This window comes from Juglans microcarpa x Juglans regia, chromosome 2S (assembly GCF_004785595.1).
Source record: "Juglans microcarpa x Juglans regia isolate MS1-56 chromosome 2S, Jm3101_v1.0, whole genome shotgun sequence".
NCBI lineage: Eukaryota > Viridiplantae > Streptophyta > Magnoliopsida > Fagales > Juglandaceae > Juglans > Juglans microcarpa x Juglans regia.
In genome coordinates, this window is record NC_054597.1 from 4,220,594 (window position 1) to 4,347,504 (window position 126,911).

Here is a 126,911-nt window from a genome sequence, read left to right on the forward strand (position 1 = left end):
AATTTCAACCTTTCCTCGATGATCTGGCTCTATTATTGGGCAGTTGAGGGTTGTGACATGCAAATTCCAGCCTTTATATTAATTAACTTCCAATATAGTATCCATTGCATAGAAATCCCATCAAATCCATAAAATAAAACAGTTCACATCCATTTTAGAGAAGACCCAATTTCTTTAATTAATCCTCAAGTAGCGAGCCAAAATCCCTTTATATATAGCATTTAGATACACTTTATAAACGAGATGTTTGGTGTCTCCCAAATGCTAATTAAATCCTAACTCTAGATCTCATTTAAGTCTTAATTATACCAAAGAAAGGTGATCATATTATATTAATACATAATTCACTTGGGCAATCAATATAAACTACAACAAATAAAAAATATATATATCAAAGAACATTAAAAAAGGGTACAGGTCATTTTGCATAGCTAAAAAATCAGGCTCTTAATTTAGGTTTAATTACCAATCAACAAACGTCAACATTTAAAAGAGTGGGTAGGACTTTTATTTTGGATGGCTCGTGGGGAGCTCCCGCTAATATATTTTGTGTTTTTTTTTAATCTTTTATATACATTTTTTTAATACTGTTAAATATTTTTAAAAAATAAAAAAATTTACAAAATCATTAAAAAATACTTTCAAGTAAAAAAAATATTTTCCATCTCTCCTTATTCTTCGTTTGGTCAAATGATAAAAATTGAACATAGATTTATTGTTACAAAAGTATATAATTGTCAAACAAACTCCGGACATTTCCCTAACCGGCCGCAATAATCTTATATAGAGAAGTGTTACAGCGATAATTTTTTTTAATAAAAATTAACCTACAAATTAATATTATACGTTTTATTCACTTTATACTAAAAATAATTTTAAATTTATTTTTATAAAATATTTTTATGACTAAAATATTTATAATTTTTTTTCAATTTCAAGGCTGTTCCCATAAAAAGTGGTAGATCATAGAACAGTACACCAAACCAAAAGCATTGAAAGATCAACCAAAAAGAAAAAAGAAAAAAAAAAGTAAAGGAATCGTAAAAGGTTTATAAAGAGGCGGATAGGCCTAAGTTGAGCGACCCGAGTACGGCCAAAATGAACAAAGATTAACCGGCTATTTAGGCATCGTTTGGATTTAAAAATAAGTTAAAATGAATTGTAAATAATAATAAAATGAGTTATAAATAGTAATGAGATGAGTTATAAATATTAATAAGATTTATAAATTAAAATTGATAAATAATAATAAAATAAATTGAGATAAATTAAAATAAATTGAGATAATTTACGAATACATCTAGAGTCTTAAACTTTATTTATTGGTTAGTCTTATTGGCCTGCGCGACTACGTCCCTGTTATTCCTTGTTTTGTTTTGTTGGTGTCTTTCTTTTTTTGTGGGCACCTCTGTTTTTCCTGTTAACTTCTCTTCCCGATCCCACCAATTACGTTTCTTTATTCCATTCCACCTCCCAAAGGCCAAAGCCCTCCAACGCAGACTTCTCTCTCTTTCTCTCTCTCAACAGTTTCTATCTTCAACTTGGTCACAACTCGAGACTTCACTCTTGACCCAGTAAATATCTGAAGGCGAAAGAAGCTTCAGTAGTTTAGGCTTATATTCCGATGATCAAATTGTGTGGGTTATCAGTTGATAAGGTACGTGGGTCTTCTTCAAGGTTTCGTGGGTTTTGGGAACTTTTGGAACTCTCGGAAACTATTTGTTTGTTTTGGTTGAGAGGGTTATTGGATTTATAATGCTTTGTTGTTCTCTAGGAGGGACTGGCTTTTTTGGCTTTATGGGAGACAGCGTTTCAAGGAATTATGCTTGATTGTGTTGTTGGTTTGTTTGTGTTTCTTGGGTTTATATTGTTTTGTTGTTCTTTTGGTGGGTTTGGCGTTATGAGTATGTGTAGGAGTTTAAGGGAAGATTATTTGATCCTTCTGGTTTTAGCTGTAGTTGTCTTAATGACAGAGGATAATATGGGAATTTTTAGTATTGAAAATATTGGTAATTATATGAAGTTGTCTGCTGATGAACATTTTGTGGATAGGTAGATTCTATTTTTGACGGTTGGATTTCCATTTTTAGTTTTTTTTTTTTTATACATGGGGGAGGGGGATTCGATCCTTGGTTCTCTTAGTGAGAAACCAAGGTCTTGCCAATTGGTCCAAAGGACCTCGGCAATTTCCATTTTTAGTTAGATGCTCATATTTCCGCAAAGAAATATAAAAATCATTACAATAAGTATATGATATTTCCTTATTGGGTAGTCATTGTGTACAGATCTTGTTTACAATATCCTTTAAGTTTGCATAATATATGTCTTCATCTTATGACAGTGAGCCTACACTACTCCCCCTGAAGATGTTTTCAAAGTTGGAATTCCAAAAGAGACCAAAGAATGGTTAATAAGGCTGATTTGGTAATCATTGGTGTCTCAGTTGGTCTAGCCCTTGGAATTGTGATAGCTTCACTCATATTTTTTGGCATAAGGTGGTACAAAAAGCGAGCTCATCTTCGACGATGTGCAAATGAGCGTAGTATACCAAGTGCGACCCTTCCTATACGCACAAATGGGACAGGTACAAGCACTGACTTTAGTGCGTCTCTGACAAGTTCGATAGCCATACAGGGATCTAACAAACTTCCGAAAGGTTATTGGCCTTGGTGGAAACATCAGAATAAAGGTGGCTTTGTTTCTGCATCAGGCATACTTAGATACCCGTACAAGTATGTAGATTTTGAGCTTTGCTCGAGCTTGAATTTTATTATGGGGTATATGGACAATAGTTGATGTTGTATGCTTCCAAAGTCTTCCTTTTGTGGATGCTGCTTACTAGTAGAATTTATTGTATAACAACCGTGAATTAAATGACATCCACATATTTGCTTTTTGGCTTTTGGTTATGTTGGATGTCGAGAGGTTTTTGGGGTTTTTCTCACTCCGCGCGGGGGGTGTGGGGGGGGGGGGGTGTTCCTGATTAGAGACTTGTCAAAGATAGAGAGAGGCAGTACTAGAAGGCAAACCTAGCTATATATAGTCTCTTGGTAGATTAGATTTGACTATCATGAGCAGTTAAGTAGTTTTTAAAAGCCTAGGTGCCTGTGAATTTAGCTACCGGTTGTCAGCATTAAACTCTAGTATCATCTGCTGTGCATTGTCTGCTGTGACAGTTTCTGCTGATGATCAGCAAGGGAAAATTTAGTCCGCCTATTTTTATTTTATTCGATGACCAAAGAGGTGAAGTTGAAAGGTTATTGGTTCTTAAATTTAGATCTTCTGAAGTTTATAACTATATATCAAATTTTGAAAGCATTTAGGTGATAATGTTGTGTTACTTGTAAAAAAGAAGAAGATTGATATGTTGTGCCATATGTATGATTTTTTAACCCATCATGCCTTCCAGGGATATTCAGAAAGCCACACAGAATTTTACAACCATTTTGGGACAAGGGTCATTTGGTCCAGTCTATAAAGCAACAATGCCTACCGGAGAAGTAGTAGCTGTGAAGGTGCTGGCTTCTGATTCCAAACAGGGAGAGAGAGAATTTCAAACAGAGGTAAGGGCTTGCTTGGTCTAGGAAGGACGGAGTTCTTTGATCTCTTAATATGTATGTTCTGAACAAAATTAAAAAGAGAAAAAATATTTTTCCTAATATATTTCATAGATTTTTTTAAATCTTTTCCCTTTTCTCTAATCCACATGGACGCATGAAAGTTGAAAGAGAACTAAACTATTTCAAAAGTTCTACTAGTGGCATCAAGTTTAGTTGGAGACTGCATATCTGGACCTTCCTAATGGCCTTCCTAAAAATTCATAATGGCATTCTACGGGGATGGTGGTATTCATTGAGTTTAGTTAGAGACTGCATGTCTGGAGACTTTTTTTTTTTTTTTTCCGAGTGCATTAATTTTTTGTTTGTTACTAGAGAGATCATGACAGTGTCATTAGTGTCATTAGATTTTTCTGTAAGTACACTTTTATGATTTACTAGTTTGGCCGTTGTATGCCGTTTTTCTCTTATGAGGGCTATCATAATTTATAAATGGCTGTGTATATTGCAATTTTGATCATCCATAAAGCATGTTCAGTTTATCAAATTAGCTGGTTGATACAGGTTTCTGTGCTTGGAAGACTTCATCACAGGAATCTTGTGAATTTGGTAGGATATTGTGTTGACAAAGGACATCACATGTTAATTTATGAGTTCATGAGCAATGGGAGTTTGGCAAAGGTTCTATATGGTAAGCTCAGAACCCTGTTTAATATCCATCTCAAGATTTGTTATTTTTGTGGTGTTTGTCTGCTGGAAGACATGTACCCTACATGGGAAGAGGGTAGAGGTGTTTGTCTGCAGTATGAAATAGAGCTTTTCATAGTAGCGCTTTTAATTGTAGAGCTTTTCATAGTAGCGCTTTTAATTGGTAAATGTATAAAAAGTGCTTTAAGCACCTAAAAAAGGCTGAAAATCCACTTTTTAAAAAAAATAAAAAATAAAATAAAATTGAAGCTTTTGTTGAAAAGCTCTTGCGGATAATGCTATATTTTTAAAAAATCACCGTAACTAAATTTAAAAGCACTTTAGGTGCATGTTTACCAATTAAAGCTTCAATTTGATTTTTTTAAAAAAAGTGGATTTTCAGCTTTTTTTTTATGTGCTTGAAGCACTTTTTATAAATTTACCAAACAGACTATTTTTTTTCTTTAAAAGAGCTTTTAGGCTGTTAAAAGCACTTTTTAAAATTCCAAACTTAAATCCAAACAGGCACCAGAACTTCCCCCTGTTCTCGCTGGAATGGGTTTTCGGTTGTTCTTACTAAGAATCATTCTGATGTGCATTTGCCTAGGTCAAGAAGATCAGATTTTGAGTTGGAATGAAAGGCTTCAAATTGCTCTTGATATTTCACATGGGATTGAGTACCTTCATGAAGGGGTAAGTTGAATATTACGTTCTCTGTTTTATTATTATTATTTTTATCCAAGTGAATTTTTTTATTGTCCATTCATATGAAAATTCTTGAACAGGCAGTCCCACCTGTAATCCATCGTGATTTGAAGTCTGCTAATATATTATTAGACAGCTCAATGAGAGCCAAGGTAAGCTAGCATGCAAAAACGTTCTATTAAATCCATTTGTATCTGAGATTCATTACTGTACTACCGAGATCAGATTTTATAATTCTTAGTTTTATCAAGAACACCCCCCCTCCCCCCGCCCCGCCCCGGTTTGCTCAAGGTGCCAATTTTAAGAGCGTAAAACTGCTAATGCATATGAATAGGGAAACATGAAATAGAAAAACAGTAATAAAGAGAGAAGCAATGCACCACTTTTGTGGTCCTGAGACTGGCATTATATATTTATATATATATATATATATATATATGCATGGTAGCATTATGTTTGTTACCATGACTTTTCAGTATCCTTTCTGTGGTTACCTTCAATTTGTAGGTTGCTGATTTTGGGTTGTCAAAGGAAGAGGTTTTTGATGGCCGGAATTCTGGCTTGAAAGGCACGTATGGATACATAGATCCAGTGTACATGTCAACAAACAAGTTCACAATGAAGAGTGATATCTACAGTTTTGGTATTATCATCTTTGAACTCATCACGGCCATCCACCCTCAACAAAACTTGATGGAATATATAAATCTTGTGAGTTATTAGCCCTTTGGAGTGCTACTTATATCTAATGATCTGCATTTGCAAACTCTCTAGCCATATAAACCTTTATTCATTTCAATATTTTGTTTTAAGGCCAACATGAGTCCAACTGGTGTCGACGAAATACTCGATAAAGAACTTGTTGGAGAATGCAGCCTTGAGGAAGTGAGGGGCCTCGCCGTTATTGCTCATAAATGTCTGCACAATCTACCAAGAAAGCGACCTGCAATAGGAGAAGTTTCCCAAACTATTTTGAAGATACAACAGAGGCGCCTTGCTAAAGTAGATACCATGTCTTTTGCGAGCAGAGATTTTTCACGAGCCACGAGCCGAATAGAGGATCAACAGCTGGAGTTAAGTCAGATGACTAGCTTGAAGGAGTGAGAGTAACGACTGCGAAATTCATCTTCTTCTTTTTCTTTTTCGTTTTTTTCCCTTTCATATGTATCTCCTTTCCCCTCTGGGTGTTTCTTGAGTAATGCCAACTGACACGCCAAACGCAGATGCAGCAAATGATTAGTTAAAGACTAAAGAGTATTCCATCCTCAATGCAACTTTTTCGAACTTTTAAATAAAATATAAAAAAAATATTATTTTTTCAAAATTTCTAAACAAAAATAATATTTAAATCATTTTATAATAATTTTATTTAATTTTTTTTTCTTTTCTAAAATTCAATAAAACATCTTAACTAAAATTATTTCATTACTATTCATAGAATTATGAGATATTCTGAAAATGCTTTCACCTCAAATGAGCTCTAAATCTTCAGGTCCATCTGTTTTTTGCTTTGCCACAAACTACCAAAAATGCGTTCCGCTTTCAAATGTGTAGTAATGTTAGGTACAAGTTTTAAATAGATAAATTTCATAAAAGTCATTTGTAAAAAAATGAATCTTACTAATAAAGAATAATTTTTTTACGTGAAGTCTACTTTTTTACAGGGGCTTATATGTGACTTGTTTATTTGAGACTTGTACAAATCATTTCTCTAAAATGTGTAGTACTATTTATTATCGTTGTTTCGTTTTTTTTTTATTATCGTTCTCATGCCATTTCATAATGTGGTATTTAATTTATTACATTTTATTTAGGTTGCGTTTGGTTTCCAAATTAAGCCGAGTTTAGTTAAATTCAGTCTAATTTTAAGTTGAGTTTAACATTCAAACACTAAACTCTTAAATTACTAAACTCATCCCAACTCAAAATCTTTTTACACGTGGTACTCACAACTTTTATTAACTTAAAACATATTTATATGTGAAACCCACAACTTTTTTTAATTTTTCATAAAAAGTATTAAATTCATCTTAACATCCAAACACACTTTAAACTCAATTTAGATGGGCCCCACATAACTCCATTCACTATTTAACTTACTACTATTTATAAAAAACTTAACTCGGCTCAACATCCAAACACAACTTTAGAGAAATATTTTAACAACAAATGGATTATACAAAAGTAAATTTATAAAATGATGTGGTTTTATATAGTATGTCAAATTATAAAGTTACTTTTATAGTAAAATAGTTTTAACAGAGAGTACTGCTATTGGACCATCTGAAACTTATCGCCCTGATGGATCTCTTGACGTGCCATGTGGTTTATTAAAAAAAAAAAAAATTCAAAATAAAATGTCATTCAAAAGTATAAAAAAATGAAGATTGAAACCCTAAGTTCCACACCAATAGAGTTATCTGAGCAATAAGTTTCAAATTGCTAAGTAGCATTATTTTCTAACCAATTGCACAAAATTATGCTAGTTTGTGAATATTTTTTCCTCTCCATAACACTACTAAACAAAACATTTTGAAAAATTATAAACACACATCACTTTTCACAATGTTTTACATAATTATATTTTTAAAATAAAGTGTATTTTTTTAAAAATAATTTATAAAAATAATATTATTTTATAAAAATATCTCTATTTTAAAATATATATTGCGAAATATATTTTAAAATATCATTTTATTCAAACATTTTACGTCTCTAAGAGTATTGACAATGGTCTAGCTAGTGCAAGTCTAAAATTTGACTAGAAGTTGAGGGTTTTGGCTAAAATCAAAACCATTAGAGAGGTTAGTCCACATTGAACTATCTATCTAAAAATCAAAATAATAATATAATATTAGATATTTTAATAATAATTTTTTTATATTTTGCAAATATATTCTATATATTAATTAATAATTTAATTTTTATTTTAAAATATTATTTTATAACTATTTTCTTTCTCAACCTAATTATACAATAATAGCCATTGAGAATATTTTTAGAATAAAATATTAATTTAGAAATGAATAGTAACCGATTAAATTTAAAAAAAATAATAAATTTACTGTAACTCAAAAATGAAATCTTAAAATTTTGATTACTCTAATGAACATCACTTTTAAACTACTTAAGCCAAAATTTAGCGACATTGGCATTTAGTTACGCCAATGCCAGTGCTAAAATAGCGAGGCGTCCACGCTGCGTGGCAACGCGGGCGACCTGGCATGCGGTCAGATCTGGGTCGATTTAAGATTCGTTGCGTTTTGTGTGGAAACCTGGATTACGGTTCAACCTTAGGGCCTCTGTTAGATTCAGTACGCTTCTCGAAGAAAGACGATGGAAAGTAGCACGAAGAAGAGGGAAGAAAACACCGGAGATTACGAGTACGACAGAGACTTCAAGGTCAAGAAGGCAAGGTTAAACTCGACTCTCGCCGCTCTTCTTGACGATCCCGTACTTGCCGATGTCCCCAAGGATCCGACCCTGTCGGACGTGGACACCCTCATCAGCCTCGAGTTGGGCAGCGCCATGCGCGTCTCCGTCCTTAAGTTGGACGGCAATTCCTTCGGTACCCACTCGCCCCTCTCTACCTCTCCCAGCTTGGCATTTCGACAAGCACCTTCAAGGTTGGTAGTATATAATAAATTAGTTGTTGTTGTTGTTTTCTGTTGGTGGTAAAGATGTGGCATTGGTGAATTCGGCGACGGTGAAGGATTTGAAGCTTGCAATAGAGAAGAAAGTGAACGCCATGGAGCAATCCCACATGGGTCATCGTCACATTTCATGGTAGCTTAATCATTTCCTCGAATATTGTTTGTTAGAAATCTATGAAGTACTCCGAGTTACTAGTATAGTCTTTGTAGTTTGTGATTAGCTCTATCCTTTACGTTAAGATAAGCCTTCATGGGAAGCATCTTTCTTTGATTTTTTCCATCTGTATCAAAACCCTGAACAGGTGCTTCATATTTTTCCCCCTTGCTAAGCAAAACGGTGAATGTTGTAACGATGTACTAGGCTTCTCTGTCATGTATTTGCAGGAAGCATGTGTGGGCGAATTATTGTCTTTCGTGCAATAAGGAGAAGCTACTAGATGATCACTCTGTGCTTCAGGATTTTGGCATACGTAATAATTCTCAGGTTTAGTTCTATGCTTTTGAGTTTTCAACAAAAGTTTGCAGAGTACCATGTCTTCAAAATTTATCTGCAGATGACGTTTTCTTGCAAGTTTTCGTATTTCTTGTTAAGGCTCAATTTGCATGGATTTTTGTGCTCCATTTTTATGATCTCATATACTACCGGGGCATGGATCATCTCTTCAGATTCTTATATTTCAAGTTTGTCTTATATATCCATAATGATTCCATATGAATCTACATTCCTACTGGGATTTTTAGAAAGTGACAGCCCTCTTAGAAGTGGTGGTAATGTCGAAGCTGTATTGCTCCAATGAAAGCATATAATTTTACCAGGCAATCAGCAGCTATTATAGCTCTCACTTTGATCAATGACTCACGTAGTCTCTACCTTCAAATGTCATGTATAAAGCCATGTAGATCAATTTTGTGAAACATCCAAATCCCCTTTTCTGTATATTATCATCAGATGAAATAAGTACCATATAGCTGAGGAAAAGAAATAAGGACCTCACAGTTGAAACTTCTCATTGTCTTGTAAATTTTAAATCTTTACGTTTATGCTAGTACCATATGATATTCTTGCATGAAGTATTAGGTTCTATTATATGTGTAAGTTAACGGTGATCTGTTGTGCCTATCTAGGTACATTTTATCCCCTATGTGATGTCAAAGGGTTTTCAACGGCATTCAAAGAGGAGAAAGCATCGTTTCTTTCATGGTCTGAACAAGCGTGGATGAATAATCAATCATGTTGCATGATCGCACGGTGTTGCATAGGTTCTGGCTCTTTGTTGTTGTTAGTTTTCTACGAATGTAGCCAAGAATGGCACAAGTCCCTGTTACGATGAATTTATACCACATTATATATAAATTCATATAATATGGTATAAATTTGTACCACATTACTTATAAAAAAAAAACAATGAAGTTATACCACATTGTTTTCGGCACTTTTCTCTTTATTTTTGGGGTGCCTAAAGTTCTACTCCAGTTATTTTTCTTTCAAGAATATTACATATGTTTGTATGTCAACTCTGGATGTCCCCGTGCTTGGTAAACCTAAATACTTGGAAGACTAAGAATGTACTAAGACTAGGGCCATGGAAGGGGTTCGGGTTTATGGCCATTGAGTACTGCTTTATTCTGTAATGCTGATGCTAAAATTCTTTAAAATTTAAGGACAGGTCCTTTATGTTTTGAAGCAGTGTTGAGGAGAATTAATTTTGGGTAAATTTGAAGTTGGGATGGGGAGGTTGAAGGGGCTGTTGAGTTTTGGCTAGCATTTTTTGTTGCAGGGTGGGCATTCACCCTATGAACTATTTTGGTATGCCATTGGGTTCATCTTACAGGGTGATTTCATTGTGAAATAAAGTTGCGCAGAGGATGGAGAACGCTTAGCGGTGTGGAAGAAATTCTCTGTTTTTGCCTTTTGGTGCATGATCATTGATTATGCCGGAAGATTTTGGTGCATGGGGCGGCCCAATTTAAATTGAGGCCTAGGGCTACAACTCTAGAAGGCCTTTTTAATTTTGATACAGTAATATAATAACCTATCATGTTGAATACAGATACCATAAATTTTTATAGTAAATGCTTACACTAACAATTCTCTCTCTTATATAAACTAATAAGGTTAATAACTATTTATAGTTTATACTCGTGAATCAGAAATAATTTTCCTAGAAGTTTTTATTTCTTAATAGTTTTTCTAATTTCTTATTTAGAGAATTTCTTTCTTGGGGCCTTCTAATATTGTTTCCTAAATAATTTTAATGTTAGTATAATTTCTTGGAGAATTTAAGGATTTTTTAACTCTTAATAGAGGACATTAATATATTAATATTTCTTAAGAATCCTTGAATATTAGGAGGGAGAAATTATATTTGTAGTCATAGAGTATTCAAGTGTTGCACACTTATTTTGAAAAAAAAATGAGTAAATATGAATTTACATGAGAAAATTAATTTTTTATAGTGGACTTTACTCTTTTTTAAAAGAAGTGCGCTGTATTTATACAATTTATGACTGTATTTAGTATTACTTTTACAAGCCACCAACAACAACAAGAACATGTTTTATAGCTAGTTTTGTTGTTTTCGTGCAAAATTTGATGGCGGCAAATAGTTCAAAATATTAGCGTGTTACTCTTTGTCAAATCAACATCTCATCATTTGGTTAAAATATGAGATGAAAATTGAAAGTCTAAATAAAATATTATTAGAATAAAATATTTAATATTATTTTTATTTTAAGATTTGAAAAAGTTAAATTATTTATTATATTTTGTATGAAAGTTTGAGAAAATCATAATGATTAAATGAGATCGGATGATATGATTTGTGGAAAAATGCTAAATGTACTTAAGAAAAATTTACAAAAAATTTATTTCTCCACATGTTAGTTATTGATACGTTGAAAACTATAAAATTTAAAATTTAAAATCTGAATTTCAAAATAAAACTAACAAAACGAGTTTTGTAAGTAAAAACGTAAGTAAAAATGTAGATATATGTAGTACTATTCATGATTTGTGTAACCAAATAAAGCCTTAAAATTAAGGATAAGAGGTGATGGCAGGAGACTCGGTTAAAAATGCCCATCTTTCAAGAACAACATCAAACTAAAGAGGCAAGAAATTTTTTTGACAATTATATCTGTGAATCTCAATTTATCTTTAAACGCAGTTTTCTTTTCAATGTAGATAGGTGACATCGTTTTTTATTTTATTTTTTATTTTTTATTTTTAAAGGAGGGCCGTTTCCTTGTCGATTTTCTTTGCATAATTGTCAACGCAATGTGCAACGTCCATATATATATATATATATATATATATATATATTTCAAGGAATTTCTTAAAGGCAATTAATAACACAGGGTAGTGTCTTAAAGTATTGGTTAAATTGGTAATGAAGAGGAATTTCTTGAACTTTAAACCTACTTTTGTCTTGGAAAGCTTTACTATCATAACAAAGAAAGTTTCCTTCCGTTCATAATAATTAACCAAGGGATATGCTTAGCAAAAATATGGGTTTTGGTTACAAAATTAATAACAACGCTATGATTTTCGTTGAAAACTTGCTCTGAATTGAAATGAATTTAATCTGAAGTGGGTGGGAGGGTATTTAACTGATGATGTTACCTAATTTCATTAACTCCTTTGTCCAGTTTTGGTTCTCACCCAGCAACAACAGCACTCTCTAGATTGCCTGCCCTCTCTTCATGTCTGTCTATACATGAATATCCAAAGCAAAAGCTGCTTCTTTTACGATTTCAAACGCTACTTTTGCTCGTTCATTCGCCAAATGCCCTCCTCCATCCAGTCCACTGTCTGCAGAAAAAGATGCATCTGAGAAAAGTCTAAAATTTGACTTTGACTCCAGCCCTTTCAGCGCTCATCTAGACATGATTTTGAGGCCAGAAATTATTATCCCGACCAATAAGATTATAATTTGTCAAAAATACATATTTAAGAATGTCCGAGCAATTGAATCGACATTTATAATTATGTGATAAAATATTTTATTAAAAGTTGAATAAAATATTATTATAATATTATTTTTATTTTAAAATTTAAAAAAATTAAATTATTTATTATATTTTATATAAAAATTTAGAAAAATTATAATGATTATATCAGATGAGATAATTTAATTTTGTGTAATTAAATCAGTCTTATTAATAAGATACTTCTTATATATCTATATTTTTTTTTCTATTTTAAATTGTAGAGTATGCTCAAAACTCTAATGAGATAATATCAATTATTCTTGAACGGTTTTTTTTTATTCAAAAAAAATTATATAATTATTGATAGACAATCCAAATCAATACAGTACGACGCAAATAAAAGGAAAAGAGAAATTTACATACTGAAAGAGAGAAAGGGACCAGGGTAAACGTGTCCGTTCGAAAGTTCAAACACCTCCTAATCCTATAGTCCACGAGACATGAACTCACACGAGTCAACTTTCTCTCTCCGTCGCTGTCTTTTCTACCAAGACTTCTAATTCCTTCTCAGTTTCCGGCTTTATAGCTCTGTTGGTCAGAGAGAGAAAGAGAGAGATTTTCTTGGAGAGATTTTGGAAGCCATAGATAGAGGTTTCTATGAAAGGGCAGGGGAAAATGTTCTTGAACTCTAGACTGAAGTGGATTGGTCTGTTTGGGCTTCTGCTATCAGCTTTTTCTCTCTTCATTCACTTTTTGCTTGCTAGATTCACTGAGGGTGGCATTATAGAGTACCAGTCTTCAATTACAGTCTTCTCCTGGAGACCCATCTTTGAAAGTGCAAATTTCCCCAGAACTGTAATGTGCAAATGCACCCACAAAGATCAATTCTTTCTCTTTCTGTTTTCTTTTCTTTTACTCCGTTTCCCGTATGTGCTTCCACAGAGTTCACACTGTTTGACTGTGGCGTTTACGAGCTCTATTACTGTTTTATTTTGTTTTGTTGATGGATGCTTATGGTGTGATTATGTTATTGTTCTCCGAAATGAGTACATTACCGTCGCTTTGGGCTAATAAGTTTTGGCTGCAAAATAATATTAGGATTTTGTTTTGGAATTTTTTTTTTTTAATTATCGCAAGAACTTTAGTGTACAGCTCCCATCATGGTTTTATCGCGTTCTTCCTCTTCAAATTGGACTAGTATAGTATTATGGGGATCGTGTTATCTGTCTGTGTCTCATGTTGTCTGATTATGGCTGCTTACTGTTCTAGTACAAATTTCTGTTGCAGAGTCCAATGTATAGACGGCTGTGGGGTCCAATAAGGCTTCTTGAATCTTTGCATCCTGATGCAAATCCCAGAGGATACTATGCTGGTTAGTTGTCATATATATACATATTCATAGTGAATTATGTATTAGTTCAATGCTTTATAGAGGCTGCATCTTCGTAGTTGACCTGATAGTTGAAAGCTTCTTGGTAACTGGCTATGTCCTTTGTGTGAACAAGGAATATGAATTCGGATCTAAACAAAGATCTGAAAGTGAAGTATTTTCTAAGAACCTGTTTGGTTTTACCTGATTTCTTGTTTACCAAATTTGCTTCAAATGTGCTGTTCATTTATTTCTCTTCAGCACTTTATCCTAGCTCTTTAAATTCTCTGTAGGTAATTTTGGTATCATATGCTGTTTAAAAAAAAAAAAAAAAAAAGTATTTGGCGTGCCTTATGCCAGTAATTTTGGTATCTTTTTGTCTATACCATCCATTCAGGATGTCTTTTAAATCTTGTTTCTGGATCATCGTAATAACTTAAGTTATTTTCCTGTTTTTTCAACACCTAAAAGTTGGGTTTGATACATTGACGCTGCTGCACATATGAAATGCAGTCCAGCCCTCTTCTCTGGTAGTGATGGGTCGGTTGGGGACCTAGTGTGGGGGAGTTATGGTGAAGAAAACTGACATTTTCATTTTTCTAGTTTTTAGTTTTTCACATTTGTTTTTGAGAAATGCTACTATGCCGCCCTAGTTATACCGCTCACTTTATCCCCATTTACGTGGCACCACCACTTGGTACCACGTGGTTTATTAAAAAAAAAAAACAAAAAACCACCACTTGGTACCACGTGGTTTATAAAAAAAAAAAAAAAAACAAAAAAATATATATTCAAAACAAAATAGTGTCTGAAAACACAAAAAGATGAAGACTGAAACCCTAGATTCCATATGCCCCTTTTATGTTTGTGTTTTTATTTTTAATTTTTTTAATAAACCATGTGGCATCACATGGTGGTGCAACGTCCATGGGGCAAAGTGAGCGGTATAATTGGGACGGCATAGTAGCAGTTCTCTTTGTTTTTTAACTTAAGAGGTTTTCTAATCAAACATATGTAACAGATCCCAGTTCACAAACAAATGGGTTAATCTTTGTTAGAATACAAGGTGGTTTCCATGAGATCAGGAATTCGGTGAGGATGTCATGCTGGAATCTCTTACATTCTATTTTTATTTAAATATATATATTAAATTGTGATAGATATCATTGTTATCTTTCAGATATGCGATGTGGTTGTAGTTTCTCGGCTTCTTAATGCTACCTTAGTAATTCCTGAGATCCAGTCAACTACAAGAAGCAAGGGGATCAGGTTGCCTTACTTTCATACATTCATTAAAATTTTGACCAAATTTGATTGTTCCCTAAAATTGATGTGTCCATTTAATGTTCTCAGTTAGTTATTATATAATATAATATATACAGCTCTGAGTTCAAGAGTTTTGCATACCTGTACAATGAGGACCAGTTCATGGCAGCCTTGACAAAAGATGTCAACATTGTGAGGACCCTTCCTAAAAATCTCAAATGGGCAAGGAGAAAGAAGGAAATTCCTAGTTTCAAAGTGCGTTACTCAGCTTCACCGTATTATTATCTGAACCAAGTTCTTTTAGTATTGAAGAAACATTCAGTGGTTGAACTCGTTGTATCTGAAGGTGGATGCTTGCAGGTGATGGCAGTTACTCTCTCTCTCTCACTTGAACTTAATTTTTACTCTAGTTTTCATTCTTGTTCATAGCATAATGTGCTGAATAAACTGTACCATTATTGTTTAATCCTGCTTACAACGTGTTAGATCCTTAGTGACTGTTAATTTAGTAATTTGTCTTATAAAAAAATAGTAATTTGCCTGCACATTTGTAACACCCCATTCCCGTAGGCTAGGAGTGCCACGTATTTTCCATAAAAATAATCCGGTAATAGATCCCATAATTTCATAATTTAAAAAAAACTGAACTTTTATTATGCGGAAAAATGTCTAATAAAACTGTCTTCCAAAACATTAAATGAAATAAACTGAAATAAATTCATGTTATAAAAACATGTTTATTTTAGAAAGTCTGAACTAAAAAAAATAAATGCTCCTTCTACTCCTGGCCTGCCTGCTCGTAATCATCATCTTCACCTGGGTGGTTAAAAACATGAAAACAAACTAAAATGAGTCGATGACTCAGTAAGAAATCTATCACAACGTAAACGTAATAAACATAAGATTTTCATAACAACTTTCATGCTGAGCTTAAAAAAAATTCATGACTGTTCATATTGATGTTTATGCTATGTATGACTGTTTTAACTGAGTTAACTGACTGATCTGACTGATTTAACTGATTTATCTGACTGGCCAACACACTTAACCCTGTGTGCAAGGTTGTGCACCGACCCCACATCCCGTTGCAGCAAGGGGAATTGCTGATAGTATTCTAGCATACTATGGTGGACCACGACTAAGTTCATGACTTGCACACCACCCTGAACTGAACTGAACTGCATTGGTACCATGCATCTGAATGGCCATCTTATTAACTGATATGATATTATCTTACACTTGAATTTAAGATGGCTTACGTATCTTATTCACATGAGATGCATGACATACTACATACATAATCATAAATTCTGAATTTAAACATGATGCGGAATGACATGGTCGTATGCTATGCTAGATGACATGCTTGCATATGACATGAGCGGTTCATAAATAGTGGCTATCAATGAACTGGCTTGGATAATACATACATATAAGCTAACTGTGATGACCTAATTTATGATCAAATTTACTTACCTCGCTGTGTGTCTTCTTGAATAATACTTCGTAACTTGAGACCTATATTCAATAAATAACTATCACTAAATTGTTTGGAAAATAAATAAATGCTAATATCTTACTTAACTAATTTTGGAATTCTAAAATATAGTCAAACCAATATTTGTTTAACACTAAAATCAATAATTCATAGTATTTAAATTACTTAAAATACTAATTTATAATTTAGTAGAAATACTCGAGCTATTTTAAAATAATTCACAAAAAAACTTAAATTCTTAAACTAAGTTTCATTTCTCAACATAATTATTAAATCTTATAAGAAACTTAACAAATTCCACTAAATTCTTAACATAGAAATTTTATTAAAATCTTACTAAATTGACAAAGGAAATTTAACTCAAATATTAGACTTAACATTATTCTTTAAAAACATATTTCTAATTCTTTAAACATTTTTATTAAAAATGAACCTTTAATTAACTATATTTATTTAATAACTCAACTAGTAATATTAAACTCAATAAAATTCACTAAAATAATTATTGAAATAAAATAAGATCAAATTCAATTAAACATTATTATAGTCTGTAAAAAGGTTAAAAGCTCTGGCCCATAATAATAATAATACAACAAGAGCCCAATCAAAAGAATAGGCTCATCACACGTACGCACAAGGGCTTAGGGCCCAACGGCCCAATAAGACCCACAGATTCTTTCAAGAATCCGAAAACATGGCTAATATACAAAGGAAAATAGAGAGTTGAGAGAGAAAGAGTCTGCGATGGAGGAGCTCACCGAGGGAGAGGGGCTAACTCGTCGGCAGTTCTGGTGGCTGGGAGTGGTCGGCGGCGCGACTGGGGGTTCCTACGATGGTGCGGCACCGAGTGAGAGAAAGAGAGAGAGAGTTTAGAGAGAGAGAGAGAGAGAGTTTAGAGAGAGAGAGAGACTGAGCCGAGAACTACCGAAAACAAAAACAAAGGCTGCGGCGGTCGAGATCTTACCGGAAGGGAGTGGGTGTGCTGGGGCTGAGCTGGTCGGCAGTTTCTGGTTCCACGGGTGGTGCTCTGATGTCCTATGGTGGTTGGCGGCGGTTGGAAAGAATCTAAGGCTTAAACGGCAGTGTTTTGGTACTCTGGGTGTTTCAGAAACAGATGCTTTGGAGTGGCTCACGAGATACTCCTCTCGTACGAGGTAAGAGATATTTATAATGGTAGCTAATAGAGGAAAATATATGGAAAGTTCTAGAAGGATAGAGACGTGCAGAGTGATTGAGAGTGTAGACGTGCATGAGTAGAGGAATACACGGCAATAGAGTTGGTGTTCCACTAGGACGCTAGCAAAACAAACAAAATCACCGAGAGAAACATACGGGTTGGGTGGTTTGAAGTTCTCAAACAGAGGCTAACAATGTGATGAGGTTTGGTGACTAGAAGAAAAAATTAAACTTTAAATTTCAAAACAAAACCGTAGTAACATAATCTGATACACTTTAGAAATCCTTATTAAAACAAAACTCTAACAAACCATAAATCGCAACTATAATAGAAAATATAAAGATAAAGTACATATAAATTCTGGTAAAACTATAATCATAAAAATATAAATTCTAAAAATATAAGTTTACTAGGAAAAATTACTTATATACCCTAAAACCAAAACTGGTATGTCACAACATTTGATCACTATTTGAGTTAGTAACTAAATCAGATGTTGACCACAATGGTGTTGCATTGGGATTTCTAAAGCTAATATGCATGGTATCCAACAAAGAAATGAACTTATTCACCATTAGATGTAGAAAGCTGACTTGTTTATCCAAAATTGATTGTTAAAAATCTTGACAGTTAATGATCGTTTTTAATGATTACCTGATGGCCTTAGGTGAAAGTGATGGCAGAATGTGTATTTGATTTTCCATTTTTGTCTCCTTAAGCATTTTTTCTTTGTATCTATTCTGTGGCTAAAACGTTGAGAACCTTGCTGCAGTTTGACTCAAAAGCTCTTGATTTGACGTTGTTGTTTCTATATCTTTATTGAGTTTTTACTATATTTTCTGGATGTAATTTAGGCCATCCTTCCACCTGAACTTGAACACCAGGAAGAGCTCCAAAGGCTGAGATGTAGGGTTGCTTTCCATGCCCTTCGGTTTCGGCAGGAGGTCCATGAACTTGCTACCAAAGTTTTATCTAGGTCATTGAATGCTCATCATAAACTTACTTTCTTTTCTTCGTTTGTTTAATGTAATTAGCATTAATTATTTCAATATTATTTATAGGTTACGGGCTCCTGGATGGCCATTTATAGCCTATGACCCAGGGATGACCAGAGAAGCTTTAGCATATCATGGTTGTGCTGAACTCTTCCAGGTATCTGCCTCTAACGAGAAATGCTTGATTGATTTCTTGGAACTCTTTGCAAAATTTGATATTTGTCCTATGCTTTGGAATCTCTTTTCAAGGATGTACATACTGAGCTCATCCAGCACAAAAGGTCTTGGATGATAAAACGTGGGATTGTTGAAGAGAAGTTATCAGTGAATTCAGCTAAGCGGCGCCTTGGTGGTTCTTGTCCACTGATGCCAGAAGAGGTAAGAGATTCTCTGTATATTGAAAGATTGGTTAAATAAACATCAATATTTAGGATTGTTGCTTCCTGATAACCTCCAAAACTTATGCTTTAAAGCATGGTTCTACAAATCAAACGTAAAGTGATTTGGAGGGGTTGAGGATGCTCCTGTCACTCCGCTCAGTTTTCACTGGAAAACGGCTGGACAAAGTCTCAGTACTGTAGAAAATGGCTGTTGGGTAATAGGCCAACCTGTGTTTTGAGCCCTCACTATGACAATGGCTGATCAACTCTTACACTCTTTGAATAAACAGAGTTGTCTACTTATCAAAAAATAAACGGAGTTGTCTATCAAAGGGACAATTTTGAAAATCTATGTAAGTGAGAAGTTGATATGCATCTGTATTTCTACAGGTTGGTATTCTTCTTCGTGCATATGGATACTCATGGGACACAATAATATATGTCTCTGGTGGAGAAGTCTTTGGTGGCCAAAGGACATTGCTTCCTCTTCATGCTATGTTCGAAAATGTTGTTGATAAAACTTCCCTTACCACTCCTTGGGAGCTCAGTAGGCTTTATGGTCGTGAGGTTAACCATATTAGCAGTTATCCTAAAAACCCACCTCCAATTGAGAAAAAGATCAAGTATGAATCTTGGAAAACTGAAGGGCCACGTCCTCGCCCACTGCCACCACCTCCGGCTAGGCCGAAATCGTATAACGTTGAAGGTTGGTGGGGTTGGGTGGCTGAGAGTGATAATGAGCCTGAGAGTACAGTGATGGAGTTGCGGACCAATGCCCATAAATTGCTGTGGGAAGCAATTGACTATGTGATATGCGTTGAAGCTGATGTGTTCATCACTGGATTCGATTATGATGGCAAGGGACACCCAAATTTTGCCAGCTTGGTAATGGGGCACAGACTCTATCAGTCAGCTGCATTGAAAACATATAGGCCAGACAGGTAATTATTACATCTATCTGGACACTGCATTTCTTCATAAAGAAATTCTGAATACTGTAAATCAAGGTGCATGATTTAAATCTTTTGAACGTTATTTTGCCTATGTCACTGCACTGAATCAAATGCAGAAAAGGTCTCCCTTTAGTCTTTTGAAGTTGTTGCACTGTTGTGTGTGACATATTAACAGAGGACTAATTGGACAGCCTAGGCTAGTAAGGACCATATCATCACTCTAAAACGTTTTAGTTTTTTCCAAGTTAAATCTCCATAACTTGTGGACCTTGCTCCCCAAGATCCAGCTACATATTTGTTTTGCTGTAGGCTATGGAGTTCTAAATGGTTTATTCTTCCACAGTGCTGATACGTAGGAAATCCTCATGTCTCGAGTTAATGATAAAATGGAATGCTAATCATTTTATCTCAAGTTGCTAACTCAATGATATTTTCTATTGTTTCTTTGAAACATTTCATTTTTCTTGTGGCTCTGTGAATGCAGAAAAGAGGTTGCCAAGCTTTTAGAAGAAATCCATGACCATTTATATCAGGCAAACCATACTTGGCTAAAATCAGTGCGCAAGCATATGAGACAGAGATTGCTTGATGGACTAATGGAAGCATCCACAAAATCAAAACCATTATCCTTTCTCTCTCATCCAGTTCCTGAATGTTCTTGCCTGAGGTACGACTCTAAAGAAACATCATTTCATTCTTCAAGTCCTTCAACTCAGTCACAAGTTCAGGCTGCTCTTGGAGTTGGACATCAATGCCCTGCTTGGATGGACAGTGATTTGATATTGCATTCAAAAGACAAAGATAATGAAGAGGATCTTGATGAAGATAATTCCACGTCATCTGGGTTGTTTTTTCGAAATAGTGGTGAAAGTCATGAAAGTGGAGGTGGGGGATCAAACAACAAAGAAGTTCAATTGGATGACCTAGAGGAGCTTGAAGGTGGAGAAAGATAATGGGAGGCGAAATGGGTGCCAGTAATGGTCTCTTTTGCTTGCCCATTACTTTTTATCTTCATCCAGACTGTTATAGGACTGACAATTCAATTGCCTATTTCCCAGAAAGGTTGTAATGTATTGTTGGCTTCAGTTCAACAAGACCAGCAGCAAGCTTTCTACTTGTGGATCAAGAACTCAATGACTTGGGGGCACTTTTAGTTCAGCTCATGGCAGTTCAGACATATCAGCTCTGGCACCAAGCACTTTTACATAGTACCCATCTGAGGAATAGCAGTCTTGCTTAATTATTTAACCAAGCAGCAATTTTGATGTAACATAGCATCATGTCTTCACTGAAAACCTCAATTCATGTAAGAATTCTTTGTTTTATCTGTACTATCAAAAGAATCATAGATAACCTTACCCATAATAATTTGGGCAGACTCAAGCCCATATCGAAAATTAATTTAGCTGGGCTAGGAGTCTAGGACCGTTCTTTATTTATCTATATGGCCCACTAAAAAACCGGAGCCCCGAGTCCGAAACCATGCAACCGCCAAAACGTCTCACCACTTCAGGAGGGCCCCACCTAATTGGGCTACTTTAATACCCAACACCAACTCCGCGCACGTTAGCACAGACCACTAAAAACTTTAAAGAAAATAAAATAAAAAATCGAGTTTTAGTTGGGGGAAGTAGGGCTTCGTCTTCCGTGGTGTGCGGACCCAGTGCGGTGCAGGTGCTCAACTCGGACAGAAATGGTGAAGTCACCTAAGAGCCACGACCACAACCACGACGAGTTCGAAGAATGCGACGTCGTTGGCACAAACGGCTCCTGTTCTCGCAGCGGTAACCGCTTTCTTATTTGTATTCCTTATTATTTGTACGTGTTTCTTTTTCCTTTTCCTTTTTTTCCCCGTGCTTAGAGTTTGAATTCTTGTTGTGCATTGACAGGGGATGAGAAGAGCAAGGATCAGAAAACGACGGCGCATCGGTCCAAGCATTCCGAGACCGAGCAGCGGAGGAGGAGCAAGATTAACGAAAGGCAAGATTATTCTGTTAATCTGTTTCCTTGTGCATGTGAATTCCCCGGCTTGGTAACAGTCAAGAATTAAGCTTTCAAGTTATATTCTTATAATATATATATATATGTATGTATGTATGTGTGTATAGAAAATATGGAAATTCAGAAGAAAATGAATCTTTTTTCTTTTGGGAAAAAGATTGCAAAGACTTCACATTTGATACCTTGTGTTTATTTGATGTCAGAATCTTTTTCTTTAGCTTTCTAATGTTAGTATCATCTTTTGCTTCGATTCCTCTTTGGTATTTTCCCCCCTGTTCATGTTGCTTCTGTGTGAATAGTGATTTCCGGTTTTAATGTTTTTTCGTATTCTTTTGCCATCTTAATCTTTCCTCGTAGTTAATAACCTTTTTGGTAAATGTTTGTTCACCTGAAAATTTTATTGTTGAGGCAGATTTCAGATTTTGAGAGATATCATACCACAGAATGATAAAAAACGAGACAAGGCTTCGTTCTTGTTGGAGGTATGCCTAATGACAATATTCTTTTTTTATGATTTGGAAATTAGTTCTAATGACTCATAATTGACAATTTTTCATATTTATTTGCAGGTTATCGAGTACATTCAGTTTTTACAAGATAAATTAAATATGTACGAAGGACAATACCATGGGTGGAGTCCAGAGCCAAAAAAATTGATACCATGGGTAAGATACTGATGGTAGACATCTGTATCTCTGTTTTTTTCACTTTAACCTGTTAATTGTTTTGGACTATTATTTGCTTTTGCATGGCATTCTTAGTTTGTCTTCAGTTTGGAGCTTTGTGTTTTTGGGCTCTGTGAATATAAGTTAAATGGGTTGATCGCAGCTGCCTGTACAACATGGTTATGTGTATCACATATATATTGAAGATTATGCTTGCTTGACCTGTGCCAAGCACATGTTTTCAACATGGTCCTTTGTCTGTAGAGGTTGCAACAGAAAATTAGGTAGTGTGCTCCTTTGGTACATGAAAAATGACTAGAGAGGCCACTAGGCTGATGTTTTGTTTCACACTGGGGTATGTTTGAATAAGAAACTCGGAAAAGTTTGGAATTTGGCCTTTTCCTGCACCCGAGCATTTGGAGGGCAGATGGACCCTAACTCTAGACACAACCCTGCCACTGAAACGTGCTGGTGTACCAAAGTCCATGTAAGGTAGGAATGTCTCTTGTGACTGGGAAATAAATGTTCAGGTTTTGTACATGTGACTTTCTGTTTTATGATGTGACAAAATTTGAACCAGAACCAAGACTTTAAAGTGGCATGCTTAATTCAAGTTGCAACATCAATTTTTTGCCAATGAGTGTATACTGTTCACTAATTAATTATATTATATATTGTTATACGAGGAGTGTTAAGTCTGAATTTTATTTGCTTGTGTTGTTTCTCTATATTGAAATCGAAAATTGCAAAGATGACAAGAATTATAAGAATTCTGTGCTTTGATTTACAGAGTCTGTTTAAAGGAAACTTGTTTATGGTGTCTTGCATTTGCTTGTAACAGAGAAATACTTGTGGGCTTGCAGAGAGCATTATCGATCATTCTCAAGTTATAAATAATGGATTTGGCCTTGAGAATAATATTGCCCCACCAGCTTTGCTAACAAATGCACAGAACACACCGGAATCTGAATTGGGCACAGCTGCAGTTTACAAAGCACTGAATCACCCCACTGGATCAGCTACTCCAGCCTTTCCTTCCAATTTGCAAATGAAGCCAAACATATTTGATCCTGTTGTCAGGGGAGGTGTGCCTGCTTGGTCTTTGCAGGAATCGATTTCTGATGCTGAAAACATGCCCTCCCAACCCCAATCCCAATGGTGGCATGCTAGACCTTACCCAACCGAGGATGCTGCTCAAAATAATATGAGTGAACATGAGTTGGCTGTTGATAGTGGATCAGTTAGCATCTCAAGTGCCTATTCCCAAGAGTGAGCGGACCTTTAATTCTTTATTTTCATTGTTGCACTGGTTTCATTGGATTGGCTATTTTTACTGTAATGCTTTTGTGTTTGGCCATAATCTGCAAATTGCAATGCAATATTTAGTGTAATGAAATTGTGTTCTTATTCATGTATTCATCTCTATATTGACTTGTTAAGTGCACAATTTAGTAAGTTGTCTTGCTTGGTTATATGTGGCAACCATGCTTATCTGAGCTTGAAGGCCTGAAACCAGAGATCTGGAATAAGGATGGGTAGTTACTCGAGTACCCGCTCCAATAAGAAGGGTTTAGGTCAGCCAATAATGTGTATACATTATTGGTGATAACCTGGTCAATGAGATTTATTGAATTTTGGGTTTCATTTCCTCCTAGAAGATCTTCAAGACATTTCCATAATTGCAGTACTGCTTAGATTTCATGGCTTATACCTGGAAGATAGCAGGTGTTATTGTTGTCAAGCTATTTTTTTTAATCTCCCCTAACTTCTGTACTCACCTTTGATGTTAGGGTTTAATACCAAAAGGACGTTATTTTTTACTAGGTATTGTTTTTAACCCCCCTATATTTTGGGAACTAGGAATACACATGGTACTGTTTGGAAAAGTTTGCTATGATTAGTTATATAGGTTAATAGTATTGTGTATGTTGTTGCTGAGTGGGTTTCTTTTTCTGTCTTGAACAGGATATTGAATTCTCTGACCCAAGAGCTTCAATCTTCAGGTGTTGATTTGTCACAAGCCAACATTTCAGTACAAATTAATGTTGGTAAATCTGCAAATATCGCACTGAATGCCGTAGCATCTAATTCAAAGGTTTGTTTTCAATTAGAAATCCCTTTTTTGCTAGCTCTGATATTATTGTTGCTTTGAAAATGATTCACAAATCTATCATATGGGGACATTTTGCATACTGATGCGCATTTTTCCAAATGGGTTCCTTATGATGTTTGTGGATGACATACTTTTCCATTTTTATTATGCCATTGAGTCCAGATGCTCACTTCTGTTTTTCTATGCTATACGATAATCTGTATGCTTCTTTAAATAAAAGATTCTCCTTCAGGATGGTGAGAAACAGTCTTTGAATGATCAGGTGATGGCAGATACTGCAGTTGGTAGCTGCCATAATGACTCTGGATTAGCTCATAAGAGGCTCAGAACAGAAGAAAGCTAGTGTATTATTCTGGTCTCCATTTTCTCTTTCTGATTTAATTTTTTTCCTTTTCTCTTTTGGTTTTTTATTTTTTGCCCGGGCCCTGAGTGGGATGGTGTTGGTCAATTTTGCCATGTAATGGTCTCCAGAGAACTAGAGGGCTCAGATCAATTGTACATGTTGATGCTCTTTGGTTTGCCAGGTTGCATGGACCATCTTAGAGACGTATTTTAGTAAATTGTTTTGTTGTACTTTTGAGTTCAGGTTGATGATTCCATGCATATATAATGGGAAGCTACTGTCATTTTTCATTGATTCATTTTTACATGTGAATTTTACTTTCCACATTATCGCTTCTGTATCATTTTATTGCGATGCAAACGTCTTTTTCACTATCAAATGCTGATACATCTTCATGTTAGGAAGGCACTTTATTGTTTGGTAAGTCTCTTGACATGTGAATCACATTGAGTAATGACTATGGTGGGGTAACCTTCTTGCTTGTAGCTTTTGCCTATGTGAAATATTTCGTGGAATGGGTACATTTGGTGTCTGGGAATCCCTTAAGAGTAATGTAAAAAAAATGTGTTCTAGGATGGCATCTGTAGTTGAGAAAGTTATCGCAACTCGCAAGAAGATGATGTGCATCGGGATTATGTGGCTGTACAATGAGTATAGAATGAAGTTGACTGAAACGTGTAACATTCATTAGCGGGAATATGTGCAAGAAACAACCCAGACAATGCTGGTGATCATCTTCGAAACTTTCTCATTGCAATGCTATGGTTATTTTCATGTTTTTAGTGTGGTTTTTGCTCAGTGTACACAAACTGATCTGGTTTATTTGCATGTGATTAACTTGGAGTGCAAGAGCTTCTTTGTTGCTTCTTTGATTGAGCGAAAAGAAACATTTTATGGTTATTTGGGTTTCTACTTTCTAGTCACACGACTTAAGAAGTTGGGAGCAAAAACAAAAACTGATAAATTTGTTTGCATCTTCATTTTTCTTTGGTTAGATTTAAGAACTTCCACCCGGACTTGCTTTCTTAAAGTATAAATTTAGTCGTAGTTGGCCATTATTGTGAAGGAGTTGGTAAGTAATTGCAAAGAAGTGGCAATTCTAACAGGCTTTGCTTGTATGCTTATGACGAGTTTTTTCTTGGCGGAACTTGTTAGTAGAATCAATGCCGACGCCTGGTCTTGCACCAAAATAGACCCGACCTGATTTATGCACACAATGTTGTACTTTCATTATATTAATCCTAGGGTTGCAACCCATCCAACCTGGTTCATGTTTGGGCCCGGCCCTATTTAAGAACAACGAATCTTATATGGGTCGACCTGGCCCGAGATTGGAAGCAGGTAATGGGAACCCGAATTGTATACAAACAGATCCAAAAAACTTTACAAATCCCACTATTCTTATACAATCCGATCAAAACTAGTATTAGCCAATACAAATAGAGTTCATTTTCTCGAGAATTCATGGATAAATGCACAATTCAGGTAAAAATTGCAAATCCCACTATCCCTATACAATCCAATCAAAACCTTACTTTGTATGATCTAGAACATAACAATCATAATTTGAATTTAAAATAAACAAAAAAAAAAAAAAAAAGGAGAGGAAGAGTAGCAGTGAACCAGATCAATTGGTTTTGGGATCTGGCATGGAGAAGAGGTTGGAGCTAGTGCCACGTGGTGGTGAAAACTCTAAAAAGAGTGAGTTAAGAAGACCGAAGATGACGAAGAGGACAAGGGTGATGATGACGCTGGACTTGAACTTGAAGAGGGAGAGGTCGTGGCTCGACTCCTTGAGATTGGTCTCGACACGGTCCATCTTTTTGGTCTTAGATTTCTTGGCGATCTTGGTGGAGGATTTGGTTTTCATCGTCTCCAGCTTCTTGGTAGCCTTGTCAATTGAGGAACAGAGGGACTTGTAGGAGTTGGTGCGATAGATGAGGAGCTAGGAGATAGCCTCGCAGACTATGGCAGTGCAGAATGAAATGGTCACGATGGTGAGGCTGTTGGAGTACTTGAAAGAGGAGAAGATCTGAGGTGCGGCCATGGGAATAAGTGGTTGTTTGGTAGGTAGGAAATGGCGAGAAAGTGTTTTTTTGAGAGTTCTACGGGGTTTGATGCTTCTTTTTATAACATTAGGTTTTAGTGGTTTTGACCCGCAAGTGACTTCAACCCGCTTTTTGGTCGGGTCAGGCCGCAAGAACAGGACAAGTCCTAACATTTTTTGCACAGGCCTAATTAATCCCTAGAAAAAAAATTTATTTGCAATCAGTTAGGATACAAAAAATATTTAAATCTTCTTAGTGCAAAGAGATAAATTATATTATCCTGAATAAAAAATGGTATGTTTACCTCAACTCACTAAAAATTCCATTGAAATTATACCCAAGTAGCTAGCTTAGCTGCTTGTTTGGCACTCGTTTAGTGGTGCGAAGATATGGTTGAATTAGCTGATAGGATTAGCTGGCCAAACCCACAATGCTCATTCTCCCCACCTTTGCTCTAGTTTTCACATCTTTAGTACATGGTGTATGCCCGGATCAAGCAATAAAATCGCAAGTATTCAGAATTCGTGGTTGCTGATTAGGTCTTCTTACTCTACTATAACCACTTGTGTTTTTAATGATCATGAAGCAGGTTTACTTTTCTTCCATGATAATTAACTCATTCCCACTGATGCATCCCACCAAGAACATATGATACTTAGAGACAGTATAGAACCTGAATCTCTTCTTAAAAATTTAATGCTCATAAATGTACAAGAATATGATAATATCTGGGCAGGAATATTGGTTGTAACCATTCCAAAAGCTACTGCCCTTGTAGGAAAATTTCTGCTCTTTACAATCTAGCTGATTTAACATCAGCTCTAAAATGGCAGGTTTTTCACTCTATACATAAAATTGACTATTCAAAGCAAATATCCAGAGGAGCACATTTCCAAAGTTCACTCCAAGCTGAATTTTCTGTGCAGAAGTTAATCCCTTCTCTAGTTATCTGTATTTGAACCACTGTGAAAGAATTAAGATAACCCATCTGTGATTAAGTACATTAGAATGGGGTGAAAACATGAAGACAATCACGTGCTTCTCAAGGTTCTTCTAGCAGTTGCAAGCACTCATATGGGTTGGCATAGAAATAATCTTCCTCCTTTGGTTTAGACGGAACGATTACTCGTTTCTTTGGGCTTCCCATCCGATTGGCATGAGTTTGTTTTACAACAGAAGAGAAGTCATCCCAGTTCAATGACATATTGTTGTACTGATCTATTAAGCCAACGAGAAGTTTTCTGTCCAATAGAATAGTCTTTTTGAATCCTAAAAACCTGAAACGAGAAATAATCAGAAAAAAACTATGATCGGACATCAAAGTTTGCAAGTTCAGGAAAACTGGGTAGAAGCCCTATTCATGTATAATAACAAATATAATACTCACGACTGGCAGCCAAATATTACCTGCGATGGCCTTCAACTACTTTTGCCATGTTTCCATCATATGTTGGAACAAATAGATCACTTTCCAGAGAAACAAGATAATCCAATGCTGCCATTTGGGATGAGCGATTCTTGAAAAAACTCAAGTCCGAGGGATCCAGCAGGGTCTCTTTTGAGACCTGAAGCGTGTAAAAGTAAAATCAAGGTGTTATGGCATCTCCAAGTAAACATATTGGAAGGTTGCTTCTGCTGTGCTACATACTCACCACATTAGGAAAAGTTGCCACCAAGCCAGCCATCCTTCTTTCCCCACCATATATTTCCCCAGCAGCAACATAAATCTGAACATTGCGATCAATGCCTAGTGCACTCAGAACCAATGCAGTTTCCTCAGGCGTCAAAGGGCACAAACCTTCTTGCCTTTTCAACGTGGAGTTTATTACTTTTTCCTTCCACCAGGGGTATGCATATCTAATGATGTGTCGAGTTGAGTTGCCACAGTCCATAAAAGAAAAAAATTAGAATTTTGGGGAACGAAGATATGTCACACTAACTAAAGAGAATTTTAACAGAAATAGAAAAAGAACCTCATCCTTGTGAGTTCTTCGGCCTCAGAACTGTTGCAACCCTGAGTACAGCCAGAGAAAGCCAACATGTCCATTTCATATCTGAGATGAAGGACTAGAAAGGGGCCCTTCTCCCTCAAAATCCCGACAACTCTTCTACCTAACTCCTCTATCTGGGATGTAAACCTCAAAGCATTGAAGTTTACTCGGCATCGCAACTTCTGAATCTCTAGAGGTAATCCGTTATTAGCCAATCGAGCATCAGTTCTATTTAAATGCACAACTTTGTGCCTTTTCACCAGTGGAAGAATCTGTTGGTAGAGACTTTGTAAGATTAGTGGAATTAGTGCAAATTGAATCACAAGCCTTAAGGAAAAGGTTTGATGCCAGCAGTACGTGTTCATGAACCAACCTGGTCATGGTAATAGGACATGTTAGACCAACTAATGGGTGGCAATGAATATAGCATTCGCTTTCCAACTCTTCTCTTGAGCCTTGGTGGCAATTCCTTCAATATCCGAACGTCATCTCTCAATGAGGTGATGAAATGATCCACATCAAATATGTCATGGAAGTCACTGCCACGTTTACAGGACATGCTTAGAATTGATGGCACTCCTAATTGAGAAATCTAGACGTTTATGAAAAGATAATTTATCCATGTCTCCAAGGACTGTCAACCTACCTTGGATCAGACCAAAAGGAGGTTTTATCCAGTTCTGGAACAATAAAGGTGACATTTAAGTATCTGGCGATTGTAATCATATCGCATATCTGCAGAGAAGATCCAACCCAGATTTATAATATCTTAATCGTATTTCTAAATCAGAATTCTATTGTTGTCATTTTTTTTACTTCAGTCATTCACGGTAGCCCCCTCAATGATACAACGCAGAGAAAAGAAACTTAACACTGATTGAGATTGCAATGAAAGTAGCAAAAAACTCACTGCTGCTCGCATTTGATTTAGTCCTCCATTGCAGGAAACCCTAAGATAACCATTGTTCTTATAAGCCCCTGCAAATAAGACTTATCAAATTCAGAAATGAAAGATGACATTAACAAATCCCAAAGTTTGAACCAAAAATAGAAAGAAACAAAGCTCATAATGGTCAGCGAGGAACGGTCTAAAAAATCAACTGCACTATAACATAAATCTGAATCAACTAGAAAACTGTCTTGCAGACCCAAGTTATCTTACTGATGAACTATATAAGGGTTGTTATGGGAACGGGAGACAAAGCAATTGAAGATTTACAAGAATTCGGTACTTACCTTTTCTAGAATCTGCATCCCCATAAACAAGTAAAAGACACAAAGGGCTTGAGCATTTAAAAGTGATAAGCAAAAAAGTTTACATAGAAGATGCAATGACAGAGTTCATAGAACTAGATTGAACTGTGAAAACTGAAAACAACAGACATTAGAGGTAGTTAAAACTCCAAATTTTATTCAGTAGCATACTAGAACTTTCGATCCTACGGCAATCAAAAGACTTTTCCTTGTCTAAGTTATAAAAGTAAAGAAAGCAACTGAGATTATATTGCCAAACCCAAACTTACTTTTTGGTGGGGAAACAACTTTGTACGGAGCAGAAGGCAATTCGCCAGACAGAGGCAATCCTGAAGGACTGAAACAAGAAGGCCAACCCTTGAACATTCTTGGCCCCCACATCTCTCCCAGTGTCATCAACTGAGCAACAGAAGCACAAATAAACATAATTGTTATCACCCGAATTACGAAAAGCTTCATTCGAGGCCTCAATACCCTCGAATTCTTTGACTTTTCAACCTTCACCCCACTCAAAAACTTGAATCCCATCTTGCACTCCTCCCCATGACTACACTTTCCATCATTGCCCGTCATTCTACACATTGTAACAGTATTCTCCTCCAATTCAAACTCCCCAGTACTAGTTCGCACAAACTTTTATCTCTTCAATCTTATTAGCAACCATGAATTCTGTAAATGCTTCAATGGTATGAGATTGTCGCTCAAATTTGTGTTCTAAAATGCCGAAAATACAGATGGTGCAAAACTTCGAAGTTGGAACCAATTGTGACTCTAAGCACGCGGTAAATGTTATCTTCTCACGAGATGCTCCAAACTTGATTAACATAAATAACCAAACCCACCTCTTATATAACCATAAACTTGCTCTTTAATGCACCTAACTGTGTCACCATCTCATACAGTCTCACCGCACCGAGTCACCGACCATGAAAAACTAAACCAAACCCAGAAAAAAAAAAAAAAAAAAGAATATGATTTGGACTCAACTAAAACTTCACCGAGAAATTACAACTTGCTCGTTCTTTATATATTCCAAAAAAGAAGGCAGCAGATTTCCCGCGAAGCTCTCCTAGCGGTTCAGCCAAGATTCGCCTGAGAACAGGTCGAAGGTTGTTGAAAGGAGAGACGTAAGTTGTAACAGAGATGGAGATAGAGTCCTAAGGTTTTAAACCTCAGAACTGAAACCCAAAATCCTGTAATTGAGGCGCTAAAAGTGTTCCATCTACGTCACCGATAGACGTAAAGGTTTTAACAGTACCATTCAACAAAGTGGTAAGTTTTTTTTCCAACTTTATTTTTTTCACTCTTTTTCTTTTGATTATCCGTTCTTTTACCTTCCTTTTCTCTCTCTTTAATTCCCTTAGAAAAATGGGCAGTAAAGGATTTTTCTTCATCCAAAGGAAACACTCTGCAATTACAGAGGGTTTCTGCTAAAAAGCCATTATTTCGAGTCTTTGACAAGGTTGTTTTTTTTTATTTTTTTTATTTTTTGAGTCTTTGACAAGGTTTAACATCCTCCTCACCAACGTAAACTGATCCGATTCTGACAATGCAATCTTATCCAATTACTGAAAGCTTTATCCTACTAATGTAATGAGCTATTCCTAGAACATGTTGGAATTGGAACATGTATAACTATATGCAGCACTAAAAGTCCCTATGGAATTCAATTCACTGCGAGTAAAATTCTCACACTGATATCATTAAAATGATGTAGTGTCTAATCATTGTATTTATCTAATTTCAACTTGGGTAATCCTATAATATGAGAAAATCTCCATTGAAACATAATCCTAGAAACATAAATGCAACTTAGTACTCATTAAATAGCCACACTTAAAAAAAAGTAAGGATGATGTAAAAACATAAACGTTTAATAAACACAAATTACTTCAGTAAACCATTTAGTTCTTATGCTTAATTTGGTAGTTTGGTGAAAACATCTTAAGTTTTGCCAAATGAGCCTTACATACGATCAACAAGTAGTGCAATACACGAATATTCTCGGCCTGTTATTCAATCGACCTGATTTAATTAGGCCTCGAGACACTTCCATAAACCAATCTTATGAAGAAAGCATTAATACATTATGATAAAGTACCTAATCGTTTCCATGCGTCGCGTAGATCTACGACTAGTGCTATGTGCTAAGAAATAGATGAAACTACATGAGTTGGTGATTTGACTCACTCTCTCTCCTTTTTTTTTTTTAATAAATGTGAAATATTTAATTAAATGAAATAGAATGTAAAATCAAGATTTGAACAAAAGATCTTTATTCTGATACTATATAAAATCACAATTTATCTCAAAAATTAAAACTGACTTTAACTCTCTTATCTCCAATAAAGACAAGGGCTCGAAAAGATGCAATAACATGAATATATATACAAATATAAGAGGATATGGATTATGAGATTTTTATTATAAAGTTTTGGAATGGGGACTAATACTACTGTACTGGCATTAGTACTGCATGCATTTAAAGTTTAAACTCGAAAAATGATCTCCAAGTGAATTTGTCTTCTTACGTCGTAAAAAGTTTTATGCCACAACTAGAACGAGTTGCATTAATTCCCAGTGTATTAAAAGAAATTAATTAAAAAAATAAATTAATTAAAAAAAAGGTAATATGTTTCAATATCACAATCACAACAACCGCGAAAGGTGATAACAGGGAAGAATCGCCATTATTAGTGCGAGGGATCGTCAGTACAGCTTTCTAATCCATTCTCTTTTCATGATCTGTGTTCGATGGTGGGTTTCGAATGTGACATTAATATCTATTCATCAAATATATATTATAGTACACTTTTTCACCTAAAAAATCCACATCTTTTTGTTTTTTGTTTTTTTTTTTTTTAATAAAATTTCAACAGTACTGATTGAGATCATGGATTTAACCCAATGTATTAATTTTTACCCAGGGCCGGAAAAGGTGGATTAATGAGCAAAAAGTACACGTTTCTTTCAATTCAGCCAGTACTGGCTTTGTTTCTGCACTCAAAAGAAAATAAAAGAAAAGAGTTTCAAGAAATTAATTAATGGACGAGGGAAACACTCGGAAACAATCTTTAATTCGAAGGCATAACATTATATATTTAAAACTTGTTTGCTTTGCCAAATTTGCAAAATCAACGTCCCTTTTTTCAAGATTTGGGTATACAAAACATCCTTTTTATTCTTTAATTAATTTACCTAGATCATATATATTAAGGTATTATTTTATCATATAGTTTTATATAATTTCTGTCAGTGCTTTCAAATGAATGATACTCGAGAATGGACAATGCTAGAGTGACTGCCAAATGTGCACATTAGTATAAATGAATTTTTTTTAAATATTTTTTAAACATCCTTAACTATTAAGAAAAAACAAAAAATATAAATATAAATTTATTAATAATCACTTCCTTAACCATTAAAAAAAATAAAAAAATATGAGTAAACACATAATTTGATGAGTATATTTAATAGTCATGTTATCATCTTCCTTTGAGAATATTCACGAGTGTGTGGGATATGTTTGAAGGAGGAGATGAGCTTTATCTATGTTACTCATCTTGATATACACTAATATAGCTTTATTCCTCGATCGTAAGTACATTTACAGACCGAAAGCACTTTGGAGCATACAATGGTGACAAAATCACATCGATTATTTTCCTCATGGCTGTCGCTGCACTTTGCGTCATCAAATAGCATATTTTTCATATGGGTCTGAACTCTGAAGACTAATGCCACTTAAAAACCCTATTTTTAGCTGACGGGGGTATCAGTAGTATTGTCTTGGTCTTATTACCATTGGTCAAGATTTTCTTGGAGGTTGTCTTTGAAAATTAAGATCATTTTGGACCAGATGAAAGAAGATATATCATATGTAAACTGAGTGTTTTATAGATAATATATATTAAATGTTCAATATATATTGTTAGACTCTTGTTTTTTTAATTTACCTCTCACATTAATTAATTTAGACTCTAGGGTTGGGCAAAAATTCTAGAGAATTATCTAGATCCAAACATAATATTCTTGAGTTCTTCTACATGGGAAGTCCGTTTGTAAAATACATCTTTTATTTTATTGATATAAAAAGATTTGATTTGTAAAAAATTTTAATTTTAAATTTATCTAACAAATCAAGTGTCAATAAAATGAAAAATGTTTCTTGCACACGAGTTTCAAATAGAGTTTTTCTACTCAATGTCTTATCACACGATTAAAATTACATTATTTAAACTTTTATCTTGAATAAAGAGAATTTGATGGAGATTTTTCCCTGCCAAACCCACGTGTGAGACATGATATGTGTACCTTTGAACGATGGCTTTAGTTGTAGAATAATTTTATTTAAAGGATTTTACAACACATACTGTTTAAGTGACATAATTTTATTTAAAAAATAAATTTTAAAATTTGAATCTTATAAATCAAATTATGTCATATAAATATTGTGTGATGTAAAATAATCTAATTGTAATTCACAACTAAATTGCTATTGAACCATCGAATGAACTAAAACCCACGTTCCAACATTCTGCAATTTTAGTGGGTTTAGATCATCACGGGAGAAAAAGGTCATGACATGCACATTATTTTACCCTTTTATAATCTTTCCTCCTATAGGATAATAACTTAAGTTGAAAAAACCCATGCATTTACAAAAGTTGTTTATATTGACAGATTATATGTTGAATGTTATACATCAGTCATTATTCACTTTCACACTTCATATCTGATAATTTTTCTTTTGATAGTTGTGGAGTGTGAGATAATGAATAGTAATTGATGAGAAGAATTTTTTTATTTATAATATGAAAGCATGTCTGCTTGTCGTGTCTATCATTTTCCCAATATTTATATGATCTTAGGTTTCAGAAGTGGAGATGGTTCAGAAGTAGAGAATGGTTCTCTCAGTACCAAATCAAAACACAACGTTTTAATTTGACAAGTCATTTTAGTGCGCAAGGGGTGCGCTAAAACGTCTGTATCAAGAGTTTTCCTTATAGGAATGATAGACGGACCATTTTTCTATATTTGAGAATAATGTTACTCATTATTAATTTTTTTATCATCTCATGATGTGATATTAGATAATTGAAAATTATTTATTATATTTTATTTATAAATTTATAATTTAATATCATATTATAAGATGATGAGAGAATGATAAAAAAAAAATGATGGATATATTTTTTCCTCGTACTATAGTTAATGCCAATTTTGCAGGCCTCTTTTGCGCTCACCTGACGCCCGTTCTCACGTTTCCTTTCATAATTTTCATGCTTTTTTCCTCGGTTGAAGGGGAAATCTCATGCTGTTCACAGCTGTCATCTTAAAATAAACACAGACACACATTTTTAGTAGTAAAACTTTAAATGCCAAAAGAAATAATCTTTTTTTATTATTGATGTCGCCAGAATGTCATAATATTGATCTAATTTGCGTACTTGTAAATAAATTATAAAAGCGTAGAAAATTCGAAATTTATTTATTCTCTCTCTGTTTTTTATTTTTTAGCATATACTTTCCATCCTCAAAGTAGTTTGGTATTCATTTTCTAATACGGATAGAAAATAGAATCCATTGTTACAATATAAACAAGTAAGTAATTAAATAATTAGTGTAATATTCCAATCACACAATCGATGGTTTAACAACCATACATGAACTTTACATGATCAAGACTTTCAATCGCTTCAAAACGTTGTGATAATTGTCCTTACGAGGGAATAGTCATGTGATGGTTATTTGGCTAAATTAAAAGAAAACAATAGCGGAGACGTTAATTTCTTAGTATAATAATTTGTGCAAGTTTATGGCGTTCAAGTATCTTATAAGCCTTTTGAAAAAAAATTGAGATTCATAATTAAAAAAATGGTGGGTCTCATCTTTTCTTTTTTTTTTTTACAAAAATAAAACTTACGGGCGCTTGCATCGTTGCATATTCTAAAAAGAAATAATCTTTACAGTTTTAGACTCATTGCGTATTCTATTTAAAAAAAATGGATAATTATAAAACTTACATAAAAATAAATAATAAAATTTATTATTTTTAAAATGAATATACGAGATTTACACACTCTAAAACTGTATAGCATTAATCGTTATAAATTTACATCTAACATCATTTGTGAGGCCGGGCTTTGGAGTCTTGGACGGATCGAAAAATGATCAATTTTTCAAGGTCGTTTTGATACCACTACTTTCGATTTGGGCCCGAACTACGTGATGAATTTTTTACTTTGGTTGGACTTGAGCTGACTTGGGCCTATATGAATTTTTTTTTATAATATTCTAACATATCATGTAAACGGAGAGAAATACTCCTCAAAGATCTACATGCATACTATACCAACATTGCAAAAGATGTTATTTGAGCTTGTAAACGGAGAAATTCTGATCAGTCAAGGAGAAGCTGGCTTTGAAGAAGAAGCAGGCGGAATGCCAGGAATGCGAGGGGAAGTTGGGACTGGAGAAAATGGAGGGAAAGGAAATGGCTGAGATTGTGGAGGTGGCGATGGAGTACTAAAACCTGGTATTGGTGGAAAAGGAATCGATGGTGGTGGTGATGGCTGGAATGGCTTCGGGATAAGTAGAGATGGCTTAAATGGATTTGATGGAAGAAGTCGGGGAAAGAAAAGGTCCGGTTGGGCTACCTTTTGATCTTGTAACTGACTTTTCTTTAAGTATTCAGAAGATTTTGATTTTATAGTCTTTCCTGGTTTGGGTGGAAATGGAAGTCCTAGAAGAGGGGGAAGTTGTGGCAATGGTGGAAGCTCGGGCAGTCTTGGAAGAGGAGGGAGTTGTGGCAAATGTGGAAGCTCGGGCAGTCTTGGAAGAGGGGGAAGATAGTTACGATGTGTGGGAAGAAGATCCGGGACTATTGGATCCTGACTCGAAGGTGATGGATATCCTAAATAATTTGTTGGAGAAAGTGAGACTACTTTCCTGTAAAAGAGTTGCTTGGGATTTTGAATGCTTGGTTTTTGGTCACATAGGATTGGCTGCTTTAATGGCTTGAAGGTGAAGAGTCCGGCAGAAAAGATGTGAGTCCCTTGCTTTCTAGACTTGAGATGGAGTGAAGATGAAGTTGCTGTTGAGGCCACAGAACAGTAAGGCTCGCTGCTGTTGATCAACTTGACTTGACATCCCTCAATTCTTTTGACATGTTTGCTTACATAGAAAGGCAAATGAACTTCGAATTCTCCATGCTCATCTGTTCTCACTTCCTTCAGGAAACTCGGTTTTGAGGTCCCATACTTGCATTCTACAGCAACAGATGCACCTGCATACACAACCCAGAAATAATTTCCCTACCCTCTGAATTAAGCGGATCGATGCATACACACACACACACACACACACACAACTTCTTTAATGAAGTTATTGAGACGAACCTGAAATGAAATGGCTGGTCTGAGAGAAATCCTGTTCGAAGCATGTGTCACAGTAGACAGTCCCAACAACAACTGCAGATGAAAGCAGCTTCGTCTCATGCCTAGTAGCCTCGGAAAGATTAGTCGTGATTGCGATACCGAGGAGGAAGAGTATGACTAAAAGGCAAGACATTATATTGTCTTGGAAGAAAATGAGCAACGCAGCACGATCGAGTTGGGTTTAATGAGAATTGCTGATCAGGAGGCCTATTGCTAATGTAGTATACTCTCTGTGAATTGTATTGTCTGTTTGATCATATTCTAGCTAGCTTGCTAGCTGCCTTCTTGAGGTATAGATTTAGGGTCTGAACGTACAATTCTTATAAACTGTCACAGTCCACCAAGCTGCCTCTTTAGTTATGTCGTTCATGCAAAAACCAGTCAACCACAAGCTAACGCAGTGAAAGGTAAAGATGGTATAGTTGGGTCGCTGTTGGTTCACGAGACATGAAAAGTAGCCATAAATTTCATGAGTCCTTGAATCGATGACCAATTATATAACAATTTTGTGGACATGTTGATGACAAGTAGAATTATTCATATATTATATGTAATAATGCTAAATGCATGTCCAGAGTTTGCAAAGCCCTGTTTCAAACTCTTTTATCAGTTGTGCATGGTAATATGCCATGTGGATTTTGTTACCTCGATCATTAATTTCAATTCTTCTATAGAGATTTCCCTGAATTAACATTGCTAAATATGATAAGACAAGAAATTAAATGATAAATATTTGAATTTTAAAACAATGAATGTTTATTTGGGAGAATCACTTTAATGAATATATAGGACGTCCCTGAAAACATTAGAGGAATTTGATCAGTCATAACCATATTAAATTTTGGGTTAATTGCAAAATTAATATTTGAGTTTTCAGCTTTTGCAAAATTAATAACAAAATTTTTATTAATTTTACCATTAAAAAGTTAACGTCGTGATTGAAAACACACCACACGTGGCACCCGTACACCATGTATCAATCTATGATTGGCTGGCGTGGATATTAATGCCACGTGTTAGCTAATCAAAGACTGACACGTGACCTACCGCTCATTTTTTAACGAAAAATTTGATAGAGTATACCTATTTGAAAGTTTTTTTTTTTTTCTTTTGGTTGAAATTCAAGTATTAATTTGACAAAAATTAAAAACTGAGATCTCAAATTGAAAAAACCTAAAAATTCATGTACTAATTTTACGGCCATTATCAATGCCAGGCTAGTTTATGTGACCTTGAAGGAGGTATAAAGTATAAACGACTTCAGTGCCACTGTGCAGCAAACTGCTCAGTGCTCCCAATTAAAGATAAATCAAGCAGAAACCACAGTATAAAGAAGTAGTGCTGTTAATGAGGGGGATCGTTATGCATTCCACTTCAACTATAGCCATGTCAAACAATCAAGTACAAACACATGTCGCTAAGATTACATGGCACTAATCAAGCCCCCGAAAAGGGATAATAAACCACCCGAAACCCAACACTATGAATAGCTTGTAATACAAAAAAATGATCTCCCCGAGGAGGAGGGCCATCATGGACAAAATTAGATTGGCCTGGCCGTATGTCAAACCACAATTAAAAAGATGTTCTGAGACAGATCCCTTCGCATGCATCACTAGCAGTACCATCCGGTGCTGCATGCACACTGCTTCCATATGGCCACGGTGATTTGGCATAATGATTTGTTACATCCTAGCCTCAAAAATCCACTCACAAGAGCTCCTTATCATAAAACGCAAGAAGCTGCTGCTTAACATGATTATGCCAAGCAGCAACATTTTGGCCATCCACCGTGACCCAGTCAACAACTGTTGACGCTGGCTGCTCCCACCACTCATCAAGCTGCAGTGTCATGTCATAATACAAAAAATTAAAAAAACTAATATTAAGGAAAATAAAATAAAATAACCCAGAAAAAAAAATCAAGGATTTATATGACCACCCTAAATGTTGGCACCGTGATGATAGCTCCAGTACAGCATACTAACATCTGGGACATAAAAATAATATTTTTTTGGAGAGGGGGATTTCGAACTTCAGACCTCCATTTTGGAGGTTGTGGGTTATGCCAATTAGGCCATAGGCCTTTGGCATAATTTTCTTTTCCTTCTTAACGGTTACTCATGCACACATACGAGACTGATCCTGTGATATTTCCCTCAACCAATTGCGTATCTAGTGTGGAGATGCCATTTTGGCCAACGAAGCATTGACCTAGACTACCAGTCTAGCAAATCACTTGTAAAAAATTACAAACTAAGCTATTTTCCGGCAAAGATATAGGTATCAAGCTTCAGAAAACATGTGGGGACTTGGATAGTTAGTGGTTACCTGAAACCCAGACTCAGATATGTTGAGCTGGCATGTATCATTTGAAGTGCTCAAGGAAGATATAGTTGTATATGAGGCCTCAAGAGAAAGAAGGCTCCAAAACAGTATTCTCAGTAGTTTACCAGGATGAACAGGAATGCTAACTATTTGAATTTGAGATTGCCGTACTTGGAATTAATCATTTTTTTTCTTGCCTTAAGAATTTGAAAAACAGCCATTCTCATTAAGATCTATCTATGACCTGTCATCCAAAAATCTACACAAAACAGGATTGGTGCATGGATCAGATGCAAATAAATAATAATGTTCTGAGTTCAAACAAACTCCCAGGAAAAGCGATCAGATACTCTTAAAACAGCATGCCTAGAGATTTGAATATCACAAAAAACTTAAACAAGTGATCCCAGACGACTATTTCTGTATCAAAATGCAACAACTAATTGTGCCTTGGAAAGAAACAACAAAAACACAATTTTAAAAATAACCTAGGATGGAGCACATATGTTGTCTAAAGCTTTGAGTAGTTCATAACTCGATATCCTTTTGTCTACAACCAATATGTTATTTGAGAATTTATCAACAATAGTATCTCTTACGCCACCCAACCCAACCCAACCCCCCCTATACCAAAGCTAACATTATCTCTTTTTTTGGGGGGGGGGGTTTTGCTAGAGTTGATTTACTTTAGTCATGGTGAAAAGCGATTTGCTTACCAATCCCCTAGTGTATTTACAATCTTCCAAGGACTTTTGAGCATTCAAAACTGCAGTCTTAAGCTCAGGCAACCAATTCTCCGTAACAGTTTTTTCTCGTTCAGCAGCCAAATTCAAACAATAACTTGCTGTCCTGCATAATGTAGTCGATAGTTCTTAAACAAATCATTCACAAAACTTAGAAAAACCATATAAATAAGAAACTCAACCAACATGTTTATTTACATTCGGGAGTGGTGAAAGGAAGCGGAAGGGGGAGAGAGAGAGAGAGAGAAGTCAAGTCACAGGTACTACAATGCACATGTGATCCTTCCTGAGTGGTATAGCTCGATCATGCAGATCGATTTCCAAAATGGCACAAGAGCTATTATACGCCTGGTACATGAAAGATGAAGAAAAGGCAAAGAACGTAGACTAAAAAGACCTTAAACACATCTCCTAAAAGATGCACGTTCAGCAAAAGGTTGAAACAGCCAACACAAATGAAACACAGCAGATCAGTAAAAGATGTTGCTTGGTCATTGGTGGTTCAAACAATATGCAATATCATTTTTGATTGGCACCAGGTGTCCAAGAACAGCATCTCGACTAATCCCAGAGGTACACAGGCCCTTGGTAATGAGTTTCCCACAAGTGGGCCTCGGGTAATTCAAGGGGAAAATCTCCCAGTCCGATAGCCCCTAGGAATTGTTTGCACCGAAGAGGATTCGAACCTTAGACCTAGAGGGAGCATACCTCAAAGAGAAGGCCTTGACCACTTGAGCCAACCCCTAGGAGTTGATATGCAATATCATTGAGAAGATTAACTTCCATGAGGGAAAAAAAAAAATATTAATAATAGCATTTATCAGCCAGAAGGCATTTCAGGTTCACCTTTCATATTCTTGTTGAGCACGGTAAGCATGGTTCAGCAATGCATGACCGATTTGAACAAGTTCTTGCCGTATATGAACTGAATTTATTGCCTTTGCCAAGTCTTCCAACACTAGCCTCGGAACCACGAAGTTTCAAACAGAACTCAAGGGACTCCAATACCGATGCTAAACTAGCATCTGAACCCTCCAAGCCTAATTATAGAGCACAAGTTATTACTTGATGATAAAACAAGAATTAGGTAGGGACTGAAAATACACGTATCACGTGGGCATTCCACACCATACGAATAATCTCTTTCTTTTTTCTTTGTTAGTATGCCACACAACTAATCTAAAGAATAAAAGTTGAAAAACACAAACATAGCAGGTCGCACACCCATTATTTCAATATAAAACCTAAGTGGGGTTTGACTTCCATTAAGATTGGTTTTTCAGTGCTAGTAGGTTTGGGTTATACATAAGATCAAGTGACTGAAATTGATTTTATCTGACCTAAAATAATTTATTTAAATAGCGTGTAAAACTTTAAATGATCAGGAACTCATTTACCATGCCACTCTCTAATGATTGAAATGAAGTATTTTTCTTTTCTTTTTTGATTTTCTCCATTTTCAGTAGAAATAAATAATCAAAGAACCAATACACCCAAGGAGGCAATTGGTCCTTTTATGTACTCCATGGTGTTAGCATTCTATGTCAATTGTAAAAAACTCACCAGAATGATATTGAAGCGCAGCAGAAATCCGGCATATTGATGGAATTGCAGATAGATCCCTGGCACCAGCTTTTGCAGTCAGAATAGCAGCATTCTTTTCGGCAGCAGCGACAGCTTCAGATCCAGTGGATCCATTGGCACCCATGGATTCCAAGAGTGCCTGATGCAAAATTACTGGAAAATAAGTCCTACAGGTTATAGATGCAAGCTGTTGCAGAGAAATCTTTTCATGACCTCTAAAGTAGAAAGAGATTTAAACCCAAGAAAAAAAGCAGTTGCAAACATGACAAGCACACTAGGAGGCTGGGCTATTTCAGACAATGATGCCATAAGGGATATCTTAGTGCCCAGATCTGTCTGATTAGTTATCAGGAAATCCATTTACATTAGGCGGCGACATCATTATCAACATCCAACTTGAGTCTCCACAGATCAAATAATTGACTGTTTATACGGAATTGAACCATGCAAGACTTTATTTGTGAGACCCATTGAATAACGGGTTTCAATTTTCAAGAAGACTACAAAAGAAACAGGCAATTACTGCATTGCAGACAATAGTTCAGAAAAAGTTCAAAACATCAGTTCCTCAGACATATCTCATCAATCATCCATGAAAATATCAATCCTAGATCTGTCAAGTCATCGTTACACAGGGGTCATGCTAAGCGTCTTTGTGTCATTCCAATTTCAGCGGGTGTCACCAATTCAAAGTGAGGCTCAAAACCTGGGATGAGGTGCATTTTGTTTAAGTTGGGTACAAGTCATGGTACTGTTTCCTGACATATGTGAAAGGGGAGGGGCGGGGCGTTGTTGTTCAGCCTTGTTTGTTTACCAAGGTATTCTCAAATATTTCTTTCCCAAACATCACTCAAACATAAAAGACTTTCCAATTTCAAATTCTCAACTTTTTCATCTAATTATTACAACTTTCCCAAACTTCCAAACAAAACACAAAAACAATACAAATTTTTCAAATTTCAAACAAAAAAATATGTGCGAACAATTTTTAACTATATAATATATTTATTCAACCTTTTCTCTATCCTTTCCCAAAATCCAATAAAACATTTTAACTCAAACCGTTTCACTACTGTTCACAAACCATTTCACTACTATTTACAGATATTCTGAGATATTCTAATTGTCCAAAAGAGCCCTTAGTGTTCATGTCATAAAGCTTGAAAGACAATTGGTTCACTTTCCAACAGCTTAAAGCTTTTGGGATTGCTAGTTTTCATCATTTTCAACATGGAATGAGGTGCATTTTGTTTAATATTGTTTATGTCAAGTAGCATTTGCAATCACTAGTGCTAAGACGGCAATCAGAAACATAGATAGCGCCATACAGATGCACCTGCCTTAACATCAAGCACCTCTTAATGCACATTCCTTTATGCACAAAACACTAGTTATAATTATACTATTGCATATTTAAATGAATTCACAAAAAGTAAAATAATAAACAAATATTATTGATCCTTAAGCTCATGTGACAAGCAATCTATTTTTCAACAAAATCTAGTTCCCTTTACTTCCATCAGATTCCAACAGTTGGTCATCAAAAATAGATTCCAACAGTCAATTCTCGCCCCCCAAAAAAATCATATGAGCTAATTCAACTATCGTGAAAGGAACAATGAAAAAAATAAACTAGTAATTAGCAAAATCTAAGACTGCCAACAGACTCATTATAATACTTTAATAAATCACATGATAACATTTTCTACCATAGCTGACAGACCTGTGGGGTCGATGGAAGCATGTAGATACTATTATCTGGACTTTGATAGAAAGCAGAAACTTCTTTATCAATAAGATCTTTTGCACTATTTGAAATGTCCATCACGACTGTGCATGCTGGAATTATAGTGCTTGATGCATACTCCCTTGCAGCTAGTGGTTGATGATTCCAGAATGCAGCAGCATCCTACAAGATTAATGAAATCACCTGAAGAATCTTATGAAGAAAAAAATTATTCACTTTGTCACTTAACTTATAGAAACAACAGCCATAAATGCCAAATTAAATCCATATACTACTTTCACTACATGAATATATTGCCTAAGATACTAAACATGTTGGATATAATTTCTCAAACAGAATGCACTTTCTTTTATCCCTTCCTGCCTTCTTCTAGCATCAATTAAGGGCTGGCTTGGTTACACAAAACCAAACTATTTCATCTCATCATATCATATAATCATTACAACTTTCTCAAACTCCCACACAAAATATAATAAACAATTCAACTTTTTCAAATCTCAAAACAAAAATAATATTATAACAATATTTTATTCAACTTTCAACAAAACATCTCATCTCATCTCAACTGTGTAACCAAATGAGGCATAAAACTATAATTTAGCAATAGATCCATCACCAAAGATGTGCCATTGGCCATTACACCAATTATGGAAAGTGGAAGTGTGGTATGCCATTTAATCATAAAATTGTGCTTAAAATGGCAGTTCCACTGACAGTGTATATTTTCTCTGTCGCCCCATTTAAAAGGAAAACAAATTCTTAAATGCTATTCAAAAGTAAAGTAAATCCTCCAAATTTTACAAGACAACAAAAATATTCCCTAAAACTAAAAGTGCCTCAAAAAAGGACTGGTTTTACCAGGAATTTGACAATGATATATCTTACCATGTTCGCCTTTCGAAGAGCAGTATATATTGTTTTGAGTTGAGATCTACAAGCATCAAATTCTTCTATCTTCTTCCATTTCTTTTTCAAAGAATCTTCCGCTTCTTTCCTTTCTGCACGTAATTTATTCAAGCGCTGTACTTCAGCCATTAGTGTATTGAAACTTGCCCTCAACCCAGCAACTTCTCGTTCCTTTGACCAAACCTCAAACTGAACCAACCCACAGATAATAGAATGGCCCAATGATCAAAAACTTCCCTGATTAGAGAGAGAAACATAGCATAAAACTCAGATAATATTTTATCAATTATTGAGAAAGGATTGATTCAGAGTGATATAACTCAAGTTGTCAAATCGTGAAGAAGGATATGTTGACTTAGAAGGCAGAAGAGAGCATCTTTTAGATAGGATAGAATGTAGCATAGAATAAATGTGGCCAACTCCAATCACTTGATGAGGACTCACAGAGCTGATCTGAAGCTAATTGGGACTAAAGGCTTTGTTGAACTGAGTTGAGTTGAGTAAAATACATTATTCTAAACAAGAAAATAAGGAAGAACAAAGACGAGTAAATAACCTCTAACCATGGCAATGATCCATCCATATTATTGTTAAATGGAAACTGAAACCCATAAGATCTACAGGCTTACCTCGAATTGCCTAAGACTACCCATATTCTGTGATGCACCTCCAACACTAAATGAATGTGAAGAAACTACGTCACTACTTCCATGCAAACATTTTACAAGTTTTTGAATTGAGTCCCTAGCTTCAGCAGCTTTATTCAGTGCATCTTCAGTAGCCAAAAATTGTTGAACATGAGCCTTCTATGAACAACAAAAAAACCAGAATGAGTTAAACTTCCCAACAACATTAACTGAACAGAAATCAGAAAACGAAAAAGAACAAAAAGTTAGAGCGTGCATAGTTGAATCAAAACCGTCTTTAGGAAAAGGTGCTAGTCTGGCACTAAAAGCCCATTTGGCATGGAGGAAAAAAAGGGAACTTACACTCGATAGATTAAAAAAATTAAAAAAATGTGTATCATTGGAAATAAATTCAAACGAATATTGCCGAGGGCCTGTGCACCACTGTGATTAGTCGGGACACTGTTCCTGGACACCCGGTGCCAATCAAAAAATAAATTCAAACGAATATTTTTTTTTTATCGATAAATAAGGATTTTATTGATGAGAACTAGGCATAGCCCAGGTACGTGGGAGTTAAAACGAATATTAGAAAATAAGGGGGGAGATAATTAAACTTGATCAGATTAAATAAAGGAACATGAATACTTACATTATTAGGTGACCCGTAGAAGATAAATATAAAAAGTCAAAGTCCGAGGAGAGGAAAACAAAGTAGTTTACAGATCCACCGCATAAGAAAGATCTAATATGTTAATTATGCAGAAAAAAATAAAATTAAATTAAAATGAAAACTAAAAAAGAAACCTGTCTTTCAAGAAGTTGATTTTGAGTTCCTCTAGAATGTACATCTCCTCCAATAGTTCCATTACCATAAAGCTGATAGTGTAATGGTGAGTTCACATCAGTAGAAGATGCATCCATAACTATATTGTTCTCATATTTGTACCTATTAAGCAATAAAAAAGTATTGGCCCATTAAATGGTGATTACACATTGACAAAAAAGACCACGAATTCCACCACAAGATTTTTGAAAATCATAATACCAGAGAAACATCTATTTAATCTGAAGAGTCAGGGAAAACAAGGAAGCATCACTATTGGACGAAAGGAAACAAAGGTGAAACAAGTCAAATAAAGTAACAATTCATGCCAGAAAAATTAAATATCGCAAATGAATAAACATGCCACTTTAAACATATCCCCATAATGGCAACTTCTTCTCTTTCATCTCTCTCTCTCTCTCTCTCTCTCTCTCTCTCTCTCTCTCTCTCTTGCACACACGTCACTATATGTGTGTTTGGCTCTTAAATTGTTAAACTTGACAATTTAAGAGCCAAGAATGACAAAAAGACAGGATAGACTAAAATCAAGCTTGAATTTGTATAGTTGGGATAACTTTTCAACCAGGCTCATAAACGCCATTTTTGTTTTTAACCCCTTCTTCAGTAGTAATCTAAACTCATTGCAAATAATGAAAACTACAGGAAAAAATAAAATCCTTTATCAAAAAACTAAAGCAATAAAACCATTGGAATAATTTTATAACAGGCAGGTTGACTTCCTTGTATCCCTAAACTAAGCACACTTAGGCTTTGCTCTTGTATATTCCCGTATACTTGGACTTTTGCCTATTCTTTTGATCAATAAAATCTTGTTTACCGACCAAAAAAAAAAAAGGCATGTTGACAAAAAATAGACCGTGTCTCACAAAAGAGTAACGAACGGAAGATACAATTCCTAGGGTGTTAAAAATTGGATTAAAACCCACAAAGATAATTATTGGCCAAAGAAAATAATACATCCAGTAAAGGACCTTCAACCAATGAGCATACTTCAAAGAGCCTTGAGTTAACATTGTTGCCAAAGTAATAACTTCTAAAACATCAACTCCGGATATAATAATAGCCATAGCCCCAGTACACTTTTTTTGATCAGTAAACAAATTTTTATTGATCAAAAGGGAGACATAGAGTGTCCAAGTACACGGGACATATACATGAACACGATCACAATGTCTATCTTAGAGATACAAGAAACTCATGAAAAGACCTGCCATGAAAATCAATTACAATCGACCAATGGAGTAAAGTATTGAAAAACAAAATTCTAAGCTCTTCCATTGATCTTTCTTGATCTTCAAAGCATCTTGCATTCCGCTCCCTCCAAATGCACCACCATAGACAAATAGGTAGCATCTTCCATATGGATGCAATTTGAGTGTTGCCCTAATACCTCTCCAAGAGGCTAAAAAATCACACCCTTTCCGGCATCACCCACGCTAACCCCACCCGTGCTAAGACATCTGTCCATAAAGTCATGGCAACCTCACAATGTAGTAATAGATGGTCAACGGACTCACCACTCTTCTTACACATATAACACCAATTTATAGCGATAATGCCACGTTTCCTTAGGTTATCTATGGTAAGAATCTTCCCCAAAGATGCTGTCCATACAAAAAAAGCTGCCTTTAGAGGTGCCTTTGTCTTCCAAATGCTTTTCCATGGGAACGGGACTGAGTTGTGCAAGTTTAAGGAATGGTAGAAAGAGCGAGCCGTGAACACTCCCTTCTTAGATGGACGCCAACATATCTTGTCTTCTCCTTCCCCCGACACACTAGTGGAATACACAAAATCAAAAAAAGCCGAAAGGTCGTCCATCTCCCAATCTTGTGCATCTCTATGAAAAGTAAGGTTCCAATGGGAAGAGCCATTGGAAGAGATAATCAGATCTGCGATAGAAGCTTCTTTCCTTCTTGCTAGGCTATAAACTTGTGGATAAACATCCTTGAGCGCCCGATCACCACACCATAAGTCATGCCAAAACTTTACCTTAGATCCGTTGCCGACTTTGAAGCAAGTAAGTGCTGCATATGTGTCCCACCCTCTTCTAATGTGTTTCCAAAGCCCAACTCCATGAGGTCCACTCACCGCATTAGAACACCACCCTCCCCAAGATTCCCCGTGCTTCAAAGCAATAACGGTTCGCCACAAGGCCTCCCGTTCTTGGTGATATCTCCATAACCATTTGCCAAGCAATTGATTGAAAGTTCTCAAATTCCGTATACCCAAACCTCCTTCTTTGATAGGGGAACAAATTGTGGCCCATTTCACCAAGTGAAATTTAAACTCATCTTTGATCCCTCCCCATAGGAAATCCCGTTGAATTTTCTCCATGCGATGAGCCACCTTAGCAGAGAGCGGAAATAAGGAAAGGAAATATGTTGGTAAGTTAGACAGAGTACTTTTTATGAGAGTCACCCGGCCCCCTTTAGATAAGTACATCCTCTTCCAACCAGCTAGTTTCCTCTCCATTTTTTCTATTACAACATCCCAAATAGATTTCGATTTGAACGCCGCACCTAATGGAAGGCCAAGATATTTCATGGGCAGCTGAGTTATCTTACCCTTCAAGATGGATGCCAGACTCTCCACATTGGGTACATGTCCCACTGGCACTACCTCTGATTTAGCCAAGTTCACCTTCAAGCCTGACACGGCTTCAAAGCATAATAAAAGAGATCTCAAAGCTCGGATTTGCTCCCGTCTGGCCTCACAAAAGATTAGTGTATCATCAGCAAACAAAAGGTGAGTGATGTTAAGCAAACCTGACCTTGCCTCTCCCACTGAGAATCCTGATATGAATCCTCCCTCTACCGCCCCTGAAATCATCTTGCTGAAAGCTTCCATTACAAAAACAAAGAGAAGAGGAGAAAGAGGGTCTCCTTATCGCAAACCTCGGGAGCTCTTAAAAAAACCTTTGGATGTGCCATTCACCAAAACAGAGAAACAAGGCGTGGAAATACAATGAAGGATCCAAGAACACCATTTAGAGCCAAAACCGCATCTTTCCATCATATAAATTAAGAAACTCCAGTTGACGTGATCGTAAGCTTTCTCCATGTCTAACTTACAAAGGAGTCCCGGCTCTCCCGATTTAATACGACTCTCCAGACATTCGTTGGCTATAAGCACCGAGTCAAGGATTTGCCTACCTTGAACAAATGCATTTTAAGGCTTCGAAATCAAGCCTTCCATCACCTTACTCAGTCTGCTCGCCAATACTTTGGATAAAATTTTGTATAGCCCACCCACCAAACTAATGGGGCGAAAATCTTTCACTTCTACAGCACCGGGCTTTTTAGGAATGAGTGCTAAGAATGTACTATTAAGGCTTCTCTCAAACCGCCCGCTTATATGAAATTCATGAAAAACCTCCATAATGTCATCTTTAAGCACATCCCAACATGTCTGGAAGAAAGCCATGGAGAAGCCATTGGGACCTGGGGCTTTATCACCCGCCATACCCCTAATCACCGACCTGACCTCTACCTCATCAAATGGCCTCTCGAGTCGTTTCGCAACCTGCGGGTCAAGAACATCAAACACCAACCCGTCAAGTCTCGGTCTCCACTCAAATTGTTCCGAAAACAACTTATCATAGTAATTGACAATGTGGTCTGAGATCTCGGTATGGTTGGAAGAGACCGCCCAATCTATCAACAAAGTATCTATAGTATTGTACCGCCTATGTGAGTTGGCCACTTGGTGAAAAAACTTGGTGCATCTATCCCCTTCCTTTAACCATAAAACTCGTGATTTCTGACGCCACGATATTCTTCCAAAAGAGACAACCGTTCAATGTCCGCAATCACTTGGGATTTGCGGGCCCGCTCGGTTTCAGTGCTAACCCTCTCCTCTTCCACACCCTCCATATTCTTAAGCTCCTCCATTAGAACAGATTTCTGACTGTCCACATTACCAAACTCTTGTATATTCCACTCCTTCAGGTCCTTTTTCAAAGACTTTAACTTGCAAGCCATCTTATGGCTAGCATTACCATTAAAATGGTAAGAAGACCACCATTGTTTTATTCTATCCAGAAAACACTCTGACTTCAACCACATGTTCTCAAATTTGAAATACCTTGGGCCTCTTCTGATGCCCCCACAATTCACAAGAATGGGGAAATGATCTGAATACAACCTGGGAAGTCTCTTCTGAATGAGATTCGGATATTGTGCCTCCCATTCCGGAGAGATTAAAAATCTATCTATCCTCGACCAAGATGGAAGTTCTCGGTTGCTAGACCAAGTGAATGAACCACCTGCAAGAGGAATATCTAGTAAATTCTGTTCGGAAATGAAGTTAGAAAAATCTACCATTGGTGAGTTGAAACCCGAGCCACCTGATCTCTCGCTTGGGAAACGGGTGACGTTAAAATCACCTCCAATACACCAAGGTAAGTCCCATAAACTGTTAATATCGGCCAACTCATCCCATAGTAGCCTTCGAGACCGGTCAAGATTAGGCCCATAGACGCCTGCAAAAGCCCACTGATAACCATTCCTTATGTTCTTAAAAGAGCATGCCACCACATGATCCCCCATGCAATCTTCCATTTTTTCCACCACTCTTTTGTCCCACATAACTAGTATGCCCCCGGAAGCTCCATTGGACGGTAAATACAGCCATCCCACATGCAAACCGCCCCACAAACTCCTAATAGTACGAAGAGAAATAAGTGTCAGTTTAGTTTCTTGTAGGCAAACAATGTCTACTTTCCAACTACGGAGAAAGGACCTAATAAGTAGTCATTTATTCACGTCATTGATCCCTCTCACGTTCCAAGATAAGATTTTAGGCTTCATTAACAAGAGAGATGTCCCTCCCTTTTGCTCTATCTCTCCCCGAGGTTCCTTCCTTATTATCATAGTTAATGGAGCATTGCAATCTTTTCAATTCTCTCTCCTTTTTAGCAGCCGACTTCAGTACTGTGGAGCGACCAGCTTCCATGGCTACTAGGAGAGCCAAGAATTGGTCTTCGTACCCTTCACAGGAAATCCCCACCCAACCATGAAGCTCCTCTACTTTTTTTTAGTACCCAATCTGATGCTCGAGGTGCAATATGAGGTGGGAGCATCTGTAAGGGTGACGGGCTACCCATCTCCTCCTCTTCTCTGCCCCCAGAGTCCCATAAATGCTCAGCTGACTGGTACCCATCTCCTTTCCAGCAACAGAATCTGCTCCCGCCAAGATAGTGAGTCTTGACCCACCCATAGCTGAGTCTGATTCAACCACATCATCGGGGCTACCTGTGTCTGTTTCAGCATGCTCCAAACACATCATCGGGGCTGTCTGTGTCTGGTTCGAAGGCATAGGCTCAAATACAGTAGCCAGAGCAACTTCACGTATAAGTGCCGAACCTTCTATGACCTTATCGCTGCTCGCCGACTCCTCTGACGTCGGCTACGTAGTCTGTGCGCCGATACCCTTCATCGTGACAGTCTGTGCAACATTCAGTCCATCGTAAGCACAGAGGCCGTCGTAAATCTCTTCTACTTGCTCTGGTTCTGTACCCGCCGGCGATGCAACGTCCATCGTGGCCTCTGCGACCTTCGACGGAGTCGATTGCGTCGTTTCCGGCGACGGTGGCTCAGGCCCACTCGTCGACGGGCCACCTGCGGCCTGCATCTTCTTCCTCCAGATGGCAACCCGTGTCCCCAAGGCCCTTAAGCCCTTCCCTTGGCCCTTAAGCCCACCACCCGTGTCCCCAAGGCCCACATGGCAACCCGAGCCCACTCCTTCCAGATCATAACCCTCAACGCACCGTATTAACTCCCCAACTCTATTAGTTAGCTCCCCCAACGATTCCTGTACTTCACGTAACTCCATCAGAATTTTTTCTTCTTTCGGTCCCATCACCCCTCTGCCAACACCACCTCCACACTGAGTATCTGCCGAAAAGGGAGGTAATCCCTTTTGCAAGCCTCCCATCACCTTACGCTGCACAGCTTGAGGCACCTCCAGAACCTCCTTGTACGACTTGTTTGGCCAAGTTTCCACCATCTCAGGCGATGGGTTTCTCCCTTGGACACCTACTCTGCCCATGTCCTTCAACACTGCCACCATCTTCCTCCACCCCATTCCTTCCTTGTCTTCAGGTATGAGTATGTAGCTCCTGCGGCCTCCCCCCCCATACACAGCCAAAGCCATATATGAGCCCCGAGAGTTAGAGCAACGCTGGGCTGTAAGGCCTCTGTCACCTTCCCGTCGAGTTGAGTAGTAGCCTTTGTTCTCAGCCTTCAAACAAGCCTCCAATGAGTTAGCCACCCAACTGATAGTCTCTAAACCCAGCCATATGCAGCTCACTCCTTTCCAACCTTTCTCAGTAATGGACACCCTACCCCCAAGTCTTCTCACCTCAAAAACCTTTGACTCTATAGCTAAACAACTAAAAGAGTTCATTTTGCTAACAGATAATCCCCATCAACAACCACCAACCACCATTGACAACAAGAAAAGTCTTATTCTCTCCAAAAGTCTCGGACTCTTCTTAGCATTTCTTATGAAACGGTGTTTGAGAAGTTCCTTTATCCAAAATCTCGTCTTGTTGACACTTTGATTATTTCTTTCATGCCTAGCCCCAGTACACGGAACAAACATCAACTAATAGTGCATTCTAGCTCTCAAAACCGGCTCCAAGCATTGCCATAAAGGTGGTGGCTTATAGTAAAACAAAGAAATGACAGTATTGGACCAACTAGGCTCGGTCATCTATTTAAAACTGAAACATGTAAGTTTTCTCAAACAAGGTTTCCTAATGATAAGCCAACTAATATATCTATATCACAAGCACCATAAATGACCATTCAAGAAGACCCTGAGCGAATTATTTTCTAACGGAAATGGTTAAAATCGATGGTAGAAAAATATTGCAAGTAACAATCTCGTCACATACATTTGTCTGTTTAGTTATATACCCAATTGAACAACCATAGTCGAACATTGACAAAGTAGAACAAAGAGCTGGTTAAGTCGAGAAAGTACAAATACAAAACAGGAATGCATAATAATACCTTAAAGTTTCTGCATCAGCTCTAACATCAATTTTCTCAATTTCTCTAGAAATCAGAGTTTTCAACTGTAGAGTGTATGCAGTAACCGTTTGAAGCATTTGAGGAGGACTCTTCAAGTAATTTTCTATAACAGTTCTAACCTCATCAGGTATTTCACCATCAAAATCAAAGCCCAGCTTGGCTGCTTCCAATTGAGGATTCAAATGAATACCACTTCCTTCGTAAGCAGGAAAAGAATTGCATACTTTTTCAATCATATGCGCTGCAAGAGATTCACATGCCTTTCGGATATTTCTTTCACAATTAGTCTCAATAAGAATCACGTCATCTGCAGACTTGTTTCCCTTAACAGTTGAATAAACAGCTTCCTTTTCACTGTTCGCACTAAAGCTGTTACTTACTTCATCTGAAGAGTCATCACTCAACCTCTGAGCATTCCTTGCTTGATTGACATGGTAATGAAGACGTTTGTGATATTCTGCAAATATGTTTGTGGCTTCATCACACTGTTGCTCATAAGCCTTCAACATCACTTCCTTGTGCCTGCATTATGTGTAAACCAATATATGCTCTAGCAGTCTTCTCATAATGTCAACCCTCATGCAAAATCCGTATACAATGTAAAGGCCACGAGTTTCATAGATCAATGCAATCCACATCAATTAAATGTATATATCCAAAAAGATTTATTCTTGAGAATGTAGCCATCAAACTTGGTCATTTCTAAGCATCTAGAATCAAGACTCAATAAATACATGTAAAATTATAAATAAATACAAAGATGATGGCTAGTCTAAAAAGGGCCACTAGAATTGATATCTTGATAACGAGTTTTTTAATGAAGTTACCAAGAAGAAGATCAATTGCTTCTAGAGTAGGTGTAAAAAGGAAATGATGCCAATCCCAGATAGTTTCAGTATAAAGCTTTGTTAAAGTTGAGGTTAATTAACAAATTATGAAAAGACAATGACAAGAAATAAGGCTCTTTTTCCTCTTTAGAACTCTATACCATTGGATGGCAGCTTTCTTTAGTTCCTTCCAGTTTTTGTTTTCTTATTTTTTTTAATCTTCTTACTCTTTATAATTAGATGTTTCTAATGTATACTCCATGTGTACTTCGATAACACCATTTGATTTTAAAAATTATCTTACTTGGTAAAAATATACAATCATAAAAAATCATCCTGTTATATCATTAATGCACTGCTCGAGAAAAGACCTACGCAATGCCATGTAGGGTATTCATCCTTATGCTGCTCATCTATTCAATAAACTCCGTACTTTCTAGCTACCAAGTTTTGGTCTTTAAAACATGAAAAATATGGGCACTAACATAAACTTTGCAATGTGCATGACCCTTAAATAAAAAGGACAAATACAATTCAGGTACTATTTCTAGCTATATCCACATTAAAACACCAGATCCTAATATCGAATTCACATTTCTTTCCACAATTTTGTCTAGAGCTAATACCGTGAAAATCGCAGAAAGTCAACAAACAGATAAAGAATTAAACATTGTCATCGGTTTTACGAGTGACTGAACCTGTAATTGGCACGCTCATAAAGCATCCTCTTGCGCTCGGCCTCCTCCCTCGAAACCTCAAGCATCTTGGCCCTCAAGTCCTTCCTCTGTCTCCTCACGATTTGCCTCAACCTCTCCACCTCCTTGGCCGCCGATTCCCTGTCTTGCAACGCTGCTTCCCTAGTCTCCGCCACACCCCCCTCACGGGCACCTTATCCTTCCGCCTCCCTCTACCCCTAACCTCCTCTTTGCCACTGCCGCTGCCGCTACTGCTAGCACTATCGCCACCGCCATGAACCGTAATGTTCCTCCGAATGTTCTCAGCCGTCTTCGCCGACTTCACGCGGGCTATCAAGAAATTCCAGACCGGGATCATGTTCCCGCGGAAAATCCTGCGAAGCGAGTCTATGGAGGGCAACTGTGACTTGCCGCTCGAGGCGCTGTATGGACCCAAGGGTCGGTAACCCATCTCCTTTTGGAGCCACTCCAGTATGGCCTGCAGTTGGGCCACCGAGCCGGAAGAGCTCTGCATTTCTTTGGGGAAAACAAAACAACCGAGAGTTGCACCGAATTGGGCTGAAGTGAGATCTATGAGCTTTGCATTGAGTAGAGAATCAGGTTTTCCGAAAGTTTGGAATTAGCGAATCTGAAAATGCATGTATGGATAGAGAGAGAGTAGGGGAAAAGGGGTGTGGAGCGGCCGGCGAAGGCAGGAGAGGATGTTAGGAACTGAAATGAAACGTAGGAACTGAAATGAAACGTACCGATCGCTCTTTATTCCCACCCAGTGCCTGCTGTCTGTTACAACGTGCAAAATTCAAACCGTTTGATACGTTTTTAGTTGTTATCGTGTGAAGTCCACGTAAGAGTAATGGTACAGTAAGTGATGCATAATTATTTTTAAAAAATAGAATTTATTATTAAAAATTTAACTTTTTATATAAATTTTAAATTTATTATTTAAAAAAAAAATACACGATTAAACACTCTATAACTATAAAAATCATTTCTCTCTTAAAAGGATTTAGGCAATAAAAAAGTAAGGTCTAGAGACGATAATTAGAGGTGATTTTCCTACTTGAACCTATTATAGTAGCATTTTATCAACTGAAAAACCGGACATAAGAGATTGGAAGAAGCTGTTGGTGGGAGATGAGGCATTAACTTTATTAGTAATATTAGCATACTAACATGATGACAGTGTCATCTTCTGTAAAGCTGATGTGCATACTAGCCTTAAATTACAAACTGTTTTAAAAAGGTATGAGTTGACATCTGGATAGAAACTGAATATGGAAAAGACTAGTATGGTGTTCAGCAGAAATGTTAGTGATACTATGCAAGAGGATATCAAAAATCTGTGGGGGTGGAAGTGTTATACAGCAATATGAAAAATACTTGGGTTTGCCTCCAACGATTGGGAGGAAGAAGTCTACTGCTTTCTCTAAAATCAAGTCAAGAGTATGGAAGAAATTGTAATGTTGGAAGGAAAAATAGTTATCCCAAAGAGGAAAGGAAGTGTTACTCAAGGCAGTGGTTCTAGCCATACCAACATATGCTATGAGTTGCTTCAAACTACCTAATTGCCTCTTTAAAGAACTTGAGAGTTTGATGGCAAATTTCTGGTGGGGCAGAACTGACAACCATAAAAAGATCCACTTGGTTAGTTGGAAGAAAATGTGCAAATCTAAGTTCCAAGGGGGGATAGGTTTCAAGGATCTTAAATTGTTCAACACAGCTCTTCTTGCCAAACAAGGATGGAGGCTTGTTACTCAAACCGGTTCCCTGTTGTATCAAGTCTTTAAAGTAAGATATTTTCCTAGAACAGATTTTTTGGAATCAAAGCTTAGCCGCAATCATTCTTACGCTTGGAGAGGAATATGAGAAACAAGATATTTTCTCTTACAGGGATGTCAAATGAGAGTAGGGAATGGAAAGACTATAAGGATTTGGCATGATCCTTGGATTCCTGACTACAGGAACTTGCATTATGAGCAAACAAGAGTAGAGATCCAATAAGGAATATCAGAAACTGTGGACTCTCTTATTAACTTGGAAACTGGATGGTGGGATACTCAAAAAGTACGAGCTATCTTCAATCCAATACTAGCAAAGAAGATTATTAGAATAGTTGTTTGTCATGTAGGATATGAAGTTAGGTGGATGTGGACTGAAGAGAGAAGTGGTGAGTTTAGTGTTCGAAGTGCATACAAATTGCTACAAAATAGCATTAATGACTCAGAAGAGCAGAGTTCAAATAGCAGCAATCTGTATAGCTTATGGAGAGCAATTTGGAAGATGAATGTGTCACTGAAAATTAGGATTTTGTGTGGAAACTATGCAAAGATTGTTTGCCAACCTGTTCAAACCTGCTTAAGAAACATGTTGACATTGATCCCAAATGCAGCATGTGTTATGAGCAGGTTGAAGACTTGAGCCATGCCATTGTTTTTTGTCCTCAATTGGCTAAGTTTTGGAAAGGTCATTTGCCTAGTCTATTTGATATCCCAAAACCTATCTATTTCATTGATCTAATCCAACATGTGCACAATACTAGTACAACAGAGGAATTGCAGAATTTTTTCTTGATAGCATGGAGTTTTTGGTTTCGGAGAAATAAAAAGTTACATGATGCTATTATCCTCTCTACCAAAAAAGCCGTTGATCATGCCTTATCAATCCAAAGTAGTTATGTTTTTCTCTCTCAATAGAAAAGCACAAACCAGACCAATTCTCATTGCCACTAGGGTCCTCCTCCAACGGGTTTTCTAAAACTTAATATTGATGGGGCTTTGTTCTTTGATCAAAAGAAAGTAGGAATTGAAGCAGTGCTTCGAGATGAAAGAGGGGATGTTATCTTTGCAGCCAGCAAGGTAGAATTCTATATTAAAGAATTAGAAACTGTCAAGCTAGTGGTAGTACTAAAAGGCTTTCAGCTATGTCCTCAATCTGGTATCAAAAAGCTGATGGTAAAATCAGACTCCAAGTTGGTAGTGGACAATCTGCAACAAGAGTTATCACAAATTGCATCAAGCCTGGAAAACTTGATATCGGAAGTTAAAAGATTAATGTCTCTCTATGATGTTTGTTTAGGTCAACATGTTAATTGATTAGGTAACTGTGTTGCTCATAAGTTAGCTAGAATGGCATGGGATGTGGATGATTTGATTGTGTGGGAGGATTCTGTACCTGAGTCTATTGCCCATGTTATTTGGGTTGATAAGATCTCTTGTAATCCTTAGTGCAATATAGATGAAAGCCATTTCTTATAAAAAAAGAAAAAATTAGCATCACATATTCTTTTTAAAAAGTTTTAAATTCACTAATTATTTAAATTTTATATACACTAAATAATAATCCTACAGTTGGATGAATCAATAAAATTTAACAATCTCTTCGTATGGATGGAAAGAGATTTTCATACTCATTCTATTTTTTTTCGTATAAATATTATATTAATATTTGTATTTAGAACATGTGATCAAAGAGAAGTCAAATATGTCAGGCATATGATCAGATTCTTTAAATAAAAAATTTGGGTTCGAAATTTCCCACTGTATTAAATAAAAAAAAAGGTCGAATACAGTTAATAATAATTTTCTGCTTCTAATACAAGATAATCCCAAATGTGCCCACTTCCTCTACGTATTAGAACCGTATGCCAAGCCTGAATTCAAATCTCTGTGAAAAAGCATGTCAGATTAAAATAAAAGAAAACAAAAACAAAGCATTATTTTAGATATTAATTTATAGTTTATTTATTTTTAAAGATGAGATGAGATAAGACGAAATTAAAGTTAAAAGGTTGAATAAAATATTGTTAAAATATATTTTTTAATATTATTTTTATTTTAGAATTTGAAAAAATTAAATTATGAATTTTATTTTATATTAAAAATTAAAAAAATTATAATAATGAGATGAGATAAGATAAGATGTGATATTTTTTAAAAACAAACGATCACTTAGTAAAGTTGGATTAGATTCCTCACAGTCCAACCACCGGCAGGGATAGACAAAAAACATAGGAGAACTTTATTGCGCGCTTTCACAGGTTTTCTCGCCGAAAAATCCAAACGCACGCACAAAATCGCACAAAACCCATTTTTAGCATCAGATTTTCGAAGCACCTAATCCGAGCGGCGAGCCTACAATTAAAACTAGATAAAGATAACATCTTTCTTCTCCCTCCAGTCAGCTTCCTGAAGGTAAATTTCTGACTTTTTCTTTCATCGATTTCTCCCTCTATTACTTGTGATTTTCATTTTGATTCATTCATTTTTTGGTTCTTTGGTTTTGATAATCTCCAATGGGTTTCTCTTATTTTAAAAATTTTTTCGTGTTTCTCTGGGTCGATCATTTTCTTCCGATAGGATTTATCCTCGATTTCCAATGCTATGTATTTTTCCAAAAGTCGGGGTCTTTTCTTAGAATACATGTGTTTTGCCTTAATTGCATGTCGTCCGATTGTGCAATAAGCATGATAATCGTCTTTGTTTTTGTGTGGCTTTTCCTATTGGACGATGTGGTAACATTCCTAGCAACGAGAGGAGAGTTTTTGGTTAAATTGAAGGGAAACACGAAAAAAGTGAAAATTTGGACGGCAAAAAGTTTTCTCATATTTCCCCTTTTGATCTATTAATTTTGCACCGATTGTTGGTTTGTGGCAATACAGCTGCAATCGAACAACAAAAAATACTTTATCATCTGTGCACGTATATTGAAATAAAACAGAATCTGATGGCAATAGTTTGATTATACTACGAACTGTGAGAGCTCCGATTGCATTATTAGAGATTGGCTTCTAGATTCTGTAAATGGAATTACTTATTTCGGTTTTCAATTTGGTTTGAGGACAGCGTTTTCAGCTCTTTCTCATTTCTATAGTTCGCATAATTGTTTAATGTTATTATTTTCTTTTTCTACAGGTTGTAAAATCTATCCATAAGCAAGCCAGAAAAATCTCAAAGGCATTCGTATTTTAAAATTGAAGAGGGAGGGTACCGGTTTGCGGGGGATGTGGGACTTCTGCAAGCTGAGCGTCCTTTCTCGTTCTTCATTTATCAAAGTAGAATTACTACAATAAGATCATTTTGAGCTTGACATATATACATATTACAATTGGTATCTGTTGATGAGATTGGGGGGTTGCAGTGGAGGGTTTTAAGTAAAGGAAAGAGATTGCAGCTGGCATAATGGGTGCTGTCTGTTGCTGTTTGAATTCCAACGGTTTTGAAGAATATGTGAATTCAAATAGTCCTGTATATAGAAACTGTATGTGTCTCAGTTGCTTTGTTCAGAACCTTTTAAATGCGGTATGTATCTAAGGTTCCCTTTTTTTTTTGGTGAATTCTCTATTTTCTGTAAGTTGAGTTACAAATTTTATGTTCAAAAACCTGCAGCTACGACTCTGTCACTTAATTGAGAGCTTTTCCTCCATTGCTATGTACTGCCGTTGGGGTCTTTTAATTTGTTTTCATGTTGTCAAAACCTAAAACTTTTATGTGCAAATAGGTGTCTACATTTCATTTTCTTTTTACAAACAATTTGGCATTGTCTACATGTGGAAAGTTTTTCTTTAACTGCATTAGTCTTGGCGTGCACTTGTATGCTTGAACAAATACACAAACACATGTTTAAGTGTCTTCTCATTTTGTGGAATTTTCACTAGCATTTGTTAATCTGAGTTTGTAGGTCAAGCTTGTTTTAGCACTAGTACACTGAAGCAAATTTTTGTCCTAAATCACTCAAAAAGATTTTAACATTAATGATGAGAATATTCCTTAACTGCGTAAGCATATATTTTCTTTAAACTTTTTGTTTTGTTTTTTGTATGTAGTACACATCACTGTTTAGAAGAGGGGAAGTGCATTCCATCACTTCATCTATTCAGGGGGCAGCGTCTATGACTTCTGCAGCATCACTTGACGACTCTCTATCTGACATGTATCGCTCTCCTCCAAGGCCCCTACCTTACGATGCCGACCCCAGATATTTCTGCTTGCAGCGGGATGGACTGCTTTCAAGGCGTGAGAAGAGCTCAAGTCATTTACACGAGGAGACTGAACCTCTAAGAAGTGATGTTGATGCAGATCATATGGAATCTTTCAATTCAGGAGACAAATGGAATGAATCTGCTTGTGAAGATGGATCCAAAGAATATCTTTCTAGGTCCTCACTCAAGCTCTCACAGGCAAATACTAATATTGGAGTGGGGAGCATTTTTACATCAGCAGAAGATGAGGATGTCTGTCCTACATGTCTCGAAGGTATTTTTTTTTTCAATTCTTATTATTTTTTATTACATGAAACGTCTCCAAAGTAGGACCTTTCAAGCCCACTCTTGGGGAGCAAACCCCAAATACAGAACCATGTGTCAGGTACTCGAGGGAACTCATAGTGAGGGATCAAATTCAGGATGTTTGAATCTACAGCTCATCCCAAGCCTACCTTTTATCAGTAGGCTGCACCCTGATGGGTCTTAATTTATTTTGATATTTGCGTTCGGATTGTGGAAAACCTATACTTATGGTATCTTTCCTGTTAACACAGAGACGTCCTAAAATATGCTAACGCTAGATTGGGTTTTTTTTTTTTCCCATTTTCTTGTACACCTTTCTGCAGAACCAGATGTTTGTGGGGTTCACCAGTTTTTGAGATTAAATAAAGTCACGTTTACTTTTCAAAAAAGTATCCATGTTCTCTCAAACAATATTTAGAATTGGCAAAGTCAGAATTTCTTCAGCAGCCTGACCAAAAAGGGTAAATTTCTGTGACCTGGAAACTGAGGCATACTGAATGAACGGTTTCATGCAGTTTACATCTCTATTAACAATTTTCATCTTTTCACTTAATTGGGCTTCAAGGATGGAGGCAAAGATTTGTTGATTGCAAAGAAATATCAATACGAGTGCTACCTTTTTTTATAAGTTCAATACAGAGTTCTGCCTTAGCAGACAGAGGGCATATAAGCCAATCTGGAAATCCTAAGCAACGTTTTGTGGATTTGTGCTTGTTATATTCAACAGGCCAATTATCTTTGAAAATGTACTCTTATGAAGATCATCTTTTGATGTATAAAATTTCATGGTCTTAACTTTTAAACTTATATTTGGTGCGCAGAATATACTCAAGAGAACCCAAAGATAATGACCAAGTGCTGTCATCATTTTCACCTGGGTTGCATTTATGAATGGATGGAGAGAAGTGTAAGCTGTCCAGTTTGTGGCAAGGTACAAGTACAACTTCTTCTCTTTGTTTGTCCATTACATTCATAGATACATAGTTATACATATGTACGTACGTACGTACATACATATATGCATGCATACACATCACTAAGAGCCAAAAATGAGAGAGACAGAGACAAAATAGATGGTGATTTGTGGCCATAAACTGTAATTTCCCAAAAAAAAAAAATTATTTGTCCTGGAAAAATGGAAATGAAACAAATTATGTTGCCTGAATCTCAATTCATTCTGACTTGCCATTTATTGGATCGGCTTCATTAGGTGATGGTATTCGATGAAACAACATGATCTTGATTGAAAGGTCTGCGTTGTGGAGGAAGCAAGCAGTACAACGAGAGGAAACCAAAAAGTGTACTCATTGTGAATACTGCACACTGAAGTGTTTGTTGTCCATGGTAAATATAACAAATTGTTTTCATATCCTTTGTTGTGAGCACATTCTGTTCCAAATGTTGATGGATCCCCCCTGTTTATAGTTGGGAAAAACACTTGCAAGTATAGTTGAAATACGGCGTATTTTCATAAAATAACATTGTACAGTCTTGTGAATGGACCATGGAGAGGTGAAACGTTTGGACTCCCGCCGGTTGTATAGTTTGTGTACTTTGTTACATTGCATTGTTGGTTCTATCAATTAGCTTGGATAGGGATTGGCTTCATTTTTATAATTATTATTATTTCTCTCGGCCATAAGGATCATTGGCTTTATTATTTTTTTAGGAGTTGGCCCAAGAGGTGAAGGCCTTGGTTTTGGGGTATCACTCCCTTCAAAGTCCTGGGCTCAACACCTCATAGGTACAAACAATCTTTTGGGGTCACATCTTTGGTGAAAAGTCAGCGATTTAACTAATTCTGTGTAGGAAAATTTTTGAGAGTGCGGTGTACGGGATCGAGATTTACTCTGCAGGGGTGGTCCGAAGGGCTCCGCCTTGGAGAGGTTTCCTGACATAAAATAAATAATAATAATAATTAAAAAAAACCTTGCACAAGGCTATTAGGGACGTTCAAATCTGTTTGTGTTATCATTGTGCGCATAGGAGGGGTGATCAGAAGAGAGAGAGGCCTTGGAAGTATGAGTAGTGAGGAAAAGAAGTGAACCTATTATTGGGCATGCTAGCTTATTACATCTTTGCTGCTTTCTCTCTAGTTCAGAAACTAATTTGGGACGTAAAGAAGTAACTAATGGAGATTTATCTTCCAAGGATGATGACACTGTTAAATTCCAAACAGAAGTGTCAAATTACATTTCCCAATATTCATTAATAGGATACCTGCTAGCTATATATATATATATGGAACGCACTGCAAACACATGCAGAAAGTATCGAACGATCGATGGCTGTGTAACCTACAGATAATGAAGAAAAAACCTTCAATGCGGATGTTAGAAGAATCGAATCAAGTTCCTTAAGAATTTGAAGCCATTAAAAAGAAGCTCAGAGAGAGATATGAGATGTATCTAAATCCTAAGATGTATCCGTTATTTTCGAAAATTGGAATGCCATTTTTTTAATGCAAGTACTAGAAAACCAACACAACGAGTCTGGCGCGCTGCATTCCATCTCCTACCTCGCTGGACTTCTTCGACATTTTTTAGAACTTCTAGTATGCTGCTACGCTTTTCGAGGAAGAAAAAATAAAGTCTAAAATTAACGGAGTAAATATCCAATGAACCTTTCATGTTGCCATGAAGAAATCGTAGGAAAATCTAAATATTCTAGTTGATTCGACACCGCCTAATTATAACAATCCAAAGAACTTCTAGTGGTCTAGCTGTAATTTGTTTGGGACAACTTCCAAAAAAAGGTCGGTTGTGACCATGTTAATTAGATTAAGAACAAAGCATGCATGGTTGAGGTGCAGCTTATATATATATATATATATATGCAAAGTACGTAGCAAATACTGTCAAAATTATTTATTCAGTCCATGGCTAGCATGCTTGGTAGCCACGCTCATATGTAGTACTTTGAGCTCTTAGGCTTAAAACTATAATTTGTTGATTCGAAAGGGTGAAGTCGAGATCTCGAAATACTTCTCAATTTCTGAAACAGAGAGATGGGGTTGAAGCGGGGAACAACGTCATAATATTGAACTTTTCAAGCAATGCTAGAACTGTCATGTGTTCCACTTCCAAAGCTGGCCAATTATGGGGTGGCTCGCGAAGAGTCTCTATAACCATTCATGACATGGTGAAGCATCCAAGGTGGCATGAGGGTAGTGGCCGTACGTCTAGGCTGAGTCTGATCTCCAGCATCTTCATCCATTGCCGTTGCCTGGAAAGTCCCTCTGCATAATTTATTTAAGAAAATCTACATATTAGATCAGCTAATAATTAAGAGTTGTTGAATAATGAGAGATCAAACTAGCCTAATTAATGTGGCCTGCGCGGAGGTTGCTCCAACCCATTACCACAGCCGTGCTAGCTAGCTGTTTGAGAGAGCTATGAAAGAGAGAGTACCCGATTGTTAAAGGTGGAAGTGCTAGCGTCGATGGTGGTGGCTGCTCTCGGCCATGTGCATGCTCGCTTAGTACTGTCTTTCCATTTTCCTTGAGCTATTTTTCATAAAAATAAATGTTTATAAACATGCGGCGGCCATAATCCTAGATCAGAGTAGATTAATTTACCTGTTTAACTAGCAATTTGTTTTGCTCCTGCAAGGCTTTTTCCTGTCACGCACAAACGGTCACAACGTACTAGGTCAGCTTACATCAAGAACAAACTAAGGCTGGCTGCATTTGGTTCTAAAACTCAGTTGAGCTCTGTCTAATTTTAAATTGAGTCTAACATTCAAATACACAACTCTCAAATTACTAAACTCATCTCAACTTAAAACTTTCTTTACATGTGAGACCCACAACCTTTTTCAACTTAACACATCTTTATATGTGGGACCCACAATCTTTTTCAACTTTTCATGAAAAATATTAAACTCATCTTAACATCCAAACATACTTTAAACTCAGTTTAGATGAGCCTCACATATCTCCCTCCATTTCTCAACTCACTACCGTTCATAAAGAGCTAAACTCAATTGAGCTCATGTCAACATCCAAACGCAATTTAAATAGAAAAATTATATATACTACGCTATCATTCTATTCTTATTTCGTTATGATGAGATGACACTATCCATTCATCTTTGAAATATTTAAAAAAGAAAAAAAGTCAATAAATGATCCAGCAGCGATGAAAAGTACCACAATTATATAGTGAAATAGGAGTATAGTATATAACAATATATGCTCGTCCAAATATATATATATATATATATATATATATATATATATATATGCCTAGCTTGCAAAATGCTAAAAAGAGTACTTATGCTACAAGTATGGGCACAAACAAAAGTAAATTAGACAAGGACCACTCACAGTTTTATTACTGTTCGACCCATTGTTCCCCTTTTACTATGATTTTCCCATTAATTAATAAATATAGTTGCTGTTGAAGTTCTATTATGTACATTTCATGGCCTACCCATATTATATAGAATTGGATTAAGCCCGAACTAGCAACAATATGCATTCCCTTAAAATCTCTAGTTTTTCCCAGCACGCACGGTAATCATAGATCACTTCTAATTTTGAGTATTAAAAACTTTACATTTCAATCCAAACAATACATACACATGACATGATACATATAATATGTGTGTGTGTGTGTGTGTGTAACCATGATCTTTACCTTCTTCTGCAGCTCCATAATAGATTCATCGATAAGTTTGTTCTGCATAAGCCAAATTGATGTCATATGTTTTTTTGATAGAAAAACCAACTTCATTGAAGATAAACAAGATTAATACAGACATTTATCAAGCCAAAGAGCTTGTCATATGTTGAGTACCTATAAATCTAAATCAATCGATCAAGTTTGCAAGTTTGATCTTGAAATGATGCCATGCATAAAGACTCAAAAGCAGCTATGTTCACCTTTCTTGTTCGTATGCGCTTCAGACCTAGATCAAGCTGTTGCTCAATATTACGGAGCTCCCTTATACTTAAGGGATCCAGATCTCCTCCCAAGAAGTTCCTGCATCACTCAATTTATAAGATGTCTCATGATGATCAAGACCCTCTTGATTGTTGGCCAATACCTTCCGCAAATCAGATGCATATATGTAATCAAATGGATTTAGCAATTTATGTGCCTGCAGGCCCTAGTACTGTATGTGTATTTGTATGATGCCCAGCATTTGATTAAACCAACATAACAGACTAACTTTGCGAAAATCCATTGGACTTAAAAGCATTCTTCCGGTCATTACATATATATATATATATATATATATATATTAAGTACATTTTTTGATGTAGCTAGAAAATCGACTCTCCTTGAAATAATTAATTCATTGTGGTAAGATATCATAATTTCTGGTGAACCCTTTTGCTGTAAAATCGACTCCAAGTGTACCGCTAGTTTATTTTCAATTTTTTTTTTTAATTTTTTCTTTTCACATTTTTTTAATATATTTAAATATTTTTAAAAAATAAAAAAAATATACCAATACATTTAAAATCACTTTCTTAATCATTAAATAAAAAAATAAAAAAATATATTAAAATGGAGAGCGGTACACTTGAGCGGTAGTATTTCTCTTCTCTAAATTAAAATGGAGAGTAGACTTCGGACTGCAAAGTAGTATTTCTCTTCTCTAAATTATTCTCATACGAAGGCATTAGTTGCCGACTCTTCATGCATGATCGTGACTGCTATGCTAGCTAGGGGCGATTGTTTTTGTACATTCGATAGATTATATGCTACGGAAACTGATCAGCTGATCATTACCTTATGTTCCTTTGTAAAACTTCATTTCTAGCAAAAAGCCTGGGGACCTGATCCAGATACCTGCAGCTTCCCTGGACAGTATTCGAATTAGGGATATATAAATCACTGCCTATAACAAACAATAACAATATTGCGGCAAAAGATCGGGGTCAGTTTGATGGATCACAGAGCTAGCTGCCCACCAGAGCATTAATAATTTAATAAAGCTCTTATACATATATGTACACTTCAGACACTAAAATGTAAAATTAGTGGCCAGTAGTTGTATAACGCAAATTTCAAACACATGCAATATTATGATGAGATGTCAACTTGAATACATAAGCAAAACATTACTTGACGAAAAATTAGAAAACAAAAACCCGAAAAAAGCCACATGGAAGATCTTGGGTTGAATAGACTCAAAAATATATTAGTTAATACCATACATACATATATATATATATATATATATATGTATAAGCAATGCATCATGTTGTCTTGTTTAAATTAGGACATATATATTTCGCATATATATTAATGGCCATGCATGCGTACCTGTGGTTCAGAATCATGAGTTGCGACAAGCGACCGTTCAGCATGTGAATACCTTTCATATCGTTCCAGGATCCTCTCCATGCTGTCAAAAAACAATGTGTTAAGTTTAAATAGATAATAGCTAGCCTTTTAAGATCAGCTAGTTAGAAGATTGTTGAGGATCCCTTTTGTCCAATTTGTCATAGAGAGGAAGAATCTGGAATGCATGTGCTATGGGAGTGTTCTGCAGCTAATGATGTCTGGGCAAATGGTTTAAGTGAGGTTCAAAAGTGCAAAAGGGAAGGAGGTGATTTTTTGTTGCTATGGGAGAAGTTGATGGGAGCCCTTGAGAAAGTAAAACTAGAAGAGTTAGCTGTCCAGTTTAGAAAAGTTTGGTTGAGAAGGAACACTTTTGTTTTTGAAAAAAGACTCACTTGTCCAAAAAAATTGTTATCAATAGCAATTGAGACCCTGGAGGACTTTAAATAGGCAAACAAAAGGCAAAGAACAGAAGCTCAGCAGGTTGTAAATACAGTTAATAAGGCAAGTTGGGTTAGACCTGTAGCAGAGTTTGTAAAGGTGAATTGAGATGGATCTTTGGATATGAAGAAGAGGAGATCAATGGGGATGAGAATGATTATTAGAGATGAGAATAGAGAGGCATTGCTTGCAGATTGTGACAGTAGGATGAATGTGCAAACAATTGAAGTAGCAGAATGTCAAGCTTTGTGGAAGGCATTGCAGGTATGCAGTGAACTCAATATTCAGAAAGCTATATTTGAAGGAGATGCAAAGGCAATCATAATGGTTGTGAAGTGTGAAGAAGAAAATATGTCTTACTTTGGTCCTTAATTGATGACGTTAGGAATGTATTGAAGAGTATGAAGGATTGGTTTTTACAGTTTGATTATAGAGAAAAGAACACTGTTGCTCATAATTAATTTGGCAAAAGCTGCCTTAAACTTAGTTGAGGAAAAAGTTTGGATTGAAGAAGTTCCAGATTTCATTGTAATAGTCTGGAAAATGATAGAAGATGTATGCAAGAAAGTCATATATGAAATACTGAGGTTTTATTCAAAAAAAAAAAAAAAATCAGCTAGTTAGAACATTAAAAATAAATACACCGCATGATACTTAATTATAATAAACAACTCAAAATAGCTGCTGAAAATGTTTAGAGCTAGGTTGATGACCGACTAGGAAAGTATTCATATTAAGGTAAAGAGTTTAACTACTTTACATGCTAGTTAGGATTTTGATCACAGATCAGAGTAGCTATCAAGATTATAAGATGAGGTTCAAAATTAAAACTTGATTAAAAAAAAGTATATATATACAAGCTGTAACGTCCAAGTGAATAAACAATTAACATAATTAATTATAACTTTGATGTTATTTTTTAGACCTAGTTTTAAGTACTTATTGATCAACAGACCTCCATGAGTTTTCATATTTTATAACTTTTTAATTGCGAATAGCCTTCAATATATAACATTCTCAAAACTAATGCTAGTGACCTTTTTCTTTAATACTAATTACGTACTGTTGTGGCTTGATGAACTCATGACATGATCCCTTTTGTAACTATATATTTATAAATATGAAAAATACTTTAGTTACAAAGTGATTACATAAAAATAAACCTACAAATTGATGTGACTTGATGTGGTACGTCATATTGTAAAATTACTTTTATTATAAAGTAGATCTAACAGATTCTATGAAGCCACATCAGTTTGTAGGTCTATTTGTGCAATCTCTTTATGTCTGTAGCATTTCTCTTATAATATATATATGCTAATTACTATCATATATAAAAAGTCATTTGGACAAATTATCAATAATTTAGTAGTTAATTGTTTTTATCTATATATGCAGCCAGTTAATATTGTTTACATGAGTGGTAGTGAGCATAGGACCAATAGATGGAAGGTTATGGGTACGTAGTTGGAAAGAAAGGATGGAAGAGTAGTACTGTTGATGGTGCATGTAGATCATGATCCCAATTAAAGATATTAGTAGATCGAAGATCCAAATATGAGATTAGTGAATCATGTAAGGTGTAAATAGAATAGTAAAAGTCTAGATGAAATTATATTATTGGTACGTAGTAATAGTTAAACTCTAGAATAGTAAAATTCTAAGGGATTGTTTGGGAAGTTATGAGATGATAGACATTTAAAAACTTTTCATAATTTTCTTCTCAAATATTATTCAAATACAAAACACTCTTCAATTTCAAATTTTTAACTTTTTTTTATCTAATCCTTACCTAATCATTATAATTTTTTCAAACTTCCAAACCAAACACAAAAAATAATACAACCTTTTCAAAATAAAAATAATATTCAAAATTTTAACTTTATAATATTTTTATTCAAGTTTTTCTCCCTCATTTTCCAAAATTCAATAAAACATATTGATTCAAACTATTTTACTACTATTCACAAACCATTTCAATACTATTTACAGAATCTTCATCTCATCTCTTTATCCAAACATGCCCTAAATCTAGTAGATCAAACGAGATTCCTTCATGGGGGACTCCTGGTTTGACGATGCTGAATTGGCAGATTCCACATAGATAGCACTGGAGTACTTCAAGAAGGCATATCAACGCAAAAAGGATGGAAAAATTTGAAGATTGCTTGGATTTGGACATGATTATTGCACACATGTCGGTGTTAGTATTTTGACTACAACTTCGGCTATGGGTATCAAAATCACGTATATGATCCTAATTCAGAAAACTCTTTTTAGCACGAACGACATGGGCACTAAGGGTTCTACCGGCCGGGGCGGGGGGTGAAGTTTTCACCCTGGTCCCCGCCCTTAGGATGCGGGGGCGGGGTGGGGGGTGGATTTCCAATCCGCCCCGCCTCCGTCTACTTAAAAAAAATATTACATTTTACTTGGCTTAAAAATTATTTATAAGTCCAAAAGTAATTAAAAATACATTTTTAGATCCAAATTATAAATTTAAATTTTGTAAATATGACTATAATTTAAAAATTACGCAATTTTTAAATTTACTAGTGCATATTTTGTGTAAATTATAGTGTATTAATTTTTAAACCATGTAGTTTTTAAATTTGCCAATGAATATTTTGTAAACAAGTCTAACAAATTGTAATATATATCTATATATAGACAATTTGTAAAATATAAATATATATTTATATTTCCATATATAATATATATAAATGTAAGCAGTGGCGGGGCGGGATTGGGCCCTCCTCGCCACTCGCCCTCGTTAGGAGCCCTAGATGTGGGTTGGGGGGCTTCGCCTCAGCATGGCCAGAGTGGGGTTGCCCGCCCCGCCATGCGGGGGTGGGACAGACGGGTGCAGGGTGTGAGGCCTCGCTGCCCACCCCTAATGGTCACCATGCTAAGTCTGATAGTTCCTAGTTCGACCCATAAATCAGTCATTTTTCCTTTCAAACCGTCGATTTAAGTTATTTTTGTCTTTTATAGTAATATTTTTCTTTCACTTTTAGGGAGGCTTCGTTTGAACCATAAACTCATCTCAACTCATCATTACAACATTTTCAAATTCCAACACAAAATATAATAAACAATTCATCTTTTTCAAATCTCAAAATAATAATATTAAAAAATAATATTCTAACAATATTTTATCATCTCAACTCAACTCAACTCAACTCAATCTAACATCCAAACGCTGCCTTATTCTAGTTTGGGCTAGATCTTTTGTGAGACCCTTATTTTATTAAGTATTTTTTTTTACGCAATAATTGAGATTTTGCCTTTTAGGGCAAAATTCTTAAAATCTCGGATTTCCTTGGCTATTTTAGCTCAACTTGTGGGCTTCAAAACCAGTTTTTGAATTTTATAAATAAACCCTAATCTTAGAGTTTTCTCTTTGTTTTGCATCATTTCTCAATCTCAATCCCTAGTTTTTGTTGATTAACTAGCCATTAGGATAATTCTTATTCTTCCCTGCGTCAAGTCTTCTGGGATCTATTGTGTGACAAGATTGAGTGACTCACTCAATGAATTTACAAGATGATGCTTAAGTCTACAAAAATCAAAATGAAGCTAGGTTTGGATACAAAAACTATCTCATCCCATCTAATCATTACAAATTTTCTAAATTTTCATATAAAATATAATAAACAATTCAAGTTTTTCAAATTCTAAAACAATAATAATAATTATAATATTAAAAAATAATATTCTAACAATATTTTATTCAACTTTCAACTTTTATCTCAACTCATCTCATATCAACTCACTATTCAAACCTCCCTAAGAGAAATAATATATACAAGTTTCGCACAAACACATTATAAAAAAGTGGATCACACCATTAGCAAGTGTGAAAAACTCATTTTTTTCTTATAGGATCCACATTTTTACAAAAAATTTATATATTTAGAACTTATACATAAAATTACTCTTTTCAATACCGCGCTCAACTTCTCTTGGAATGTGCAGAAGGTTAATTAGAAAACAGTACATGATCTATTTGACTGAACATATAATCGTAGTTAGACTTGGATTTTTTATGTGACAGGCCAAGATCAGTATTATTGCTCCCAGAATTGTTAATTCACGGGTACGTATAACGTACGTAGTCGGTAGTAATTAGTCTCCAACCCTGAGCAATAATAAATGCTCTACGTACGTACTGCATGCGTTCTAATTAACCTCAGAATTGATCAGAATCGAAGCAGTTTTTACGACCTTTATCATGAATGACTCTTGAAAATATATCAAACCCGGCCAGGACCAAATTATTAGTAAGCCCATTGGATAGGCCGATACTAATATTTACTCGTGTTCGATCGAAGTTAAAAAAAAAAAAAAAAAGCTTGAAGCTCCTAAGAACAAAAAAACCTAACTAAGATTATAAATATATATATATATATATATATATATATATATATTGTGGAGCTTTTCTAACTTTGACAAAAAAAAAATAAAAAAACCATACAATGAATCAGTATATATACCTAGCTAGCTAGCTAGAACCAAAGACGTATATAAATATTCTAGCAGGTCAAGGCCGCTACCTTCATGCATGGTTTGATCGAAATGAAAAGAGATTATATATCCATGGGTTGAAGATCTTAATGGAGAATTTAAATAAACGTAAGAACTTTTCATAACAGCCGTTTCCATGAATAAAATCATTTAGAAGGCCTCCTCCTCCTTTGTGCACCACCCACATTGGTTACTAGCCAATATATACATACATACATACATACATACATACATATATATATATATATATATATACAGTAGGTTTTAAAACCGAGAACAAAAAAAGAGAGAAAAAACACCACGCCGGCCTCGTGACACAGCGCTCAAGGTGTGTATCTATATAGTAGTTTCTACTTGTAGTACTGCATATATATATATATATATATATATATAGTTAGTAATTAAAATGCATAAAATCCACTTCTTGTCTGACACAATAGATGCAATGTGGTGTCTGTGAAACATGCAATATGAGTCGTAGTACTGATCAGTATGAAAATAAAAGATCAATATTTAGTGGCCGCATAGTTCCTTCTTTATTTTTCTTAGGACATAATAATTCTCTCTTTTGAACTGAACTAAGGTTTGTATTGATAACTTATATAAGGTTTTTGTCTTGATAACTCAGGTTTTTTTTTTTATTCCTTCTTGGTAGCTGAGCGCCAGAAGAAATATATATAGAAAAAAAAATTAAAAAAAAAGATCAGACTTTATTATTAAGTTATATATATAGAACTCATTCAGCAGGCTGCAGTACTTTCAACTTTGTGCTCAAGAACACTACTAGGAAAAAGAAAGAGAGAAAGATCAACTAGCTTAATAATGTTAAAATACAACGTCTAGATCAATAATGTAATTTCGGATGATCTAAGTTGATGATATTAATCATGAATATGCAGGCCGCCATGAAAAACAAACGATACACATGATCCCTCGGGGATGACCTAGATTTGACAATTACATTGTGATACCAAGTGACAAAATAGATTCAAAAAATAAAAGAAAATTCAGAAGAAAAACTGTAAAATTATTAATGTTGTAACAAACAAATAAAGCACCCAAAATTAAAGAAGAGGATCAAGATTAAACTATATATAAAGTGTAGAAAGTATGAACCTCGAATTGGAGGAAAACTCAAAGAGCTTTCCTTTGGTGGAGAACACGATCAGAGCTAACTCAACATCGCACAGCACCGAAATCTCATGAGCTTTCTTGAGCAAACCGGTCCGCCGCTTCGAGAACGTCACTTGCCGCCTGATATTGTTCTCGATTCGCTTGAGCTGAACCCTACCTCTCCCCATTCTTTTGTGAAACGTTTTTATTTTCTCTCTCTCTCTCTCTCTCTCTCCCACATGAAAATAAAATCGGAAGTAAAAGGAAAGAAATTATAAAGAAACAAAACCAGCACAAGATTTTTCAAGAAAAAACCCTAAAGTACTGGGTTCACGATTTCAAGGAGATAAAAAAGAAAAGCATACGATGAAGATGATGATAATGACAGTGGGTGGGCCACTCAGAGTGGTATGGGTATCTTTCTGTATTTATGTTTAATTATGAAGGGCTTTCGGATATATTATGGAGCAAAAGCTCCTCAGAGAGAGATCAGAGGAAAAAGAACAGGAACCAACGTTTTTCCTTCTACCAGAGTACGTAATCGGTGGCATTAATTTATTTCTCGAATCAATGTAAATTATTCAAAAGTTGGCAGTGAGAGGAAGATATAGAAATTAATGATATTTGCAGTAATAGTTATACAAGCGTCGAGTACTATTTTTGAAAAAAAAAAAAAGTTCATAGATATGAGATCTATATTTAAAAATTAATTATTTTAATTGTCAACATTGTTTATCAAAAAAAGTGTGCGATACTTATTCAACTCATGGCTGTATCAATATTACTTAGAACAAATTAAGTTGAGAGAGAGAGAATATTAAAACATGAATAAAAAGTTGGGGCGTTGAATGTGGTATTAGGGTTGGGCAGTGGAAGAATCGCCAACTCCCCGCCCGACCACCTCATTCAAGGCAGTTGGGAGCCGGGGGTGAGGCCCGGGCTTGGGCCAGGCACTACGTTGCAGCTCTAGGCCCAAGCCCAACCAGCCCAGCCCACATATATATGAATATATATTAATTTTTTTTAATAAAATGACTTCAAGTTACCTTAGATTTTATTTAATTTCTTTAATAACATGACGTCGATTTATCTTAAATTTTACTTTATTTTAAAAATACAATGACGTAAACGATGTCTTTTCAGGATTAGGTTTTAAAGATAACCCTAAAACGACATTGTTTCAGGATTATCTTTCTTCTCTCTCTATCACTCTCTCTCCTTCTCTCCCTCTTTCTTCTCTCAGTCTCTCTTTTCCCTCATTTGTTATCTATCTCTCTCCCACTTGCCAGCACGGCCTTTCCTGACTTTTCTCTCCTCATCTCCTCCTCCTCGATCTCCTCCTCTACTTTTTTTTCCCTTCTTGAAGTTATGAATGGTCATGGTTTGTGAAGAGATCCACGTTCCTTCATAACCGTGGTTTTTTGAATCTTTGCTCAGAATTATAACCAGATCAAGGTAAAAGAAAAGGAACCACTTTTCTCTTATTTGTTGTTGTTAACTTGTTTTGATTGTTTCCAATCTTTTTTGTTATTTTTTGATTTGCTGTGGATGGATATGTGATTATGTAAATTTCTTGTAATTTTTCGGTTATAATATGTGTTTTTTTTTATAATATTTTTTGACTGTTTTTTACCGTAGGAGGTCAATCTGCCCTCAGCGTCCGGACGAAGACATCCTCAAGGTCGATCATGGGCGCGGGTGGGACAATGGCAGCCTGTCCGGGGTACGGATCCCTAAATAAACAATGGTACATGTGGAGACCGGAGTGGGTAGCAAGAGAAAAAAAGGGAGAGTAGTTGGGGGAATGCGTTGTCGAGCAGTGATTGGTGGGAAGTGGGCCATAGCCGTGTTGTCTCTATTTTGAGCCACGGATTTGAAGACAGTCCGTACAGAGACATATACAGAGTCTCAGCGAAAGCTCTGCGGGATCTGAAGGCGACATGCATGCATCCATGGCCCATCTTTTTTACTGCCCTTTATTTTGTGTCACCTGGTGACTGACCGCAGCGCCTCGCTCATCCAGTTCCGGCAATATTTCCTCAGCTTCTGCTCCTATTCTCACAAAAAGATACAGAAGATTTAGTGATAAATTCCCCGTGGTGATTTCTAACAAGCTCTTTATATGTGGCCACTGCAAAAACATTCAGAATCTCCCACTCATCATGTCTTCATGGATTGTATCTTAGCTAATTCTGAAGTGTGGCAATTCTTTTCTTCCTCTTTAATTGGCTGCTCCCATATTGTCTTCCATGGCTTGAAAGATAAAAAGCTATATCGTTGGTGGTCCGTTACAATGCCACTGACCAATTTCACATGATTGCTTAGCTGGTTCCTCCCATTATTCTTTGGGATGAGTTCTGGTTGGTCAGAAACAAGGAAAATTTTGAAGGGGTATATATCTAATCTGGGGTCAGGTTGTTATCCATAACATCCCAAGATGGCTTAGAGATCTTGATTCTTTATTAAAACCAAGTCACCTCACTAGTAGTTCTAATCGTGCCCAAATCCTCAACATATTCAACATCCTTACCCTGGCCATTAAACTGAGAAAACCCCGTTTGATCAAATGGTTTCCCCTTACCCTAGGAAAACTCAAATTCAATACATATAGATGGTGCTTCGAGATAAGAGAATCCAGGGCTGCCATGTTGTGGCGTCCTCTTGAGGACACCAACAAGCTGTATTGGTTTCTTTCACCACCTAACAATATTCTTGCTAGGGTTTCTGCCCTTAAAATAGGGCTTCTAATTTGTTATCAGTTTAGTGCGGAGAACTCATCATTGAATATGATTATCTCTTGATGTTTTGCAAATTCAAAAGCATTTTTCTTTCATCCCTAAATAATTTCGTCCCAAAATGTCAAATTTAATATAAGTACTTATATTTATGGAGAAGGAAATTCTTTATAAGTTGACAACCTAGCTTTTAACACATGATGGAGCTTTGGGGGTACAAACTACTTCGCTACCGATCTTTCTCAACTCCCAAAGCATATGATATATATGCATCCTCTACATGAATAAAGCAGATCATAGATCTACATGATGCTTGCTGTTTTATTACAAAACTCGAGTTTTTAAAACAAATTGTCGTGCAAGAAAATAATTTTCTCTTTGGGTGTGGCGAGAAAGTTCTAATTTTTATCACGTACGTCAATAATATTCCATACATATATATATATATGAGTAATACTATATTCAGTTGTGAAGTACTTCAGTATCGTGCAGTCACTTTGAAAATGAATGTGATCTATTATTAAAAAATTATTATTTTTTCATGTAAGTCTAGTATTTATTCATTTCTTTTAAATAATTATACGATATTTATACACTTATGATGGCAATTATCAATTTTCTAAAAAATTTCATAAGTCGATTAATTGAATTATGAAAAGGCCATGCATGCTGAACATATTTAATGATAGAATGTGTAATAAATTGTTTTCAACAAAGTTTTCGTTTTATTTTATTTTAAAAAAAAACATATAATATGATCTTTCAGAATCAAAATATATAATTAATAGGTACTGCAATTTCCGTACGTGTCTGTACATAATATGACGTGCGTGTGAATTTCTCATGTTGACTAGATCATCTGCCCGCCGGAATCTAGCTATATACCGGATATAGGGCAACAGGGAAATGATATTTTGCCATTGGTTTTTACTGGAATTTTTTAATTTTTAATTTTTTAATAATATTATAATTTTTGTATTTTTTTAAATAATATTTAAAAGTATCAAAAAATACTTGTAAAAATAACAAAAAAAAAAAAAAAAACAATTAAAATACCTAACGGTAACGCGGTAGCTCCCAGCCGGTGGAAGTAGCACCGTCCATTAATTAATTAAGATCATCTGGACGGGAATATAGGAAGTAGTTCAGACTTCAGATCGATCATGATGATCTAGTAGTGATAATTAATGGATGGTGCATGGCTTGCCACCGTACTGGAATATGATCTAAAAAGCTGCAGGATGGCCGTGAGGAACGCATTTGAGCGATTATATAATTTAAGTAAAAAAAAATTAGGTTAATCTAACTGACTTTGATCATCAAAGAGTTTATAGCTAGCTGTTAAGAACTATTTATTCACGCCAGCTAGCTAGCTGCGATCGATGCTGGACGGAAGCTTCTCATCATGATTGATCATCTGTTCCATATATAGATAATATTAATGTTGGATTCAGGTTAATTATAAGATTTGATATTGTTCATGGCCTGTACTATTCTGCATGCATTGGGTATTTATCAAGCTATGGCGCTCCTTACCTGTATAAGTACTAGCTAATTCATTGCATGGGTACGTAATTTCTCTGAAAAATTTAAAAGAAATAATGAAAGAGACCGAGTACGTTCGTCAAGTGGGATCGATGGGCGAGACATACAATATGTAAAGCATAGTAGGTTGTAATTTGTGTCGAGCAAAACTGCCGACGCTAGCTGCAGTAAATATTACCAAAACTGCCGACGCTAAATATTACGAAAACGATTTATGTGCAAATGCCGCGCATTTTTTTTAAAATATAATGATGTCTATTATTAAAAAAATAATTTTTTTATATAAATTTTATATTTATTTAATTTTTTTAAAAAGTGTATGTAGAGTTTACATGTTCTAAGATTACAAATATCATTTCTCTAATTTATAATAGAAATAATTTGTATAAACCTCAAATATATTGGACAAGTCACACAAGCTGGCCTTTGTAAAATAATTGTGATCCTCACCTTAAAAAAAATTGGAAAAAAAACTATTCTTTATGAGTGGAATCCACATTTTTACAAAAAAATTACATACATGAGACTTGTCTATTTGAGAGTTATACATGATAACATTATTCAATTTATATTAATATATTTGGACTATGAAAAAAATTACTTGTGGTCCATTCTTGAGATCAGTACTGGAAATGGAAGTAGCATTAATCTCTTTATAATTATGCATCTCATGCTTCTTAATTAATAGGGAACTGCATGCATGTTGGGACCATGGTTTACAAGCGGCCTCGTAGACTATATATATATATATATATATAAAGACGTTATAGGGACCATTTTATAAATACCCTCGAAAATCACATAAAACTATAAACAAAAGGGAGCGTTAAAAATTTATCCTACGATTTCATAATTTTGTCACATAATATTCCTAAAAATCACATAAAATAATCTGCAACAAAAAAATAAGGAAAAAGAGTTCCGGGTCCCAATAAAAAGTAACAAAAAATAACATTTGAACATAAGTACCTAATACGTACCTAGTTAGCTACCATAAAAAATGAGTAATGTTACATACAGTATAACGCCTAATTGGTCTTGGAGGTTTGGAGAGTTAATTCTAGTAGCCAAAAATCATCTCCATAACACAATTATATATACTCCAAAAACTCTATAAAATATAAAAATACTTGTTTCAACCAAACATTTATGTTCCTCCACAAGCACATCAAATAAAGACCTCAACATAACAAACTAAAAATCTCCAAAAGGCCCAAAAAATATCCACGTCTCAAAATACTCAATTTGCATAAAATAATAAATCTACTGAATAAGACTCACCAATAATTACTTGTACCCTTTGGCACTTATTTCTCTACGATAATCTAATCTTCCTCAAGCTTTTCTACTCTTGATTTCTAGCTAAACCATCAAAATTACCTTAAAAATATTGTGAAGATAAGATGTGAGTTATCAACAACTTAGTAAGCAGAGAACATATATTAATATGTAAACATTAGCATTTACAGAGCTCATAATGTAGAACTAAACATTTATATTTTCAGAATGCAGAATCAGAACATGTTATAAAAAATATCAGTATGAAAGTTAATAAATATTCTTATTCAAAATTCTTTTGGCATAGCATAATTGAAATATCATATTAGAAACAAAATTCCATGTTTAACTGCCATGGTAGGGTTGTGCAAACCTCGATGGTCAATTGAGCAGAAACAGAATGTGAAATCTTCCTTTTATTCATTTTTCAAGCCTTGAGTGTGCACACAGGAAAGACCACGCAGAAAACCACTTTGACTTCCAAAGTAGGTGCACCAGAAACAGAAAAGTTGGTACCAACCCGAACAGAGGCTATAGTTTTTACACCCATCACCCATATTAAGGTCAGAACGGAACAGAAATAGAATGTCATGCTAGAAGTTTTCTAAAGTTACATCATATCATATCAGAGTACAGAACATATTCAAAATACTACAAAATCATATTATAGTCATATAATTATGCGCAAATTTTCATATTCACTCATTTTTACACAGTTCATAAACGAAATGCAAAAAATAAACTCATATCTACACAAATTATGACATAAAATACTTTCTTCTTATATAAATTATCTTCTTCTTATATAAAGTTTCATGAGTAATGCAGAACAAATAACTGATGTTGTTTCAAATTTCTTTTCATAAAAAAATATGCATATTTTTCAAAATCGACCTTAGTTCATTTCTTTTATGCAAAGTCCATGCAAACACGTGGTCTCGACATCAAACTATGCACGTTTCTCATTATATCCAATCGTGACCCATAAATCCGTGCAACAAATAATGTAACAAACCCATAAACACTATCGGTGAGCCCACGACCATTTTGATAAGCATCGCCCATTGTCCAAAATATACTAATTAACCAGCCTGCAATGAGGGAACAACTAATTGCTTGAGAGAGAGAGAGAGAGAGCTCACTAAGAGGGGGTGTTATCCTTGTTGGTGCACAGACCACAATATGAACAGGGAGTGTCTCACGGCAGTCGCGGCGACTAAGTGGTTGGTGGTGGCTGAGATCAAGACAGAGAAGAAGAGAGAGGGAGGGAGATAACGTGAGGGAAAAAAGAGAGAGAGTGAATGATGAGAGAGAGAACTGTTGCGTAGAGAGGGTGTGGTGAGAGAAATCGAAAGAGCTTACACAGAGGAGGCACAACAGGATTTGGCCGACGCGGGAGAGGCTTGATTTTCAGTCATTGATAGCGGCGGTGGCAACGGCATGGGGGAGAGGTGGTTGTCCATGGTGCTTGCTACTCTGTTTTAGATTCCTAAAACAGAGGCTTTGTAGGCTGGGATGTGGCTATGGCTTTTTAGGGTGGTTCCTACAACAGCGTGGCTCTCAGCCTTCTCGTGGCACTACTGTGTAGTGGGTAAATGACTCAACGTGGTGGTGTATGGAGGTGTGGGGTTAGGTTTTGGCCGGTGTGGAGTTAATAAGGAGGTGTGACTGGGTTGGCTATCAGTTGGGTGGTTTCGTGCGGTGGATGCATACGGGTTAGGCTTCCGCGATGGTGAGGACGTGCAACTAGAGTCAGACGATGGCTTGGTGGTACAGGGGGAGCACTGTGGAGCAGTTTCGTTGTTGCACCAAGGCTGAGCAGTGAGAGGAAACAAAAACAACTTGGTGGTTGCGGTTTTTGAATGGAGCTGGGCAGTGGGCTACTTTTCGGTGGTGGTGGTGCATGGATGTGGACAGGGAGAGGCTTGGCTTTGGAGCGAGGCTGGCAGCAGTAGCAAGGGCTTGCAGGTCTTCTACAAGCAAGGAAGTTGGTGTAGGAATTGCACAGGGATGAGTTATTATGCCACGTCAAGTAAAACTAAAGGAAAAAAAAAAAAAAAGATGACAAATTACAATTGCCTGCGAACTGAACTCGACAGGCTAAAACTCACAAATACGAACAAAGGTGTTCATCATTCCTGCCAGTAGAAGACTTGTAATCCTTTTCCTTCATTCACGTTCTTCTCCCTCATTCACGTTTATCTCAGAAACACTGATTTTCGCAACCCATTTTTGAAACTCATTCAAGTTTGTGTTTCCTCCGGGATCCGTTTCTCGGCTGGGCTGCGTTGCACTCCTTCGCCACCCACCCAACCGTCATCAGATTTTTTGAATTTACCTCCACCAGTCGTCTGCGTCAGTATCATCTCTGGCAGCTTTGAACACTTCACCTCCTCCACGGTTGGCATCATCTGTGGTAAGTGAGTTCATTTCCCCCAAATTTTGTTTTCATGAGATTGTTATTGCTTCTCTAGGAAGTATCCTATTGAGCCTAGAAAGTTAACGGAAGGCGAAAAGGGTTGGAGATTTTATCAATGATGGGTTTATCTATAGTTTAAAATCCAGTAATGGTGGTTGGGTTCAAGCAAACTATGCCCATGTAAGTTATGGAAATACAATGAATCAGAGCACTCTCTCTCTCTCTCTCTCTCTCTCTCTCTCTATATATATATATATATATGTTTTTGTCTATCTCCCAATTGGGGTGGGTGTAAGCGTAAAGGTTATAATTAGAGCTTAAGATCTTACAAGCAGGTTAAGCCTTTAAGGTGATAAACAACATTTTTTTTTTTATAATTAAAAAGAAAAGGTGATAAACAACATTTTAGGAGATTGTTAATTAGTTGAAGTCCAAGTATTGAGACGTAACCCGAAATAGCCCTGTGTAGCTCAATCAAGATTATGGAGAAAATTTTACAGACTATTTTCCATTAGTTGACTACTATCAAACTAGATAGATCAATAAGCAAGTTTGTTGATCAGCAACATCTACCGAACTCAACCTTCCCCCTGGACATGTTTATTTAATTAATTCATCAAATTTGTAAAAAAGACGATAAATATTTTGCTATATAAGATTTATCAGTTTCTACAAATGACAGAAACTTTTTGTGGTTTTATAAATCAACCTGTGTCTAGTGACATATTCTCATAGTACACAACAACATTCCAAATAGTTTCATAATACACAGCATTCCAAATAGTTCTGTGATACACAACATTCCCAATAGCCCTTAACATACAATGTACAAAGTTCCCATTAAGTGGGGCTTCATTTTGATTGTCTGAAGTGGACATGCCATCAGAGAGTTCCTCTTTGGCCAACAATGGTGAAGTTGTACACATAACTCTAGCTAGTTTGAAGACCGGATGCTTGAGTAGCTTGATTGAAGTCTCTATCCGCCAAATAGGCAGCAACTTGTGCAGCAACAATTGCTTTCTTGGCAGATTCTGCAGCAGCTTCAGTAGTTGACACAGTGTTCTCAAAATGCATATTACCATTTTGGCGGCTACATGTTGATCCAAGTATATAACTAGAAGATAATATCAAGAAAATGTATTTAAGCCAAATTTGTTTGGAGCCCCCGATAGGGAAAATTGATAGAGGTCATTGATTCTTTCCATATATCAGTAGGCAGTCAGTCACAAAATGCAATGAAAAAACCAGCAGCTCACCCATTAGTTGAGCAATAACAAAAGCCGCTACAAGTAAAATTCCAAGTCGCTCACAAAAAGACCAAGTTTGGGATCGTGTCACAAATATAAGAGCCTGACAAATAGTACTGACTTGCAGGTACACTACTGAGGCAAGCTTTCTAAAGTCATCTGCATCCTTCTGCTGAAGGCTTGAAACCCCAAATGTACGCTGTGTATTGCATAATAAGAATCAATTCGAGCAAAAGAAAAAGATAGAAAGTCTTACGAGAAAGAAGAACAAATTTGGTGTTCATTTGACTAAAAGGTAGTGTCTTACAGGAAAGAAGTCTATCTTGTATGTTGCCCAAAAGAAGATGACTATCATCATAGCCAAATTTCTGAGCGCCTTGGAGCAGCAAATATTAAGCTAGCAATCCCTTCTTTCAGATCTACTGGGCATTGCCTAGACTAATTGGATCCAAATCAAAATCACATGTATTCAAGCCTAACAAAGTAATAAATATTTATCAATTCTTTCACCTTTGCTTTGCAATTATAGTAAGTCTGGCCATAACTAATTCACAGAAGAGTTCAATGAACTCATTTGCAACAAGAACATTCCCATCAAAGACTAAGATCAGAAGCATGAGGTGGCACATGCATTTGCTGCACAAAATGGTATACAAATGCAGTTGTCGAAGTTAAATAAATCAAAACCACATTGACTATAACATGTGAAAGGGCCGCAAAGCTGAGAGACTTTTGTCAGGAAAATTAGCAAGAAATGTAGGTAGGCATGCTAGCAGCTTTTAAACTCATGTCTGCATGCATGCTGCTCTCATCTGGTTTAAACATTTCCTCATGGAATTAAAGCAAGTATTTAATATTTCTTTTGATTCCATATGAAAGTTAGATGACAATTAATTACATACCAATTCCGAGCTTTAAATTCATGATGCTCTACAAAATTCATTTCCCATTGTACACACACACACACACGAATAGCCTTTCATTATGTTATTGTTTTGGATTTGCTTCTTCAATTCATTTAGTGTGTAGGTTAATTTGGGGCCCTTCAATAACATGATTTTTTCTATTTTCGGACTTAAGTAATTGGGAACGAGCTTTAATAAATATGAAAGGTGTATCTCAAGTACATAGAAAACAATAACATAAAATTTTAAAAATAGAACATAAGAATAGCAAATCAACAAATAGATAATTTGTTGGATCGGTAAAAGTAAGCGCAAGGAGCAACCGAGTATACATGATGTGTACAAGAGAAAGCAACCATGCAAATACTAAAGATAACAAAAATTGAGAATTACCAACTGTCCAAAAAGGGAAAATGCCCCAAGAAAACCAGCAAACTTTATACTTGGTGAGCAATAAATGTCAAAGAACCATCTAATTCCCAATCTTTGTCAATGATCCTATATGTTTCATTGAACATTCAAAATGTTCCAATCATTTTCAAGAACTTGTTTGGGTTGGTCCTGCAGGTTGGTGATGGCATTGATCATCAACCATGATTTAGGCATGCAACCACTACTATCATACCCTCAACACATAAGTCCCTCTCTCCATTATTCACAAGCTGTGCTAGTGTAGCATAAATATAAGAGATACAGTTTTTGAAAAATCAATATGTGGAATTAGTGTTCCAGGATTAAAATAGTGAAAGATCCATCACAACACAATTTCAAATTAGATCCCCAACTGATAAAGGTTGCAATTTAAGCTAAAATCATGAATTAACTTTGACCTCTTCGATCAAGAACAAACGGAATCAACCTGAGAGAGAGAGAGAGAGAGTGAGAGAGAGTACCTTTGCGGGATTGAGATGGCACTCGGGCTCTCGGGTCGCGACACGAAGGAGGGAGGGAGATGACTCTCGGGCTCTAAACTCATCTTGGGTCTTGGCTGCACTTCAGAGATTCTCTAACAGTGAGAATGAAGAAGAACTGATGGAGGAGAGTGAGATGGATTTGAAGTTTGGACGAAGGAGGGAGATGGAGGAAGGAAGCCGAATGGATTGTTCGTGCAAAATGCATTGTTTCATTTTCCACGTAGACGTTCCTGCGTGATCCCTGCGCCAACTCTCCTGTGGATATCATTTTCCATATACATATAGGTGATTGGAAAAAACCCTAGAGATGAGGGAAGGAGAAACGTGCATGTGCATGAGAGTGGAGCTGTGTGTGGTGGGGAGTTTCTAAAAGTTTTGGACGTTGGGTCTCTCAATTTAGAGAAACCAATTCTGGGTCTTACTAACTGGGTTGGGTTGGTTATAGTAGTCCATCTCATCTCTTTTTGGCTTGCTCGTATCTTCATGGGCCTCAACACAATTGCTAAAAAGCCCAACTCATCTTGTAAATTTTTCAGGCCAATTTCTAAGTAAATAGATTTAACTTGGTTCATTAAATAATTTAGCATAATATTAAGCCCAATAAAATCTATACTCTGTCAAAATAAAATTTGGGTCCGCAGTCTGTTCTAATATTACTCGTTAACTCTCAAGTGGGTTTTCATACATATTATTCCAAATAACAATTTTTGAATGTGGCTTGGTGCTAGACTTGGGTGTTACATATAGTCATGGAGTGCACAAGCGCGGTGCAATCACTTTGAAAAAAAGTAGGACTCATTATGAAAAAATTAATATTTATTTTATGTAGATCCCGTATTTATATATTTTTTTAAATGATTGCGCGGTGCTTGCATATTAATGACTGCAACGTCTATCATTTCTCATAAAAAATTCGATCTTTCTACTTTTCTTCGAGAGGCTAGAACGAGACTTGCATGTCCTAAACTTGCATCTAGCATTATTTTTTTAATTTTAATTACTTCTTGCATCTAACATAAAAAGTAAAAATAAAAACGGCTCGATCGTGGTGCTAGTTCTTTTTTTGTTTTTTGGTTTTTTAATATTTAGATGTTTCCTTTTTGTCATAATTTAATTTGTTCTAATTCTTTAATATCTTTTTTGGCATGATCTTAATAGATTTGAAGTTTAGGTGGCAAACAAATATAAAAGTTATATTATTAATTACAAGTCTGGTGTGCATAACAGTACGTATCACGCATGGTAGAATCCATTATATTTATAAAAATAAAATAATAATCGATCTCTATTTTTGTAAGCTAGCTTACGTGACAAGCATTAGTCATGTGTCAATAAACAAAAATGTAAATAATTCAATGTATAAATTGGGTATAAAAAGACTTTCATAAAATATAAATTGGAATATATTATATATGAGCTAGGGTGTTCTAAAACAGTTAATTACAATATAATTTCACTCACCAACCCATTGCATCGTATTAATTAATGTTGCACGTGAAAAGAAACTCAGGGCTTACTTCATCCAGCACTACAACCAAACTAGAAACATGAAAAACTATTGGAATTTAATTTCTTTCTTACCCTGTAATATATAGATATTATCTTTTTAAATACAAAAATATATCCGCATATTAAATGTGTTGAGTGCACAAAGATTATATATACAAAAGTGATTGTACGTGATATAACTTATGTTGAATTTGGGGTTAATGGCCCGCCACACCTTTAATAAGTGGATATATTTTTGTATTTTAAAAGGTAATGAGTTTTATTACATACAGTCACTGTTGTATATTTTTTGTACATTCCACTAATGTGATTGGTCAAAAGTTATTTTATATTAAAAAAATGATGCAGCTAATCACATTAATAGTGTACGCAAAAGAGTACAAAAAAATGACTGTATATAGAATTTTCGCTATAAGAAAACTGCTTATTTGTGGTCAGTTAATTTTAGCGAAATGACTATTTACAGCCAAAATGAGTCTGTTTTGGTCACAAATGATCTTTTCGCCGTAATTAAATGGCCACAAAAGTCTGTTTTTCTTGTAGTGTTTTGATTAAACAAAATACCAAAGTATATATATATATATATATATATATTGTACAGGGACATATATATATATATATATAATATTGTATAAACTGATGGTCCAGATTAGGCGTGTAAAATAAAATTGATAAACTATATAGCTATTGGTGTTCTTTTATGAAAAGTATTACTAAAATAATTAGCTCATGCTTACTAATATCTAGGGAGTACCAGGTCAATGTATTAAGTCCTATGGTCAGATTCAAACATGTTTTCATCTAAAAGTAATAGTACTAACTGTTTAAAGATTTATTGAATTTTCTAATGTAGTTCAGGTTTAAGCTTATGGCAGTACTTTTTTACATACTAGACTCTAAAATTTAGAATATTACCGAGAGAAGTCATCTATTGAAATTTTCTTTAGTTAAAAAATTATTTTTTAATAATTTTGTCATTTTAAAAAAAATGATTAAGAGATTTAAGAAAATGTTTAAAAAAACTAAAAAAAAAATTGCACACTCGATACTTTTCCAGTAGTATTTGTCGGTGACCTAGCAGCACGTACCCTAAACATAATTAACCCACTTGACGTTGTTTTTTATCCACTTGTAGATAAGTGATTAACCCCTGTCTTAAATGTTCAATTAGCAGGATTTTAAAAATGATTTGAGACATAAAAGATATAGAAAACACTACTTACCATAACCAAAAATTTAAAAAAAAAAAAAAAACTTGTAATTCATTTTTAACTAACTAAAAAAATCATGACATAAAAATAAATTTTAATATTATAAAACTAAGATTATGATTTTAAGTAAAGTCGTAAAAACACACTCTCTCTCTCCGTTCCATCAATTTTGTGACGTGAGCCACGTATGTGACGGTCGTTTTCCCTTCCCACTAGTTATCCACAGTGCAGTATTGGACTGAACCGGATGATTGTTGGCCACACAGTAGCTATCAGCTTATAAATAAATAAAGACCCATTTCAACAACCGTCATTAATTACCATGCTGTTTTTTTATCTCAAGCATTGAATCATCTGTTTTGGTTGGAGTGATTGTCGGAGAACTCCGTCGGCATCCCTTGTGCACTTACATGAAAATAACTGATATTTATTATTACATTTAAAAGCATGATCAGAAGCTACAGTGGAAAACAATCAAACAAACAACCCCAAAGACTAATTTATTTAAGAGTAGAAAAGTTTTATTTATTTATTTATTTATTTTTAATGACGGCAACGGCTGTAGGTACCACGACAATCTTTGAGGTTTTTACCTGGTTTGGGAAGACAGTACTTTGGAGAAGGTCTGTCACAGTTGGAAACTGCCGGCTTAGCACGGTTCTTAGAGGCATCAGTGACAGGTTTCTTATAATTTGCAAGCATCCTACTTATTTCCGAATCGAAGAGAAGCTCTGGCTCCTCCATGCGGCCCTGGTAATCAAGGGCAGTGCGGGTGCCGCTATCAAGATGGATTAAAGAAGCAGTCGCTCCCCAACGAGTCGTGTGCGGCGAGAATATCATCATCATCAGTACTGTCACCAGAAGAAAGTGACTCGGCTTATTTGCTGTTTCTCCCACCATCTCAGACTTCAGTCTCCTTCCCTGTGTGTTATGAATCTAATAGTGAATGGATAAGTAATCCTTGAATTCAGAAAGTGTAAAGAAATGGATGAACTGATTGTAATTGAATTACTGTAAAAAGATAAGAGGGCATTTCAAGAAATCCTTACCTCCATGAATATAAGAGAATTCTTAATAAGAATTTAGATAATCAACCCCAGACCCTCCTCTCCGTATATATACTACTCGATATAGAATAGAGATAAACAACACGACAATATCAAGAGAAGGCCATGGGCCAGTTTCTACAAACAACAAAATAAGCCTACAGGTCACTAGGACAACTTGGGTAGTGTAGAAAGTTCGATTGAAGTTGAAAATCGATTTTTTTTTTCTAAAAAAAAAAAAAAAAAAAACAATTGGCGGCCAGAATTTGATCATATATATATATATATATATATATATATATATGATTAAAATAGTCGGTTGGCTCGTTATGGAACTCTGGGGCCACATCGCAAGGCGCGCACTTGTCCATCATTTTCCATTCTTAAACCACCCCTGTATATATAATTGGAAACAAAACAAGTTTTAAAACCCCAAAACCAAATCGTGTGCATGAGTTAATTTGGGCGATATTATTCTTTATTTTAAGTTTGTTCTATTAATATTAGTATTCACACTAATTAATATGGTTTTCTTTAATTAATTTTTTATATCAATTACTTACATAGAAACTAATCTAAAAATGTGACTGAAAATAATAACGAATCTTACCACGAAAAACACAAACTTTCTCAATTAATTACTACACATTTAATTTACATAATATTTTTGTGGAAACTATTTTATTTGTTATTCAAAACGCGAGATATTTGTATACAACTCCCTTTGACTTGTTTTTTCAAGCAATTGACGGAATATCTATGCATAGTTGGTTGGATTATAGAAGGAATATGAAAGGTTAAACTCATTTTGCATAGTTCGTACATCTCAATAATGTGGCCTTGGTAGTTAAGGGAGGTGACGTTGTCCTAGAATATTGAAGCATCGGCAGCAGCAACCCTCGCTCCACAATGGCTCGTGTGCAGCAAAATCATCACCAGAAGAATTGCCAGAATCCGATGATTACCACTAGCACCACCAGTACTCTTTGCCGTTTCTCTCCACCATCTCAACGCCTCTTTATGAGCCCTTAAGTTAACGTTGGATTGATCATCCTATCTTTCAAATTTTTATTAATATATAATTTTTTATTTTTATCTAATCATTCAAAACTTGAAATCTATATTGGATTAGTCATCAAATTCTATATAATAAAAAAATATTATTATTTTTTATTTTATGTTTTTTAAATTAATTATTATTTTTTAATTACTTGTTTATTTTATTTTCATAATTTTCAATAACCTCCAACAATCATATTCATTTTTATTTTTACAATCCAACAATCTATAATATAATAATCTTATATGTATATAGATAGTAAAATCTCATATGTAAATAAAAATTTCATATCTATAATGAAAAGAAGAATGAATTTACTATAACTTATATTTTAGATAAAAATAATTTAACTAATTCAATGTAGAGTAAATATGGATGATAATTCTAAACTCTTCACGGATACATTCAAATAAAAAACACTATCTCCATGCTACTTCTCTAATTTAAAAAGTAAATATATAAATAAATAATACTAGGGATAAGCGTGAGTATTGTGCAAGTCTTTTGTAAAAAAATAAACTCCACAAAAAAAATATGAGTTTTTCATAATATAATCTACTTTTTAATAAAAAGACTATGCGGTACTTTTACATTAAATCTCATTTTGTTACGTAGTTTAGATGAGATGAGATGAGATGAGATATTTTAAATAATAATAAAATTTTTGAGTTAATATAAGATAAAATAGTCTGTAAAAAAAATATGTATTTAAATAGTGAGATAAAATGAGATAGATTTATTTTTTCATATTTAAAAAAGGTATGGATCCTACGATATTTTAAGAGTATTCAAATCTTTGAGATTTTGCATTATTCAGTTAGCTTGTACTATTTATTTGCTGTTTTGAACTGTTTATTATCAGGTTTACATTATTTATTAATTATTTATTTAAGTGGATGTTTTCAAAATTTAGAAATAAAATATAATATTTAAATAGACAAAACTTTAAAACCGTATAGTCCAAATAAGACAGAGATGGGATGCTCTTGTAATTAAACGTGACCATTCTTGACAAAGAATAAACAGTAACACGTGACTGTTTTGTCACTGTTTATGCCACACATAACACGTGATCATTCATACGTACGTACGGGTGCATGACAGTAGCATGTCAGGCTTTTTTTTTCCTACACACAACGCACAGTAATTAAAATTACTGACATTGCAACTGACAATTATTTCTTTTTCCTCGTCATATATAAACATTTTGAAGCCCAATGAATTAAATTTAAATATACACTGATCTTCAGACGACTATTGCATGAGATCTGGCACTAATTTGTAAGAAATTTTTAATTTTCTTTTATTTGAAACGCTAATAGTTTGGAAAATATATACTTATATTACAATTATAAATATAAATTTTTTATGTCGTGCATTAGTTTCCACGTCAATTATTATTTAGATAAGGGAGTATTTAAAAATATATCATATTATTAATTAATGTAATAAAAAATAATAAAAATGAAAGAATAATGATAGGTTTATTGGCTACCTCTTACTATTTATTTACTACTTTCTTTATTTTTTAAAATTTAATATTATTATTATTTATTTAATATTTAAAAAATAACTATTAGTGAATATGTACAATTTTTTTTTAATTTTTACGACTTTACTCCCCACAAATGAGATATTATGGTTCCGCCCTGCTGATTATCGTGAAAGAGCATATATAGCTGGTTAATTACAGAACCAGCTTGCATGCGTGGTTAATTTTTTTATTTGCAATTAAAACTTTATATTAAATATTGTATGTCCTTTTATATTTAAATTTAAGGAAATTAATGCAAGCAAGGTTATTTTGTTTTTGCTGCATTCTTTATTTTTAGAACAAATTTAATTGTAAGCGATTCTGTACATTAATGCGCATATTCATTCAATATGATTGGTCAGAAATTAAATTTTATTGAAAATTATGTTAATTTAAATTTAAAATATGAAAGCAACAGCATTAATATACAGATTGATATGCAAACTTGCTTGTAAATAACAAAACTTTTATTTTTATAACAGAGCAGTGGGCCGTATGTGTGGAATATTTCGATCAACTGATTCAACCATATATATATATATATTATAATGTTTTCTGGGCCGTGAGATGATGCATGCATGCATGATCTATCGGTATCTGAAAACAAGCTGGCTTAATTGGGACTGTTCTAATTAAGATTCGTTTGGTTGATCAGTACCCGATTTAGGTACGTAAAGCGTAAACTAAATGTGATACCATATTGACTTATATATAATGGCTAGTGTAGATCATGAAAACCGCTAGATCAGCCTAGATTTATAAAACCTAAAATCCCATTTGGAAGACTAGAACAATTATCAAGTACAAGCATATATAGCTAGGTTTCCTAAAAATGACTTAGGAGAATATTTCATGATTTCTTTCCCTTGACCTCAGCTAATTAAAAAAAATGAATTATGGAATATATATAAATATATATATATATATATATATATATCTATATATGCTTTGAAGTTGGATAGTGTTAGCATCTATATTATGCATCAGTGATAGTGAGGAATGCAACTGCAGCTTGCAATTACAACTTAGAAATTAAGACTAGTGATAGAGCCACTGCTGGTAGCTCCCATTGGGAGTTACCGCTGGCTGTATTGTGCGTTTTTTTATGTTTTTTTTTTTTTAGTTTTTTTTATATAGATTTTTTTAACAATTTTAAATATTTTAAAAAAATAAAAAAATTCACAAAATCATTAAAAAATATTTTCTTAATCACAAAGTAAAAATTTTTTATTTTACTTCGTGATTAAGAAAGTATTTTTTAATGATTTTTTTTTTTACTTTATGATTAAAGAAGTATTTTTTAATAATATTATAAATTTATTTTTTTTTTTTAAATATTTAAAAGTATTAAAAAATTTCTATAAAAAATAACTGAAAAAAACACATCAAAAAATACATGTCAGAGCCAGCGGTAGCTCCCAGCGGAAGCCACTAGCGGTTGCTCTAGCAGTACTCATAAATTAAATATTGAGCAAATGATGATGTTACAGCTTCCGCTGGGGGCTCCCGCTGGAGCTATAGTATGTGTTTTATATGTTTTTATGTGTTTTTTTAAATTATTTTTTATATAGATTTTTTTAATATTTTAAAAAAAAAAAACCTTTTATCATTAGGCTGCACCCTGACGGGTCTTAATTTATTTTGATATTTGCATTCGGATTGTGGAAAACCTATAATTATGGTATCTTTCCTGTTAACACAGAGACGTCCTAAAATATGCTAAAGCTAGATTGGGCAGTAAATGATATATATATATATATATTTAAGATGTTTGTGGGGTTCACCAGTTTTTGAGATTAAATAAAGTCACGTTTACTTTTCAAAAAAGTATCCATGTTCTCTCAAACAATATTTAGAATTGGCAAAAGTCAGAATTTCTTCAACAGCCTGACCAAAAAGGGTAAATTTCTGTAACCTGGAAACTGAGGCATACTGAATGAACGGTTTCATGCAGTTTACATCTCCCTTAACAATTTTCATCTTTTTCACTTAATTGGGCTTGAAGGATTGAGGCAAAGATTTGTTGATTGCAAAGAAATATCAATACTGAGTGCTACCTTTTTTTATTAGTTCAACACAGAGTTCTACCTTAGCAGACAGAGGGCATATAAGCCAATCTGGAAATCCTAAGCAACGTTTTGTGGATTTATGCTTGTTATATTCAACAGGCCAATTATCTTTGAAAATATACCCTTATGAAGAGCATCTTTTGATGTATAAAATTTCATGGTTTTAACTTTTAAACTTATATTTGGTGTGCAGAACATACTCAAGAGAACCCTAAGATAACGACCAAGTGCTGTCATCATTTTCACCTGGGTTGCATTTATGAATGGATGGAGAGAAGTGTAAGCTGTCCAGTTTGTGGCAAGGTACAAGTACAACTTCTCTTTGTTTGTCCATTACATTCATAGATACATAGTTATACATACGTACATACATATATACATACATATATGAATGCATACACATCACTATATGTGTGGGTTTGGCTCTTCAACTTGATAATTTAAGAGCCAAAAATGAGAGAGTCATATAGACAAAATAGATGACGATTTGTGGCCATAAACTATAATTTCCCCCAAAAAAATTTTTTTCCTGGAAAAATGGAAATGAAACTAATTAGGCTGCCTGAATCTCAATTCATTCTGACTTGCCATTTATTGGATCGGCTTCATTAGGTGATGGTATTCGATGAAACAACATGATCTTGATTGAAAGGTCTGCGTTGTGGAGGAAGCAAGCAGCACAACAAGAGGAAACCAAAAAGTGTACTCATTGTGAATACTGCACACTGAAGTGTTTGTTGTCCATGGTAAATATAACAAATTGTTTTCTCTCTAGTTCAGAAACTAATTTGGGACGTACGATTACGAAATATGGGAAAAGAAGTAACTATGGAGATTTATCTTCCAAGGATGATGACACTGTTAAATTCCAAATAGAAGTGTCAAATTACATTTCCCAATATTCATTAATAGGATACCTGCTAGCTATATATATATATGGAACGCACTGCAAACACATGCAGAAAGTATCGAACGATCGATGGCTGTGTAACCTACATATAATGAAGATCCTTAAGAATTTGAAGCCATTAAGAAGAAGATCAGAGATAGAGAGAGATATGAGATGTATCAAAATGCTAAGATGTATCCGTTATTTTCGAAAATTGGAATGCATGGAATCGTTGCCATTTTTTTATGCAAGTAGAAAACCAAGTACACAACGAGTCTGTCGCGGGCGCTGGCTTTCCATCTCCTATCTCGCCGGACTTCTTCGACATTTTTAAGAACTTCTAGTATGCTGCTACGCTAGTTTTGGAGGAAGAAAAAAGCAAGTCATGTAAAATTAACTAATTAAATATCCAATGAACCTTTCATGCTGCCATCAAGAAATCGTAGGAAATTGGAAGGAAAATCTAAATATTCTAGTTGATCCGACACCACCTAATTATAACAATCCAAAGAACTTCTAGTGGTCTAGCTGTTTGTTTGGGACAACTTCCAAAAAAAGGTCGGTCGTGACCATGTTAATTAGATTGAGAACAAAGCTGCATGCACGGTTGAGGTGCAGCTATATATATGTATGCAAAGTACGTAGCAAATACTATAAAAATTATTTGTTCAGTCCGTGGCTAGCATGCTTGGTAGCCACGCTCATATGTAGTACTTTGAGCTGATCTTAGGCTTAAAAATATAATTTGTTGATTCGAAACGGTGAAGTCGAGATCTCGAAATACTTCTCAATTTCTGAAACAGAGAGATGGGGTTGAAGCGGGGAACAACGTCATAATAATGAACTTTTCCAGCAATGCTAGGACTGTCATGTGTTCCACTTCCAAAGCTGGCCAATTATGGGGTGGCTCGCGAAGAGTCTCTATAACCATTCATGACATGGTGAAGCATCCAAGGTGGCATGAGGGTAGTGGCCGTACGTCTAGGCTGAGTCTGAGCTCCAGCATCTTCATCCATTGCCGTTGCCTGGAAAGTCCTCTGCATAATTTATTTAAGAAAATCTACATATTAGATCAGCTAATAATTAAGAGTTGTTGAATAATGAGAGATCAAACTAGCCTAATTAATGTGGCCTGCGTGGAGGTTGCTTCAACCCATTAGCTGTGTTTGGTAAGTGAAGTTCAGACTACTTTACTTAGTATTCACAAATAGTTCACTTCTATTTACAAACTATTCACTACTTTTTATTACTATTCATTATATTTTCATAACTATTCACATACCATTGAGATCACCTCAGCATCCAAACGTATTTGAACCACAGCCGTGCTAGCTAGCTGTTTGAGAAAGCTATGAAAGAGAGAGTACCCGATTGTTAAAGGTGGTAGTGCTAGCGTCGATGGTGGTGGCTGCTCTCGGCCATGTGCATGCTCGCTTAGTACTGTCTTTCCATTTTCCTTGAGCTATTTTTCATAAAAGCAAATGTTTATAAACATGCGGCGGCCATAATCCTAGATCAGAGTAGATTAATTTACCTGTTTAACTAGCAATTTGTTTTGCTCCTGCAAGGCTTTTTCCTGTCACAAACGGCCACAACGTACTAGCTCAGTTTACGTCTAGAACAGTCTTAATAGAAAAATTCTACATACTACGCCATTATTCTATTCTTATCTCGTTACGATGAGATGACACTATATATCCATTCATCTTTGAAATATTTTTTAAAAAAGAAGTCAAGAAATGAACCAACAGTGAAAAGTGCCACAGTTATAAAGTGGAATAGGAGTATAGTATATAACAATATATGCTCGTCCAAATATATATATATATATATATATATGCCTAGCTTGCGAAATGCTAAAAAGAGTTATGCTACAAGTATGGGCACAAACAAACTCACAGTTTTTACTGTGATTGTTCCCCTAATTTTACCTATGATTTTCCCATTAAATAAATATAGTTGCTGTTGAAGTTCTATTATGTACACTTCATGGCCTACCCATATTATATACAATTGGATTAAGTCCGAACTAGCCTCAATATGCATTCCCTCAAAATCTCTAGTCAGCATGCATGCACGGTAATCATAGACTTCTAATTTTGAGTACTAAAAAATTTAAATTAAGTTTTGAAAGACTATCTTTCACACTGCCCCCCCCCCCCCCCCCCCCCCCCAAAAAAAAAAGCAACCTATACAATACATACACATGACATACATATATAATATATATCTGTGTGTGTGTGTGTGTGTGTGTAACCATGATCTTTACCTTCTTCTGCAGCTCCATAATAGATTCATGGATAAGTTTGTTCTGCATAAGCCAAATTGATGTCATATGTTGAATACGTATAAATCTAAATTATCAATCGATCAAGTTTGCAAGTTTCTTGAAATGATGCCTGCATAAAGACTCAAAAGCAGCTATGTGCATGCACCTTTCTTGTTCGTATGCGCTTCAGACCTAGATCAAGCTGTTGCTCAATATTACGGAGCTCCCTTATACTTAAGGGATCCAGATCTCCTCCCAAGAAGTTCCTGCATCACTCAATTTATAAGATGTCTCATGATGATCAAGACCCTCTTGATTGTTGGCCAATGCCTTTCGCAAATCAAGATGCATATTATATGTAATCACATGGATTTAGCAATTTATGTGCCTGCAGGCCCTAGTACTGTATGTGTATTTGTATGATGCCCAACATTTGATTAAACCAACATAACAGACTATCTTTGCGAAAATCCGTTCGACTTAAAAGCATTCTTCCGGTCATTATATACACATATACACACACACATATATATATATATATATACATATGTTTTTGTAAATTCAATAGATATGCTACGGAAACTGATCATCAGCTGATCATTACCTTATGTTCCTTTGTAAATCCTCATTTCTAGCAAAAAGCCTGGGGACCTCCAGAGACCTGCAGCTTCCCTGGACGGTATTTGAATTAGGGTTATATAAATCACTGCCTATAACAAACAATAATAATATTGCAGCAAAAGATCGTGGTCAGTTGATGGATCACAGAGCTAGCTAGCTGCCCACCAGAGCATATATTAATTATTTAATAAAGCTCTTATATATATATATATATATATATATATGTACACTTCAGACACTGAAATGTAAAATTAGTGGCCAGTAGTTGTATAACGCAAATTTCAAACACATGCAATATTATGATGAGATGTGAACTTAATTGAATACATAAGCAAAACATTACTTGACGAAAAATTAGAAAACAAAAACCCTTGGAAAAAGCCACATGCAAGATCTTGGGTTGAATGGACACAAAATATTAGTTAATACCATATATATATATATATAAAAGCCATGCATCATGTTGTCTTGTTTAAATTAGGACATATATATTTCGCATATATATTAATGGCCATGCATGAGATACGTACCTGTGGTTCAGAATCATGAGTTGCGACAAGCGCCGGCCGTTCAGCATGTGAATACCTTTCATATCGTTCCAGCATCCTCTCCATGCTGTCAAAAAACAATGTATTAAGTTTAAATAGATTAAAGCTAGCCTTTTATTGATCAACAGACCTCCATGAGTTTTCATATTTTATAACTTTTTAATTGCGAATAGTCTTGAATATATAACATTCTCAAAACTAATGCTAGTGACGAATTTTTTCTTTAATATTAATTACTGTTGTGACTTGATGAACTCGTGACATGATCCCTTCTGTAACTATATATTTAGAAATATGGAAAATACTTTAGCCACAAAATGATTACACAAAAATAAACCTAAAAACTGATAATGTGGTTTAATGTGGTACGTTAGATTAAATTATAAAGTTACTTTTATTATAAGTAGATCTAATGGATTCTATGAAACTACATTAGTTTGTGGATTTATTTTGTGTAATCTCTTTATATCTGTAGCAGTTCTCTTATAATATATATCTGCTAATTAATATCATATATAAAAAAATAATTTGGACAAAGTATCAATAATTTAGTAGTTAAATGTTTTTATCTATATATGTAGCCAGTTAATATTGTCTACATGAGTGGTAGTGAGCATCAGAACCAAAACATAGAGAGAAATGATATTTGCAATGTAGAGTATGCAAACGCCGCACAATTCCTTTAAAAAAAGTGAGTAAATACGAGACCTACATAAAAAAAATTAATTTTTTAATAGTGGACCTCACTCTTTTTCAAAACGATTATGCGATGCTTGCCGTTCCACGACTGTATATAGCATTACTCGTTAAGAATATTTCCTAAGTGTGATTATATGCTTGAATTTTAGAGGATAGATCACAAGCTTTAACATCACCATCATAGCTATTTTGATAAATGCAGAATATATGCATTTTTTTATTATCGGTATGTCATATTGGGGATGCAACTATGCAGATCAATATATGCATGCTAGTACTTTTAATTTGTTGAAATCAATAGATGGAAGGTTATGGGTACGTAGTTGGAAAGAAAGGATGGAAGAGTAGTACTGTTGATGGTGCATGTAGATCATGATCCCAATTAAAGATATATATTATAAGTTGATCGAAGATCCAAAGAGGAGATTAGTGAATCATGTAAGGTGTAAGTCTAGATGAAATTATATTATTGGTAGTAATAGTAAAGCTCTAGAATAGTAAAATTCTAAGGGGTTGTTAATTGGGAAATTATAAGATGATATACATATCAAAACTTCTCATAATTTCATTCTCAAATATTATTCAAATACAAAACATTTGTCAAGTTTAAATCTTCAACTTTTTTATCTAATCATTACCTAATCATTATAATTTTCCTAAACTTCCAAACCAAACACAAAAAATAATACAACTTTTTCAAAATAAAAATAATATTCAAAATTTTAACTTTATAATATTTTTATTCAAATCTTTCTATTTTCTAAAACCCAATAAAATATCTTAATTTAAACCATTTCACTACTATTTACAAACTATTTATTCACAGAATTTTCATCTCATCTATTTACCCAAACATGCCCTAAATCTAGTAGATCGAATGGGATTCCATCGTGGGGGATTCCTGGTTTGACGATGTTGAATTGGCAGATTCCACATTGATAGTACTGGACTACTTCAAGAAGGCAGATCAATACAAAAATGGCAGAAAAATGTGAAGATTGCTAGGATTTGGAAAATATTGCGCACGTGTCAGTGTTAGTATTTTGGCTATAACTTTGACTATAGGTATCAAAATCGCGCATATGATCTCAATTCAAAAAGCTCGTTTCGGCGCGCACGTCATGGTCACCATGCTAAGTCTGATGGTTCCTAGTTCGACCCCTAAATTTTTTTATTATTCTTAGAATACTTCACTACAATTCATTATTTTATTATTACTTTTCACTACTATTCAATATTCTATCATTACTTTTTTATTACTATTTACAAAATATCTGAGATCACCTCACTACTCAAACGCAACCTTATTTACAAAAATTGAAACGAAGTTAGGTTTGGATACAAAAACCATCTCATCTCATTTAATCATTACAATTTTTTTAAATTTTCATATAAAATATAATAAACAATTCAACTTTTTTAAATCACAAAACAATAATAATATTAAAAAAATAATATTCTAACAATATTTTATTCAACTTTTAACTTTCAATATTTCAACTCACTACCCAAACTTCCCTACAAAGAAATGATATATATAAGCCTCAAATACACAAACTTCGCACAAACTCATTATAAAAAAGTAGATCACACCATAAAAAAAATATAAAAAATTCACTTTTTATTATGAGACTCACGTTTTTACAAAAAATTCATACATTTAAAACTTAAGCCTAATATTACTATTTTCAATACCGCGCGCAACTTCTCCTTGAATTTGCGGTAGGTTAATAAGAAAACAGTACGTACATCTATTTGACTGAACATATCGTAGTTAGACTTGGATTTTTGATGTGACAGGCCAAGATCAGTAATATTAATGCTCCCATAATTGTTAATTCACGGGTACTTACTATAACGTACGTACGTAGTCGGTAGATCATTGCTCTCAAACCCTGAGCAATAATAAATGCTCTACGTACGTACCCTGGGTAATACTGCATGCGTTCTTATAATTAACCTCAGAATTGATGATCTGAATTGAAGCAGTTTTTACGACCTTTATCATGAATGACTCTTGAAAATATATCAAATCCGGCCATGACCAAATTATTAGTAAGCCCATTGGATAGGCCGATACTAATATTTACTCGTAATGTTCGAAATTTAAAAAAACAAAAATGAAAGTTTGAAGCTCCTAAGAACAAAAAAAACCTAACTAAGATTAGATATATATATATCTATATATATTGTGGAGCTTTCCTAACTAATTTGACAAAAAAAAAAAAAAAAAACCATACAATGAATCAGTATACCTAGCTAGCTAGCTAGAACCAAAGACATATATATAAATATTCTAGCAGGTCAAGGCCGCTAGCTTAATTCATGCTTGGTTTGATCGAAATGAAAAAGGATTATATATGCATGGGTTGAAGATCTTAATGGAGATTTTAAATAAACGTACGCGTACGAACTTTTCATCATAAGCAGCCGTTTCCACGATTAAAATCATTGAGAAGGCCTCCTCGGCCTCCTTTGTGCACCACCCACATTGGGTACTAGGCAATATACACACACATATATATATATACTAGGTTTTAAAACCGAGAACAAAAAAAGAGAGAAAAAACACCACGCCTGATCGTGACACACAGCTCAAGGTGAGTGTATCTATATATATATAATTTTCTACTTGTAGTACTGCATATATATATATATATATATAGTTAGTAATTAAAATGACTAATATCCACTTCTTGTCTGACACAATAGATGCAATGTGGTGTCTGTGAAACATGCATGATCAGTACTACTGATCAGTATGAAAATAAAAGATCAATATTTACTGGCATAGTTCCTTCTTTATTTTTCTTAGGACATAATAATTCTTTCTCTTTTGGACTGAACTAATTAACACGATTAATTTTCCATTTTACAAATCTCAGACAGACATTAATTTTACACTCGCATTTTCCAATTAACTTCTTTCTGGTTACAGGCTTTGTCTTGATAAGTAAGGTTTTTTTTTTTTTTTTTTTCTTGGTTCCTTCTTGGTGGCTGCGCGCCAGAAGAAATATCTATAGAAAAAAAAAATTTTAAAAATCAGACTTTATTATTAAGTTATATAGAACTCATTCAGCAGGCTGCAGTACTTTCAACTAATTTGTGCTCAAGAACAGAAAAGAAAGAGAGAAAGATGAACTAGCTTAATAATGTTCAAATACAACTAGATCGATCAATATTGTACTTTCGGATGATCTAAATTGATGATATTAATCATGAATATGCAGGCCGCCATGACAAACAAACACACATGATCCCTTGGGGATGACCTAGATTTGACAATTACATTAATGTGATACCAAGTGACAAAATAGATTAAAAAAATAAAAGAAAATTCAGAAGAAAAACTGTAAAATTAATGTTGTAACAAACAAATAATTAAGCACCCAAAAAAGAAGATGAAGATTAAACTATAAAGTGTAGAAAGTATGAACCTCGAATTGAAGGAAAACTCAAAGAGCTTTCCTTTGGTGGAGAACACGATCAGAGCTAACTCAACATCGCATAGCACCGAGATCTCATGAGCTTTCTTGAGTAACCCGGTCCGCCGCTTCGAGAACGTCACTTGCCGCCGGATCTTGTTCTCGATTCGCTTGAGCTGAACCCTACCTCTCCCCATTCTTTTGTGAAACCTTTTTATTCTCTCTCTCTCTCTCTCTCTCTCTCCCCACTTGAAAAGAAAATCGGAAGTAAAAGGAAAGAACTTATAAAGAAACAAAACCAGCACAAGATTTTCCAAGAAAAAACCCTAAAGTGGGTTCACGATTTCAAGGAGATAGAAAAGAAAAACATACGATGAAGAGGATGATAATGACAGTGGGTGGGCCTCTCAGAGTAGTATGGGTATCTTTCTGTATTTATGTTTAATTATGAAGGATTTCAGATATATTGTGGAGCAAAAGCTCCTAGAGGAAAAAGAACAGGAACCAACGTTTTTCCTTCTACCAGAGTACGTAATCGGTGGCATTTATTTCTCCAATCAATGTAAATTGTTCAAAAGTTGGCAGTAAGAAAAAGATGAAAGAAATTAATGATATTTTCAGTAATAGAAATGCAAGCGACGCGTTTTTTTTTTTTAAAAAATAAGATCTATATTAAAAAATTAATTTTTTTAATTGTCAACATTGTTTATAAAAAAAAAAGTGTCGTACTTATTCAACTCATGATTATATCAGCATTATTCAAAACAAATTAAGTCAAGAATGAGAGAGTATATTAAAACATGAGTGAAGGGTTGGGGGGTTGAATGTGGTATTAGGGCTGGGCAGTGGAGGCATCGCCAACCCCCACCTCGTTCGGAGCAGTTGGTGTTGAGTATATGGAGTCTGGTTCATGCCGCTCGAGCAGAGCGTCTAGCCGCTCGAGTGTATACAAGTCAGAGAGTTTTGCTCAAAGACAGCTCGACAAACCGCTCGAGCAAAGGCAAGTCAGAGAGTTTCGCTCGACACACAGCTCGAGCGGAGGGAAGTCAGAGAGCTTCGCTTGAGGAGTCGCTCAACACATGGCTCGAGCAATTGCTGGAAACAGGTTCTCTCGATGCGGGCTCGACACGCCGCTCGAGCAAACATCACTAATTCTACTGAGTTTAGGGTTTCCACCGTATGACATATATATTTGTTCTTTATTGACTTGTACGGACACAGAGTGAACAATAGCCGTTCTAAATACATTGTATTGTGATTCCTCAAGAAATAAAAATCCTCTGCAGCTCCCGTGGACGTAGGCAATTTGCCGAACCGCGTAAATACTGTGTCGTGTGTGCTTGCTTGTTTTTTCCATGTTTGAATTTACTTTATTGCCATCGCTTTTCACAACAATTGGTATCAAGAGCCAAGGTTCGAGTCTGAGAAAAAACGATGGCTGGAGAGGAAGTGAAGGTATCGAGGATCGAGAAGTTTGATGGCACAGATTATGGATACTGGAGGATGCAGATAAAGAACTACCTCTATGGGAAGAGACTTCATCTTCCATTGTTGGGGATTAAACCGGACAACATGTTAGTTGCTGATTGGACCCTGTTGGATCGACAGGTCCTGAGGGTTTTTCGATTAACCCTGTTGAGATCCATTGCACACAACGTCATGAAGGAGAAGACGACTGCGGATCTCATAGCGGCTTTGTCAGGTATGTATGAAAATCCGTCAGCAAATAACAAGGTACATCTGATGAAAAAGTTATTTAATTTGAAGATGGCAGATGGTACGTCTGTTGCACAACATTTGAATGATTTTAATACTATCACAAATCAATTGTCTTCTGTTGACATTGAATTTGATGATGAGATACGTGCATTGATACTATTGGCATCACTACCAAATAGTTGGGAAGCCATGAGAATGGCTGTCAGTAATTCTGACGGTAAGTCAAAATTAAAATATGATGATATCCGTGATTTGATTTTGGCTGAGGAGGTGCACATGAGAGATTCAGGTAAGACCTCGAGTTTGAGTTCAGCGCTGAATGTTGACTCTCGGGGGAGAGCACAAGACAGGAACTCAAACAGAGGCAGATCAAAATCAAAGAACAGGAGCAAGAGCAAGTGAAGGCCTGGCCAGCAGGTAACTTGCTGGAATTGTGGCAAAGCTGGCTACATAAAGAAGAATTGCAGAAATCCCAAAAAGACTGAAAATGATAGTGCTAATGTAGTAACTGAAGAAGTACATAATGCACTATTGCTTGCAGTTCATAGTCCAGTTGATGACTGGATACTTGATTCAGGGGCCTTCTTCCATACATCTTCCCATCGGGAGATAATACAGAACTATGTTGCAGGTGATTTTGGAAAAGTATATTTCGCTGATGGAGAGGCTTTGAATGTTGTAGGGATGATAGATATTGATATTGCACTTCCTAACAAGAACAAATGGACCTTGCAAAAGGTCAGACGCATTCTTGAGTTGAAAAAGAATCTTATTTCTGTTGGGCAGCTTGATGATAGTGGTCATTCAGTGGTGTTTTCAAATAGCACCTGGAAGGTCACCAAAGGGGCATTGGTACTGGCTCGGGGTAAGAAAACTGGTACACTTTACATGACTATTGGTTTGAATAACACTATTGCTACTACCGTTGCAGAGAGCACAACAGATTTGTGGCATTGCAGGCTTGACCATATGAGTCAGAAGGGCATGAAAGAACTTCTATCTAGAGGCAAGCTACCAGAACTGAAGTCAGTTGATCTCAGTATGTGTGAGAGTTGTATTATGGGGAAACAGAAGAATGTCAGTTTCTTGAAGAGTGGCAGAACACTAAAGTCAGGGAGACTAGATCTTGTGCACATTGATGTGTGGGGACCTTCCCAAGTGGCATCCCTTGGAGGTTCACGTTACTATGTTACATTCATTGATGACCACAGTAGAAAGGTATGAGTCTACTTTTTGAAACATAAATCTGACGTATTTAATGTGTTCAAAATTTGGAAAGCCATGGTTGAGACAGAGACAGACTTGAAGTTGAATTGCTTGAAGTCTGATAATGGTGATGAGTATATTGATGGTAAGTTCAAGGAGTATTGTGCAACTCCGGGTAACAGAATGGAGAAGACCATTCTTGGAACACCACAGCAAAATGGAGTTGCTGAACACATGAACAGAACCATAAATGAGCGTGCTAGAAGCATGAGGCTGCATGCTGGGCTACCACCTACTTTTTAGGCAGATGCAGTTAGCACTGCAGTATACTTGATAAACAGAGGCCATCAGTTCTGTTGGATTGTGGATTGCCTGAGGAGGCTTGGAGCGGGAAAGAGGTCAAATTTTCTCATCTTAAAATTTTTGGCTGTCTTTCTTATGTTCTTATTGATTCTGATGCTCGCAATAAGCTTGAGGCTAAGTTAAGGAAATGTTATTTCATTGGCTATGGAGACAAGGAGTTTGGCTATCGTTTCTGGGACGATCAGGGTCGGAAGATTATAAGAAGCAGGAATGTGATCTTCAGTGAAAAGATTGTGTACAAAGACAAGTCTAGTACAGTTGCTGAAGCAGGTCCTCAGGAGTCTGAGTTTGTGAGTTTGGATGACCTACCAGAGGTCACAGTGCAGTGTGGAGAAATGAGTGACGGGGAGAGTGGGTCCAGTACACCCATTTTTATTATTCTGCAGTCAGATTCAGAGCCGTCCACTCCTACAACTGTAGTTCGCAGGTCAGTTAGGACTATTCGTCCTCCACAACGTTTCTCACCTGCTTTGAATTATATTCTATTAACAGATGGTGGAGAACCACAGAGTTATCAAGAAATCTTGCAAGATAAAAACTCTAGCAAGTGGGAGTTGGCCATGAAGGATGAGATGGATTCCCTGTTAGAGAATTAGACATGGGAGTTGATAGAACTTCCATCAGGGAAGAAGGCATTACACAACAAGTGGGTGTACCGGGTGAAAACTGAGTATGATGGCAGTAAGAGATACAAGACCAGACTTGTTGTAAAAAGCTTTCAGCAGAAACAGGGCATTGATTACTTTGAGATCTTTTCACCTGTGGTAAAGATCACAACCATCAGGTTAGTTTTGGCTATGGTTGCTACTGAAGATCTATTTCTTAAACAGTTAGATGTGAAGACAGCTTTTTTTCATGGAGATCTTGAAGAAGACATCTACATGCACCAACCTGAGGGGTTTGTGGTGCAGGGAAAGGAATGTTCAATTTGCAGACTGAAGAAGAGCTTGTATGGCTTGAAACAAGCTTCTAGACAGTGGTATAAGAAGTTTGATAGTTTCATGTGTAGTGCAAGGTACATCAGATGTCAGGCAGATCACTGCTGCTATGTCAGGCAGTTTAACAATTCTTACATTATTTTGTTGCTATATGTGGATGACATGCTTATTGCAGGAGCAAATATTGATGAGATCAATAATCTGAAGAAGCAGATGTCAGAGCATTTTGCGATGAAGGATTTGGGAGCTGCAAAATAAATCCTTGGCATGAGAATTGTCAGAGACAGTATCAGAGGCACGTTAAGGCTCTCACAGGCTGAGTATGTGAAAAAAGTACTCAACCGGTTCAAAATGGACAAGGCCAAGTCAGTTGGCACACCCTTGGGTAGTCACTTAAGACTCAGCAAGAATCAGGCACCAAAGTCAGAAGAGGAACAAGACTATATGAGTAAGGTTCCTTATATCTCAGCTATTGGTTCCCTTATGTATGCTATGGTTTGCATTAGACTAGATATTGCCCATGCAGTGGGAGTTGTGAGTAGATACATGAGTAACCCTGAAAAATAACATTGGGAAGCAGTGAAGTGGATTTTGAGGTACCTAAAAGGCTCCTCAGAAACATGCTTGTGTTTCTCAGGAGAGGGCTTGGAGGTGCAGGGTTATGCTGATGCTAATTTAGCTGGAGATACTGATAGCAGAAAAAGTACCATAGGATTTGTTTACACTCTGGGTGGTACTACAGTCTCATGGGGTTCCAATCTACAGAAGACAGTTTCTTTGTCTACTACAGAAGCTGAGTATATTGCAGTTTCAGAAGCTGCAAAGGAGATGGTTTCGATACAGGGCTTCTTGCAGGAATCGAGTAACAAAGAATCAGAAGGGCACTCTCTACAGTGACAGTCAGAGTGCCATATTCCTTGCCAAGAATCCAGCGTTTCATTCCAGGACTAAGCACATTCAGATCAGGTATCACTTTATACGATTATTGTTAGATGATGGACAGTTGCTACTTGAGAAAATTTGTGGAAGTAAGAACCCTGCTGATATGCTGACAAAGGGTGTTACACTTGAGAAACTGAAGTTGTGCGCAACTTCAATTGGTCTTCTAGGATGAAGATAAGAGCTGTGAGTTACAGAGGTGGAGGATATCATGTTTGAGGCAGAGGACGATATTGTAGGTGTACCAGTCTTCAAGTGGGAGAATTGTTGAGTATATGGAGTCTGGTTCATGCTGCTCGAACGGATACAAGTCAGAGAGCTTCGCTCAAAGACATCTCTACAGACTGCTCGAGCAAAGGCAAGTCAGAGAGTTTCACTCGACACCACTCGACACACAGCTCGAGCGGAGGGAAGTCAGAGAGCTTCGCTTGAGGAGCCACTCGACACATGGCTCGAGCAATTGCGGGAAACATGTTCGCTCGATGCGGGCTCGACACGCCGCTCGAGCGAACATCACTAATTCTACTGAGTTTAGGGTTTCCGCCGCATGACATATATATTTGTTCTTTATTGACTTGTACGGACACAGAGTGAACAGTAGCCGTTCTATATACATTGTATTGTAATTTCTCAAGAAATAAAAATCATCTGCAACTCTCGTGGACGTAGGCAATTTGCCGAACCACGTAAATACTGTATCGTGTGTGATTGCTTGTTTTTTCCGTATTTGAATTTACTTTATTGCCATCGTTTTTCACAACAGTTAGGAGTAGGGGGTGGGGCCTGAGCTAGGATAGGCACTACGCTGCCGCTCTAGGCCCAAGCTAGCCTGGCCAAGCCCACATATATATATATATATGAATATATATATGCATGTATATTAATTTTTTTTAATAAAAAAACTTCGAGTTATCTTAGATTTTATTTAATTTCTTTAATAACATGATCACGATTTATCTTAAATTTTACTTTATTTTAAAAATAAATGACGTAAACGATATCATTTCAGGGTTAGGTTTTAAAGATAACCCTGAATCGACATCGTTTCAAGATTATCCTTCTTTCCTCTCTCTCTTCCCCCCTTTTGTTGTCTATCTCTCTTCCAATTGCCAGCACGGCCTTTCCTGAGTCTCCTCCCCTCTTCTCCTCCTCCTCGGCCTCCTCCTCTACTTTTTTTTCCCTCCTTCTTGAAGTCATGAATGGTCGTGGTTTGTAAAGAGACCCAAGGTCCTTCATGCATGTGGTTCTTTGAATCTTTGCTCATATCTATAACGTAAAAGAAAAGGAACCACTTTTCTCAAATTTGTTGTTGTTAACTTGTTTTGATTGTTTTGAATTTCTTTTGTTATTTTCATTTGTTATAGATGGATATGAGATTATGTAGATTTCTTGTTGTTTTTTTGGTTATTTTGTGTTTTTTTTGTTTTTTATATATTTTTCGATTGTTTTTCGTTGTAAGCGGGCAATGGAGCGGATGGGATAGAAGGTTGTGGAGGTCAATCTACCCTTAGCGTTCGGACGAAGACATCCTCAAGAGGTAGTGCCGGGATTTGGAGGCCTAAGCTATCCCGCCCATGGGGGCGGGGTGGGACAATGGCACCTTGTCCGGGATACGAATCCCTAAATAAACAATGTTATATGTGGAGAGATAATGATAAGCTTCCTTTTCTCTTAACATCTTTTTACTATTTTTTTTAATATTTTTAGTTTTTTTTAAAAGTTAAGAAAGTATTTATTAATGAAATTGTATATTTTTTAATTTTTTAATAATTAGAGATGTTAAAAAAATACTTAAAAAATAATAAGAAAATAAATATCTTAAATATGTAAAATAATAAAAAGGAGACCGGAGAAGGTGGTGAAAAAAAAAAAAAAGAAAGTAGTTGGGGGAATGTGTTTTCGAGCAGTGATTGGTGGGGAGTGGGCCACAGCCGTATTGTCTCTAGTTTGAGCCGCGGATTTGAAGACAGTTCGTACAGAAACATATATATATAATATATATATATATATATATATATATATATATATATATAGTCTCAGCTAAAGCTCTGCGGGATCTGAAGGGACATGCATGCATCATGGCCCATATTTTTTACTGCCCATTATTTTTGTGTCTCCTGGTGACTGACCGCGGCGCCTCGCTCAGCCAGTGCCTGCAATATTTCCTCTGCATCTGCTCCTATTTTCACAAAACGACACTGAACATGATTTCTAACTAGCTCTTTATACGTGACCACTGCAAAAACATTCAGAATCTGCCACTCATCATGTCTTCATGGATTGTATCTTAGCTAATTCTGTAGTGTGGCGATTCTTTTCTTCCTCTTTTGGCTCCTCCCACAATGTTTTCATATTCATCATCCTACACATAATTCATCATCCTACACATAATGTATTACATTTTTTCTTATTTTTATTCTTTTTTACTTTTTATTTTTTAAATTTTATTCTTCTTAAATTTATTGAATTATTCTACTCATTATTCAAATACTACATATTTGATAAGATAAAAAAATTAAAATAAAATTATGATATGTAATATGCGAGAATGATCAATAGATCAATTTTTTTTTTTTCACATGATTGCTCAGCTGGTTCCTCCCGTTATTCTTTGGGATGAGCTCTGGTTGGTTAGAAACAAGGAAAATTTTGAAGGGGTATATATCTAATCTGGGTCAGGTAGTTATCCATAACATCCCAAGATAGCTTAGAGATCTTGATTCTTTATTAAAACCTAGTCACCTCACTAGTAGTTCTAATTGTGCCCAAATCCTTAACATATTCAACATCCTTATCCTGGCCATTAAACTGAGAAAACCCCGTTTGATCAAATGGTTTCCCCTTACCCTAGGACAACTCAAATTCAATATATATAGATGGTGCTTCGAGATCAGAGAATCCAGGGCTGCCATGTTGTGGCGTCCTCTTGAGGACACCAACAAGCTGTAGTTCTTTCATTATTGGTTTCTCTCACCACCTTGGTGTGTTGGCACTAACAATATTCTTGTTAGGGTTTTTGCCCTTAAAACAGGGCTTTTAATTTGTTATCAGTTTTGTAACACCCCGATCCCGAGGGTCCAGAGGGTTAACTCATACCACCTAAAATCATCTCCAATAATACTTTTAAAAATAAACCAGAGTCTCCATAACATATTAACCTATTTGTTCAACACAAATATCTATGTTCCTACATAAGGGCACATCAGTGGTGTCTCATTAATATACATAAGCTTTTCCACAAGGGCTAGGAATATCCATTACTCAAAATACCAAAGCCACATAAAATATCAACACTACCAAAAGATTCTCCAACAGTCATTGTACCATAAGGCACTTAGTCTTCTATGATCAACAAAACTTGCAAGTACTCCCTATTCCTGATTTGCAGCTGTTGCATCAAAATTATTTGAAACATATTATGGAGATAGGGGTGAGTTATCAACAACTCAGTAAGCAGCGAACATATACTAGTATGCAAACATGAGCATTTACAGAGTTCAAAATGCAAAACAAAACACTTTCTCTTTTTAGAATGTAGCGTTAGAACATGTGATCAAAAATATCAAAGCGAAAGTTTAAAAATATTCTTATTCAAAATTCCTTTGGCACAACATAACTGAAACATCATATCAGAACAAAATTCCATGTTTAACTCCCGTGGTAGGGTTGAGCAAACCCCAACGGCCAACTGAGCAGAAACAGAATGTGAATTTTTTCCTTATCATTCTCAGAGTCCCGTGTGTGCACATAGGAAAGACCACGCAGAAAACCACTTTGTTTTCAAAGTGGGTACACTAGAAATAGAAAAATTGGTACCAACCCAAACAGAGGCCATAGTTTAACAACCGTGGTAAGGTCAGACTAGAACATAACAAAAACAGAATGTCATGCTAAAGGTTTCAGAAATCACATCATATCACATCAGAGTACAAAACCTTTTCAGAACAGAACAGAATCAGATCACAAAAATATAATTTATGCACAATTTTTCGTATTCGCTCTTTTTTGCATAGTTCAGAAACAGAATGCCAAAACTTTGCTCATGTCTACACCAGTTATGACAGAAAGTACTTTATTTTTAAACAGAATTACATGAGTCATGCAGAACAAATAACTGAGGTAATTTTAAATTTCTTTTCACAACAAAACATGTATATTTTTTCAAAAATCAACCTCAGTCCATTTTATTTACTTTTATGCAAAGTCTAGTATAGGAGTCTCGCTTACCTGGAATTCTAGTTATTCAGAATTTTCTTCAACAATGCCGAACAAATATTAATCATCACCTATAAAATAAGCACGTAGTTCCCATAAATTTCAATTGAACATGTATTTCAATATTTAAGCCTAAACTTCTCAAATAACCTATTTTAATTCCTCAAAACCAGAAATTCTTATAACCTCAAAATATATCATCACTTTCTAAAATCATCGATGACCCTTTAATAACTTCGACTGAAACATTAAAAATCTAACTTATTTACTATCCAAAATGCAACTATAAAATATAATACTAGATAATATAATTACAAAAATATTTGAGTCCATTTACTCATATTTATAACAATGAAACTTTCATATGGTAAAAAAAAAATTCTCAGTCCAATAAAATTACTAAAACAGTTTATTAAGCATAATAAAATCAAGCCAAATAAAAATATAAAAGTCTATCAAAATGATGTATATCTAATTAATCTCAAGTCCATCCCACTAAAAAGAAGGTAGCTCACTAGATTTAAACACCAATCAGTTAAAACTAAACCCATACGTATAAGTCTTGTAGCCCATTAAAGCAAAACCTTTCCAAAAATTAAAGCATGTCTTAAATAAAAAGGGGTAGAAAGGTAGAAACCAACACACACCCTCCTTCCTACTAGGTTAACCGATATATATATATATATATATATATATATATATATATATATATATAACATATGTTTTCCCTTTTTAAGCAAACTATCAACAAAATAGAGGTGAGCTTAGGCGTGAGCGGTGGCAGCAACACTTACAAAGAGATGGAGCCACGATGGCGGCGAGCTGGGCGGATGTAGTGGATGAGGGCTGTCTCGACGGAGGCGCACTGAGTGGGAGAAAGCGATGAGTGAGAGAGAGGGAACGGTACCGGGCATCGTGAGGGAGGCGGAGAGTGAGGAAAAGAAGAAAAAAAAAGGAGAAGGAAACCAGGGCTTACGACAGTGAACTGGAAGTGCCTTGCGGCTGAGCTATGGTGCACAATGGTAAAGGATAGGAAGTTTCGGTCGTTGGCTGTGGAGGTACGACACTTGGCTCTGTTTTGGTTGTTGGAAAACAAGGGCTTTTCCGTGAGGTGGGGGGTGGCTCTTGGTTTCGTGTGGCTGAGCAGTGGTTGAGCAGAGGTGTTATGGCGCAACATTGGGCGGGGTGAGCCGTGACAGGTGGTACGGAGGAGTTGGGGTGGCTGCAGGTGTGGCTCTGTTTCGGGTGTCTAAAACAGAGGATTTTCATGGCTTGCAACGGAGGCTACGGAGGCGTTGGGCAATGGCTTTGTGTGGCTGAGGTTCCGCGTGGATTGGGTTCGAAGGAGTAGTGACTCGTTGGCTTGGCTGTGGGGGGTGGTGGGGCTACCGAATGCAACCGAGGCTTGCGGTTTGGTGCTTTACGAAAGGATGAGGACAAGCTGTGTGGCAACGTTTTCGTGTGTGCTGAGGACGTGAAAAGAGACAGCTACACTCATTCTAGGGTTGAGAAAATTTAGCATATATATAAGCTATAAGTAGAAAATAAAACAAACCTAAATAAAAGGAAGGAATGGATGTGCATGAAAATAGAAACGGCTTGACACCGTGCGACGTGAAGTCCGAACTCGTTCTCACATGCTGGGCTTTTTAGCTTAAGAAAATACATTTGTCCTAAAATTTTATAAAGCAGTTTGAGTGAGTTCGAGTATTACAAGTTTAGTGCGGAGAACTGTATCTAGTATTGATCTCATTCAACGTTCAAGTGATCATCTATGCTATCAACAAGCTGCAGGCCCGCAGCTTGATACTTGTATGCCATTAAGAAATTTCATAAGTCGATTAATTGAATTATGGGAAGGCCATGCATGCAGAACATATTTAATGATAAAATATGTAATAAATTGTTTCCAACAAAGTTTTCGTTTTATTTTATTTAAAAAAAAATACATATAATATGATCTTTCGGAATCAAAATATATAATTAATACGTACTGCAATTTCCGTACGTGTCTGTACATAATATGACGTGCGTATTAATTTCTCATGTTGACTAGATCATCTGCCCGCCGGAATCTAGCTATATACCGGATATAGGGCAACAGGGAAATGATACTTTTGTGATTGGTTTTTACTGGAATTTTTTATTTTATTTTTTAATTTTAATTTTTACTTAACAATTAAAGTGTAACGCCCGATCCTGAAAATTTGAAGAGTTAGCTTTTGTAGTCTAAAATTATCTTTATAACACAATTTTATATACTCTAAAGACTCTATAAAATATAAATATACTTGTTTCAACCAAACATTTATGTTCCTCTATAAAGACACCAAATAAAGACCTCAACATAACAAATTAAAAATCTTCAGAAAGCCTAAAAAATATCCATGTCTCAAAATACTCAATTTGCACACTATAAGAAATCAGACATTTTTTAGCGATTTAAAAGTCGCCACAAAAAAATGCCACAAATAATCCTTATTTGTGGCGATTTTTGTTTCGCTGCTGTAATCCAATGCAATATATTCAAAATGCTGATGATGAATTTATTGTTTACTTATTTGCAGTGACTTTTTGACCTTTTACGGCGATCTTTTGCCGTTGCAAATAAAATTTATGATTGTTGCGGGATTTTATTTGTGACGGAGAGGAACATCGCCACAATAGATACTTTTGCGGCGAATTAATGTTAGCAGTGAATGAAAAGCCTCAGAAACAACCTTTTGCAAATTTTTTTGGAAGATTGTAGAAGACTATTCCAGTGAATATTTTGTCACTGCAAATGAGTAATTGCAGCAATTTTTATGACCGTCAAAATTGCCCAGTTCGGTTTTGTAGCGATTTGTGTATCTTTTGCGGGGAGTTAAGTTCACCGAAAAAGTGAATAAAATTAAATCCCCCGCGTTCCATTTCTTCTTTTCCCTCTACCCCCCTTCCCCCCTCTGTCTCCCCAATCCCTCTTCTCCCTTGACCCACGCCGCAGCACACAGCCCGTCGCCAACGACCCCACCACGCCACCGCCACCTCACCTCGACGGCCACCCCCTCATTTCCCCCAGGCCCCACGCCGGAAATTTCCTTTTCCCCGAATCTGGCATCACCTATCTCTCTCTCTCTCTCTCTCTCTCTCTCTATATCGCCGTCGCTAGGGGCGCCTTTCGCCATTACTCACACCTCGACGCCATTGCCAGTCCTCCGTTGGAGCCTTTTCTCCTCCAAGCCTAGCTCGGCAGCCTGAGACCCTCCATCTCTCTGTTTCTCACTCTATTACATCTCTCAGGAACCACTCCATGGCACCGAGCACCTCCTGATCTCTCTCTCATCTCTACACCTCTTCGATCTTGCTCTTCCACCACAACCACCGTGGTCTTCGTCCTCGTCGGTAGGTCATCTCTTTGCCACTGTTTCGCTCTCTCTCTCTCTCTCATCTCTCTATTTTGTGCTGCAAGAGTGCGTAATAAAAAAGATTATTGTGTATTTTTGTTGTCCGTGTTGGTGGCTTAGAGTTGTGAGGTGCTTTGTGATGGAGGTAATTAGAACTTGATTGCTACTTTAATAGATATGAGTTATGAACATGAAGTTGGGATTTTGTTTCAATTCTTGTGTGAATGATGTTGGTGTTATACTGGCAGCTCTAGGGTTTTGTTTGCTTATGGATTTTTTTTTGGTTTGAGCGGGATTTTTTTTGGATTTTCATATGCAGGAGAAGTAGTGACTTGAATGGTTCTCTTGGTTGTGCATCCATATTATATCTTAATCATATATCATTAATGTTTTTGGGGATTAAGGTTTTATTTTGTGTATCAGGATCTGGTACTAATTCCTGTTCAAGGGAATGATAGGTGATCTTTTGTATTAATTTGTACTTTGATGCAAAGTTAATGGTATTTTGTGTAAAACACCCATGTTGTTACAAATTTATTTAGCAGCTCATTATCATGGCAAAGTTGTTCTTGCTTTTGAAGAATATGGTAATTCAGAAATTGGGGTTAGATTTGAAAAATCTTTAGATGGCAACAAACATTAACATTAAATTTCATACTACCTATAATTGAAAATACCTATTTGACAAATAGCAACAAATTTTATGCATTCTACCAACAAAAAAAAGATCCAACTTCTCAAATAAAATTAAGAAGAAGAAGATCCAAGTAAAAATGTTTTCTATCTGTTTGGCACTTATATTATGAAGATATACTTTTTTACTTGAATTTGTTACTACACTAACCAAAACATGGCTTCTTCACATGCACGTGAATTATAACATACCATCATCAATGGTATGAAAAATACATATTGACATACCCGTGTATTAGAGACAAGATTCTGAACAACAATTTTCTGTTGATCAAGTTGAGCTTTCAAAGTATATCTGTAGATGTACACATGTACTACATCTTTTGAAGTTTTTATTTGTTATCTTCTGATTTATATTTCATATATGCTTTTGTGTTGTTTTAGCATACTTTACTATTTTTCATACTTTACTATTTTTTATATTTGTGTACATGTCATCTGAACATGTGTAGTTCCTGCGATGCTGAATTTCTTTTTTCCTGACCTATATTGATAGTTTTTTTTTTTCTCAATATCATTTTTCTTTTGAGTTTAATGAATATCTGTAGATGTATCTTTTGATTTATTTTTTTATATATGCTTTTGTGTTCTTTTAGCATAATTTGACATGTTTGATATTTGTTGAGATTTTTCTTTCCTGACCTATATTGATAGTTTTTTTTTCTTAGTATTAGTTTTCCTTTGAGTTTAATGAATATTTGTAGATGTATAGATGTAGTACATGTTTTGAAGTTTATATAATTTTATTTTTTTCTCTCATTTTATTTCTTACTTGTATTTTTTTCTTGTATTTTCTTTTTCCAGATACTGTATACATTAACAGAGAATGGAACATAAAGGGAGAAAAAAGAAATAGAGATTCAAAAAGTAATGGAGGCAAAAACAACAGCACAATAAGAAATGGAGATTCAATCCTCTTTCTGAAGTAAATTTAGTTTTTTAAATCCAAATAGTGATGTAAATTTTTTATTTCTTAACCATTGCATACATGTAAATAATTGAAGAAAATAGTCAGGAAATGAGCATAAAAAAACTTGCCTATGAAATTTGAAAGGTGAAAGTCAAATTTAGAACCCAGAATCGAAATAAACAAATTTCTGAAGTACTGGGGAACATCCACCACTACCAATTCTCACTTAAGTTTGTGCTGCCATTTTTGTTGTGGCCATGTGGGATACAAATGCATGCCATGCTGCATTTGTGTCATTAATGTACTTAGGTTGGTTCTTTGTGGACACTGATTCAATTGGCTTTTGCATATCAGTAATTATGAGAGGGAATTGGAGGAGATGAAGCACATGACAAGACAAGAATTTGTAGCCTCTATTAGAAGGTGAGATATTGATGGTGTTATTAGCTTGCAGGAGTGAAATTTGACTCAGTACAATCTTGATGGCGTTATTAGCAAGCAGGTCTTGTCAACAAGACTAAGGAATCGATGTACTGTTATATTTATCTATCAACAGGTCTTGTTTAATGCATGGTGTTATTAGCTTGCAGGAGTGGAATTTGACTCAGTACAATCTTGATGGCGTTATTAGCAAGCAGGTCTTATCAACAAGACTAAGGAATCGATGTACTGTTATATATATATCACATGTCTTGTTTAATGCGATGGGAGGCATGGCATGGGTTTCTATGTGTATATATATATATATATATATATATATATATATATACACACACAAACACACACACACACACACACACACACACACATATATATATATATATATATATCAATGGATTTAGGAGGCTAGGAGTTATATATGCAATACACTAACAATAGCTTTATAAGCTAAACTAGGAAAATGTCTGCTTGGCATTAGAGGCCAATCTCTCATGTTTGGTCATCTTTCACATAACCAAACAAAACTATTTTTGATGGTAATTGAAGACCACTTTAGTTTTAAACTACTAAGAGCCTTAATAATTGTTCAGTGTAGGTTGTGTCACAATAACATGTAGTTTTCACTTTTCTGAGGCATGTAGTTTTCAATTTCTTGTGTCAATAATATAGATATGATCCTTTTAACTACCTTTAGAAAGCATGTAAACTACTTAAATTTACTTGAATATGATGCAAGCTTGGATGTGTTGAGTTTGAGTGATGTATCTTGTAGCAGTTGATCTATTTGTCAACTGGCAGGAGTGCCTCTTCTATTCTGTTCCATTTGGTGCATTGGAGACCTACAGAAAATCTATTGAATCTCATCTGGCTATAGTCTGAGGTAAATATTTTTTTTCTTGAAAATATTTCTTCCATTCATGTTCATTGTATATAAGAGTGCCTATATATCTTTTTCCTATGCTCTATTGATTTGTTCTATGGTTGTGAGTGAATGCAGATTATGAAGTTGAGTTCTGAATTTATATTACTGTGTTGGCATGTTTGTCTGCTATCTTTTTCTATTTGCTATACTATTTAGGTGAATTAATTATATCTTATAGTTATATATACATATATTATATATAAGGGTCTCTAATATGAAGGATAAAATTGGGTATAGTTCATCTCTATTTTGGGAGGAGCATAAAAGGCCCAAGAAGGTATAAAAATAGAATCTTAGGAATGTGGGGTGAGAGAGGGAGAGAACTTTGAAACTAAATGAATTGTTATTACAGGCCCTATGAGCCAGGTTACTTGAGTTCGAAGAATTTTTTTTTTTTTCCTTCTTGATAAATAATAGTTACTTATGGGGGAATACAAAGGACAAAGAAATTGGTCATGGACAAGTGTATTTCATTGGCTACGTTTTGTTTACCAGGTCTACTTACTAAGTTGATGACAAAATGAAAAAACTAGGGTCTTAAAATCTGACTATAACTTAAAAGAACTGGATTATAGGACCTATTTTTCCTACTTAAAAAAGTTTGAATTCAAAACTTGGAAAAATGCAGTTTGTGGCATGTTTCATTTTGAATTCTGTTTCATGCTTGTTTACTTATAGTGATTAGTGATTAAATAGATCTTGTTGCTTAAGACCAAGAACTTATTTCATTTTGAATTATGTTTCATGCTTGTTAGAGGCTACTATTGTTAGAGGAATCTCATCTTGTTAGAGGAACTTTGTTGTATGGCCCAGTGACCACTTTTTCTTGTTTGGTCGATAGAAACTGCTTCTCTACCTTATCTAGTTCATACTGTTTCAGGCAATTCCTTATAATCATTTTCCATTATATATAATTTAAGAAAATACATTGTTTAATCCTGAGAAAAAATATAGATGCATTAAGCAATAGTACTTAACAGCTTTATTCTGACTTGGTACTTATTGTTTTTGGGTTTGCATGCAGAATTCCTTTCAGCTGGCATTTTTTGCATGGTCTTGTATAAGGATCCTTGAGTACTTTGTTGTTATTTTCTATGTATCCTTCGTATTATTTTCTAATCGCTGAAATTGATCAAAAGTGGCTCTTTGATTTTGTCAAACCTGCAGTAATTTATAAATCACCGAAAATGACCAAATGTAGTGATTATTGGGGGTATTTGCGATGATTTTGAGCGTTGAAAAAAGCCTGATTTCTTGTAGTGGCATAAAATAATAAATCTACTGAGTAGGACTCTCCAATAATTACTTGTACCCTTTGGCATTTATTCCTCTACGATCATCTAATCTTCCTCAAGCTTCATACTCTTAATTTCCAACTGAACCATCAAAATTATCTGAAAATTATTGTGGGGATAAGGGGTGAGTTATCAATAACTCAGTAAGCAGAGGATATATACCATTATGTAATCATGAGCATTTACAGAGTTCATAATGTAGAACTAAACATTTATATTTTCAGAATGTAGAATCAGAACATGTTATCAAAAATATCAGACCAAAAGTTTATAAATATTCTTATTCAAAATTCTTTTGGCATAGCATAACCGAAAGAAAAATGCTAGAGTCACCGACATTTGGGTCCCGATAATTTTTTTTTTACTTAGTAATTAAGGAAGTGTTTTTTCAGTGATGTGAATTTGTTTTAAAAAAATATTAAAAATATAAAAAAATGAATGAAAACAAAATTTGTTATTCTTAGGACCGGTCTCGTGCTACATTCTCGGTGGATGTAGCACTGCTCTAACCGAAATATCATATCAGAAACAGAATTTCATGTTTAACCCTTGTGGTAGGTTGTGCAAACCCTGCCGGCTAATTGAGCAAAAATAGAATGTGAAATCTTCCCCTTATTCATTATCAGAGCTCTGAGTGTGCACACAAGAAAGACCACACAGAAAACTATTTTGGCTTCCAAAGTGGGTGCACCAGTTACAACCACAAGGTTGTGCAAACCCTGCCGGTTAATTGAGCAAAAATAGAATGTGAAATCTTCCCCTTATTCATTATCAGAGCCCTGAGCGTGCATACAAGAAAGACCACGTAGAAAACCACTTTGGCTTTCAAAGTGGGCACACTAGTTACAAAAGGTTGGTACAAACCCGAACAGAGGCAACAGTTTTAGACCTGTGATAAGGTCAGAACGGAATAGAAACAGAATTTCATGCCAGCGGTTTTCTAAAACACATCACATCATATCAGAGTATAGAACATATTGAGAACACAATAAAATCAGATCATAGTCATATAATTATACACAAATTTTCATATTCGCTCCTTTTTGCACAGCTCATAAACAGAGTTCCAAAAATAAACTCATATCTACACAATTATGACATAAAATACTTTATTCTTATGTAAAGTTTCATGAGTAATGCAAAACAAATAATTGAGGTTGTTTCAAATTTCTTTTCATAAAAAAGCATGCATATTTTTCAAAATCGATTTCAGTTCATTTTTTTTATGCAAAGTCTAGCATATGAACCTCGCTTACCTAAACTTTTTAGTTTTTTTGAATTTCCTTATAGCAGTACCAAGGGAATATCAATCGTCACCTATAAAATAATCACATAACCTGTGTAAATTTTCAATTGAACACATACTTCGTAATTAAAACTTGAGATATAAAATTCGATATTTTTCTTAAAGTCTAAACATCCTCGGAACCCTAAAATATCGACCCTCTCCAAAATACTTTGATTTTCACAAAATTTCTCCAAATGAATAGACGATTAAATCCTAACATCATATTACTCCATAAATTGGTCTTATAATATTGTCCATGCAAACACATGGTCTCGACATCAAACTATACACATTACCCATTATATCCAACCGTGGCCCATAAATCCGTGTAACCCATAATATAACAAACCCATAAACACTATTGGTGAGCGCATAGCCATTTTGATAAGCATGGCCCATTGTCCAAAATATACTAACCATCCCGTAATGAGGGAACAACTAATTACTTGAGAGAAAGAGAGAGAGAGAGAGAGAGCTCATTGAAAGGTAGAGAGGGGGGGGCATTATCCTTGTTGGTGCACGAACTACAATACAAATGAGCTGGAGTGTCTCACGGTGGTCGCAGCGACTAAGTGGCTGGTGGTGGCTGAGATCATGACAAAGAATGAGAGAGAGAGAGAGAGAAGGAGAGAGATAAGGTGAGGGGAAAAAACAAAAAGGATGATGAGAAAGAGAGAGCTCTTACGTAAAGAGGGGTGTGGGTGAGAGAAATTGAAGGAGCTCACACGGAGGAGTCGCAGTAGGAACAGGCCGATGCAGGAGAGGCTTGATTTCTAGCTATTGATAGTGGCGGTGGCAACGGTATGGAGGAGAGGTGGTTGTCCGTGGTGCTTGCTACTCTGTTTTGGATTCCTAAAACAGAGGCTCTCTAGGCTGGGCCGTGGCTATGGCGTCTTGAGGTTCATGGTGCAAAATGGCTTAGGATGGTTCCTACGTCAGTGTGGCTCTCAGCCTTCTCATGGCATTGCTATGTAGTGGGTCAAGGTTTCAACGTGGTGGTGTGTGGAGGCATGAGGCTGGGTTTTGGACGGTGTGGCATTAAGGAGGAGGTGCGACTGGGTTGGCTGGGTTGGCTGTCGGTTGGGTAGTTCTGTACGGTAGATGCACACAGGTAGGGCTTCCGCGATGGTGAGGACTTGCAACTGGAGTTGGACGGTGGCTTGGTGGTGCAAGGGCAGAGTTGTGGAGGATTTTTGATGTTGCACCGAGGCTGAGCAATGAGAGGAAACGGAAACAGCTTGGTGGTTGTGATTTTTGCGTGGAGCTGGGCAGTGGGCTACCATTTGATGGTGGTGGTGCAGGGACAGTGACAACGACAGAGAGAGGCTTGGCTTTGGAGCGCGTGACTAGCGACAACAACAAGGGCTTGAGCAATTTCTCCAAGCATGAGATAATATCTATTCTCTATTATATAAACAGCTATCGAGCCGCTTATATAATTGTCCCCGCTGTTAAATACATAAGCTGTGTACATTTTGCTTTTATTTAAGGGATATAATTTTCTTTTAGTGCGTAAGCTTTACTTTTTTTTTTTTGTCTCTTTCAGTTTTCTTTCTTTACCCAGATTTAGGATCCATATCCCTCCCTTTTGCTCCTCACTTTCCTCTTCTCCCTCACTCTCTTATCTCCCACACCGATAGCCTTCCCCTCCCTCCTTATCTCTTCCCTCTCGGTTTCCCAGCCACCGCGGCCAACCTCAGGAGCTATGCCACAATCAGCAGCCTCCCTTCACGCCGACTACCACCTCCATGACCCAAGCCACTGCCGAAGCCCCCACGGCAACCCCATTCTCCCCGCAACTCCCTCTCCCGAATGGGTCTCACACACGACATATGTCGGCTGATGAGAAAATTCTCGGATTAAATGATATTTGGATATCGAGTTCTGGATTTCCCGTCATTTGAGACCTTGAAAGACCAAAACTTTTCATCAACTTGTGTGCGAATCCAGTGTCTGGCCCCGCCTGGATAACTTTTTTTTCTTTTTTTTTTCCTTTTTCTGGTTTGGGACTGGGATTTGCAGAAAGTGAAGATTTGGTCAACGTATGGAAGCAGTGACGGAAGGGAACTAGGTATTTGTTTTCTAGAACAAGGTTTTTTTTTTTTTTTTCCGTTTTTTAGATTTTTTCTGATAGAACAAGTTCCAGAAAGTGGCGATATCTTGCCTAGCTCTAGCTTCATGTCTGTTAAATCTTGTCTGGTTTCTCGTGTGTTTGTTTACTCATTTCTCGTGTGTATACTAAAAAAGGAAATTTGATGGGTGCTACTACTAGGTAAGGTTAAAGGAATGGAAGTGGGGCATACTCTGGGCTTCGAGAAGAAACCAAGCATTTGGCCACTATTCGTGAGGTAGGTCTGATGGAATATAGTCTTTCTTTGGTTCTGTGAAATCATTCTACCTCCATGTTGCAAATTCTGTCTCCAATTTTATTTCATTGGGAAAAACGTTTCTATTTTCTTGCATTTCTTGATTGGTCTGTAAAATTATGAATATAAACATGTGCGATTATTTTGTATGTATTTTGGAGGTCAGATACATTATGATACCGGGATTTACCTTGCCATAAAGGTTGAGTTAAGGATGCTAGTAAATTTTAGTATTACTAACTTATCTAGAACACTGGTATCTTCACATAATCTGTTGGGTGTTGGGCATATCTTTCATTGATGAAGTGGTTAAGTATTTTTGGCGGCTGTTGTCAAGTCAATGGCCAAAACATTCACTATTATTGTTATTTCACAGAAGAGATGGCCATACATGGAAGATTTTGGATCATGTCTTATTGAAGGCTTGTTCATGATTGGTTATTGTGTTATCAAGATCTTGTTATATTTTGCGGTAACGTCTTTGCAATCTTTTTTTTTTTACCCCTAAGCGTCTTTGCATTCTTATTGATATTGGAAAATGAGGTGTTTTTTTTTTTTTTTTTTTTAAATATATTGGAGAGGAGGTAAAATGCCTAGAAAACTTAGATACTACCAACGAGGTTTATTTTTTCGATATTAATTCCCATGAACTTTTACAAGGCTTATTATATAGGTTCAAACAATCATCGAAAGTCGAGATCTGAAACAAAAAACATTGAAGATTGAGCTTGCGACAGGGTGTTTTCATCTAAGACCCGAAAATTTTTAGAATCATTTGTTTTTCGTGAACCTTTTCAATGCAAAGCAAGGTAATTTGTTAATTTCCAAGAAATTCAGACGCTTTTTTCCCTCAATTATTTGATAACTCAAAGGTGGTCCTCTGAAAGTCTTTGACGCAGGCCAGTTGAATAATTCAAACCAACCAAATATCCAATACCATTGTTTTAATAGAATATACAGTACTAACAAGTTTTTTGCTGTAATATTGGCGTTTGTAATTGTGAGACTTTAAGGTGTCATTTGTAGATACATAAGTCGGTTGAGTGCAATAATTAATGCATGTTGTGAAAAATGTAAGACGTCATTTTTTCCATTTTGTTATGATCTTAAATAAAATGGATGGGATCTACCAGGAGCTTGAAGCACTAGCCGATCCAATGGGGCATACTTGCCAGAAGAAGGTCAAGAACTTATCTAATACCAAATTTGGTCTCTATTAAGTTTTGTTGTGCATATTACGTTGAATAATCCAACATCTTACTTTGATTTATAAGAAAGAACCGAATCAGAACCAGTGAATTTGGGTTTATAATTTGATACAAGAGAAAGAATACAAATAAGCACTTGAGGCTTTCAATGAGAAGAACAAGGAAAAAGTACAACTTGTAACCAGGTTAATGGAGGTTAGTATCATAACTTTCTGTTTAAAATAAAGGTATATGAATCATTGTATAACCTAATTTTGCCGTCTGATAATTGTCCTTTTTGGCAATGTTTTATGATTTGAGCAGTTGGTGAGTGAAAGTGAGAGGTTGAGGATGAAAGAGGCTGGAGGAGCTGAGTAAGAACATTGATTCATTACAATGAAATAGCCTGCTGCTAATAACAAATTAGGTTTGCGTTGCTTTGTGTGACATTTATAGTTTATATATGGGTGCTTTGATTTGGTATATTTTATGGTATCTTTTTTTGTTTGATTAACATTTTATGGAACACTCATATGATTTTAAGAAGGGAAATGCCCTACAAACAGGTTTCTAATTGAATGTATTTGGATCTAACATTTTCTTCTCAATTTTTCCCCCTTGTGTTGATATTTGTATTCTCTTATAAGCCCTCTGTAATTTGATTTTCCTTCCATTATCTCCCAAGAATGGCTTCTAAGAGCCATTGGTATTTATTTAGATTCTCTCCATGGCTATAAAAAGTAATGTAACGAAGCTTTCACATTTTACACTGACCCGTGCTGAACTGGATTCTTTCACAATTTTTTTTCCAGCTAGGAAAACGTGCCTTGCATGTTACGTACACTACTCCTAGTGTGTATATATATATATATATATATATATATATATATATATATATATATATATATATACACACATACATATATATAGGTGATTGGAAAAAACCTAGAGATGAGGGAAGGAGAAAAGTGGATGTGCATGCGAGTGGAGTTGTGTTTAGTGGGGAGTTTCTAAAAGTTTTGGACGTTGGGTCTCTCAATTTAGAGAAACCGGTTTTGGGTCTTACTAACTAGGTTGGTTTGGTTATAGCAATCCACCTCTCTTTTGGGCTTGCCAGTATTTTCATGGGCCTCAACACAATTGCTAAAATAGTCCAACTATTATTGTAAATTTTTTGGGCCAATTTCCAAATAAATAGATATGACTTGGTTCATTAAATAATTTAACCTAATATTAAGTCCAATAAAACCCATACTCTGTCAAAATAAAATTTGAGCCCGTGTTCTAAAATTGCTCGTTAACTCTTAAGTGGCTTTTCATACATATTATTCCAAATAAAAATTTTTGACTACGGCTTGGTGCTGGACCAATTTGTTACAGTTGTGAAATACGTAAATGTTGTGCAGTCGCTTTGAAAAAAAAGTGGGGTCTACTATTAAAAAATTAATTTTTTTTTCATCTGGATCTCGTATTTATTCATTTTTTTATATAATTACGCGATGCTTACACACTCACGACTACAACTATCATTTCTCATAAAGAAAGTCGGTCTTTCTACTTTTTTTTTAGAGGCTAGAACTAGACTTGCATGTGATCCTAAACTTACATCTAGCATTACTTTTTAAATTTTAATTACTTATTGCATCTAACATAAAAAGTAAAAATAAAAACGGCTCGATCGTGGTGCTAGTTATTTTTTATTTTTATTTTTTTTTAAATATTTAGATGTTTCCTTTTGGTCATAATTTAATTTGTTCTAATTCTTTAATATCTAATTTGGCAAGATCTTAATAGATTTGAAGTTTAGGTGGCAAACAAATATAGAAGTTTACATGCAATACGTATCACTCATAGTAGAATCCATTATATTTATAAAAATAAAATAACAATCGATCTTTTTTATGTAAGGCTACGTGACAAGCTTCTACATCATTAGTGTCAATAAACAAAAATGTAAATGCACATGAATTCAATCGGAATAAAATTAAAGACTTTCATAAAATATAAATAATTGGAATATATTATGAGGGTGTTCTAAACCAGTTAATTACAATATAATTTCACTCAGCATCACATTAATTGCATCGTATTAATTAATGGTGCACGTGAAAAACAAACTCAGGACTCACAGCTTGCTCCAGTAGTACTACGTACGTACAACCAAACTAAAAACATGAATAACCATTACAATTTAATTTCTTTCGCGCATCATACCCTATAATATATATATATATATATATATAATATACATATATATATAAAGTATAAACTGATGGTCCAAATTAAAGATTTATTGAATTTTCTAATGTAGTTCAGGTTTAAGCTATAATTCAAATTCGATTTAAAAAAAAAAAAAAAAGAAGAAGTAATGCTATGAATTAGAAGCTTCCAATACATGAGTATTGTGCAAGTCTTTTGTACAAAAAGAAACTCCACTAAAAAGAAAAATTTCATAGTAAAATGTATTTTTTATAAAAAGACTACGCGACACTTGTAGATTTAGAATTTGTATATATTATTATGTTTTTCCTTTAAATAACAACGAATAAAGAAACTTTGTTTTGTTTTCCTTTAAACTTTATATTAAATATTAATGTATGTCCTTTTATATTTAAATTAAAGGAAATTAATGCATGCAAGATTAATCATGTAACTTTTGTTTATTTTGCTTCATCCTATATTTTTATGGCGGCAGAGCAGTGGGCCGTATGTGTGGAATATTTCGATCAACCACACACACACACACACACACACACACACACATATATATATATATATATAATGTTTTCTGGGCTAGCTGATCAGATGATGCATGCAAGATGATCTATCGGCATCTGAAAACAAGGAAGCTTAATTGGGACGTCTGTTCTAATTAAGATTCGTTTGGTTGATCATGAGTACCCAATTTAGGTAAAGCGTAACCATATTGACTTATAATGAGCGTAGATCATCATGATCAGAACCGCCAGATCTGCCTATATTCATAAAACCTAAAATGCCATTTGGAAGCTGACTAGAACAATTATCAACTAAAAGCATATAGGTCACGGCCTAAAGATGACTTGGGAAAATATTTCCTGATTTTCTTCTTCCCGACTT

At 35.5% G+C, this 126,911-nt stretch overlaps 9 protein-coding genes, 1 non-coding gene and 1 pseudogene across 17 annotated transcripts; 5 read left to right on the top strand and 6 right to left on the bottom strand.

The window, feature by feature from the left end:
* The first annotated feature begins 1,342 nt into the window (after positions 1-1,342).
* LOC121252239 (calcium/calmodulin-regulated receptor-like kinase 2) lies at positions 1,343-6,218 on the top strand. Of its 2 annotated transcripts, XM_041151784.1 has the most exons (9): positions 1,352-1,657; positions 1,775-1,841; positions 2,342-2,732; positions 3,410-3,563; positions 4,122-4,248; positions 4,852-4,937; positions 5,030-5,101; positions 5,457-5,660; positions 5,763-6,218. In XM_041151784.1, the coding sequence occupies exons 3-9, from the start codon at positions 2,404-2,406 to the stop codon at positions 6,051-6,053; spliced, it is 1,263 nt and encodes a 420-aa protein (XP_041007718.1). In that variant the 5' UTR covers positions 1,352-1,657; positions 1,775-1,841; positions 2,342-2,403; the 3' UTR covers positions 6,054-6,218. The 2 variants fall into 2 exon arrangements, with proteins under 2 accessions (XP_041007717.1, XP_041007718.1); XM_041151783.1 differs by lacking the exon at positions 1,775-1,841 and having other exon boundaries at positions 1,343-1,657.
* A 1,883-nt stretch (positions 6,219-8,101) lies between these two features.
* Positions 8,102-10,676, top strand: LOC121252328 (U11/U12 small nuclear ribonucleoprotein 25 kDa protein). Of its 2 annotated transcripts, XM_041151935.1 has the most exons (5): positions 8,106-8,517; positions 8,630-8,735; positions 8,987-9,086; positions 9,728-9,862; positions 10,265-10,676. In XM_041151935.1, the coding sequence occupies exons 1-4, from the start codon at positions 8,286-8,288 to the stop codon at positions 9,821-9,823; spliced, it is 534 nt and encodes a 177-aa protein (XP_041007869.1). In that variant the 5' UTR covers positions 8,106-8,285; the 3' UTR covers positions 9,824-9,862; positions 10,265-10,676. The 2 variants fall into 2 exon arrangements, with proteins under 2 accessions (XP_041007868.1, XP_041007869.1); XM_041151934.1 differs by lacking the exon at positions 10,265-10,676 and having other exon boundaries at positions 8,102-8,517; positions 9,728-10,035.
* Positions 10,677-12,955: 2,279 nt separating this feature from the next.
* LOC121252175 (O-fucosyltransferase 27-like) lies at positions 12,956-21,516 on the top strand. 3 transcript variants are annotated; one of them, XM_041151673.1, is made up of 10 exons: positions 12,956-13,387; positions 13,820-13,904; positions 14,923-14,993; positions 15,082-15,170; positions 15,284-15,527; positions 18,697-18,818; positions 18,904-18,994; positions 19,087-19,215; positions 19,608-20,158; positions 20,655-21,516. In XM_041151673.1, the coding sequence occupies exons 1-10, from the start codon at positions 13,190-13,192 to the stop codon at positions 21,121-21,123; spliced, it is 2,049 nt and encodes a 682-aa protein (XP_041007607.1). In that variant the 5' UTR covers positions 12,956-13,189; the 3' UTR covers positions 21,124-21,516. The 3 variants fall into 3 exon arrangements, with proteins under 3 accessions (XP_041007607.1, XP_041007609.1, XP_041007608.1); XM_041151675.1 differs by having other exon boundaries at positions 12,956-13,238; XM_041151674.1 differs by having other exon boundaries at positions 13,247-13,394.
* A 232-nt stretch (positions 21,517-21,748) lies between these two features.
* Positions 21,749-25,590, top strand: LOC121252268 (transcription factor BIM2-like). Of its 2 annotated transcripts, none has more exons than XM_041151826.1 (7): positions 21,749-21,954; positions 22,060-22,150; positions 22,584-22,653; positions 22,741-22,836; positions 23,678-24,105; positions 24,802-24,931; positions 25,182-25,590. In XM_041151826.1, the coding sequence occupies exons 1-7, from the start codon at positions 21,864-21,866 to the stop codon at positions 25,290-25,292; spliced, it is 1,017 nt and encodes a 338-aa protein (XP_041007760.1). In that variant the 5' UTR covers positions 21,749-21,863; the 3' UTR covers positions 25,293-25,590. The 2 variants fall into 2 exon arrangements, with proteins under 2 accessions (XP_041007760.1, XP_041007761.1); XM_041151827.1 differs by having other exon boundaries at positions 25,212-25,590.
* Positions 25,591-26,732: 1,142 nt separating this feature from the next.
* LOC121252345 lies at positions 26,733-27,377 on the bottom strand (annotated as a pseudogene).
* Positions 27,378-28,020: 643 nt separating this feature from the next.
* On the bottom strand, positions 28,021-31,858 carry LOC121252207 (rhamnogalacturonan I rhamnosyltransferase 1-like). The gene is made up of 8 exons (XM_041151739.1): positions 30,855-31,858; positions 30,242-30,309; positions 29,978-30,066; positions 29,705-29,870; positions 29,314-29,603; positions 28,993-29,197; positions 28,748-28,905; positions 28,021-28,617 (listed from the first exon to the last, which is right to left on the bottom strand). Exons 1-8 carry the CDS (start codon positions 31,165-31,167, stop codon positions 28,383-28,385), a joined length of 1,524 nt encoding a protein of 507 aa, XP_041007673.1. The 5' UTR covers positions 31,168-31,858; the 3' UTR covers positions 28,021-28,382.
* A 5,015-nt stretch (positions 31,859-36,873) lies between these two features.
* Positions 36,874-38,536, bottom strand: LOC121252262 (36.4 kDa proline-rich protein-like). Its single transcript, XM_041151820.1, has 2 exons — positions 37,986-38,536; positions 36,874-37,873 (listed from the first exon to the last, which is right to left on the bottom strand). The coding sequence occupies exons 1-2, from the start codon at positions 38,155-38,157 to the stop codon at positions 36,993-36,995; spliced, it is 1,053 nt and encodes a 350-aa protein (XP_041007754.1). The 5' UTR covers positions 38,158-38,536; the 3' UTR covers positions 36,874-36,992.
* Positions 38,537-39,363: 827 nt separating this feature from the next.
* LOC121252171 (AUGMIN subunit 5-like) lies at positions 39,364-56,172 on the bottom strand. The gene is given in 12 exon segments (XM_041151668.1): positions 39,364-39,866; positions 41,069-41,201; positions 41,942-42,055; positions 42,057-42,135; positions 42,659-42,818; positions 44,403-44,588; positions 45,312-45,521; positions 45,962-46,138; positions 46,766-46,907; positions 53,822-54,364; positions 55,368-55,557; positions 55,560-56,172. Coding segments are annotated over 12 exon segments (2,385 nt in total). The 5' UTR covers positions 55,879-56,172; the 3' UTR covers positions 39,364-39,734.
* LOC121253784 lies at positions 43,272-43,376 on the bottom strand. The gene has a single exon (XR_005938502.1). It is a non-coding gene; the product is annotated as a U6 spliceosomal RNA (small nuclear RNA).
* A 3,156-nt stretch (positions 56,173-59,328) lies between the features above and the next one.
* LOC121252306 (E3 ubiquitin-protein ligase At3g02290-like) lies at positions 59,329-94,264 on the top strand. Of its 2 annotated transcripts, none has more exons than XM_041151903.1 (5): positions 59,329-59,554; positions 60,275-60,661; positions 61,186-61,615; positions 93,690-93,799; positions 94,109-94,264. In XM_041151903.1, exons 2-5 carry the CDS (start codon positions 60,542-60,544, stop codon positions 94,133-94,135), a joined length of 687 nt encoding a protein of 228 aa, XP_041007837.1. In that variant the 5' UTR covers positions 59,329-59,554; positions 60,275-60,541; the 3' UTR covers positions 94,136-94,264. The 2 variants fall into 2 exon arrangements, with proteins under 2 accessions (XP_041007837.1, XP_041007836.1); XM_041151902.1 differs by lacking the exons at positions 93,690-93,799; positions 94,109-94,264 and adding exons at positions 62,469-62,578; positions 62,858-63,255 and having other exon boundaries at positions 59,330-59,554.
* On the bottom strand, positions 64,468-102,364 carry LOC121252298 (truncated transcription factor CAULIFLOWER A-like). Of its 2 annotated transcripts, none has more exons than XM_041151886.1 (8): positions 101,960-102,364; positions 97,806-97,890; positions 67,389-67,459; positions 66,533-66,632; positions 66,288-66,329; positions 65,225-65,266; positions 65,058-65,152; positions 64,468-64,885 (listed from the first exon to the last, which is right to left on the bottom strand). In XM_041151886.1, exons 1-8 carry the CDS (start codon positions 102,142-102,144, stop codon positions 64,744-64,746), a joined length of 762 nt encoding a protein of 253 aa, XP_041007820.1. In that variant the 5' UTR covers positions 102,145-102,364; the 3' UTR covers positions 64,468-64,743. The 2 variants fall into 2 exon arrangements, with proteins under 2 accessions (XP_041007820.1, XP_041007821.1); XM_041151887.1 differs by lacking the exons at positions 97,806-97,890; positions 101,960-102,364 and adding exons at positions 67,926-68,007; positions 74,028-74,244.
* Positions 102,365-126,911: the final 24,547 nt, after the last annotated feature.

Coding starts and splice junctions, on each gene's coding strand:
- LOC121252239 (XM_041151783.1), top strand. CDS start 2,404: ATGGTTAATAAGGCTGATTTGGTAATCATTGGTGTCTCAGTTGGTCTA. Junction 5,102..5,456: donor ACAGCTCAATGAGAGCCAAG/GTAAGCTAGCAT, acceptor TTCAATTTGTAG/GTTGCTGATTTTGGGTTGTC. Junction 5,661..5,762: donor TGATGGAATATATAAATCTT/GTGAGTTATTAG, acceptor TTTTGTTTTAAG/GCCAACATGAGTCCAACTGG.
- LOC121252328 (XM_041151934.1), top strand. CDS start 8,286: ATGGAAAGTAGCACGAAGAAGAGGGAAGAAAACACCGGAGATTACGAG. Junction 8,518..8,629: donor GTTGGACGGCAATTCCTTCG/GTACCCACTCGC, acceptor TTGGTGGTAAAG/ATGTGGCATTGGTGAATTCG. Junction 8,736..8,986: donor GGTCATCGTCACATTTCATG/GTAGCTTAATCA, acceptor ATGTATTTGCAG/GAAGCATGTGTGGGCGAATT.
- LOC121252175 (XM_041151673.1), top strand. CDS start 13,190: ATGAAAGGGCAGGGGAAAATGTTCTTGAACTCTAGACTGAAGTGGATT. Junction 13,388..13,819: donor GTGCAAATTTCCCCAGAACT/GTAATGTGCAAA, acceptor TTTCTGTTGCAG/AGTCCAATGTATAGACGGCT. Junction 18,995..19,086: donor GTTGTGCTGAACTCTTCCAG/GTATCTGCCTCT, acceptor TCTCTTTTCAAG/GATGTACATACTGAGCTCAT.
- LOC121252268 (XM_041151826.1), top strand. CDS start 21,864: ATGGTGAAGTCACCTAAGAGCCACGACCACAACCACGACGAGTTCGAA. Junction 22,837..23,677: donor CAAAAAAATTGATACCATGG/GTAAGATACTGA, acceptor TGCTTGTAACAG/AGAAATACTTGTGGGCTTGC. Junction 24,932..25,181: donor CCGTAGCATCTAATTCAAAG/GTTTGTTTTCAA, acceptor ATTCTCCTTCAG/GATGGTGAGAAACAGTCTTT.
- LOC121252207 (XM_041151739.1), bottom strand. CDS start 31,167: ATGTGTAGAATGACGGGCAATGATGGAAAGTGTAGTCATGGGGAGGAG. Junction 30,067..30,241: donor TAAATCAAATGCGAGCAGCA/GTGAGTTTTTTG, acceptor TCTTCTCTGCAG/ATATGCGATATGATTACAAT. Junction 28,618..28,747: donor GTAGTTGAAGGCCATCGCAG/GTAATATTTGGC, acceptor TTCTCGTTTCAG/GTTTTTAGGATTCAAAAAGA.
- LOC121252262 (XM_041151820.1), bottom strand. CDS start 38,157: ATGTCTTGCCTTTTAGTCATACTCTTCCTCCTCGGTATCGCAATCACG. Junction 37,874..37,985: donor GACCAGCCATTTCATTTCAG/GTTCGTCTCAAT, acceptor TTGTGTATGCAG/GTGCATCTGTTGCTGTAGAA.
- LOC121252306 (XM_041151903.1), top strand. CDS start 60,542: ATGGGTGCTGTCTGTTGCTGTTTGAATTCCAACGGTTTTGAAGAATAT. Junction 60,662..61,185: donor TTCAGAACCTTTTAAATGCG/GTATGTATCTAA, acceptor TTTTGTATGTAG/TACACATCACTGTTTAGAAG. Junction 61,616..93,689: donor CTGTCCTACATGTCTCGAAG/GTATTTTTTTTT, acceptor TTTGGTGTGCAG/AACATACTCAAGAGAACCCT.
- LOC121252298 (XM_041151886.1), bottom strand. CDS start 102,144: ATGGGGAGAGGTAGGGTTCAGCTCAAGCGAATCGAGAACAAGATCCGG. Junction 66,330..66,532: donor AGCGCATACGAACAAGAAAG/GTGAACATAGCT, acceptor TGGCTTATGCAG/AACAAACTTATCGATGAATC. Junction 64,886..65,057: donor CTTCCACCTTTAACAATCGG/GTACTCTCTCTT, acceptor TAAATTATGCAG/AGGGACTTTCCAGGCAACGG.